The following is a 144179-nucleotide window of genomic DNA, read 5'->3' on the forward strand; positions in this document are numbered from 1 at the left end:
GTTATCGATGTCCTTTAGGTGGCGGCTATTTGCATACCTTGGGTCAGCAAGCAAACAATTTAACTGTGACTTGTAACATGTGACAATAAAGTGCTCATTCATATTGATTCATTCATGTTATTCTCAAATATGTTCTCACCATCTCTTGTAGAGGATACAGATGGGCAAATTCCCTCCACAGATACTGCGTTCCTCCAGCACTTTGTGTTTTGCTCAAATTCCAGCAGCTGCAGTTTATTGTGCCTTGTGGCTCTTCCTCCCTTGCACAGAACCAGTGCATCTTTGAGGATCAGGTGGGTGTCTAGTCTTAGGAATGCAAATAATATGGCCTCCACACAGAGCCGATTGTGTGTAATTTGGGCATTAATGCTGAGGGTGCTGAACGAGGAAAGGAAGCTATTACTTTGGTTTTCCTATCTGGCCAATGGAGTGATACAGTGGAGCCAGCGTTTCTGGTATGTTTAGTTTAGAGATACAGCGTGAAAACAGGCCCTTCGACCCACCAAGTCTGCGCTGACCAGCGATCACCCATACACTGGTCCTATCCTACATACTCGGGACAATGGGCAGAAGCCAGTTAACCTACAAATCACGTCATTGTTGGAGAACCTTGTTTTGCAGATGATTAATGATTCAGCGACCAAGTACACAATGATGGAGCGTAGTCTCAGGAAGATGTATATACAAGTGATATTTGCACACTGCAGCTTATTTAAGATTGGGGGTGTCTGATTGCAGCCATGGATTGCTTGGGTGAGCAAATTTAATATTCTTGAAATCTCTTTTTAATATGCGCCGGCAGAGCCAACACTCAAGCTAACACAACCTTTAAACTGAGTTGTGATTCTGTCTCATATATCCCATCCCTGCAGCTGATCGATAAGATGAAGCTTTCAACACAATGGAGTAGATCTTTGTTAAAGCAGATACAGATTAAGACAGTTCTGAAACCAAATTCCAAATATTCTGTTCCCCGTTTTAACCTGACACAAAGCCAAATCTGCCAGTGAAAATCTCCAACATACAGTTGGATTGTTTATGATAATCCAGCAATTAAAATCCACAGCCAAAACTTTTTAATAAATCAAGTTCAAGCTCAAGTTTGTGTTTATTATCACATGCACCATTTAAGGTCCAGTGATATTTGGGTTACCATACAGCCATACTAAGTGAAAAACAACAATACACACTGCCGCATAAAATGAAATGTAACATAAACATCCTCCACATTGGAATCAACATTCCTCTCTGTGATGGAAGGCAATACATTTCAGTCATCTTCCTCCTTTGTTCACCCGTGGTCGGGGCTGAACCCTCCGCAAATGCTGCTGCCGACAGTCCGAACAGAGTCACTCGTCCCTGTTGTTATTTATGTATAGTGTAACGCTTTGCTGATGTTCACATATATCCATTGTGCTTCATCTCAGATGTAATTGTACATGTAAACTTTACCTGGCTGAAAATCTCTCATACATTTCCCTTGAAAGACAATATACTCCCACGCACCTTTTATTCTTCAAATCAAACTGGCAGCTAAAGTGTGTTTAAAATTAAACCATAAATTTATTCATATCCCTTGATTATAGAAATTTCTTTCTCAATTTGCTTTGCTCAAATATCAAATCAAATAAGTAACAACTTTGTAATGCACTCAGGAGTTTTATTTGCAATCTCTTTTCAATCAGTCTCTTGTAATATATAATATTTCTATTATAAAAGGGGGTTTTGAAAGCTGTGATATAAAACTTCATGTAGATAACGCATAATATATACTATAAACACAGGGAATTTGTCAGCCCAGTAATACAATCTTCCTGTTTAAGAATGAACTGCAGATGCTGGAAAAATCGAAGGTAGACAAATTGCTGGAGGAACTCAGCGGGTGAGACAGCACCTATTGAGAGAACGAATAGGTGACGTTTCGGGTCAAGACCCTTCAAGAAACGTTGGCTATTCCTCTCCATAGATGCTGCCTTCCCCACTGAGTTCCTCCAGCATTTTTGTCTACCGTCTAAATACAATCTTCCTGATATCTTCCCAGCTGGAAATGCTTTGCACAAATTTCAAACAAACTTATCCATAGTTTGAACACATTTGTGTGATGTTATTGCAGTGGGGACAATTAGAGTCATCAATTTTAGCCGCAGTGTCGCTTTTATTGCACAGTGGTTTGTCGAAGCCACAATTTGCACATTCAAAAATGATATATCATGGATAATGTCAGCTCAGTACGCCTTGCTTAAAGTTTGTGGAAAAGAACATCAGGTGCAGCAGGGTGTCGTAGCGGTGGTGATACTGCCTTACAGTGCCTGAGTCCCTAGTTCGATCCCGACTACGGGTGCTGCCTGTACGGGGTTTGTACGTTGTTCCCGTGACCTGCGTGGGTTTTCTCCGAGATCTTCGGTTTCCTCCCGCACTCCAAACGCGTACAGGTTGTAGGATAATTGGCTTGGTCTAAATGTAAATTTTCTCTTGTGTGTGTAGGATAATGTTAGTGTGCAGGGATCGCTGGTCGATGCGGACTCGATGGGCCGAAGGGTCTGTTTCCACGCTGTATCTCTAAACTAAATAAACTAAAAATAAGGGGACATTTTTACAATATTTGAATAATGCTCTTCCTTAAGGTGACCAACAATGTTGTTTTAACATGAATAAAATGCTATAAAACAATTTCTAGACTCCTAACTCAATGTCCTGCCCTTCTTGCCAAAGGCCAACACCCCATTTGTCTTCCCATTTATTTGACGTGACTGTGCATCTATTTTCTATCATGTTTGATCTTTCTGCCACCACATTGCTTCCTTCAAAAATTGTGACTCTCCCCAGTCTCTTCCTATCTCTTTGAATTCCAATTACACAGAACATGAAGGCAGAAAAGTACAGCACAGGAACAGGCCCTATGGTCCATAATGTCTGTGCCAGCCATGATGCCAACACAAACTAATCTCATCTGTCTGCACATGATCCATATCTTTCCATTCCTATATCCATGTGCCTATCTCAAAACTTCTTCAATGCTACTATTATAACTGCGTCTAACACCACCACTGCATCCCCATCCTGGCACATATATGTGTAAAACACATACCCTGCAACATCTCCTTTATAGTTTGATCCTCTCATTTTAAAACAATGCTCTCTCATCTTGTAATCCTTAATGGACAAGCAAGATGTTAACTTGCACTAATAATATAACTGAGATAAAGGCCATACTTCATGTCCTAATACTTTTGGTTTAGTTGCAGGGTGGTATTATAAGTATTGCATGAAGATCAAATTGCCTCAATTAAAAATTATAAATTAAATTCAGAAAATGATATTGGTAAGTTTGTGGATGACACATAATTTGATTGATTATTAGATTTGGGCAGGGACATGGATTGGAAAGGTTTAAAGGGATATAGGCCAAAGGTGGGCAAATTGGATTTGCTTGGATGGGCACCTTGGTCGGCATGGACATGTTGGACTGAAGGGTCTGTTTCCGTGCTGTACGACTTTATGAGTATGTATGATGGGGACATATCCATATCTTGCACAGATGCTGCCTGACCTGTTGGGTTACTCCACCACTTTTTGTTCTATAGTCTATTCCAGCATCTGCAGTGCCTCGTGTTTCTTTACGGAGGGGCGTTAGGCATGTTTCTGTTCTGTTCAACACTGACATTTTGTGACTAAACATTTAAGTTTCTTGGAAACTTATTTTTCCATTTCTGAGACTTATTGGCTCCATTTTGTATGATAGGAAATCAAGAAAGGTGATAGGATTCCGACTGCACACGTTTATTTGAATCATTAGCAATAATGAATTGAATTAGACATTAATGATCTTTCTATACTTTCCATAATATTTTTCATATTCCTCAATAATTGTCATATAGGGCGCACCAATAGACAATAGACAATAGGTGCAGGAGGAGGCCATTCGACCCTTCGAGCCAGCACCACCATTCAATGTGATCATGGCTGATCATCCCCAATCAGTACCCAGTTCCTGCCTTCTCCCCATATCCCCTGACTCCGCTATTTTTAAGAGCCCTATCTAGCTCTCTCTTGCAAGCATCCAGAGAACTTCTCCTAAGGCAGAGAATTCCACAGACGCTGGTTGCTGATTTAGACTTTCGAGATCCAGCGTGGAAATAGGCACATCGACCCACTGAGTTCACGCCGACCAGCCATCACCCCATCACTAACCTATACACATTAGAGACAATTTATAATTTTTTAGCTGTACGTCTTTGGAGTTTGAGAGAAAACAGGAACACCCTGAGGAAAAACCACGCGGTCACAGGGAGAACGTGCAAACTTCGTACAGACAGCAGTTGTAGTCATCATTGACCGTGGGTCTCTGGCATTGTAAGGCAGGAACTCTACAGCTATGCCACTGTGCAACCCTTATTTATGGCAATGTTCTTCAGATTACATTCCTATTCCCTTGTTGTTGACTCAGCGTGAGTTGGTTTATCAGTAGACAGTGGTAGCAACATCTTCAACTTTTGCAGCTACATGCTACCTGATAAACTCCCCCACTGGGTTTAAAACCAGTGGTTACCTGACTTACATCTGAAATTATGGGTTGGCCTGAGTCTGGTCAAACTCCAAGGGAGAGATTCTGCAGATTTAGCCCTAGGGTCAATTTGTGTGTACTCATTCAAAATCCACCCTAAATCTGGCATTGGTTCAAAGTGGTATTGGCTTCACACTAACACCAAACCTCTGGAATGCTAATACACTGACAATTCGGGATGCATTTAGCATTTAGTTCAACCAGCTGCAATCACTGCATTGCCAAGCTGAAACCGAAGGAAATCTTGACTTTTCTACCACATTGAGTCTGTCTAGATGGGAAATCCAAAGTCTTTAATATTAGAAACATAGACATAGAAACATAGAAATTAGGTGCAGGAGTAGGCCATTCGGCCCTTCGAGCCTGCACCGCCATTCAATATGATCATGGCTGATCATCCAACTCAGTATCCCGTACCTGCCTTCTCTCCATACCCTCTGATCCCCTTAGCCACAAGGGCCACATCTAACTCCCTCTTAAATATAGCCAATGAACTGGCCTCAACTACCCTCTGCGGCAGAGAGTTCCAGAGATTCACCACTCTCTGTCTAAAAAAAGTTCTCCTCATCTTGGTTTTAAAGGATTTCCCCCTTATCCTTAAGCTGTGACCCCTTGTCCTGGACTTCCCCAACATCGGGAACAATCTTCCTGCATCTAGCCTGTCCAACCCCTTAAGAATTTTGATATTAAATTCAATTAGCATTGAATTTAATATTGCAAATAAAGGCTGCCCTCTGAAGTCATTTTCTCTCATTTAATTGCCATCTTTGAACAAGAGAGGATAACATAATTGTCAAGAGTTTGTGACATAAGATAATTACATTAAAATGGCACCCATTCAAGATTTATTGGCACTACTGGTTTATTATTGTCATGTGTACGGAGATATGGTGGACAACTTTGTTTTGCCTGCTATCCAGGTAAACCATCACATACATGTGAACATCGGGTAATGCAAATGAGAACATAAACAGAGTGCACAGACAGTTTATATTGCCTTCACTAAATTGCACGGATGTCAGATATTTTAACAATCCACTTCCATATATGGCATCAACATACAAAGCAAGAATCGTTTTGTTGGAGTTATACTTAGCAAAGCAATGTTTACATGATGCAAAATGACTGCTGGAGTTCAACGACCTTAGTTCAGTACAGCTTGGTTGAGTTGAAAGGGGATTGGCAGCATATTAACAAACAAATCAAAAGAATAATCAACCTTTATTCACCTCCAGGGCAAAGGAACTAAAGAATCACATTTTTTGTTCTCCAAATCTTTGTTTTAACTAATATATTTTCTTTCTAGTTAGTCGTTGAAGGAATATCATTGAAAATGCCAGTGTGCATTATCCCTCTGTAATTATCCTGAACTGAGAAAGTAGGTGATAGTCAACCACTGGACTAGACTGAAGGCACATATTGGCCAGGCTGGATAAGGTTGTCCGAATTCATTCCCTGAAGGACGTTTGTGAACTGGAGCACTAGTATTGGTGTTGTGGGCTGAAGGGACTAGTTTCCAGAGGGCTAGTATGGACATTGTGGGCCAAATGGATTCTTGGGGTGGCAGCTCAGTCACTCAAGCCTGATGTGCTGGCAGCTCACTCACGGCTGGTGGGCTGGCAGTTGACTCACGTCTATTCCTTGAAATTCCACTTCAAGCAGGGTGCAAGGCCACCAAATTCAGGCGCAGTTTCCTACCACTTCAAGCAGGGTGCAAGTACACCAAAATCAAGTACAGTTTCCTACCACTTCAAGCAGGTGCAAGGCCACCGAATTCAAGTGCAGTTTCGGACAACTTCAAGCAGGGTGCAACGCCACCACATTCAAATGCAGTTTCATACCATTCAAGCAGGGTAAAACCACACTAAACACCACACTCACAGTTCAGTAGACATTCAATGTGTTCAGTTGATTCACAGCTCAGACAGTCGTGACCTCTCCCTCCTCCATCTTGAAGAGACTGAGCCACACCCACACTTCCGGATTTTATAATCCATTCCCACAGTTTAAGAATCTCCCACCAGAAGGGGCATGGCCTTCATGGCGTGATTAACAGGAGAAATATTCTCAACATTTTTTAAACACTAATAACACTTTTATTTTTCATTGATGGGAAGAATCCACTGCACCTGATGAGTGGAGGTGGACTGAGGAAGATGGCCAAAAATCACAGATGTAAGTGGTAGCTTTTTATCTAAAATCAATATACAGTTCAAACAGGAAGTTGTCAAATTTAGACTTTTAATCATTTGCCATTTCAAACCAACCACCAACAACCATTTGCTGTTCTTTTACTTAAAACCAACCACATTTTCAATTTCAAACCACATTAAGGGCAATCAGGGTCAGTAAAACCACACTCACAGTTTAGTAAAAATGTGTTCAGTGTTATTCACAGCTCAGACTGAGAGACGTGACCTTTTCACTCCCCCATCTTGCAGAGACTGACTGAGGCACTCAACACTTCCGGGTTTTATAGTCCCTCCGAAAGGGGCGTGGCCTTCAGGAGAGAGAATCTCAACATTTTTTAAACGCTAATAACTCTTTTATTTTTCATCGATGTGAAAAATCCTCTTGTCCTGCGCAGCGGAGTAAGATGGCCAAAAATCACAGCTGTAAGTGGCAGCGTTTTTTCTAAAATCAATATACAGAACACCAGGAAGTGGTCAAGATCAAACTTTTAGTAATATAGATAAAATTATTATGGGATTGGACATGCTAGATGCAGGAAACATGTTCCCGATGTTCGGGGAGTCTGGAACCAGGGGCCACAGTTTAAGAATAAGGGGCAGGCCATTTAGAACTGAAATGAGGAAAAACTTTTTCACACAGAGAGTTGTGAATCTGTGGAATTCTCTGCCACAGAAGCCAGTAGAGGCCAATTCACTGGATGCATGCAAGATAAAGTTAGAGGGTACTGATTGTGGATGATCAGCCATGATCACATTAAATGGCGGTGCTGGCTCTAAGGGCCGAATGGCCTACTCCTGCACCTATTGTCCATTGACCTTCTTGAGTACACATTGAAAAACGTTCCTTAAATGGTGTCTTTTATGGCTTTGAGAAACTAACCTGAAACAAGAAATAATTAATCTTGCAGCATAATTATTTTTGGAATAATTATTTCTGAATGAAAAGGAATGAAAATGATTTATAATTAGCCTAGACTTTCACATCTGAACATTGCTGGCAAGCTCATTATTTATCACCCAACTCTAACTATCTTTGAGAAGATGGTGGGAACAACCTTTTTGAACCACTGTGGAGATATTTCCAAAGTGATGTTGAGTAAAATGTTCCAGCATTCACTACAGCGCCAGAGACCCGTGTTCAATCCTGACTATGGGCGCTTGTCTGGACTGTAAGAGATTGTAAGTTCTCCCTGTGACCTGCTGGGTTTTCTCCGAGATGTTTGGTTTCGTCCCACACTCCAAAGACATACAGGTTTGTAATTGGCTTGGGTATGAATGTAAAATTGCCCCTCGTGTGTGTAGGATTGTGTTAATGTGCGGGGACCATCAGTTGGCCGAAGGGCCTGTATCTCTACAATAACCCAGCTAAATTGAGGCCCAGTAAAACAGAGGAAGTCAGATGTTGTGTAACCTGTTACGTAATGGCTTTGCTTCACAAATCAACGCAACTTCAGTAAGCGATGGAGATGTTTTGTGCCTCACTCGATAATTGAAGCTTTCAAATCATCTGAGCATCATTGGCTGTGGAGGTCAAGTCAGTAGATATAGATAGAGATAGATAGATTCTTGATTAGTACAGCTGTCAGAGGTTATGTGGAGAAGGCAGGAGAATGGAGTTAGGAGGGAGAGATAAATCAGCCATGATTGAATGGCGGAGTAGACTTGATGGCCGAATGGCTTAATCTCTAAACTTATGATTGTCCTTAGCTGAATATCTGTGAATCTGAAGATTATGGTTGAAACCCTCCCCTTTGAGTAGAGCATGTTAATCCAGGCAGCCACCAGTCTATTATTGAGCCACTGTATCAAGAAGACACTAAACCAGATGAATATGTTTATTCCTCGAACACTACTGCTAAACCACAGTATCACACTGTGCTTCTTATTGACATTTCGTGGGATCACTGAGCAAATCTGGCTTCATGTTTTGCTAAATGATTACAGTACCTTTGTTTTCAAAAAGTTAATTGAGTGTGATGAGATTTTTGGGTTATTAAAAATGTTTTATAAACACAAAGGATTTTTGGACCATGGTCCCATTTTCATTTTTATTTTTTTATTTTAAAGGCTTATTAAATACAATTTGAATATTGGTACAGTTTTCATTGGAATTACAAAATTACGGCCCCATGGCGCTCCAGTAGAGTCCAGTGGCAGGGACCCGGGTTCGATCCTGACTACGGGTGCTGTCTGTATGGAGTTTGTCCATTCTCCCCGTGACCGCAGGTGTTTTCTCCAGGATCTCCGGATTCCCCCCACATTCTAAAGGTTTGTAGGTTAATTGGCTTCGGTAAAATTGTAGGTTGTCCCTAGTGTGTAGGATGGTGTATTGGCACAACACTCGACGTTTATGTGCTGTATCTGTATTAAGAGGGAGTTAGATGTGGCCCTTGTGGCTAAGGGGATCAGGGGGTATGGAGAGAAGGCCGACGGGATACTGAGTTGGATGATCAGCCATGATCATATTGAATGGCGGTGCAGGCTCGAAGGGCCGAATGGCCTACTCCTGCACCTAATTTATATGTTTATATGTCTATCTCTAAGCTAAAGATCTTTGTTTTCCTAATGTGTGAAATATGTTTTCCGACATCACCTTTGTAAAGATCATTTTTGACCCACCTGTCCTTGTCGCCAACTTAGCAATCAGTGAAAATTACATGACATTAAAACCCAGAGTTCAGTAGATTGTGAGTTCAAGTCCCGCGCACAGAAAACTGATTGGTGCACTGAGGGAATGCTACATGGTCAGAGATGCTGTTGTTTCAATGGGGCTTTAAATCAAGGCCCAATTTGCTTCTGCAGTTAGATGTGAATCGAACCCCACGGCCCTATTTCAAGAAAGAACATTGGATCCCTCTGTGGTATCCTGAACTCAATCAACATTAATGAAACAGATCTGACAGATTGGTGATAGCAGGCACTTTACAGTGCATTGTTGACTTCATTATGACACTTTAAAAGTACTTTATTGGAATGTCATCAAAAATGTTGTATAAATGCAAATGATTCTCTCCATAACAAGGGGACAAATGTTTACAAGACGTAATCATTCAGTTCCATCACCCAGACGCTGCTGCATAATGGTATAAGAACTAAATAAATGTTCTTAATGAGAAATGGCTCCATCATTCAAATACAGTATACTATGGTTAATGTAATCTATCTATAAAGGATCTAGCTATCTAAACGGGCCTGTGCCACTTGGGCATCATCAGGAGAATCCCAAAATCCTGGGGCGCCGTACGCTACCGTGCGTCACTGCCTCCTCCACCATGCGCCATGCACGTGTTACAACGTGCTCGTCGTGACGCGTAAATGGCGCGCAAATTATGCCCAAGAGGGACAGGCCCCTAATAGACAGACACAAAATGGTGGAGTAACTCAGCGGGACAGGCAGCATCTTTGGAGAGAAGGAATGGGTGACCCATTCCTTCTCTACAGAGATGCTGTATGTCCCACTGAGTTACTCCAGCATTTTGTGTCTATCTTCGGTTTAAATCAGCATCTGCAGTTCCTTCCTACACATGGCTAATGTAATCTCAGACGTCACCTTTCTTTTGCCAGATATCCAATCCTCTTGATTCTCCCATCACAACCTTGGAGAGAGTTAATTACTCTATCTCCAAAAGTTTCCTTTGGTTTGAAATTTCAAAGATCTGGCGAATAGTGAGGGCAGGAATTCCTCCTCAAATGGTCAAGTGCTTATCCTGAGAAGTCCCCCCTTCCTTTCTCATACGTACACCATGTCTTGTCACATTCAATTGGTAAATGCATTGATCAGATCAAAGTAAGTAGCAGAGATACCAACAACACAACAGTATGAATATCAGGGATCGGTGTTGGGTCCTTTGTTGTTTGTCATGTACATCAATGATCTGGATGAAGGTGTGGTAAATTGGATTAGTAAGTATGCAGATGATACCAAGATAGGGGGTGTTGTGGATAATGAAGATGATTTCCAAGGTCTACAGAGTGATTTAGGCCATTTGGAAGAATGGGCTGAAAGATGGCAGATGGAGTTTAATGCGGATAAATGTGAGGTGCTACACCTTGGTAGGATAATCAAAATGGGACATACATGGTAAATGGTAGGGAATTGAAGAATACAGTTGAACAGAGGGATCTGGGAATAATCGTGCATAGTTCCTTGAAGGTGGAATCTCATATAGACAGGGTGGTAAAGAAAGCTTATGGTATGCTAGCCTTTATAAATCAGAGCATTGAGTATAGAAGCTGGGATGTAATGTTAAAATTGTACAAGGCATTGGTGAGACCAAATCTGGAGTATGGTGTACAATTTTGGTTGCCCAATTATATGAAGGATGTCAACAAAATAGAGAGAGTACAGAGGAGATTTACTAGAATGTTGCCTGGGTTTCAGCAACTAAGTTACAGAGAAAGGTTGAACAAGTTAGGCCTTTATTCTTTGGAGCGCAGAAGGTTAAGGGGGGACTTGATAGAGGTCTTTAAAATGATGAGAGGGATAGACAGAGTTGACGTGGAAAAGCTTTTCCCACTGAGAGTAGAGAAGATTCAACCAAGGGGACATGACTTGAGAATTAAGGGACAGACGTTTTGGGGTAACATGAGGGGGAACTTCTTTACTCAGAGAGTGGTGGCTGTGTGGAATGAGCTTCCAGTGGAGGTGGTGGAGGCAGGTTCATTTTTATAATTTAAAAATAAATTGGATAGTTATATGGACGGGAAGGGAATGGAGGGTTATGGTCTGAGAGCAGGTATATGGGACTAGGGGAGAATATGTGTTCGGCACGGACTAGAAGGGTCGAGATGGCCTGTTTCCGTGCTGTAATTGTTATATGGTTATATGGTAATCTATTAGCATCCTAGAGGGATTTATCAGAAAGATCATAGGTGACCTTTGTTAGATTATAAGTAATCCTCAGAGAAAGCGAGAGACAAAAGCAAATGTTATTAAAATTTACAAAAATGGTAATTAAATTGTCGTTTTTATTCTTTCAAATGTCAGCAAAATGATCCATTGCTTCCCATATTGCAAAGGATAATGCTGCTGGCCTGGGCTTCAATCTATGTACCTAAGTACTTCTTGCTTGATGTGTGGAGGTTGAAGTCATTTGAAACATCCTGTCCAAAAGAGCCTCTTACTCTGTGAAGATTTAATAAAAACAGCAAATGCTGGCAAATGCTTACCTTGGCAGGCACCATCAATGGAGAGAAAAACAAATCTAGATGTTTCATTCATCTTTCTCCAAATGTATAGCGTTTTTATGTTGATAACTATAATTTCAATCTGCTACACTGCATTGCCAGTTGACACGATCAGAGAAAATATTTTCAGATTCAGAAATTAACCCGCTATGTTTCCCTCTGCCTTGACAATTCCTGGTCTAATGAGTATTTACAGCAGTTTTTGATTTTATTCCAGATCTCCAGCAACTTTGCTTTTGGAAGGAAGTAATGTATCCGCTGTGGTTCAAGGACATGTCCTTGGGAGACACAAAGTGCTGGAATAACACAGCGGGTCAGGCAGCATCTCTGAAGAAAAGGAATAGGTGATGTTCCGGGTCAAGGTGGGTAACTGTACCAGGAATAGATGACATTCAACCTGACAATGTCAGGTCGGTCCTGCCCGTGATGTCAAGGTTCGAAGGTTGGGGTTAAAGGTCACTAGGATTTCCTGCCTCCACTTCCATGAACCATGATGGATGAAAAGGACTTTGTTTCCGAAGGTGGAGGTCAGCTTTATTTGGGGAGAAGGCAAAAACGGGAAGGAATTGGACTTATGACTCCCCCTCTCTCGATTTAAATGAGTAGCTTCTTGAAGGAGATCCCAAGTACACAACTCAAACACGCCTTTCCCTCCCTTTCGTGGTGAGAATGAAAGGAGATTCGCCGGTGCCATAGAGCAGGCAAGTTTCAATTATGCATTTGTAATGGTGCAATGGCATTCAAGCCCCATGAAAAATCCAAGCGTTCTTTCAATAATGCCGAAATTTGTGGTGCTATCAGTGGAGAAGGATATTCAACGTAACTGGGCAAAAAAGTATTCAGTGGGCAGCAGATGGAAAAGGTGATCACCTTTGATCATAAACCAACAGAAGATAGTATCCTGTGGCGGCTCCCAAGGGTCGTGCCATCATAGTGTCGAACCCCTCGGCACAGGAGTGGTTCAGTCCGGAGGCGGCCCTTAGCCGGAGGCTTTAAAGGCAGGGGTTTGGGTGCCATCTTCTTCTCGTTTGGTCTTCCCTACAACAGGGAGGACATAATAAAAGGTGCTTCTCAAAACACTGGACTTCGTGCTTCATTTTGAGACCCACGCACTACATTGGTGACCCCGACGCTCCATTGGCGTCATGATGGAGAGAACAGAAAGCCCTAACTCCTCACTCTTGTAGTTTTTACATATACTGTTGCCCTCCAATGGACAAGTATTTTTGTATTAGATCACCACCTCTTTATAAGACTGGTCATTCACTGTATTACGACATCTGCAATTCCAACATACATTTATATTTACTTACAAGATGCAACCGAATGCTTGACTTTGTCTTTGACAAGGCAGCAGACTTGCTCATTTTCATGAGGACGTGAATGACCATTCATGAGGAATTCTCAGACATTATCTTCCATTTATTCTGAATAAGGCAAAGTGTTTTAATGCCAGTGCTCTATACTTTGTGACCATACTTTATTTTTGTATTTTGGTTATGGACATCCTTCAAACAATGTTTTAGAAATACAGAAAACTTGTTGAAAGTAAGGAATATGCAAGTGAGGTACAGAGTATCTCTGGATTCGGCAACCTGTCAGTATAACAAGTAAATCTGTGCGTTATTATAAGTTACATCAAGTAGCTATTTTATATATAAAGCATGAGATCTCTTTTTCTCACCTTGACAAGACAAAAATATATACAAAACATAAAATGTACTGTTGCACTTTCAACGTGAGAATTTCTTTATCTAGATAAGGCTAAACAGGAAAATTGAGTACGTGACCTTGCTCCCTTTAGCACACTATGGTTCAGAAAGGTTTTTCTTTTCACCCATTCTTTAAAAAAATGTATTTTTTTCCCCTTAATTTCACTTTTGAAGTAGAAAAAATATTTCGAAAGGATTTATTTTTATCACAACATTGGCTCTGAAGCAGCTACGTAAAAAAATAAAAAGCTAGCAGTGCATTTGATCAGTTAGAAAAGAAGGATTAATTGGTTGTTAATTGTGATCAATCGGTACTTGCATGGTGGATGTTTAAGCATATACTGCACTGCAAAGTAACAAAGTCCAATTCAATAAATCCTCTGTTTTTTTTTCCAAGGAGAATAAATAACCACCTCTGAAGTTATCCCACGATGTTCCATACAAATGCTTACTTTTCACAGACAAACTGCTTGGTCACTGTATTTGATTAAATTACTACAAAGGAAAAAAAAACAATATTTGCTTTTGTTAAAAAAAGAAAGCACACTCCTTTCAGTCCTTTCTTTCTAGTGGTACATTAAAGTGGTAGAAAGCAGTTGATAAATCACAAAAGAAGAGTTGTTTAACACTTCTGTAACTATTCATAACAAAATCTCAAAGAATGCATGAACACAAAGGTAACAGTCAACTTTGCCAAAAAATTAAAAGATTCACCCGACATTTATTAAATAATCAACCCATATCTTGTAATGGTGTTGTAAAAGCTTAGTTTGTTTATTTTAGAGCGCTCTTAGCTTTCAATAACTAGGTGGCTCTGGCAAAGCCAGTATTTATTAACAATCCCTAATTGTCCTTGAGAATGTTGTGGCGAGCAAGCTTCGACATGGTACAACTGAGAAACATATTAGCTTGGTCAAGAGGGTGATTTTAAGAGACAACCACATTTCTGCAGGGTCTGGACTAATGGATAGACCATATTTCTTCCCCTAAAGGGCATCGATGAACCAGTTCTGGTAGCTTACGAGCTGATTATTTTACATTCATCATCACCAACACTGGCTGTTTTTTATTTAAAATTAAAATTATTGGCTGAATTCAAATTCCATAGCCATGGTAGGATTTTGGACATGTCTATGAATGACTAATCCGGGCCCCCGGGTTATTAGTCCAGATAACTTAATCACATTATTATCAGTGCACCCAAGTGTTCATACATGCTCTGCAAAAGAAAAAGGGAGTGGCAATGAATAAGTATGAAGGACTTAAATATTTATGATTAAAATTCAAGGCACATACATGATACACCGAGACGGTGCAAGATTATGAACTTTGGTTCCTTGCACAATGGAAAATTTAGGACAAAAATAGAATAAAACCAAACTATTTTGACATTGCCATCTACACAAACATGAACTGACATCTGTATTACAAAAGTTGCAATTTATTTTAATGTAGTTTTTCAGCATTCTTGCTGTAGGCATTTTCTTTAAAAAAAAAAAGAATCTAGAATCTAGAATCATTATTCTCTTCTTAGATTTAGTGCCAGTTTAACCAGTATTGCTTATTCCAAAAACTGGCTCCGAATCAGAGCTGTCAGTTGCCAAGTAGAGGAGAGAAAGAATAAACATCTCAATGGGTTCAACATTTGTGTGCATTAATCGAATTAAATCGATTAAACCTGCAATCATCTGAGATTCAAGTGGAACAGCTAATCCTTCAGTTGTCAGTAACATCAACACACCCAGGTAAAGGTACTATGGGAGTATATATCTATCATTATCATTCATTCATTGTACAGAATACTGCTAACGCAGAACATTTTGCCCTAAAATGGAGTCTCACCCTTCAATTTACAGCAAGTCCCTCATGTAAACTTGAAGTGATAAAATGGTACAATTGAGTGGGGTGAGGATGCTGGAGGAGATGTCATGGAATGGTACACGATTACGAGATTGTGCTTATGCATGGCATGTTCCTGATCTCGGCCATGCCATTGTCCAGTTTACACCCTCCCATTGGGGTCTTCTCTTGGATGTGGTTCCACTCCCACAGCTATCCATGCCAGAAACAAGGGCTTTGAGATGAGATGAGGGTGGATGGGGTGGTGCTGGCAAGTGGCCAAGTAGACTCTCCTTCGTGTGGCATGGAAGGCACAAGGGAACAAATTGTGACAACAGAACAAATGTTCATGCTTAAAAGTCAAATTCTGGTGGGGAAAAAGCAGCCAACATGAAATATTTGGGTATAATGTATGGTCAGCAGCGATGCTTTCCTGCAAAGATATCGATGATGTACCAATGAAGAAATGGTGCCACATTTGTCAAATAAAATGTAATGCAGCTGAATATTCCGTTCATTGTCCCAACAATCTGCTGGATATCTGATTATAATAAAGTAATTGGATGTGATGATCAAGGGTTACTCAGCTGTACAGCAGTCGGGAAATATAATAAACAGCTTCTATTTTAATGGAGGAACTGGTAATGTTCCATATTACTTGCAGATATTATGGAATTCCACTCAATTCATTTTATGACAATTTTGATCTTCCTGCACGATTAATCTCAAAGACACCTATCTGACATCCTTGTTCTTTTGGCATGGAAAGGTAGCTTTGATTAAAATGCTTTTTGTTTTAGTTAAACAAAAGTGTTCCTGAAGACTGTCCAGTCACACAAAAAAAAAGTCAACAACTATGTTTTAACATTGTCATGGAGAACTGTGCACTCAATAAATTAATTACTTTGTTGTTAGTAGAGAATAAACCTTCTTTATTTTGCTAATCAAAGACTGCTCTGGGCTGGTGTGGCAACAAAGACATTCCTGGTGAATTTGATCCTTATTATTATGAGACTACAATGTTCCTGTACTGACAGGAGTAATTAGTGTTGGGAAATCTAATTATGGCAATTTTTTTCCTTGACAGAATGTGGGGATTATTGGCAAGGCAGGCTTTTAATGCCTCACCATAATTGCCCTGAATCATGAAAAGGCCAATAATTAAGAAGAACAGCATCAGCGTATCTGGAACCACATACAGTCCAGAATGTGGAAGGGAATTAATTGAATTAAAAGAATATTTATCAATCGTTTTAAGATCACGATAAGGAGCCAATTCACATTATATTGTACACACGGTGTCTTAAAAGTACTGAACATACAGTTAAAGTATTGGATTAAGCACCAGAACTGGCTTTTAGATACCTGCTTGATTAGGCTTTCGTTCACGGAAGGTATGTTTCGTCCACATTAAACTTTCAGCTTTGGCTGAGTTAACGGGGCCATCGACTGCGCTGGTAAAATGATTCTCTGTCCCTGGACCAAGGGTTCTGGGTTACAATGATATCTGCAAATGCTACTCCAGATTTGTATGCAGTGTCCTCTGCTGGAAGTGTGATGAATGTGGCCTCAGCTCTTCACTCCATGGGTTGATTTGTGTGAACATGACTGGGAGATACAAGAGGAGAAGGGGTTGGGTAGGGTGTGGTGGGGGAAAGGGGGGGGTGCGGTGAGGCAAAGTGATGCCAGAAGTCGAAGATGATGGGGGAAAAAAATGATACCACTGCAAGAGATCAAATACCTTTACGAGAAGCAAATTGAAGGAAAGGGGCATGAAAATCATCAGTCTATGTTGGTTTCCCAGATTATGTGCCAGTGCGATTACACAGATGCTATGAGCCCATTTTGGAAATTATGTTATTAAATGCCGACATATGGTTAACAAAAATGCCATTTATGAACATAGGCCTTGATTGTACAGCAACAACTATACAGCATACTTAATCTCTTTTTTTTCTGTTTTAAATCACTTGACTGCTTTACAAAATTGTTGCTACTTAATTTTTTTTGTAATAGAAAAGATAGCGTTTTTGTTTACACTGTATAAATTACACAGTAGGCAGACACAATCTGTCTGGACAATATTTCACAAATATATTCTAGAAAGTCCTATTGTAAGTGAGGGGGGGGGGGGGGGGGGGAGTGTTCAGACTGCATGGTCATGTATGACACTGTTCCAAATCTGGAGCCCCACCCGTACAGTATCTGCTGTTGCCTCTGGCATGGCTGTCCGTATAACTAATGGCGCCATTCGGAGGGTATATCGACTGGAGCCGGAAGTCCTCCTTCAGCATTTGTTCGTTATTTAGTGAGACTATGTGAAAGCTGGTCTCAGTCATTTCAAGGATGGTGTTGTCCTTTTTCGTGCCGGCTTCGCAGTAGTCGTCTTTCCGGCGCCCGCGGTTGTACTTCCACGTGTGCGAGTCGTACTTGCCCTTTTTGTGCATGTGCCAGCAGAAGACACTGAGCAGGGCCACCAGAACGACGAGCACCGCTCCCCCTATCAGGCCTGCCAGCAAGAGCGGGGAGCTCAGTTCCTGCTGGGTGGCCTGCTCGGGGTTGGCGGCAGTGTTTGTGTTAAAGGACGGACGGCCTGGTGGTGGCCTCCGAGCAAACGGTGTCGTCCTCGGGGTGAAAGTTGTTGGAGGCATCGAGCAACACCATGCAGATCCTGTAGGTGGACCTGGGCTCCAGGTTGGGCAGGCTGAGCCGGTCGGTGTGGCTGCCGACTATCCGCTCGTGCACGATGCCGCCCGCCAAGCTGTGGCCCAGCTTCACCCATGTGATCCTGTACTTGGTCACCGCAAAGACGGCCAGCCAGCTGATCTGGATGCAGGTGTCGTTCACGAACTGGATGGCAAGATGCAGTGCGCCCTCCGGAGGGGGGTCCGTGGATCCGTTGTCGCTGCCGCCACCGCCGGGCACGGGGGCGCTCGAGCCTGGCATGAACGGGAGGGCGGTGGCGTTGGCAGCGGGAGTCGAAACAGTGACAAAGACGGTGGGCAAGGCGGACGGCAAGGGGGCAGGGGCTGCAGGAGGTGTGGTGGCAAAGGGGCAGGACACCAGATTCATATTCAGGTCCCTTATCGCCATTCCCCTGACCTTATCGGGCCCCTGACACATCAAACCTCGCACGTTGATGGAGAATGACAGCGACTGCAGCCACTTGGTCACCCATTTTATGTTGCAGTCGCAATACCACGGATTATTCCGCAATAGAATTTGTTTCAAGCTGGTCATGCCATCAAACGCTCCTTTTGCCAGCATCCGGAGCTGATTGTTGGAAAGATCCAGCTTCTCGAGGCGTTTCAGCTGCCTAAAGGCGGTGACAGGAATCTGGCTGATTTGGTTCTCCTGCAAACTCAGCTTCACCAGGTTGTCGCCCGGGAGGTTGACCGGGGGAAGGGTGAGGGAGTTGCGCACCATGGAGAACTCGGCTAACTGCGGCAGCTGCTCCAGGGCCCCATCTGCGATTCCGCTGTTGGTCAGCAGGTTCCCATCCAGAACCAGGCATTGAAGGAGAGTTAGGTTGCGCAGGGCTTGCTCGGACACGGTGGAGATCCTGTTCTCGTCCACCCTCAGCTCCTTCAACCCCAGCGGCAGGCCGACCGGCACGCTGCTCAAATGGTTCCTGGACAGGAACAGGAGCTTGAGGTTGGCAGCTTCCTTGAAGGCACCATCCTCGATGCCAACGGTGGAGATGGAGTTATCATCCAGGTGCAACTTTTCCAGGTTCTGCAGTTGGCCCAGAGCTTCCCTGGAGACCGTCTGGATGTTGTTTTCCTGCAAGTGGAGCTCCTTCACGTTTTTGGGTAGGTTCACAGGGAACTCGTCCAGCTCGTTGCCGTACAGATACACGGTCTGGACGGAGAGCACGTTTCGTAAGTCCAGTGGAAATCCAGCGTTGTTGATGACGTTGTTTTGGAGGTAGAGAATGCTGGCCCCCTCTGGTATCCCAGAAGGCACTGATGTCAACCCACGGTCATTGCAGTACACGTATTTCTTATCACAGCGGCACTCCGGAGGACAAAAATCTGCCCAAGTTATCTGTGCATACAGTCCCAACAGAAACATGATCCATAAATACAATAAAGTAATCCAGTCCTTGGAACAGAGTCTGGTTTGTGACACTCCCATCACTCTAACCATTAAGGGTTTTCTAATTGCAAAGCAGCAAGCAGGCTGTTAAGAAATCCACACAGGAGCAACTCCAGTTATTGTCGAGCAAGAGCAGAGGTATCTGCTTCATCCACCCACCCGGGAGAAGTGGTGACCTGGACGGACGCCTGGCGATAATAATCCGTGTGTGCAGTTTCTTGACGCTTCAACGGTGGAGGCGGCAGCAGCAGCAGCGACTTGTCAACTGGAGACGGTCTCTGCAAATTCTTTCATCCAAACCAGGACCCTCGGTGATAACCAAAGCACATCACATACTGCTTCCGCTGGTATGATTGGCAACTTGGAATCGCGCATATATATATATACATGCATGCACACAGCCTGGCAAGCGTTCGGTGGGTCTATTAAATCTGAATTCGCTCCATCACGCACTCGTGATCCAAGTGAAGGAGCGGTGTCATTGCGGCTCGCCGTACACATTCACAATCCTATTTAATTAAAAAAAAGAGAGACACACACAGACACAAGAAATAAATGAACGGTTCGTTTGGATTCACACACTATTAGAGAGCTGCATTTTTTTAAATTCAAACCTCGATCTGCCTCTGGTGGTCAGATCTATGGGCTGTCAGTGTAGCATTAACTGCCTTCAGTTTATTCCATGCCAGTTAATAAAACAAGACTATTAAAAATAAAAAAAAACCCGTGCGGGGAAAGGCAGAGCGTGAGAGAGTGCAACGAGAAACAACACTGAGACTGGCTAAGGTAGAAAATGTGGCGAGCGTCACCGGACCGAATTTACTACCGGAAAATCAGCGAGAGATAGAGAATAAAAAAAGTCAAATCAATTTTGCACTAGAGAATCTGATCAGACTAAAAGCAAACAAACAGTGGAACGGTAAAGTGAAGCATAACCACCTTCTCGTTGCTGTTAAGGATCTGTGTGTCCATCCGCTGCTTTTGTTTCTCGGGTTTGACGGCTATCCCCCTTCCTTAAGAGAGCGAGAGTCGCACTGTCCCAGTAGTTGGTGTCGACTGAGTTGTTCTCCCCTCGGCTGCTGTCATCAGTGAACTGGGTCTCTGCTCAGCCCAGCTGGACGCTTCAGTTTTCCCAGTCTGACCATGCTTCGACTCTTTTCCCTCTCTCTCTCCGGAGCCCCCTCAAGTCTCGCTTCTGTTGTGGAGCCGGTTCTAGAGACGAGAGAGGATTTTATACGTTAGGCAACCATTAGCGAGGAGGGTAAAAAAAAAATGTACATATACAAGCCACTGCCACTTATTACCCCCCCCCCCCTCCCCCCCTCTCCCCACCCCAGATCCAATACCTTAGCCTGTAATGCTGGGCTCACACAGCGAAATGCCAGTAATACGTCTGATCAGGCTGTATATTGATAATGTAAGTCTTCCCTTTTTTCCTTTTTAAACCCCCTGGGAGATGTGTATAGTTATGAATTCAGCTGACAGCGATCTCCCTCTCTCTCACACAGACCCTCCCACCTTTCTCTCTCTCTCTCTCTCTCTCTCCTCTCTCCTCCCCTCTCTCCCTCCCTCTTCCTCTCTCTCCCCCCCCCCCCCTCCTCCTCCTCCTCCTCCTTTCAGAAGAGACTCTACCTCGTTGGAGCGAATGCCCGATTCCTCAATCGGCTCGGAGCCCCTTCGACAAATTCTGGATTTGTTCGACAAATAACGCACTTGGTCTTTTTTCTAATCAGTCCCCAACACCCCCTCTTCATGTTTACTGACCTTGAGCCCGTACAATACAACATATGATCCTTCGCGCAGTGAAATAGCTGATGAGACTATTTAAAATCTGCGTTTAGCTGAGCTGCTTCGGGATTTTTGGTTTGTTGTTGAAACAACACTCGCGCACAGATTTCGATCGCCGGTCAGAGATGATCCTACACTCCATGAACTAGTCAAAATCCTGGTGTATTAAACGATAAGATCCAAAGAAAGTTGCAAATGAATTGGACGATTGACCCCCCCCCCCCCCCCCCCCCCCCCTCCCCTGCTATCAATCGCTGATCATTATTGAACAGTGAATAAGCCAAGCTTTCCATAATTCCACTGTAACGGATAAGACGGTTCTTCCCAAAGCTTTGCGCAGCCAATTCATTGCCGACAACCAGGCAGTTCGCCGCGTTTTTGTTGTTGTTGTTGTTGTTGTTAATGTTGTTATTTTCAAGGGGACATCTCCGAGCTACACTTTACTACACGAGCCCGAAAGATGGACGCGTTACTCGGTGAGTTTCTGACACCCAAACCTCTCTTAATGCCCATACTGACGGCACTGGGCGACCTCCAGTCCCCGGCCCCCGTGCATTCCGTTTTAACAGTTCTTCCCACTGGAACAGCCAGCACAGTTAAACCGAGCAAGACTATCTAACCATTCTTTCTAACCTTCTATGCCGGAACGGATTTTTCGCTCCAAAAAAAGATTTTAAAACAAAAATCTCTGCAAAAAAAAAAAAAAAAAAAAACCCCAAACAAAAAAGGCGAAGCGGTGGTCAAAAACTGCGGAGAATGGTACGCATCTCATTACAGGATTTGCGGCGAGTTTTATTTTCCCCAGGAAGATCGCTTGCCGACGTTATTCACAACCTTGCATCGCCCCGAACTTGCTAACTCGCGAGTTGCAATCCTCCGATGGAGATCTTATTTTTTTAAGCAGCTCTTGTGATCCATACCGTGAAACTGCAGGAAATCCTCGCCTCAAGTTAGTGTTGATATTGGGGGAAACAAAATATATATATATATTTTTTTTTTGCAATTTCGTCTGTCTTCCAGTAAAGCGAGCGTGCGTTGTAAAAAAAAAAGGGTTTTGTTGTTGTTGTTGTTGGTTAAACACACAATAAGGGGAGCGGTGGGTCAGCGCTAGGGTTAACGTGTGCGCAGCCCCGTTTGACAAGTGATCGCAGTGTGGAGAGGCGCTGGGGCGATGCTGCGGCTTCTAGCGAGGTGGCGGTGCTGTACAGTCCGTGTGCTCCACGGGCGCCTAACAGGAGGCGTTACAACCCACCGCTTTCGTAACCATTTGAGTCTCGCCGGCAAACTAACCACACACACGACACGACACTCACAGACACTACTGCACAGGGGAGGCAGGGAGGGGGACAAATAAAGTGCTTTAAAAACAGCTCAATAAACAGGCAGTGTTTAAGAAGGAACTGCAGATGCTGGAGAATCGAAGGTACACAAAAAAGCTGGAGAAACTCAGCGGGTGCAGCAGCATCTGATGCTGCTGCACCCGCTGAGTTTCTCCAGCTTTTTTGTGTACCTTCGATAAACAGGCAGAATGTTTTTGAGGGAGGACATTCAAGGGGAAGGCTGGCCAAGGAGTTTTGTCTTGCCCCCCTCCCCTCTCCCCCTCTCATTTTAAGACGTGTGGAAAGCGCTTGGTTTGTGGGGAAATGGCCTCTTACGCTCTCTTTAAATATTTGGTGTGTGTTTTTTTTAATTTACCCCCCAATAAACTCTTTACCGTGTGGGCAGGTCCGTTATTTAGTGGTTAGGGCAGTTGGATGCAAGACGGGAGTAGTGTGTAGTTTACCAGCGGGTTGGATGCGGGAAGGGCTGGATGGAGACTGGGGTCGGGCTGGACAGTGGAGGAGATACTAACTAGGATGCTAAGGCGGCAGGCAGGCTGGTTGACGTTATCTTTCTCCATCTCTCTCTCTCTCTCTCTCCTCTCTCTCCCCCTCTCCCCCTCTCACCCCTTCTTGGAATCTGCGGGGAGCCGAAAGGGTTAATAAGAGAAAGCTAGAACGTCTGCGGTGGCGATTGAATCTCCTTCCACCCACCCCCCTCCCCCCCGACTGCACAAATCCCCAGCATCTCTCCGTAGCCAGGGGAGGGGGGAGCTATAAGGGTTTCTCTGGTTGCTGGGTGGTCCTGCAGGAAGCTACCTGTGACCGGTGCCACTTCCACCATGGTCAGGGTGATCCGTGGCTAGAGTGTAGAGTCTAGGACGCAATCATCTCCCGGCTCCGTGCCCTGCTTGGTAGAAGCCACTCGCTGATTTTTTTTTTTGGTTGATTTGGAGGAGGAAGCGTTTTGATTTTCAAAGAGGGCGAGAAACCCCCCCCCCCCCCCCCCCCCCCCCCCCCCCCCCCCCAACAACCAAGTTTGGGGTTGAAACGGTATGGGTCATTTCTTCGGTCTTCCCCTTTCGGCCCCGGCACCAAGCGAGCTGCGGTTCTCCCCGAAAGTTCAGACCACCGAGTGCCCGGTTTGACCGCTCTTGCTCCAGTCGTGGCCCATGCCCGCTGCGGACAACATGTGGACGAGGCGGAGGAAGGTGGACAAGACACAACTAATGTCCCGGCGGTGATGACACCGGTGCTACTCATCGGGAAGACGCTCGGGAGGAGTGGGCGACAGATAGCAGCAGAAGACAGTGCAAGTGAAAGCTGAAGGCCACCATGGCCACGGTGCCCTGTAACATAACGACCTCACCAGGACAGTCAAGGTAAGCCTTCTCCTGTGCATCTCTGATTGTGGTGAGCTCACTGCTTTTGCACTGCCCACCCCAACACTCTTCATATTGGTGAAATTACTGCATTATTTCTCAGTCGTGGAGTCTTACAGTGGGGAAACAGGCCCTTTGGCCCAACTTGACCACACCGACCAACATGTTCCCATCTATACTAGGCCCACCTTCCTGCATTTATCCTTCTAAACCTGTTCTATCCATGTATCTGTCTCATTGTGATAGTATCTGCCTTAATACCACTTCTAGCAGCTCGTTCCATACACCCTTTTCCCCCTGCGCTCCATGGAATAGCATTCTAGCCTGCTCAACCCCTCCCCATAGCTCGAGCCCTCAGGTCCTGTCAACATCCTTGTAATTATACTCTGTGCCCTTTCCTTACTGTCTACGAATTTCAGCACACCATGCAGCCATCTAAAACAGCCATTCTCCCCGTACCCCCCCCCCCCCCCTCCCTTTCTACATTCACATTAGACTTCATTCACAATTTTCTACCCTGAGAAATAGATGCTCAAAATAATTTGCAAACCACCTTCTCCTTCCACCTTGTAGGGCAAGACTGTTGGTAACATGAAGGGTAAAGCAGCCCGCTTGACTTAAACTCAATGCACCAGCTAATACATGATGTCCTCTCCCACCGCCTCCCTATGGCAGCTGGGAATACCATCTACACAATTCATAAGTTCATAACTCATTGGAGCAGAATTAGGCCACCCAGCCCATTGAGTATACTCCACCATTCAATCTTTGCTGACCTATCTTTCCCTCTCAATCCCATTCTCCTCCTCCTCCTCATAACAATCTGACACCCTTACGCATTAAGAACATGTCAATCTCCGCTTTAACAATACCGAATGACTTGGCCTCTATAGCCGTCTGTGGCAATGAATTCCACAGATTCACCACCCTCTGCCTAAAGAAATTCCTCCTCATCTCCTTTCTAAAGGTACGTCCTTTTATTCTGAGGATTTGCTGCAGTTCAGTGAGCTAGGCTGCTCCGAAAATACCTGCAAACCTGTGGTCTCCATCATGAACAAAGAAAAGGTAGGGTGATATACTGCAACCACACAAGCTGTACGTTCCCCTCTAACTCACCGAGGGGCCAGTTTCTGTGCTGTATGATTTTATCTAACATCTTATTTGTCTTCATTAAATACGATGCACAAATTTACAGCTACTTCCAAAAACCAACCGTCAGTCTTTGCTCATCCCATCGCCAAGAGTTAACACTTGTACCTTTCTGCGTTTACAGTATCTCCTTCTGCTCCAACCCTCCACCATTTCACCTTCAGCAGCTCCAATAAGCTCCTAGAAAGTGGAGGATGATGCTGAACAAGGCAGCATAGAATCATACAGTGCGGAAACAGACCCTTTGGCCCCTCATCCATGCCAACCAAGATGTCCCATCGAAGCTAGTCCATGCCCGTGTTTGGCTCATTTCCCTTTAAACCTTCTCAAACCACGTATCTGTGTAGCATTGCACATCACGCCCCAGAACTTAACTGTGCACACAGACTGTGCATCAGAAACTAGAATACGTTGAACAAGTGAATCCATCAATTTACATTTGCCTTTTAGAACGTCATGAGCTGGAAATGGCTTTCAGATATCCTGGGTTATGTTCACTTCCTTAAGAAGCAGAGCAGTCCATTTGCACACAGCTCAATCCCATGCCCGACAATGTGATAATGTGTTACTTTGTGTTGTTAGTTGGGGGGGGTTCAATATTGGTCAGCACTCCAAAATAACTCCAACCACAATCATGCCTTGGGATCTTTTAGAGTGGAATAATTGGTACAAGGTTGGTTTCCCTTGCTAATCAACTTGCCATATAGTAAAATAGTGCGAAAGATGATGAGATTGGTTAATGGAATAGCATGAACGAGGAGAGACTAAACAAAAAAAAATCAAAAAAAATCAACATTATTTTATGTTGAGAACATGGTGGTGATCTAATGGAAAAATATCAAATTACTGTCCGCCTGTGTACTGTGGTTGATACAGGAGTTTATTTTTCCATGGTTTGTGTGTATAACCAGGACACCACAATCTCAATAAAGTGGTTGGCTTGTTAGGAATGAGGTGAGAAGAAATTTCTGAACCCAGATATGGGTGAATCTTTGGAAATCACTATCCAAAACAACTGTGGAAGCTCGGTCGCGGGGTATATTCAAGACAACGGTCAATAGATTATTAGCTTTTAAGGGAATAAAAGGAAATGGAGTTGGTGCAGGAAAGTGAGGCTGAAATCTGCGTTCATCCATGATGGATGGGCTGCACGGACGTAGAAGACGCCCGGGATGCTTTGCAAAGCCGAGTGACCCGGTGGGCCTAGAGCAACCGGGAGCAGACCTCCGAGACATACCAGCACCTGGACGGGCAGTGAACCAGACGAGAACAGCCTGGTGGGCAGCGCCACCGAAGAACGAGGGACCCAGTGGAGGGCCGCGGGGAACGGAGAGGGATCTGGCCAGGGGCCGCCAAGAATGAAGAGGGACCCAGTGGAGAGGGATCTGGTCAGGGGCCGTCGGGGACAGAGAGGGACCCGGCAGTTTGCCTGCGGCCACATGATAAGACTGTACTAAGAACCTTCGGAACTTAGTCGGCGGCTCTTTGTGTACAGCCCAGGTGAAGTGTGTTGTAATGTTTTACCGGATTACAAGCAAAAACGAAGAATTTCACTGTACCTAGGTACATGCGACAATAAAGCATAATTAAATCATTGAATTGATTGAATCTTTGTAACTGGTGAATCAGGTACAAGGGTCTGAATCATCTTCTTGTTCGCCTAATGGAGCAACATAGTTCAATGTCCCATTCCCATAAAACATTTCTGATATCATAGCTTTTTACTCAGTTGCACACTATGCTTGATATAGACATGTAAGTACACAAGTTTCACACCCTGTCACCATACAGCCAGAGCATGATTCTCGTAAGGTCCATTCTAGTTCCAGAGACACTATTTGATTTATTTTCCTTAGAAAAATGCTGAACTATTTATTTCCTCTTCCGAACCACTGATCCCACCTTTTCCTACCTTTTAGGCTCCACAGGGAATGCAAGAATATAGATCATATGCAGGAAGATGAGATTAATTTATTTTAGCATTATTATTATTATTATTATTATTTGTTTATTTGTTCCGAACAAGTAAAGACATAATAAGAATAAATAACAGCAACAAAATTGAAATAGTCAAACAATTGAAGGCAATATTTGCAAAGCAATGAAAAGCATAAAGCAAAATTCAAATGTCCAACACTTTTTCTTTACAAGCTCGAAAAGGAGTGAGAAGAAGAATAACTTATTTAATCTCACCCCTTCTCCCTAAACCCTTCTTCCATATTTAATAATTAATTAATTAATAATATTAATACCCCAGACCATTTTTTATAGAGATGCATACAGACATATATATACATACAACTGATATTTTAGCATTAAGTTTAGCATGGAGATTGTGGGTCTAAGGGTCCATTGCTGTGTTTTAGTTTAGTGTAGTTTAGAGATAGAGCACGGAAACAGGCCCTTCGCTGACCAACGATCCCCGCACACTTGTACTATCCCACACACCCGGGACAACTTACAATCTTTACCAAAGCCAATTAACCTACAAACTGCATGTCTTTGGAGTGTGGGAGGAATCCAGAGCACCTGGAGAAAACCCACGCTGTCATGGGAGAATGTACAAACTCTGTACACACAGCACCCGTAGTCAGAATCTAACTCGGGTCTCTGGCGCGGTAAGGCAGCAAGTCTACTTCTCTGCCACCGTGCCGTCCTGTGCTGTGTTTTTCTCAATTCTCTTCTCTCCAATACACTGTTCATGTCTTCTGGTTTCTCTCCCGCTTCATCTCGTGCTCTCACTTTCTTTCGTATCAGCCAACAGCTCTCCCCCGATGATTTACGCACAGATTCACCATGACCGAAGTCACCGAGTCCCTCTCTCCCTACAAATACTCTTTCCATTTTCTTCAGACTCCTTCCCCAATTTCTTTTTTAAATTTTTTTTAATTTCTCCTTCTCCGTTCAAGCAGACGACTTCTTGCACAACGTGTTTGATGCTGCCAGAGACTGACTGGAAGCTGGGTGCCTTGGAATTAAAGAATAAACACTAAATATGGTCTGTAATTGGGAATTGTTGATAGCGTGCCTAGAATGTTGCCTGCCAGACATATTATAGTTATGCAGCAGAGAGATTATATGATCGTACTTCAAACATCAGTGTAGTTAGAATACTGCCAATAATATTGGAAGCATCTTTTATCTCAAATTACACCTGATCTCAGCACACAAATAGTATATCCCTCAATTTTTATGTTGCTATTATAGTGTCCTCCCAGGTCATACCATATCCATGGAAGATGGCTGTTGGCAGAATTCCCATCTGCTCCTGAAGAGAACTATCTTGGATCATAATCCTTCAGGAGGTTAGGTAAATGCACTAGAGTCTCCAGTTAAGCAATCTGGGTACATCAATGGAATAGGTTAAATGGCCCAATTGGGCTTCTGTCATTCCATACGTACGCATGTTGGAAATGCTGAAGTAACACCCAGTTGGATTCTTGATTTAGTTGACTACTCATTTTGCAGACTGAATAACCTGTTGTTCAAGTCCTCCAACCACACTGATCATGCTGTCCATTGATGCAATACATTTTTCAACTAAGACAGGTGGCACAGTGGTGCAGCGGTAGAGTTGCTGCCTTACAGCGCCAGAGGCCCTGGTTCGATCTAAACCACGGGTGCTGTCTGTACGGAGTTTGTACGTTCTCCCTGTGACAGCGTGGGTTTTCTCCGGGTGCTCCGGTTTCCTCCCACACTCCAAAGACGTGCAGGTTTGTAGGTTAATTGGCTTTGGTAAAATTTAGTGCAGGATGGTGGTAGTGCATGGGGTGATCGCTGGTCGGTGCGGACTCGATTGGCCAAAGGATCTGTTTTTGTGCTGTATCGCTAAAGTCTAAATGTCTAAAGTAATAATTCCAGGTTGGTCTTGCTAAATCCAATTCAACGAGTCAGCTACAATTTGATCGGTCTCATAAGATTTTAATCAATATTTAAGCAAAAATAATATGAAGATGGAATAACATGGCACTTTAAACATACCAGAACATATCCCACAGTGGTTTATAAATAAGACTATGCAACCGAGCTATTTACAAAGCTACCTAAATGGGCTGGTAAAGAGAATGTTAAAGTGGATAAACAAACTCATAGCTAGAAATTTTCAAGGAAGGGTTGCCATAGCTGGAAGAGTTGGTGGATGGACAAATGTTCACTGCTATTGGCAGAAGAAAGCTAGTGTTGCAATCTAGATATGGGCATGTTAATGACCAGACTTTTAACTTCACTCTTGCCCCAAGCTCAAAAACAGGCTGCAAAATCGCTACCTTAACCTGCACTCCAGATCACACAGAAGCAGAATTTGTGTTGGAAATGTGAAGCTTTACCAGACAAAAAATGTCATAAGTTGAAAGAAATTCTAATGAAAGCAGCCATTAATTAGAGTGTGAAGCACAGCATCGAGAATTTTTTTTTGCATTTCTGTTGCACTCTTCTGATCAAAAGAAAATGCGTTACAGGGCAGGACTGAGGGAGAGATAGCAAGCAGAAACCTGAAGCTGGAGAATGGAGAAGGGGGAGGATGGTGGGAGGGAAATAGATACTGAACCTATCAAGAGCTCAGTTGGAGGAACAATGTTTCGGTAGGAACTGCAGATGCTGGTTTAATCCGAAGATAGACACAAAAAGCTGGAGTAACTCAGTGGGACTGGAAGCATCTCTGGAGAGAAAGGAGGGGCAATGTTGTCAGTTGGATTGTAATGGATTGGAAGGAAGGAGGGGAATATATAATATAATAATAATAATAATAATAATAATAATAATAATAATAATAATAATAATAATAATAATAATAATTCTTAAGGCGTTGATCCCCATTTATTGATTTCTTGGATTCATGTGGTGACATAGTATCATGAAAACTAAAAGTTTCAGGTATGGGTGAAAGATGATTTAGAATATCAAAGAAAATCATCCCATTGTGACGATTGAATAATCTCCCTCCTGCTTTCTCTCTTCACTTATTCCTTCTATTTCACTTTTTCTTTATCTGTTTTTCACCCACACTCACTAGCCTATTCTTCACTTTTCACATCCTCTTTTTCTTCTCTCTTTTCTCACTTCTCTCTTAAAAAGAAGGGAAGTTGTACAGAGAATGTAATATGTTAACATAATTTTTTTGTACCAATGCATTGTACTCACTTCTAATAAAAAATAAAAAAATAATGATAATAATAATCTTTTATTGTCATTGCACATCAGTGCAACGAGATTTGATATGCAGCTTCCAACCGATGTCAAAAAAATAAATACATGCTAAATAAAACCATAAGGGATTGGAGCATAATTAGGCCATTCGATCCATCAAGTCTACTCCGCCATTCAATCATGGCTGATCTATCTCTCCCTCCTAACCCCATTCTCCCGTCTTCTCCCCATAACCTCTGACACCCGTGATACCCAAATTGCTGTTGGTACAGTCATGGTGGGTGGAGCTTTGACAGTGGTTGGAGCAGAACAAGGTGGCAAAATATACTGACATTATAAAAGGTGCAATAGTAATGTTAACTGTGAGTTTTCATTTTAGTGGAAGGAAGTGGCCCAACTAGATTTTGCCCACTGAGTTACTCCAGCATTTTTGTGTCTATCTTTAGCATTAATCTAATTGTTTCATAGATTTGACATAGCATTGGAAAAATGTGGACATTGATTGTTATGTCACGATGGACAATTTTGAAAGATATTTTAGCTTTAGTTTAGAGATACAGCGTGGATACAACAAGTTAGCACCGACCAGCGATCCCTGCACACTAACACTACCCTACAAACGAGGGACAATTTTACAATTTTTACCGAAGCCAATTAACCTACAAACCTATACTTCTCTGTAGTGTGGGAAGAAACCGGGGTGCCCGGAGAAAACCCGCTTGGACACAGGGAGAACTTACAGACTCCGTTCAGACAGCATTGCTGGTCAGGATCAAACCCGGGTCTCTGCGTCTATAAGGCAGCAACTCGACTGCTGCTCCACCATGCCGCCATAATGGATGCAATGATGGCCTTTGATTGAAAGTCATAGAAGCGCAAAGACATACAGCATGGAAACAGGCCCCTTGGCCCCACTTGACCAAGTTGTACCATTTAAACTGGTCCCATTTGCCTGCTTTGGCCCATATTCTCCTCAACCGTTTGTATCCCTGTACCCATCCAAATGTATTTTAAATGCTGTTATTTTACCTGCATCAACTACCTCCTCTGCTAACTCTTTCCATTTACCCACCTCTCTGATCTATCCCCTTTTATTCTTTTTTTTTTTTTTTAATACATTTTTTATTAGAGGCATCTGCATATCATAGTCCAAACCAATACAAACTTTGTTTAATGGTTACATATTTAATATCCAGGATTCCAGGGACCCAGTTACCAAAGTAGCTGGGGCCCTCCGTCATCGGTTATATATTAACATTGCCTCTAATTATTGTTTTACATTGATAGATAGGAAAAAGAAAGAAAGAAATTAGAAAAGTAGGATAAATTTAGGATCAATAATACAACTTAGGAGATAGGTCCGTAGGCCAGAGAACATAACTATCATCTAGTCCTGGGTTCAGGTTTCAGTCAGGCCTCCAATCTACCCCTTCAAATAATCTATAAATGGAGGCCATATTCTAGTAAATAATTCTGGTTTGTCCATTAAGACAAATCTAATTTGTTCCAAATGTAAGGTCTCTGACATCTCCATAACAAAAGATATTTGGGACGAAAGCCTACAACATATACATCAATGTGTGTTAAATGCCAGACATTTGTTAATACAATTTAAAGTACTACATAGATTCCCCTTTTATCTTAAACCCATATTGTTTGCTTCTTGATTCCTCTTCCTTTGGTGAAATACTCGGCACATTCACTCTTATTTATTCCCCTCGTGATTGTATCCACCTCCATCATATCACCCTCAGCCTCCTGCACTCCAAGGAATAATGTCCTATCCTGTTCAACCCTTCCCCAGCTGAGTCCCAGCAACATCCTCATAAATCTTCTCTGCACCCTTTCTACCCTTAATGACATTCTTCCAATTGCATGGTGACCAAAACTGAACACAGTATTTCGAATGTGGCCTCACCAACTGCAACATAATGTCTTAACTAATACACTCAATACCCTGACTGGTGAAGAACTTTTCCAAGATCGAATGTCCGAGCAATTTTGCAACTCAGAATCAATGCTGCCAGTTGCCTTTTTACTTCAGGTCAGCTATTTAACTCTTGAAATAGATTATTTTTTGGAGCGTGGAGCTGAATGAAAAGGATTGCCGTCAAAGGTACATTATGACTGTGCTGTTTATGTTGATCATTCTTTACATATTTTTTGCTCATTTTACACTCAGGTTTCACATTTACGTTTATATTTCCATTCACTGTGTCAGTACCGCTGTTACCTTTCTCCGTGTTTCTGGAGTTGATTGGATTTTAGAAATGGGGTTGGCTCTGCTGCAACCAGTATCCAGTTCAAAATTACAATATCTAGCTGGAATATAGCAAACTCTTCCCCATGTTCCCTTGCAAACAATGTCATAAGGTCATAAGTGATACGAGCAGAATTAGGCCATTTGACCCATCTAGTCTACTCTGTCATTCAATCATGGCTGATACCTCCCCATCTCCTACGTAAAGAAACGTCATTTAATGCTAAGGCTATGACCTCTAGTCCTAGACTCTCCCAATGTCAGCAATTGCATTAAACCTCCAGTTTAAATTCCATTTGGAATATTTTGGAGGACCAAGAAACCAAGAGAGTGGTAAGATTCTGGTTTAGAATGCCTAACCATTTTTTTTGTGCAAATTTCAACATGCAAACATAGCTACTTTTTTTGTTGACTCATGGAGGTACAAGGGTCTGCAGCGCTGGATCTTGCCTGAACACAAAGTGCTTGAGTCACTCAATGGGTGATGCAAGAGTCTGAAGAAAGATCCTGACCTGAAATCTTGCCGATGCATGTCCTCCAGCAGTGTTGCAGAAACAGGCCCACCGAGTTGACAGTGACCAGTGATCCCTGCATCTTAACACTATCCTACACACACACGGGACAATTTTACATTTACATCAAGCCAATTAACCTACAAACCTGTACGTCTTTGGAGTGTGGGAGGAAACTGAAGATCTCAGCGAAAGCTCACGCAGGTCACGAGGAGAACGTACAAACTCCGTACAGGCAGTACCCGTAGTCAGGATCAAAGCCGGCTCTCTGGCGCTATTAGGCAGTAACTCTACTGCTGCGCCACCGTGCCGCCGTGAGTTAAGCGTCAAGTTGGCTAATCCTTTGTTTAAATAACGAGCAAAGCAATTTTTATGAACGTGGTAAATATTTCTAAACTAATGTTCAAGTCACATATTTTCAAATGTTCAGTTATTGTGGAGTTTATTTAATGCTGTGACGTCTGCAGTGGTACATGAATTAGCAATAACCTCCACAGAGGAAAAAAAATGCGACTCTTACTACTTCAATATAATTCTGTTTCTAATATTTAAAGTTTAATTTGTCTTGCAACAGTTGAATGATTCACGGCAGATTAAATCTGTAACATCACATCTCGAATGAGGTATTTTGAACTCTTATTTTGTGGTGTCAGATCTCCCAGTGTATTGATCACAGTAAGTCGAGGGAGTTGCTGTTTTACTTAAGGGCCTGTCCCACTCGGGCGATTATTTAGGTGACCGCAGGCGACTAGGCTGTTGCCACGTGGTCGCCGGGGTGTCGCCTGTACGGTCGTGAGTCGTCTCCTCAGTCACCCAAAGAGTCGTAGCGTCTTTCTGATAGCCACTGGTTTTTCAACATGTTGACATTTTTTCGGCGACAATGGCTACCGTGAGTTTGACGCCAATGAACGTTGCTTCACATAGGTCCCGTCATAGGTTGTTACCAGGTTAACGTAGAAACATAGAAACATAGAAATTAGGTGCAGGAGTAGGCCATTCGGCCCTTTGAGCCTGCACCACCATTCAATATGATCATGGCTGATTATCCAACTCAGTATCCCGTACCTGCCTTCTCTCCATACTCCCTGATCCCCTTAGCCACAAGGGCCACATCTAACTCCCTCTTAAATATAGCCAATGAACTGGCCTCGACTACCCTCTGTGGCAGAGAGTTCCAGAGATTCACCACTCTCTGTGTGAGAAAAGTTCTCCTCATCTCGGTTTTTAAAGGATTTCCCCCCTATCCTTAAGCTGTGACCCCTTGTTCTGGACTTCCCTAACATCGGGAACAATCTTCCTGCATCTAGCCTGTCCAACCCCTTAAGAATTTGTAAGTTTCTATAAGATCCCCTCTCAATCTTCTAAATTCTAGAGAGTATAAACCAAGTCTATCCAGTCTTTCTTCATAAGACAGTCCTGACATCCCAGGAATCAGTCAGGTGAACCTTCTCTGCACTCCCTCTATGGCAATAATGCCCTTCCTCAGATTTGGAGACCAAAACTGTACGCAATACTCCAGTTGTGGTCTCACCAAGACCCTGTACAACTGCAGTAGAACCTCCCTGCTCCTGTACTCAAATCCTTTTGCTATGAAAGCCAACATACCATTCGCTTTCTTCACTGCCTGCTGCACCTGCATGCCTACCTTCAATGACTGGTGTACCATGACACCCAGGTCTCGCTGCATCTCCCCTTTTCCCAATCGGCCACCATTTAGATAATAACCTATGTTAACGTATGTTATCGCCAGGATGTCGCAGATTGTCGCCAGGTGACGTAGCTTGTCGCTGGCGCTGACTTCAGTGAATTCCATTGTCGTATTCGCCGGCAGTCGCCTAAAAAAATCGCCTAAGTGGCACAGGCCCATTAGTCCAGTCGCCGGTTTTTCGGTGACCTACTATGACTATGACCTTCGCTGGCTGTCGCCTATGTGGGACAGACCCTTAACTGACTCACTAAACTTCAAGAAATCTTCAATTCTAAGCCAGAAGTGCTAACAGGATGACTCTGCCTCTGTAGTTCTTTTAAAGCGTTAATCCCGCCTCATTTGTGTTCTCAGCAACCTCCGCCATCAGGATGCTTGTATCCATCATTTTATTGTTCATTAAATATCTTTACTTTCTATGGCTTTCATCTCCCAAACAGCCGAAGTTTCTTTAATTCCAAATGGCCTACTACTGCAACTATTGTCTATTGTCTATTATTTATGCTTGGTGTGGACTTGGTAGGCCGCAGGGCTTGTTTCCATGGTGTATTTCTAAATTAAACTAAACTAAACTAATCTCCATTTCTGTCTCTATGCCCACAAGTTCCCTATTTCTCTTTCATATCTTTAACTGGTTATTTCTTGCCTCAAGTGTCCCCATATATGAATCCAGGCCAACATTATTTCCACACCTACCATCTTCTCATTCCATCTCTGTTGTTTCAATTTGTGTATTTCTATTTCTTCCATTCCCATGGCATTTGCCTGTCTGTCTGAAATATTTTTAACACTTCAGTTTTCTCTTTCCTTTCACGTATACTCTTTCTTTGAATATGATTTTCCATCCATGGTGTTTTTCCTCCTTTCTCCCCCCTTTCAAGTCAAGTCAAGTCAAGTGTATTTGTCACATACACATACGAGATGTGCAGTGAAATGAAAGTGGCAATGCTCGCGGACTTTTGTGCAAAAGACAAACAACAAAACAACCAAACAAATTATAAACACAATCATAACACACATATTCTTTTACATAATAAATAATGGAAGGAAAAACGTTCAGTAGAGTTAGTCCCTGGTGAGGTGGGAGTTTACAGTCCGAATTGCCTCTGGGAAGAAACTCCTTCTCAACCTCTCCGTTCTCACCGCATGGCAACGGAGGCGTTAGCCTGACCGTAGCAGCTGGAACAGTCCATTGCAGGGGTGGAAGGGGTCTCCCATGATTTTATTTGCTCTGGAGTTGCACCTCCTGTTGTATAGTTCCTGCAGGGGGGCGAGTGAAGTTCCCATAGTGCGTTCGGCCGAACGCACTACTCTCTGCAGAGCCTTCTTGTCCTTGGCAGAGCAGGATTCCCAAACCAGATGGTAATGTTCCCGGACAAGATGCTTTCCACCACCGCTGCGTAGCAGCACTGGAGGATCCTCGGAGACACTCTGAATTTCCTCAATTGCCTGAGGTGGTAAAGGCGCTGCCTTGCCTTACTCACCAGCGCTGAGGCGTGTGATGACCATGGCCTATCCTCGGAGATGTGGACTCCCAGATATTTAAAACAGTTCACCCTATCCACAGGATCCCCATTTATCCTCAATGGAGTGTACGTCCTCGGATGATGTGCCTTCCTAAAGTCCATGATCAGCTCCTTCGTTTTTTTGATGTTCAAGAGGATGTTGAGTTGGATACTGCCTTTTTGTTCTCAGTCTAATGTTTTCACAGCTTGCTGCAGACGACCCGGATGCAACCAGCTGCAGCACTGTTCTGGATTTCTTTATGTCTTTAATTTGCTACTGACTGAATTATTTTATTAAGTAAATAACACCAAGCCACTTTGGACAAACTCCATCTATTTGGCAAAAAATAAGATAACGGGATACTGAGTTGGATGATCAGCCATGATCATATTGAATGGCGGTGCAGGCTCGAAGGGCCGAATGGCCTACTCCTGCACCTAATTTCTATGTTTCTATTTCTATGTTTCTATGTTCAAGAGAAGGCTGTTATCCTGGCACCAGTCCCTTTCTACAATCTTTCTGCTGCATTTCACCTCTCCTTTTCCACTTTGTACATGCATGCTGCTTTCTTTTCATCTCTCCCATCAAGCATGTGGCTTAAGTGTAACTAAATTAAAATAAGATAAAAAGGTCTTTGGTGTGTCCTTTCACTTTTTATATCCCATCAAGTGTGGCCTGTTTCAGTCTCCCTGTTCTCAGTCTCAATCTAAAATAAGTCTTTGTTCAGTACGTTCTCCCCATGACCTGCGTGGGTTTCCTCCGAGATCTTCGGTTTCCTCCCACACTCCAAAGTCGTACAGGTATGTAGGTGGATTTACTTATAAATGTAAAAATTATCCCTAGTGTGTGTAGGATAGTGTTAATATGCGGGGATCAAAGTCGGCACGGACTTTGATGGGCCTGTTCTAGAATAGGAGAGTCTAAAACTAGACGGCATGGTAGATATAAGGTGAGAGGGGAAATAATTCTAAGTCCCAGGCTTTGGCAGTAGGAATTGGTGAAGTACAGTTTTACAAAATAGCCACCGTCTGCAATTCACAAAACGGAGGAGGGACTGAACAAAATGTTGAGCCTTCTACATGCATCCAATTTATGAGTACCATCACGGTGGTTCTGGATTGTATATTGTTCCATGAGGAAGCATGAAATCATGCTGCAAAATTTGATTGGAACATTTGAAGTTTGAAAACTATTTTGGATGATATGTTTGTTTCATTCAAAAACAGCAAACTAAGCAATCAGGAAGATGCAGCAAGCAGAAATATAACCAAAGGAGGTGGAAAACAGTCAACAGGCAAGGCCTGGGTGACAAATAAGATCCACTGGAACTGTTAATTACAACAAATATTAACTAGAAACATCAAAAAAAAAAATTAACGTAGAACAACAGGGGCAAAGTACCCAGTACAAAAGCAATATCTTTTTTACACTGCTTCTTTATATTAGTCATTCTAATATAGTTCTACGTATCCAAAAAATGTATCAAAGGCATGCATGACATGCAAAGTGAGAGGTCAAAATAGTAATAGTTCAAACGAAATAAAGGAGTTATGTTTTGCCAAATAGATGGAGTTTGTCCAAAGTGGCTTGGTGTTATTTACTTAATAAAATAATTAAGTCAGTAGCAAATTAAAGAGCATAAAGAAATCCAGAACAGTGCTGCAGCTGGTTGCATCCGGGTCGTCTGCAGCAAGCTGTGAAAACATTAGACTGAGAACAAAAAGGCAGTGTTGGGCAGACAGTGTGGTGAAAATCCAGCAAAAGGTCATTGAGTGTGGGAGATATCTGGAACCGAGAAAGAGTAATGCTCAAGGAAGTGGTCTTTCCAGCATTCCCACCAAGGTCACTAATAAATCTGCATGTGCCGCTGAGTCTTGGTGCATGCGTGGAACCTCAGCGAGATATCGATCTGATTGTTGCTGGTCAATTTGCTGTTATTTCAGAACCACTGGACAATAAAACTGGAATTCCTCAGATAGGTTGTGTCCAGTTTGATCAGGAGATTTTGAGAGGCCTGGATAGAGTGGATGTGGAGAGGATGTTTCCACTAGTGGAAGAGTCTAGGACCAGAGGCCATAGCCTGAGAATAAAAGGGCGCACCTTTAGAAAGTAGATGAGGAGGAATTTCTTTAATCGGTGGTGAATCTGTGGAATTCATCACCACAGACAGCTGTGGAGACCAAGTCAGTGAATATTTTAAAGGCAGAGATTGATATAATCTTGATTTGTAAGGGTGTTGTGGGTTATAGGGAGAAGGGAAGAGAATGGGATTGAGAGGGAAAGTGAGATCAGCCATGATTGAATGACGTAGACTTGATGGGGAAGGTTGGAGTAATTCTGCTCCCAGAGCTGATCAACATTTGAAAATACTGCTGTGCGCTGAGATGGGCAAGTTGACAGGCCAGCCACATCACAGTATTTTATCTTGTATTGTATACATTATTCTAAATAATTGATTACATTTATTTTTGGTAATAAAAAACTCTCCTATACAGACGCATCTCCACTGCACACTTCCCGTTGCAGAGAGAGACACAGAGTGCAGTAGTAACTCAACGGGCCAGGTAGCATCTCTGGATAAAAAGGATGGACCCTTCTTCAGACTGAAAGTGGAGGGTGGAGTGGGAGCGGGGGGGGGGGTGTTGTGAAGTAGTCATTCATTCATCATCGTTGAAAACATTAGCGACGCAGTGGTGCTGGTTTCCGATGGGAACAATGACGGACGCATCACACATCTCTGTCCTCCAGTTCCTGCGGACTTCCGCCGCTGGAAGTATAGGATGTTGGTGTGTGTGTGTTTTTTATCATCATTCCTTACATTTACTGCATTTCGTTGTCCCTGTACTGTAAACTGACAATGCCAATTAAAGTTGAATCTGAATCTGAATCTGAATACATTGCTATGTACGACAGTGATCGCAACATCTACTGAAGTGTGGATGGCCGTTGGCTCGCTAGAAGCTCATCCGCCCTTTTTGACCGGTCTTGTTTTTGGTCCTGCTGGGGGTTCCACAGCTCCCTCCTCACCAGGTGGGGGAGACGGTTTAGTCGCCGACTATCCGGCCATGGAGCAGGAAGCACGGGATTACATGGTACCCATGGCGGGGGGAACTCTCCCCGACCTGACCTGATTGTGAAGCAGTGGAGGCGAGAAAAGACCAGGACCAATCAAGGCTGGTCACAAATGACCTCAGGCAGGACGGTGCGTGGTAAACCTGCTGTTGGCTAGTGAGGTTGGGATCTCAAGAAACATGGTGGAGAACTGCGGAACTGGGAAAATGATTAGGGTGGATAAAGGGGGCGAGAGGAGAAGAGAGGGGAGGGGAGTATAAGTATAAGTTACTTAAAATTAGAGAATTAGAGAACCAGCATCTGCAGTTCCTTGTTTCGACAGAGTTTGCCTTCACCTGGAACCTCCATTGGGGTTTACAGGAGCTGATCAACAGGATCCCCAAAGAAATGGCATAAATACTGTATTATTTGAGCAGATTATCCTCATTTGCATCCGGCATTCTTTTGAAGTTTTTTCCTTTGGGAGTTGAGGAATCTTGACCAATGGGAGGGGGGGGGGGGGGGGACCCAGTAGGGGGCCACAGAGAACTAAGAGGTTCCCGGTGGGAGGGGCCATCGAGAACGAAGGGGGACCAGGCAGTGGGGGGAAGGGGGCATGGAGAAGGGGGGGGGAGATGGGGGGATGGCTGCTGCCATGTGAGACATGTGGCGACACTGGTCCATCGCCTACGTGACGCCTGCTGTATGATTTTACTGGGTTGTACGAAAATCAAAGCATTTCAATGTAGTTGGACACATGTGACAGTAATATATAATTGAATTACTGAATCATTGAATCTTGAGAAAATTCAGAGCCCATGTCCTTCGTGACGTTAGCACGTCCTGCACAGGGCTCTAAACTAGGGGGCAGTGCTTCCTTGTAATCTACAAAGAGGCACGTCAAAGATATACTACTGTGCCACCCTCTATCCAGCTTGTTCTGCCTTTGCCTCTTAACTCCAAAGTGGGTGATCGATGAGTAACTTGGATGTGGTCGGCCAAAGGGCCTGTTTCCAGGCTGTTTTCTCTCTACTAAACTAAACTTTACGCTCTCCAAATACCCAGCATTAACTAAAGTACATTAGTTACATAATGCCCCCTAGTTTTAACTAAAGTACATGTGGCCAAATACATGGATAGGAAAGGATTAAAGGGATATGTGGGCAAAATGAGAGCAAATGGTACTAGCTTAGACAAGTTTATGGAGGATTTGGGCGGAAGAGCCTTTTTCTGTTCTGTACGACTCCGTGACTCTTATTAACAGTCCACATGTCCAGTCCCACCATTTCCTGGAGGTCTGGACTTTTGCCATCAACCAGGGCAGCACAGTGATAGAGCCACTGCCACACAGCACCAGAGACCCAGGTTCGATCCTGACCATGGACGATGTCTGCGTTTGGAATTTGCACGTTCTTCTTCCTGTGACCTCGTGGGTTTCCTCTGAGTGATTCCTTCCACGTGTCAAAATTCCACCCACATCCCAAAGAAGTGTGGGATTGGAGGTTAATTGGCCTCTGTAAATTGCCCCTCGTGTGTAAGGAGTAAATGCAAAAGTGGGTTAACATAGAACAAGTATGAATGGGCGATCGATGGCCAGCATTGACTCGGTGGGCCGAAGAGCCTGTTTCCATGCTGTAAATCTCTAAACTGAACTAAACATGACCATGGACCCTCTTATTGATCCAGAGTTACATCACTCGCACAATGAGACATATGACTTTCTCATGCAACACAACACTAATGGCTGAATTTCTTCATTTTGATGCCTAGTTTTCTCTCTCACACCATCAGCCACCTATTCCAGCACGATATCTGTCAAATGTAGGAGTGTTCACCCTTCGCTACGAATTAAGATTTACAGATCAATCTCCTGTGTCTCACAAGTTGAGTGGTTGATCAGGGTGTGAATTTATATAACAGAGCGATCCTTTAGATAAGACACATCACTCACTTTACGAGGATGTTGCCAGGACACGAGGGCCAGATCTATCGGGAGAGGTTGAGCAGGCTGGGACTCTATTCCTTGGAGCGCAGGAGGATGAGGGGCGATCTTATCGAGGTGTATAAAATCATGAGAGGAATAGATCGGGTGGAGGCACAGAGTCGAGGGAAATCCAGAACCACAGGACATAGGTTTGTAAAGGGGGAAAGATTTAATAGGAATATGAATCTTTTTCACACAAAGGGTGGTGGGTGTATGGAATGAGCTGCCAAAGGAGGTAGTTGAGACAGTTAAGACTATTACAATGCTGAAGAAACATTTAGACAGGTACATGGATGGGATAGGTTTGGGGGGGATATGGGCCAAATGCAGGTAGGTGCTAGGAGTGTAGATGGAGCATGTTGGTCAGAGTGGGCATGTTGGACCAAAGGGCCTGTTTCCACGCTGTGTGATTCTAAGCGGAAAGATGTAAATGGTAAAAAAACACAATCTGAAAGCTTTGCGATAGTTCATGTGTGCTGCATATATATCAGTGTATTCAATGAGGAAGGAAAGGAATATAAATGTAGTTCTGGCACGATCGCCTCTTGAGCGAGCAGCCTGTACCTACAGCCTAATTGAACAGCTAGATTTGTAAAAGTGCTCTAGCTCACATGCAAAGTACAGCCATTTGGTAAGGGTTGAAGGTGGGACAGGAAATCTGTACAAGCTGTTGATTTGTACAGGCTTGTTCAAGGATTTCCCAAGATGTTTGTGGATGCCTGTATTGATTTATGGCCAATTTCTTCGTGCCCTGGGAAATGTGCCCAGGCCGGTGGAAATCACTGCTCGGACAATTTCCCAACGTCACCAACAGCTACTGAACGGTATCCGAACAAAATACGAAACATTGAGGAGAACCGGGATTTTTTTTACAAGCACAAATGCACACCCCAGATTTGTAATCAGACCAAATAATAGTCTTGTTCCTCAAAGTTTTTGCGATTACAAATTTAAAGTTCAAGCATGAAAAACTCACATGGCAAGGCTCCGCACTAAACATTGGCAATAAATAATTGTCAATTTATCATCAAGGACTTTGGCAGTGCGACCATTTTATAGTTTTACTTAAGTATTGGAGCTGGCTCTTTATAGTATTTTCCGGTCATTTGTACACAATATATTATTTTGCTTTCACATAGCCATTGAGCCACCCACGGCCTCCTCGTTTGTTGAGCTCAGTGTTATCAAACCTCCCTGAGGTTTACAGAGAGGACAGTCCTCAACAATATGTGACAATGCTGCTAACTCACTACATATAGATTAAGGCTCATAGAAACATAGAAATTAGGTGCAGGAGTAGGCCATTCGGCCCTTCGAGCCTGCACCGCCATTCAATATGATCATGGCTGATCATCCAACTCAGTATCCCGTACCTGCCTTCTCTCCATATGCACTGATCCCCTTAGACACAAGGGCCACATCTAACTCCCTCTTAAATATAGCCAATGAACTGGCCTCAACTACCCTCTGCGGCAGAGAGTTCCAGAGATTCACCACTCTCTGTGTGAAAAAAGTTCTTCTCATCTCGGTTTAAAGGATTTCCCCCTTATCCTTAAGCTGTGACCCCTTGTCCTGGACTTCCCCAACACGCTCAACACGCATGCTCCGACAATGAAGAATGGCTGCACAGTCTTTGGCCTGCTTTAATGGGTAGAGGGGTAGGGAGGAAGATGGACTAATGCAGTGTTCTTATCACACATGCAACCAGTAACCTTAATGCCCCTGTCCCACTTAGGAAACCTGAACGGAAACCTCTGGAGACTTTGCGCCCCACACAAGGTTTCCGTGCGGTTCCCGGAGGTTTTTGTCAGTCTCCCTACCTGTTTCCACCACCTGCAACCTCCGGGAACCACCTGCAACCTCCGGGAACCGCACGGAAACCTTGGGTGGGGCGCAAAGTCTCCAGAGGTTGCCATTCAGGTTTCCTAAGTGGGACAGGGGCATTAGAAAGCATCAGCAACTGAACCATCTAACTAAAAACTAGAGAGCAGTCCTAAGCTACTATCTACCTTGTTGGGGACCCTTGGACTATCTTTAATTGGACTTTACTGGACTTTATATTGCACAAAACATTATTCCTTTTTATCATGTATCTGTACATTTAGTGTAGAAATAGCAGGGGCTATGGCAGAAATATTTCAAATGTCATTAGAAACGGGAATAGTGCCGGAGGATTGGCGTACTGTGCATGTTGTTCCATTGTTTAAAAAGGGGTCTAAGAGTAAACCTAGCAATTATAGACCTGTTAGTTTGACGTCAGTGGTGGGCAAATTAATGGAAAGAATACTTAGAGATAATATATATAAGCATCTGGATAAACAGGGTCTGATTAGGAACAGTCAACATGGATTTGTGCCTGGAAGGTCATGTTTAACTAATCTTCTTGAATTTTTTGAAGATGTTACTCGGGAAATTGATGAGGGTAAAGCAGTGGATGTGGTGTATATGGACTTCAGTAAGGCCTTTCACAAGGTTCCTCATGGAAGGTTGGTTAAGAAGGTTCAATGGTTGGGTATTAATGGTGGAGTAGCAAGATGGATTCAACAGTGGCTGAATGGGAGATGCCAGAGAGTAATGGTGGATGGTTGTTTGTCAGGTTGGATGCCAGTGACGAGTGGGGTGCCACAGGGATCTGTGTTGGGTCCACTGTTGTTTGTCATGTACATCAATGATCTGGATGATGGTGTGGTAAATTGGATTAGTAAGTATGCAGATGATACTAAGATAGGTGGGGTTGCGGGTAATGAAGTAGAGTTTCAAAGTCTACAGAGAGATTTATGCCAGTTGGAAGAGTGGGCTGAAAGATGGCAGATGGAGTTTAATGCTGATAAGTGTGAGGTGCTACATCTTGGCAGGACAAATCAAAATAGGACGTACATGGTAAATGGTAGGGAATTGAAGAATGTAGGTGAACAGAGGGATCTGGGAATAACTGTGCACAGTTCCCTGAAAGTGGAATCTCATGTAGATAGGGTGGTAAAGAAAGGTTTTGGTGTGTTGGCCTTTATAAATCAGAACATTGAGTATAGAAGTTGGGATGTAATGTTAAAATTGTACAAGGCATTGGTGAGGCCAATTCTGGAGTATGGTGTACAATTTTGGTCGCCTAATTATAGGAAGGATGTCAACGAAATAGAGAGAGTATAGAAGGGATTTACTAGAATGTTGCCTGGGTTTCAGCAACTAAGTTACAGAGATAGGTTGAATAAGTTAGGGCTTTATTCTTTGGAGCGCAGAAGGTTAAGGGGGGACTTGATAGAGGTTTTTAAAATGATGAGAGGGATAGACAGAGTTGACGTGGAAAAGCTTTTCCCACTGAGAGTAGGGAAGATTCAAACAAGGGGACATGACATGAGAATTAAGGGACTGAAGTTTAGGGGTAACATGAGGGGGAACTTCTTTATTCAGAGAGTGGTAGCGATGTGGAATGAGCTTCCAGTGAAGGTGGTGGAGGCAGGTTCGTTTTTATCATTTAAAAATAAATTGGATAGTTATATGGATGGGAAGGGAATGGAGGGTTATGGTCTGAACGCAGGTATATGGGACTAGGGGAGATTATGTGTTCGGCACGGACTAGAAAGGTCGAGATGGCCTGTTTCCATGCTGTAATTGTTATATGGTTATATGGTTACATTGTGGACGGCTCGACAGTAATCATTTAGTCTTTCTGCTGACTGGTTAGCACGCAACAAAAGGTTTACACTGTACTTTAGTACATATAACAATAAACTAAAGATAGACACAAAAAGCTTGAGTAACTCAGCAGGACAGGCAGCATCCCTGGAGAGAAGGAATGGGTGACGTTTCGGGTCGAGATGTAGAGAGATATAGATGATGATATGGAGAGATGTAAAACAATGAATGAAAGATATTCAAAAAAGTAACGATGACAAAGGAAACAGGCCATTGTTAGCTGTTTGTTGGGTGAAAACGAGAAGCTGGTGCGATTTGGGTGGGGGAGGGATGGAGAGAGAGGGAATGCTGGGGTTACTTGAAGTTAGAGAAATCAATATTTGATGACAATAAACTAAAATAAACTAAACTAAGCCAACCAGAGAACCAATAAATCTAACATCTGTCAACCTTGAGCTCTTAGTTCTTTCATTTGTGACCCCACCGCCCAGAGGCAAACTCAAATAAACCTCGTGGGTGAGATGAGAAAAATTTGCCTTTGGAATGGAATGGCAGCTGGGAATGCGGTTAGTATTTCAATTTGCAAACAGAAGTGCATTTTTTCTTCTTGCCCAATGACCCACCAACAGAATCAACAACAAATAGGCAACATATGGCTTTGCAGTGTATAGTTTTAGAGATGTGATTTTATCGGCTGCTCATTATGGAGAATTTCTTGGCAGAGCAGTCACATCCATGCCTCGGAGTCAAAGATTGTGCCTCACACAACACTCCAACACTTGGAGAGTGAATGGAGAGCTGATGCTCCAAGGTAGCATTGAGTGCAAGTGATACTGACACAATGTACTCCTCTTCAAATAGGATATTAATCACCTCAATGATACATCCTCAGATATAAGTTCACTCTCTGGGTTATTACAACATTTACCCCACAACCAAAGACTATACAATCAATTATTCAGTCATTTGTCCTATAACAGATTGTGGGACCTTGTGCACTCAAATTGTTGGCTGTGATTCCTAACTTAGTTTTGGGTTTAAGTGATATGTATGGCACAGTGGCGCAGCAGTAGAGTTGCTGCCTTACAGCAGCAGAGACCCGGGTTCGATCCTGACCACAGTTACTGTCCGCATAGCGTTTGCACGTTTTCCCCAGTGACTGTGTGGGTTTGCTCCATGTGCCCCGGTTCCCACCCACACTCCAAAGGCGTGCAGATTTTAGGTTAATTAGCTTTGGCAAAATTGTAAATTGTCTCTGTTACATGCAGGATAGTGTTAGGGTGTGGGGATCGCTGGTCGGCGTGGACTCACTGGAACGAAGGGCTTGTTTCTGCGCTGTATCTCAAAACTAAACTAAATTAAACTAACTAAACTGACCCAAACCAGACTGTCTCCGAGGATCCTCCAGTGCTTCTACGCAGCGGCGGTGGAAAGCATCTTGTCCGGGAACATTACCATCTGGTTTGGGAATTGCTCTGCCAAGGACAAGAAGGCTCTGCAGAGAGTAGTGCGTTCGGCCGAACGCTCTATGGGAACTTCACTCACCCCCCTGCAGGAACTATACAACAGGAGGTGCAACTCCAGAGCAAATAAAATCATGGGAGACCCCTTCCACCCCTGCAACAGACTGTTCCAGCTGCTACGGTCAGGCAAACGCCTCCGTTGCCATGCGGTGAGAACGGAGAGGTTGAGAAGGAGTTTCTTCCCAGAGGCAATTCGGACTGTAAACGCCTATCTCACCAGGGACTAACTCTACTGAACGTTTTTCCTTCCATTATTTATTATGTAAAAGAATATGTGTGTTATGATTGTGTTTATAATTTGTTTGGTTGTTTTGTTGTTTGTCTTTTGCACAAAAGTCCGCGAGCATTGCCACTTTCATTTCACTGCACATCTCGTATGTGTATGTGACAAATAAACTTGACTTGACTTGACTCATTTTGGTGGGAATCAATACAATTAGAACAGGTAACCAGGCTAAAACCATCACTCCTCCTTCATCATTGCTCGTTCAATATCCTGCTGCTCTTTGTTCCACAGGCAACATTAGCTGGGGCAGGCAACATTAGCTGGCCTTACCAACAATGTCCACATCTGAAAAAAATCACTACAAATTTTACAGTAGTGACTACATTGCAGAAGTACTTGTTTGCTTGCACTTTGGGTAGTGAAAGGCACCATATAAATGTCAGCTCATTCATTCCGCTCGTCTTGGACAGTCTGGTTTCTCAGGTTGAATATTATCAGGACTTGGTGTTAACTGATGGCAAAGTGCCTAAATGTAGCTCGAGACTTGCTGCAAGTGCAATGTTCCAAATGCTGAAAGGACTTGACCGACTACATACAGACAAAACATTTCCTCTGGTCATGTTCGCCCAAAGCATAGTGGAAATCTGGAAGCAGCTCTTCCCAAAAGCCCCAGCTGCTGGTTTTGTTTAAGGCAGAGAACAGTGTGTTTTACTTTGTTGGATTCTTAAAATATATGGAGCAAAGTTGTGCATGGGAGAGGAGGTGCAGGTCAGCTTGAGTTTAAGGGGTTTGAGGGGGGGGGGGGGGTGTGAAGGCACAGCTCCTGACCCTACATCAAACGAATAAGTTAGGTCTTTATTCTCTGGAGCACAGAAGGTTAAGGGGGGACCTGATAGAGGTCTTTAAAATGATGAGAGGGATAGACAGAGTTGATGTGGACACGCTTTTCCCTTTGAGAATAGGGAAGATTCAAACAAGAGGACATGACTTCAGAATTAAGGGACAGAAGTTTAGGGGTAATATGAGGGGGAACCTCTTTACACAGAGAGTGGTAGCAGTGTGGAATGAGCTCCCAGTGGAAGTGGTGGAGGCAGGTTCATTGGTATCATTTAAAAATAAATTGGATAGGCATATGGATGAGAAGGGAATGGAGGGTTATGGTATGAGTGCAGGCAGGTGGGACTAAGGGGAAAAATATTTGTTCGGCACGGACTTGTAGGGCCGAGATGGCCTGTTTCCGTGCTGTAATTGTTATATGGTTATATGGTTAAACACTGTGTTGTGACCACAGTGGAACACACAGGGCTTTGGGTGGGGATTTTGGATTTTAAACCATCTGATCATGGGCTGGCCGCTGCTCCAAGTAAGACTATCCAAATGGTTCTGATTTGCATTCTACAGCCGTTCTCACCGAAGTTTCCATAGAGCTTTGACTCAAATAAAATAAATGCACTTTGCGAGCCAACATTCCATGGAAAATTAGCACAACAACAGAGGAACAAGTCAAGCCAGCTTTTGAAAGCAAAAATCCTCTTGTTTTATTTCATGGTCTCGCCAATTGTATACATTAACAGATGTAACTGGTTATTTCATACATTAAATATTGTGTATTGCACATTTCATCATCAAAACATGAAATCGGATTTGGACTTGTTTTTCCAACTTTCCCAGACAATGCAAAATGTGGGCCCCAGTAACCATTTTATTCCATCAACCTGTTCATGTTCAAAATAAAGAGTTAAGGACCGGTCTATTAATTTAATCCAGTGTTAGATTCTTAGACCTGGTACGAGAATACTAGCCGAGCCTCATAGAATAAAGATATAAGAGGGTGGTGAATCTGTGGAATTCATTGCTACAGAAGGCTGTGGAGGCCAATATCCAATGGATATTTTTAAGGCGGAGATTGATAAGATTCTTGATTAGTAAGGATGTGAGTGGTTATGCGGATAAGACAGAAGAATGGGGTTGAGAGGGAAAGATAGATCAGCTTTGATTGAATGGCAGAGTAGATTCGATGGGTCGAATGGCCTAATTCTGCTCCTGTAACTTATGATCAGTTGGTCAGTCATGCTATTTTATGTGTGCCCTATTCAATTATGATAGGGTAGACAGTCAGAACCTTCTTACCTAACCCCCTTACGTAACCTAACTCCATTGAGATAATAATATGCCCCCTTGTTTTTGCCGCCAAAGTGGATAACCTCACTTTTATCTATATTATACTGCATCTGCCACGCATCTGCCCACTCACTCAACCTGTCCAGGTCACCCTGCAACCTCCTAACATCCTCTTCCCAGTTCACACTGCCCCCCAGCTTTGTATCATCCGCAAACTTGACTGGTGTGGCTCCTAATTCCCTCTTCCAAATCATGAATATATATGGTAAACAGTTGCGGCCACAACACCGAGCATTGCGGCACTCCACTCGCTACTGCCTGCCATTCTGAAAAGGACCCGTTCATTCCTACTCTTTGCTTCCTGTCTGCCAACCAATTTTCTATCCACATCAACACCCCACCCCCAATACCATGTGCTCTAATTTTAGTCACCAGTCTCCCATACGGGACCTTATCAAAGGCTTTCTGAAAGTCTAGATACACTACATCCACTGACACTCCTTCATCCATTTTCCTTGTCACATCTTCAAAAAATTCCAGAAGATTAGTCAAGCATGATTTCCCTTTCATAAATCCATGCTGACTTGGACTAATCCTTTTACAGCTCTCCAAATGCCCCATTATTACCTATTTAATGATGGACTCCAGCATCTTTCCCACCACCGGTCAGGCTAACTGGTCAGTAATTCCCCGTTTTCACTCTCGCTCCTTTCTTGAAAAGTGGGACAACATTAGCTATCCTCCAATCCACAGGAACTGATCCTGAATCCACATGATCATTGGAATGATCACCAATGTGTCCACTATTTCTAGAGCCACCTCCCTGAGGACCCTGGGATGCAGACCATCAGGCCCAGGGAATTTATCATCCTTCAGTCCCATTAGCCTACCCAATACTATTTCTCGCCTAATGAAAATTTATTTCAGTTCCTCTACCCCCTTAGATCCTCTGTCCTCCAGTACATCTGGGAGATTGTTTGTGTCTTCCTTAGTGAAGACAGATCCGAAGTACCTGTTTAACTCTTCTGCCATTTCCTTGTTCCCCATAATAATTTCACCCGTGTCTGCCTTCAAGGGACCCACATTTGACTTTGATATTCCTTTTCCCTTAACATATCTAAAGAAGCTTTTACTGTCCTTCTTTATATTCCTGGCCAGCTTCCCCTCGTACTTCATCTTTTCAGCCCGTATTGCCCGTTTTGTTTCCTTCTGTTGTCTTATGACATTTTCTCAATCCTCTGGCTTCCGGCTACTCTTTTCTTTTAGTTTTATTCTATCCCTAACTTCTCTTGTTAGCCACGGTTGCCTCCTACTCCCCTTAGAATCTTTCTTCCTTTTTGGAATGAAATGATCCTGCGTCTTCCGGATTATGCCCAGAAATTCCTGCCACTGCTGTTCCACCGTCATTCCTGCCAGTATCCCTTTCCAGTCTACCTTGGGCAGCTTCTCTCTCATGCCTTCATAGTCAGCACCCGCTGTTCAACTGCATCACTGACACTTCCGATTTAACCTTCTCTTTCTCAAATTGCAGATTAAAACTAATCATTTTATGATTACTACCTCCAAGGGGTTCCTTTACCTCTAGTTCTCTTATCAAATCTGGTTCATTGGAACAACACTAAATCTAGAATTGCCTTTTCTCTGGTAGGCTCCATTACAAGCTGCTCTAAGAATCCATCTCGGAGGCACTCGACAAACTCTTTTTCTTAGGGTCCTGAACCAACCTGATCTTCCCAGTCTACCTGCATATTGAAATCCCCCATCAAGGAGATGTTTCTTTTGCACAGTGGGTGATGGAAACCTGGAACGTACTGCCAGAGGTGGTGGTGGAGGCAACTGAGATAATGGTGTTTAAGATGTTTTAAGTCAAACCAGGAAGGTCCTTTATTATTCAGGCCAATGTTTACCACCTTACTAATATAAGAATTACCAATTTTCTGGGTTGTTTATTTTAATTAAATTTTAATTTTATGTGTGGACTGTTGCTGTACATAAATTGGTCACCACGTGACTAGTAGCAATCACATTCCAGAATGAATTATGTGGCAGTGAAACCTTCTTGAAAACATTTGGAAACTGTGCACACACAGCAAAACAAAATGAATGCATATCGGAGCACCTATCAAGGCAGCCTAAGCATTTAAAAGCCGATGAATTGCTTTCCAAATGGAGCAATTCATGATATGTTGGAAACTCAGCAACTAATTTGCCTTGGAGCAAGCACCCAAACAGATCAAAGTGCAAGTGACCAGATCATCAAAACCAAGATAAGAAGATAAATTCTGGCCAGTATACCTGGGATCACATCTCTCTCTTCAAAATAGTTCATTGGAATCATGTGTATGGGCGGCAATGGTGGCGCGGTGGTAGAGTTGCTGCCTTATAAAATCAGTGACCCGGGTTCGATCCGGACTACGGGTGCTGTCTGTACGGAGTTTGCACGTTCTCCCCATGACCGTGTGGGTTTTCTCCAAGATCTTCGGTTTCCTCCCACACTCCAAAGACATATAGATGTGTAGGTTATGTGTTTGTAGCTTGGTGTATGTGTAAATTGTCCCAAGTGTGTGTAGGATTGTGTTAAAGTGCAGGGATCGCTTATCGGTGTGGACTCGGTGGGCCGAAGGGCTTTTGTTTCACGCTGTATCTCTAAACCAAACTAAACTGATTGGGGAGAATAATAGCTCCTCTAAATGACTCGCTAAATGGAAGTTACCACTCTGTTTTATTAGGCTTTTTATGTACTCGTGCAGTAAATACCATCATCACGCATAATCAATGCCACACACTGACATCCTTGGCCATTCTCCCTCCAACCAGTGACCATTACCCCAAAACTTAACGCAAAATCAGTTTAGGGAGATTAAATAAGTGTACGTATAGGTTTAAATATGTAAAATTAAATATAATATTATATAATTATGTATATATATGGAAACATATTTAATATTAAATATATAAAATTATGAGAGGTATGAAAATTATACAGTAGACCGGCAGAACCATTTTCTACGGGTTGAAATTTTCAACATTAGAGGGCACAGCTGTACGGTGAGAAGGGGAAAGTTTAATGGAGATGTGCGGGGCTAGTTGTTATTGCACAGAGAGTAGTTGGGGCCTGGAACACATTTGCCAGGGATGGTGATGGAGGCAGATATGATAGTGGTATTTAAGTGCCTTTTAGATAGGCACATAGATATGAAGGGAATGAAGGGATGATGATTATGTATAGGTAGAGGAGATTTGTTTAATTTGGACATCATTTCTCGCACTTGCATCATGGGCGGAAGGGTTTGCTCATGTGTTGTGCTGTTCTATGTCAAAACAAGGAACCACAGATGCTGGTTTACCAAGGAAAAACACAAAATGCTGGAATAACTCAGCGGATCAGGCAGCAACCCTGGAGAATATGGATAGGTGAAGTATCAGGGTCGGGACTCTTCCTCAGACAGATGAAGAAGTGTCCCGACCCACGAAACATCACCCATCAATGTTCTCCAAGGATGCTGCCTGGCAGATTGAGTTACTCCAGCACTTTGTTATTTGTTTTTAAATCTCTGAATGGGCTCGCCCCGCCTTACCTCTCTGAGCTGCTCCACCCATACACTCCTGCCCGGTCCCTCAGGTCAGCTGGTCAGCTGCTCCTGGAGGTGCCGAGGTCTAATCGGAGGCTCAGAGGGGATAGAGCCTTCTCTGTTGCTGCTCCGGCACTCTGGAACACCCTGCCGTTGCACATCAGACAGGTCCCCTCACTGTCCATCTTCAAATCCAGTGTTAAAACACATTTGTACTCCCTGGCTTTTGACCATGACTGAGGCTTTGCTTCTGTTTTTATTGTTTTTGATGTTTCTTTATTTTACCAGTCTTTTCCTACTATTTATTTTGATTGTTATTATTGGTGTGTATTAACTTTTTTGTCAATGATTAGTGATGTACAGCACTTTGTTGCAGCTATGTTTGTTTTTAAAGTGCTCTATAAATAAAATTATTATTATTATTATTATTATTATTCCCTTATGCTGTTCTAGGTTCTTTAATTTACTTGAATCAACAAATAGATACATTTACGTAAGCTATAAAGGGGAGGAGAAATTCATCTTTGCGAAATCCATCCTGGCTGACTGGTTAGTGTGCAACAAAGGCTTTTCACGGTACGTCTGTACACGTGACAATAAACGACGCAAACTCTTTGATTGGTCGCAACTTTTGTGAGTTCGCCATTTCGGCCTTTAGTTGAGGAAACTCCTGCAAATTCAATGCCATTGTCGACATTTGAGCCAAATGCATGAAAATTAACCAGTGCTCTCCAATCGAGGACCTTTTAAGCATCAATAGGTGAACTCCACCCGCCAATCTCTCAGAACTCATATCTAATCCAGTTATGTTCTCTAGTTCAAGAGACAGGACACAGATGGTGTGGTACATTGTATTTAGCTTTTGTAATCAGTCATTTTCTGTTTGTTGTACAATTTGGCCTGTTATTTTTCCTTGACCCTGAGAAGCAATCCCTTGTCTGAACATGGAGACTCATTATTACTACTTGATGGGCCTGGCTTTGAACTTCAAAAGGTGCAAAACTCAAAGCAGAACCCACCATTTAGAAAATCAACGGGTTGGGCCAGAGTATGATGTCCTTCTCTCCCAAAAAGCCTCGCTCCTATAGTTGTCCCACAGAGCATAATGGGCCACAAGCAACGACCAGACCTGGGCAGCCCGGTGGAGCAGCGGTAGAGTTGCTGCCTTATAGCGCCAGAGACAAGGGTTCAATCCTGACTACGGGAGCTTGTAGTAAGCGTGCAGGTACAGCAGGCAGTGAAGAAAACTAATGGCATGTTGGCCTTCATTGCAAAAGGATTTTAGTTTAGGAGCAAGGAGGTGCTACTGCAGTTGCACTCCTGGTGAGACTGCACCTGGAGTATTGTGTGCAGTTTTGGTCTAATTTGAGGAAGGATATTCTTGCTATTGAGGGAGTTATGCGTAGGTTGACCAGGTTAATTTCCGGGATGGCGGGACTGACATATGATGAAAGAATAGGTTGACTGGGCTTGTATTCACTGTAATTCAACAGGATGAGAGGGAATCTTATAGAAACATATACAATTCTTAAGGGATTGGACAGGCTAGATGCAGGAAAAATGTTCGTAATTTTGGGGGAGTCCAGAACCAGGGGTCACAGTTTAAGAATAAGAGGTGGGCCATTTAGGACTGAAATGAGGAAAAACTTTTTCACCCAGAGAGTTGTGAATCTGTGGAATTCTCTGCCACAGAAGGCAGTGGAGGCCAATTCATTGGATGTTTTCAAGAGAGAGTTAGATTTACCTCTTAGGGCTAAAGGAATCAAGGGATATGGGGAAAAAGCAGGAACAGGGTACCAGTTCTGAATGATCAGCATTGATCATATTGAATGGCGCTGTTGGCTCGAAGGACCGAATGGCCTACTCCTACACCTATTTTCTATGTTTCTATGCATGGAGTTTGTTCATTCTCCATGTGACCTGCATTGGTTTTCTCCGGGATCTCCTGTTTCCTCCCACACTCCAAAGCCGTACAGGTTTGTAGGTTAATTGGCTTGGTATCATTGTAAATGATCCCTCGTGTGTGTCGGATAGTGTAAGTGCGCGGGGAACGCTGGTCGGCGCGGACTCGGTGGGCCAAAGGGCCCGTTTCCGCGCTGTATCTTACACTAAACTAAACCTCACAATGTGGCCTCATCTACTCTTGTGAAACAAAATGCAGAATGGATGATCAATAATAGACACAAAGTGCTGGAGTAATTAAGCGGGTCAGGCAGCATTTAATTCAATGTTGAATTCGCTAATTTTAAGTAACTACTACTAACACTTCCCACCCCTTACCTCCTTCCTCCACTCTAGCCATTTAACCAGTTCCACAGTCTACCACATTATATCCCTCTTGAGATCACACCGCACCGTCCCTGCTGTCAACCTTGATTGGTCCTAGTCTTGTCTCACTTCCAGTTCTCCCCCACCCCCCTACTTTCAGTCTGAAGAAGGGTCCCGACCCAAAATAACACTTGTCCTTTTTCTCCAGAGATGCTGCCTGACCTGCTGAGTTGCTCTAGCACTTTGTGTCTATCTTTGGTATATAGAAACATAGAAACATAGAAATTAGGTGCAGGAGTAGGCCATTCGGCCCTTCGAGCCTGCACCGCCATTCAATATGATCATGGCTGATCATCCAACTCAGTATCCCGTACCTGCCTTCTCTCCATACCTTCTGATCCCCTTGGCCACAAGGGCCACATCTAACTCCCTCTTAAATATAGCCAATGAACTGGCCTCAACCGCCCTCTGTGGCAGAGAATTCCAGAGATTCACCACTCTCTGTGTGAAAAAAGTTTTCCTCATCTCGGTTTTAAAGGATTTCCCCCTTATCCTTAAGCTGTGACCCCTTGTCCTGGACTTCCCCAACATCGGGAACAATCTTCCTGCATCTAGCCTGTCCAACCCCTTAAGAATTTTGTAAGTTTCTATAAGATCCCCTCTCAATCTCCTAAATTCTAGAGAGTATAAACCAAGTCTATTCAGTCTTTCTTCATAAGACAGTCCTGACATCCCAGGAATCAGTCTGGTGAACCGTCTCTGCACTCCCTCTATAGCATCTGCAGTTCTATAGAGTAGGTGGCCGCTTTCCAGAGTATCTGTAGTCTCAGTCTGCAGGAGTGACCCTGAATTTACATTTATCCGCCACATTAATTTGCCATCCTAGTCCCACTCAGACTGTCCTGCACTGTTCCATCAAGGCCAGGTGCAAGCTAGAGCAACAACTCTTCTTCATCTTCTGACTGGGCACATTGCAGGTTGCAGAACTCTATAGCGAATTCATCAAATTTCGATAACTAACTGGCCATTTTTTGTGTCATTATTTAGTCATAAAGTCATACAGTGTGGGAAAAAGCCCCTTCGGCCCAACTTGTCCACACCGAACAACATGTCCCATCTACACTAGTCCCACCTGCCAATGTTTGGCCCATATCCCTCTAAACCTGTCCTACCCATGTGCCTGTCAAAAGTTTCTAAACATTGCGATAGTACCTGCCTCAACTACCTCCCTTGGCAGCTCGATCCATACACCCACCACCCTGTGTATAAAAATGTTACCCCTCAGATTCCTGTTCAATCTTTCCCCCTTCATCTTAAACCTATGCCCTCAGGTTCACGATTCCCCTAGGCCGTGGCTGGGTGAATGATGGATTGGCCCAGGTGCTGGACAAAGCCCACACAAAGCCCAGCCAGCGGGCCAGCTAAGGAGTTCTGGCCTGCGCTATGTCACTGATGATCAGCCATGAGAAAGAGGGGTGGTGGTGTTGGTGGTAGGCGAAAGTCGGACAACTGACCGTGCTGCCGACCAACGGGACCACGGAAGAGGCGCTGCTGCTGCACTCCGTGGGCTGGATAATGTCGGGACGGGTGAGGCGGGGCGGAACGCGGCGCTCTGACCCGACAGTCCCCTCGACCCGAGTAATAGCAGCCAAATACCGGACAAGGATTCAGATTCAGATTCAATTTTAATTGTCATTGTCAGTGTACAGTACAGAGACAACGAAAGGGCGGTCCCGTATGGGACAGACCAATTTAGTTTAGTTTAGAGATACAGTGCGGAAACAGACCCTTCGGCCCAGCCGACCAGCGATCCCCGCACATTAACACCATCCTACACCCACTAGGGACATTTTTTGCATTTACCGAGCCAATTAACCTACAATCTGTACGTCTTTGGCATGTGGGAGGAATCCGAAGGTCCGGAGAAAACACACGCAGATCACGGGGAGAACGTAAAACTCCGTACAGACAGCACCCGTAGTCAGGATCGAACCCGGGTCTCCAGCACTACATTCGCTGTAAGGCAGAAACTCTACCACTGCCCCACCGTGACCTACACCGTGATTTAGCCCCAAAAAACGTGATGTCCCGGCTAATATGGGACAGTTGACTTCAGAACAATGACTGCCCTTTGACCATTCACTGCAGTCAAAGAGTTTCATGTACATCTATGATAACCAATGTTTAAAAGCAACTCAAAAGGATTCAGGCGATTAATGGCTCTGTCTCACGGTGCGAGTCCACCCACGAGTGATCCCAAGTTTAAAACAAATCAATCAATCACGTAGAATTAACGTAGCGGGAACGTCGGAACTTGTAACGTTAACGGCAGGTACTCGGGAAACTTGTTAACTTGTGGAAATCTTTCAACGTGATGAAAGATTTCCATGAGTCAAATTTAATCTTGAAGTAAAAATGGTAAACTTTTAAACACGTTGTAAGAACGTAGTCGCCCGTGAGTTTACCGTAGTGACTCGTGAGTCTACCGTGGGCACATCGACAAAAAGTGAACACACAGTGCTGGAGTAACACAAAGACGCAGCAGAATTTTGGAAACGTCACCCCGTCACCCATTCTATCTCTCCAGAGATGTTGCCTGTCCCGCTGAGTTAAAGAGTGCCCACGATAGACTCACGAGTCACTACGGTAAACTCACGGGCTATTTACATTCTTACAACAAGTTTAAAAGTTAAACATTTTTACTTCAAGAGTAAATTTGACTCGTGAAAATCTTTCAACATGATGAAAGATTTCCATGAGTTAACAAGTTTCCCGAGTACCTGCCGTTAGCGTTACGTGTTCCCACGTTCCCGCTACGTTAATTCTACGTGATTACCACGAGTTTGATTTGTTTTAAACTCGGGATCACCCGTGGGTGGACTCGCACCGTGAGATGGGTTTAAGGAGAATTTTAAAAAGTGAGAAAAGGCAAAATGTTCAAGTGAAATTAAGGGAATTCTTTCAAATATATTGACATGTTCTTACATTCGCTGTGACTGGTGGAAAACCAAGAGACTGAGGACACAGTGCTCAGTCCAGCAGCAGCACAGATAAGCAGAGACACCATCTTAATAGAACACCAGCTTCTGAATATGCCCAGGTCTATTGGGCTGAATGGCCTAATTCTGCGTCTATGTTTCATGGTTTTACGGTTTAGATTTGACTAGGTCTGAAGAGGGCTCCCTGTTCTGAAGAATGGTCCCGACCTGAAATGTCACCTAGCCCAGATAGGCACAAAAAGCTGGACAGGCAGCATCTCTGGGGGAAAGGAATAGGTGACGTTTTGGGCCCAGGCCCTTCTTCAGACTGAGAGTCAGGGGGAAAGGAAACAAGAGATTTAGACAGTACAAAGAATTGATGAATGAAAGATATGCAAAAAGCAAAGATGATCAAGGAGTGGAGCCCACAATAGTCCATTGTTAGCTGCGGGGTGAGACAGACAGTGAAACTCAACAGGACAACAGTGAAACTAGTACAACGACTAGGGTGTGGGAGGGACGGAGAAAGAGGAGATGCAAGATTTAGAGAAATCAATATTCATACCGCTGGGGGCCTCCACAGAAACTGCCTGACCCACTGACCAAAGCACTGCATCTAGCCTACAGTCCCTGTGGACCACATGAGTCACCTCAACATTACAACTACATCATTCATCTCTATAATGCCTTGTTGTATGTCTAGCATCTAGATTGCCACACTTGTCTGGATAGTGTTGGGTCTCAGAAGCAGAAGGTTTTTTTTTTAATTTCCAAAAATATAGTTTATTCATAAATATAGACAAAGGGATTCCAATCAGTACATGTCTCTCTCTTTATTAATTGTGCCATCTAATCAATACCATCTATTTACTCGTGTTCCATCTTTGAATAATACATGCATGAAGTTTTTGGTCACATACAACACACAGACAGGTTCCAACACCAGAGTAAAACCAGTTTAACCTCTCAGAGCATATCATTTCTGTTTCTTCAAACATAAAGACTTTATCCCCCCACATCACAGTGCTTTACTATGTAAAGAATGCTGATAAGCAGCCCTGTCCTGTCACTGCTACTTATCAAAGACATAGTAGTCTCAGTATTGGTCTAGCCACAGGTCCCACTCCACATTTGTGCTGACATTTACAAATCAGCATCAGAACTAGGCCCATCTCTTTATGTATTTAAATGTCTAAAAGCAATTCTGGCCCAATTTTTGACATAATGATAATATTGAAACTATCAGCACCTGAGATCAGTCAAATAATTTGTAGTTGCACGAGAAAATAACGCTAGATTATACACACTTTTTTAAATGAATCCCAAAAGACCTAGGCAAACAGCAAATTGCTGTAGGGTCTTGCGTAGCATATGTGGTAGGAAATACGCAGAAGGTATTTCGGTTTGGAACCTTTCTTCACGGCACGGTGGCGCAGAGGTAGAACAACTGCCTTACGGCGCTCGCCAGTGACCCGTGTTCGATCCTGACTAAGGGTGCTTGTCTGTACGGAGTTTGTACTTTCCCCCCGTGAGCGGCGTGGGTTTTCTCTGAGATCTTCGGTTTCCTCCTACACTCCAAAGAGCTACAGGTTTGTAGGTTAATTGGCTTGGTGTGAATGTAAAATTGTCCCTAGTGTGTGTGTTGGATAGCGTTAATGTGTGGGAATCGCTGGTTAGTACGGACCCGGAGGGCTGAAGGGCCTGTTTCCGCGCTGTATCTCTAAACTAAACTAAACTGAAATACATGGTAGAAAAGAGTGAGGAGAAAGGGCGGGGCAAGGGCTACAGAGTGTTGGATGGATATAGGTTAAGGAAGGTGAGGGGAGGCATTGATGGGCAGTTGAGTTAGGTAGGAGGGAGAAGGGTGGATATAATCACAAAGGCTGGAGGCGATAAGTGGAGAAGCTGGAGGGCTGCAGATGGTGGAATTTGATTAAGAAAGGAAGGTGGGAGTGAAATGTGGAGCCAGAGTTAGGGATGGAACATTGATGGGAACAGGAGGTGAGTGGGAGAATCGGGGACCCAGAGAGGGTAGTGGTGGCCGGTGAGCAGAAGGAGGAAGTGGAGCAGGGGGAAGTGCCTGGATGACTGGAAGGAAGGGACTAGTGTGGGAAAGAGGATCTGGAGACATCAGAAGGATGGAGAAGGGGGGAGAGGTGGTTTACTGGAAAAGGGAGAATTCAATGTCTTAAGGTCATAAGGAATAGGAGTAGAATTAGGCCATTCGGCCCATCAAGTCTACTCTGCCATTCAATCATGGCTGATCTATCTCTCCCTCTTAACTACATTCTCCTGCCTTCTCCCCATAACCTCTGATGCCCGCACTAATCAAGAAACTATCTATTTCTGCCTTAAAAATATCCACTGACTTGGCCTCCACAGCCATCTGTGGCATACTTTTGGGTTGCAGATTACTCCATTGACAGAGTGATCCACATGCAAAATGCTGTTCTTCCATTTTGCATGTGGATCACTCTGTCAATGGAGGAAGACAAGACAGACAGGTCGGCATGGGAACGGCAAGGGGAATTGAAGTGGCTCACAAGTGGGAGCTCCAGCTGAACATGGGAGTCTGACTCCAAGAGCAAAGTGGTCACCTAGTCTACACTTGTTCTCACTGATGTTAAGATTTAGGGCTCGCTCAATCAGGATTAACTGGCTTTTTAAAGCAGTATAATAATCATCACTCAACAACTTCACTAGTCCTGAAAATAATCATTTACAAGTGTATTTATTCAACGTGCTGGAGTAAGTCAACGTGTCAGGCAGCATCTCTGGAGAACATGGATAGGTGGCATTTTCAGTCGAGAACTTCCTTCAGACATCTCAATCTGCAATGTCACCGATCCATATTCTCCAGAGATGAGTTATTCCAGCACTCGGTCCTTTTGTGTATTAACCAGCACCCATACTTCCTTGCTTCTACAATCTTACAGGTTTGTTGTTTTATTCTGGTAAAGGAAAATTAATACTGCAGACTTCAAAATAAATTCTAGTTTTAACTTTTCATTTAGAATTTTGACTTTAGGGGTACTGTGCCAAAACGGGTCCTACAGCCCACTGAGTCCGCGCCGACCAGCAATATCCCATACACTAGCACTATCCTATACACTAGGGACAATTTTCAATTACAGAAGCCAATTAACCTACATGCCTGTACGTCTTTGGATTGTGGGAGAAAACTGGAGCACCCGTAGAAAACCCATGTGGTCACAGGGAGAACGTGCAAACTCCATATAGCCAGCACCTGAGGACAGAATCGAGCCCGGGTCTCTGACTCTGAAACACAGCGATGCTACTGTTGTGCCACTGTGCTGCCCCCTTCATTTCTCCCCCTTCATCTTGCATGTCTGTTTCATTTCCTGTATTCAAAATACAATTAACATATCCTGAGACGACTCAAGTTCAAGTTCAAGTGAGTTTATTGTCATGTGTCCATGTATAGGACAATGACATTCTTGCTTTGCTTAAGCACACAGAAAATAGTAGGCATTTACTACAAAACAGATAAATGTGTCCATATGCCATGATATAAATATATACACACATGAATAAATAAACTGGTAAAGTGCAAATAACAGAAAGTGGTTATTAATAATCAGAGTTTTGTCCGAGCCAGATTTAATAGCCTGATGGCTGTGGCGAAGTAACTATTCCTGAACCTGGTTGTTGCAGTCTTCAGGCTCTTGTACCTTCTACCTGAAGGTAGCAGGGAGATGAGGGTGTGGCCAGGATGGTGTGGGTCTTTGATGATACTGCCAGCCTTTTTGAGGCAGCGTGTTGAAACAGGTCTTAGAGAAGATTCTCCAAACTAACTGTTTGGAGAGCTTCCCGGCCACTTGTTTTGCTTGCTCTACTGTCACTAGTGCTGCATTGATCCAAATGCCTGAGCCCCGAAATCTCCACTGACAAACCTGCAAAAGGTCTCTGAACAGAAATAAAGCAGCAAATGGCCTTGCATCTACTCTCCAGGCAAAATCTGTGCACCTGTAATTATCCAATCCTCCCAGTAAACTCTCCACAATTAAAATGTGAATGTTCATATAGATGGCCTGCACCGCCATTCAATATGATCATGGCTGATCATCCAACTCAGTATCCCGTACCTGCCTTCTCTCCATACCCTCTGATCCCCTTAGCCACAAGGGCCACATCTAACTCCCTCTTAAATATAGCCAATGAACTGGCCTCAACTACCCTCTGTGGCAGAGAGTTCCAGAGATTCACCACTCTCTGTGTAAAAAAAGTTCTTCTCATCTCGGTTTCAAAGGATTTGCCCTTTATCCTTAAGCTGTGGCCCCTTGTCCTGGACTTCCCTAACATCGGGAACAATCTTCCTGCATCTAGCCTGTCCAACCCCTTAAGAATTTTGTACGTTTCTATAAGATCCCCTCTCAATCTCCTAAATTCTAGAGAGTATAAACCAAGTCTATCCAGTCTTTCTTCATAAGACAGACCTGACATCCCAGGAATCAGTCTGGTGAACCATCTCTGCACTCCCTCTATGGCAATAATGTTCTTCCTCAGATTTGGAGACCAATACTGTACGCAATACTCCAGGTGTGGTCTCACCAAGACCCTGTACAACTGCAGTAGAACCTCTCTGCTCCTATACTCAAATCCTTTTGCAATGAAAGCTAACATACCATTCGCTTTCTTTACTGCCTGCTGCACCTGCATGCCTACCTTCAATGACTGGTGTACCATGACACCCAGGTCTCGCTGCATCTCCCCCTTTCCCAATCGGCCCCCATTTAGATAATAGTCTGCTTTCCTGTTTTTGCCACCAAAATGGATAACCTCACATTTATCCACATTATACTGCATCTGCCAAACATTTGCCCACTCACCCAGCCTATCCAAGTCACCCTGCAGTCTCCTAGCATCCTCCTCACAGCTAACACTGCCCCCCAGCTTAGTGTCATCCGCAAACTTGGAGATATTGCCTTCAATTCCCTCATCCAGATCATTAATATATATTGTAAATAGCTGGGGTCCCAGTACTGAGCCTTGGGGTACCCCACTAGTCACTGCCTGCCATTGTGAAAAGGACCCGTTTACTCCTACGCTTTGCTTCCTGTTTGCCAGCCAGTTCTCTATCCACATTCAATCTTTCAAAAAAGTGATTTTAATCCTCTGATCTGAATTCAAGGCACTGTTAGTAAGTCAGTCTGACTCATCATGAACCTCCCTCATTCCTTGTGAACTGATTCTGCAATAGGTAGCCTGATTGGAATATGCACTGAATCACAAACCTTGTTTTTGTTTTAGGATTCTTTCACAGGATATAAGAAATGCTGATCCTCAAGTAATCATTCATGAAAAGGTGGGACAGGCCACTCCTCAAACTGTGTGCTGAAGGTACGCTGCTAGAAATACCTTTAAAAGTACAGTCAGAAGACACTGTGTTCCTTCAGCAGTTTGACTTTTGCTCAAGATTCCAGCATCTGCAGTCTCTTGCCATAAGTTCATAATGAATAGGAGTAGAATTAGGTCATTCAGCCCATCAAGTCTACTCCGTCAATCAATCATGGTTGATCTATCTCTCCCCCCAAGCCCCATTCTCATGCCTTCTCCCCATATCATCTAACACCTATCTATCTATCAAGAATCTATCTATCTTGCTCTGCCTTAAAAATATCCACTGATTTGGTCTCCACAGCCATCTGTAACAAAGAATTCCACAGATTCACCGCCCTCTGGCTAAAGAAATTTCTCCTCATCTCCTTCCTAAAAGAACGTCCTCTTGTGTATCCATTTTATTATTCCAGCCGGACTGCTGGATTTAAGACGTAGAACCAACGGCAATTATAAAACAGCAACACATACACACAAGAGACTGAAGATGCTGTAATTCAGATCAAAAAACAAAGTGCTGGAGGAACTCAGGGGGTCAAGCAGAAACTGTGATGGCAGAGGTATGGTCGATATTTTGGGTTGACATCCTGCATAAGGATCTCAAACTGAAGTATCAAAGCTGTAGCTTTTATGATGGAGCTGTAGCCAAGCAGGTAAGTGATGTTTAAGTCAGGATAAGCTTGGAGGAAATATAGAGTTGGTTGTTGTTATCAATGTCCTATTGACAATGCCCATTTAGGTGGTAGAGGTTACAGATTTGGAAAGTATTGGTGCAGAAGCCTTGACAGTTTGTTGACGGTTCACATTGTAGCCACTTTACACCAATAAAGAAGTGAAGGGAATGGTGCAAGAGAGAAAGTTTACTTTGGAAGATCAGACCAAAGTAAACTTCTTTATGTTCTTGCATGCGGGCAGTTCCTTGAGCCAGGTTCAGTTCCTGAGGACTGTTCTTAAGACCATTTCTTCATAAGTCATAAACATATGTTTGTTTACAGCTACCCATATTGCATTACCCCACATACACCTACTATAATTATTTTACTTCATTGAATAATCACCCTATCACTACCTATGATTAAAGTAATGGAATATATTCGGTATTAAGTCATTAATGAATTACCATGAAACATTATTATTATTACTATTATTATTACTATTAGCTTAAAGTATTTCAAAAAATACTTTAATACAATTAGAGCTGCTGCCTCATAGCTCCAAAGAGGGTTCGACCTTGACCTTTTGTGCTGGCTGTGTGGAGTTTGCATGCTCTCCCTGGTTCAGCATGAATTCTCTCCAGGTGCTCCAATTTTCTGCTTCATCCCAAAGATGTGTGTGTTTCTGGGAGAATTGGAAGTGGGATAACATAGTATGGACAGGTGATCGATGGCTGGCATGGTCTCAGTGGGCCAAAGGGCCTGTTTCCATACCCGGTCTTTCAAAATAATCAATCAATCAAAACTAGGGAAGTACTTGCGTGGTTGGATTTCCGTGAATCGGGTCATTCATTAACCGGGGAGCCATTCTATAGATGGAGCTGTGGCAAAGCAGGTAAGTGAAGAAATCCTATCACATCTGTCACTCATGCAGTTGATAGAAAGGCTTCGAGGAGAGGCATTCATTGCTGAATTCAGGGTTTCAGCTTTGCTCTTGTAGCCAGAGTATTTATATGGTTTAAATAAAGGCTCATTAGGTCCATACAGTAAACACACCAAGTAGCCATGGAGATCAGAGCCAAGCTAACGTCTTTATTTCCATAACAGTCATTCTCAGCTATAAAAGACAATATTTAATGAGGTGGACACCAAGCATTTTTCCTACAAAAACGATGATGGGAAAACTTATAAACAGCCTGAAGCTAACTTGCAACAAATGTCCGCATTTTGCTGCTGGCCCTGAGCTAAATCAACAGCTTTTAAGGATTTCAATAGAGGCCAGTCATCTGATGTTGTTTGTGTCCTTGGCCTCCTGTACAGTATCACTGTAAATAATATCTCTCATTGTGTTGGCATACAAGACACTAATGCTGAAGTGTTGAGAAACTGCATTGCCCAGGCAACATCCTCTTTTAAAAAAATTATCAAATCCAGTTTTGCATTTTAGAAATAGACGGAATACCTTTCCCACGATTCACTACGATTTTTATACAAGTATTTGTGCACATTATGATTCTGCTTTATTTTTTTTCATTTAGTTTAGTTTTGAGATGCAACGTGGAAACCGGCCCTTCAGCCCATTGAGTCTGCACCGGCCAGTGATCCACACACGTTTACACTCGGGACAACTTGACAATTTACACTTATACCAAGCCAATTGGCCTATAATCCTGTATGTGCTTGGAGTGTGTGAGGAAACTGAAGATCTTGGAGAAAACCGCACGCGGTCACGGGGAGAACGTGCAAACTCTGTACAGACAGCACCTGTAGTCGGGATCGATCCTGGATCTCTGGTGCTGCAAGTGCTGTAAGGCAGCGACTCTACCGCTGCCTAACCATGCTATCTTTCTTGCATCTTTTTCCTCATTTGTGGCATGCAAGAATAGAAACATAGAAACATAGAAATTAGGTGCAGGAGTAGGCCATTCGGCCCTTCGAGCCTGCACCGCCATTCAATTTGATCATGGCTGATCATCCATCTCAGTATCCCGTACCTGCCTTCTCTCCATACCCTCTGATCCCCTTAGCCACATGGGCCACATCTAACTCCCTCTTAAATATAGCCAATGAACTGGCCTCGACTACCCTCTGTGGCAGAGAGTTCCAGAGATTCACCACTCTCTGTGTGAAAAAAGTTCTTCTCATCTCGGTTTTAAAGGATTTCCCCCTTATCCTTAAACTGTGACCCCTTGTCCTGGACTTCCCCAACATCGGGAACAATCATCCTGCATCTAGCCTGTCCAACCCCTTAATAATTTTGTAAGTTTCTATAAGATCCCCTCTCAATCTCCTAAATTCTAGAGAGTATAAACCAAGTCTATCCAGTCTTTCTTCATAAGACAGTCCTGACATCCCAGGAATCAGTCTGGTGAACCTTCTCTGCACTCCCTCTATGGCAATAATGTCCTTCCTCAGATTTGGAGACCAAAACTGTATGCAATACTCCAGGTGTGGTCTCACCAAGACCCTGTACAACTGCAGTAGAACCTCCCTGCTCCTATACTCAAATCCTTTTGCTATGAATCTAAGATTCTATTCCTCCCTATTTTATTTATTTACAGTGGAATGGTGATTCTGTGGTAAAGATGCACAGTACACAAGGAAAGAGGAGAAGGAGTAGACATGAGTCCACAAGGCAAGGAAGCAGGTCCTTCTGCCCCACTATCAGACCACTCAACCCTGCCCTGCCATTCAATATCATCATGGCCTCAACTCCTGTGCCAGTACCGCATAAATCTCAATCTTTCAAATATTTATCTTTCCATCTTAAATGTTTTGAATGATCCTGCCTGCACCACCCTCTGTGGCAGAAACATCAGAAGATCCAAGGAAAGTAATGTTTCTGCAGTGGCTTCTCACCAGCAAAAACAATCTCCAAATTAATCTTTGTTGTGCTCCCTCGGCTCCGAGATTCATGAAGAGTTGGCCCTGAGGGAATGCGATTAGTTCCAATGCAAATAAGGCATCGCCGTTTCTCCCTCTGCCTCCCAAATGCTTGAAACCCTAATTTAAAGGGACCCACCACTTTGTCTGAAGAAGGGTCTCAACCTGAAACGTCACCTACTCCTTTTCTCCAGAGATGCTGCCCGACCAGCTGAGTTATTCCAGCTTTTTGTATCCAGCTTGGATAAGTGGGTACTTTAGATGAGTCCCAATGGCCTTCTCATTGCAATAACAATGGGTTCGGCAGCCTGGCCAATGTTGAAGTCATCACGACTTCTTCAGTTTAGTTTAGTTTAGTTTTGAGATACAGCGTGGAAACAGGCCCTTCGTAGCAAAAGGATTTTGAGTATAGGAGCAGGGAGGTTCTACTGCAGTTGTACAGGGTCTTGGTGAGACCACACCTGGAGTATTGCGTACAGTTTTGGTCACCAAATCTGAGGAAGGACATTATTGCCACAGAGGGAGTGCAGAGAAGGTTCACCAGATTGATTCCTGGGATGTCAGGACTGTCTTATGAAGAAAGACTGGATAGACTTGGTTTATACTCTCTAGAGTTTAGGAGATTGAGAGGGGGTCTTATAGAAACTTACAAAATTCTTAAGGGGTTGGACACGCTAGATGCAGGAAGATTGCTCCCGATGTTGGGGAAGTCCAGGACAAAGGGTCACAGCTTAAGGATAAGGGGGAAATCCTTTAAAACCGAGATAAGAAGAACTTTTTTCACACAGAGAGTGGTGAATCTCTGGAACTCTCTGCCACAGAGGGTAGTCGAGGCCAGTTCATTGGCTATATTTAAGAGGGAGTTAGATGTGGCCCTTGTGGCTAAGGGGATCAGGGGGTATGGAGAGAAGGCAGGTACGGGATACTGAGTTGGATGATCAGCCATGATCATATTGAATGGCGGTGCAGGCTCGAAGAGCCAAATGGCCTACTCCTGCACCTAATTTCTATGTTTCTATGTCCCACTGAGTTCCCACCTGACCAGCAATTTCCGCACACTAACACTATCCTACACACACTCAGGACAATTTATAATTTTACCACACCGATTAGCAAACGTGTATGCCTTTGGAGTGTGGGGGGGAAGCAAATCTCATGGTCTCTGGCACTGTAAGGCAGCAACTATACTGCTGCACCACCATGCCATCCATATTAGAGGCAACCAAAATTAGAATTGATTCTGAGGCAAGTAATGTTTCAGAGTTCAATATTAAAGTGCCAGACTCATGAATCAACAAACCACGTTAATTTGCATCAAATCGTGACGTCTGATTCAATTTTATTCATTGGATTTTTTTGTGGAGGTGAGGAGATGGAGGTGCACAATGGCAATGTGAAAGCTCCGTGCTACTGCCTTTGGCTGCAACCGTGAATCAGAAAAGAAGGAGGCCATTTATCCCGTTGTGTCTCTACCAGCTCTTAGCAAACATTATCCAATTAGTTCCATTCCCCACACTCCTTCCTGACAATAGACAATAGGTGCAGGAGTAGGCCATTCAGCCCTTCAAGCCAGCACCGCCATTCACTGTGATCATAGATAATCATCTACAATCAGTACCCCATTCCTGCCTTATCCCCATATGCCTTGACTCCGCTACCCCTGAGACATCAATCTAGCTCGCTCTTGAAAGCATTCAGAGAATCGGTCTCCACTGCCTTCTGAGGCAGAGAATTCCACAGATTCACAACTCTCTGGGTGAAAAACGTATCCTCATCTCCATTCTAAATGGTCTACCCCTTATTCTTAAACTGTGGCCCCTGGTTCTGGACTCTCCCAACATTGGGAACATGTTTCCTGCCTCTAGCATGTCCAATCTTTTAATAATTTTATATGTTTCAATAAGATCCCCTCTCATGCTTCTAAATTCCAGTGAATACAAGCCCTGTCGCTCCATTCTTTCAACATATGACAGTCCCGTCATAACCATATAACCATATAACAATTACAGCACGGAAACAGGCCATCTCGACCCTTCTAGTCCGTGCCGAACACATAATCTCCCCTAGTCCCATATACCTGCGCTCAGATCATAACCCTCCATTCCCTTCCCATCCATATAACTATCCAATTTATTTTTAAATTATAAAAACGAACCTGCCTCCACCACCTTCACTGGAAGCTCATTCCACACCGCTACCACTCTCTGAGTAAAGAAGTTCCCCCTCATGTTACCCCTAAACTTCAGTCCCTTAATTCTCAAATTATCCTGGGAATTAACCTCATGAACCTACGCTGCACTCCCTCAATAGCAAGAATGTCCTTCCTCAAATTTGGAGACCAAAACTGCACACAATACTACAGGTGTGGTCTCATCGGGGCCCTGTACAACGGCAAATGGACCTCTTTGCTCCCAACTCTTCTTGTTATGAAGGCCAACATGCCATTAGCTTTCTTCACTGCCTGCTGTCCCTGCATGCTTACTTTCAGTGACAGATATACACTCCTAACCTGACACAATTCAGATAATAATCTGCTTTCCTGTTCTTGCCACCCAAGTGGATAACCTCACATTTATCCACATTAAACTGCATCTGCCATGCATCTGCCCACTCACCCAACCTGTCCATGTCACCCTGCTTGCTAACCTTTCACGCTGCCACCCAGCTTTATGTCATCTGCATGTGTTACTTTTAATCCCTTCATCTAAATCATTAACCTATATTGTTAATAGCTGTGGCCCCAGCACCGAGCCTTGTGGTACCCCACTAATCACCTGTTTAATCCCTGCTCTTTGCTTCCTGTCGGCCAACCAATTTTCTATCCATGACAGCACCCTACCCCCAATACCATGTGATCTAATTTTGCCAATTAATCACCTATGTGGGGCCTTATCAAAGACTTTCTGAAAGTCCAGGTACATTACATCCACTGGCTCTCCCTTGTCCATTTTCCTAGTTACATCCTCAAAAAATTCCAGAAAGTTAGATTTCCCCTTCGTAAATCCATGCTGACTCGGACTGATACTGTTACTTCTATCCAAATGTGCGGCTGTCTCATATTTTATAATCGACTCCAGTTGCACAAATTTCTTCCACTGTAATTAAGATTTCCAATTAACATCTTGAGCAGCTCCATCCACTTTATTGGCATTATTGTTCAATCTCTTCTATCTGATTTAATTCACAGTCCCCGACTGTGTCGTTTCAGTTGTTTCGCAGAAGGGACCCACAGATAAATGTCGAATTGATTTAAAGCTTTTACAGGGCAACAAAATATTATTAATGGCACATGAAGCCATTGGTAATGAAAAGAAACCAATAAAAAGGTATGCCTCTAAATCAGCCACTTCTTAAGACTGTGAAGCATGAGGTGAATGTAGGATTAATATCATTAGGATATAAATAATAATTACAGTCACCATGGGCACTGATTATTTACAGCATGTGGCTACCTAAGCACTGCAGAAAACTTCCCAACATTTTTTTCTCACAGAGTTAGGTATTAAGGGCAGTCACGGTGGCGCAGAGGTAATGTGCAGGGATCGCTAGTCGGTGTGGACTCGATGGGCCACTTTAGATTAGTTCATCTCTAAACTGATCTCAGGCTTTGGTTGTTCTGCAGCCAAGATTGGGCATAACTGCATCTGACTGTTAGTTAGTGTGGATCCAGTTCATAAACAGGAGCCGGGCAAAGATAATGTCTGAAGGACATGGATGGAAAATATCTCCCACCCCAGACCAGCATTTTCAGATCAGATAAAACATAATGCAGACACAAGACTGCCATTGATTCTTGCGAGCCCCTTTCTAATGGGCATTCAATAAGTATTGCCGCAGGGCAGATGCAGCCAGCTAGCTGAAAATGTGCACTTTATTTTATCTTTTGCAAAGAAAGAAAAAAAAATCAGATGTTCTCTGGTGATTTCTTTCCGGCTCAAAGGAATTAATGATTTTGTTAGCTCTTTACAGTTGGTGGAATGTATAACGCCAAAGGAGATATAGTCAATAATCATGGTTTATGTAATCATATTTGAGGCTCTGTCATTTTACTCAAAGTGTAGCATGTTTGTCCTGCATCACATATGAAGCAGAGAAACCAATACAGGCCATTTAGGGAAAATTGTCTGGTAATTTGCTTTATATTCTACAATATTGTATATGGTCACCAGCCATTTGCAATAAATGCTCCAATCTTTGGTAACCAACCCACAACAACCATTTTTTCCCCATTCCCTTCCATCTATATCCCTTCCTCTGACTTCATATTTTGCATCCCCTCTCTCCTTATCTCCGACCCTTTTGTTTTCTTCACTTCTCTGCTTCTTGGCCACCGATCTTCAAATCACCCCACCCCCCCCCAGCCTACATCCTTTCCAGCTCTTCCCCCAACTACAACCAACTTGAAGTTGGGTCCCGACCCAAAACATTGCTTATACAGAGAATCTGCTGGGTTACTCCAGCACTTTGTGTCTTTTTTTTTTAAACCAGCATCTGCAGTTCCTTGTGTCTCCATTTGCTGACACCAATGCTGTGCAGTTACAGCACCAGCATCTTCCATATAATAAAAGCATCATGCTGATGTCATTAAACCGAGTACTCAGTGGACAATGCAGATAATCCTCTAGAAAATTGCATGTGTCTTACTGTCTGGAGTGGCAGCATGATTTGACCAATATTCGGTCAATTATCTGTTTTGTAAATCACGCTGCCTTCACTTAAAAAGGATCAGTGCAAACATATTGTTCGAGTAATAATGTTATTGATTTGGTGGTAGCATGCCAACCTGACATTCCAACACAATGCTGCCACATCCAAAATTGGCTTTTTAGTTTAGTTTAGATTAGAGATACAGTGTGGAAACAGGCCCCTTCTGCCCACTGAGTCCAAGGTGCCCAACAAAAGCCAGCACACTAACACTATCCTACGCACTAGGAACAATTTTTACAATTTTATCAAGCCAATGAACCTACAAACCTGTACGTCTTTGGAGTGTGGGAGGAAGCCAGAGTGCCTGGAGAAAGCCCACATAGGTTACACGGAGAACGTACAAACTCCGTACAGATTGCTCCCGTAGTCAGGATCGAACCTGGGTCCCTGGCGCTGTAAGGCAGCAACTCTACTGCTGCGCCACCGTGCTACCAAACCCAATTTTGATTATGTGTTTTAAATAATTTCCCAATTAATTTGCTCATTCTAATAATATTTGTGTTTAGAATTGTCCCGAGGGAAGAAAAAAAAGACAAGCTCGGTTCAGTCCCAATCAGTGTGGGAAAAAAAAACCCTCTTGTCTATTCCTCATTGATACTAACTGGATGTGATGATTCATTAGGATGAGTCGGACTCTTGTCTGTAAATGTGTGCATAATTGTGTTGCCTGGCACTCTCTGGCATAATGTACAATCACAGCTTCCTGTACCAAAACTCAAGTTTGCACTATTTGATGCTAACAGTGCTAGATTATCTTGGCTTGTTAATTCATGAGTCAGCTATTGCTTGCATAGGATTCTTTGTTTGGATGTATGTAAAGGCTGAAGGAACGAGACAGCAGTTTAACTCATTAACGCCGCTTACATAAAAGAGTCCAGAGTTACTGTCAACATCATTCAGGTGTCTCTTGGTTACATGAAGGGTTCCTTGCATTACTTGCAAGGACCTGTTGACCTGATCTGACATGATCTGGTGACCAGGCCTTTACTTTTCATCACCACATTAATTGTGTACAATTCCTCTTTTCATCTTTCACCTTTTGACAAGTGTCAGAGTGATAACGTCCAAAACGAAAACATTCTGCACAAACTAATGACTAGATTTCACCAGGAGGAAGGTCTCAAACAACTGCAAGAAAAGGCAATGGCTAGTTAAAACTGAAGTACGCAGAAACGTGTCTTTGCAGAGTGTTGTGAACTCTGGAATTCTCTGCCCAGGTGGGTGGCTGGATCACTGGGTGTGTTTGAAGCAAATGTAGACAAATGTTGGCTAGATTGAGGAATGGAAGGGCAGAGAAGAAGAGTCGAGGCCATCATAAATGGGTGGAACAGTGGCGCACCTGGTAAGAGCTGCTGTCTCACAGCACCAGCAACCTGGGTTTAATCATGATCTCCAGTACTGAGTATGTGGAGTTTGCATGTTCTCCACATTACCTCTGGGTGCTCTGATTTCCTCCCAAAACCCAAAGATGTACAGGTTATTACATTTCCCCTAGTGTGTAGGGAGTAGATGTAAAAATGGGGTAACATTGAACACAGGGTTAACATAGAAAATGGGTAACATAGTTTGGGCGGCATGGTAGTGCAGCGGTAGAGTTGCTGCCTTACAACGAATGCAGCGCCGGAGACATGGGGTTCGATCCCGACTACGGCCGCTGTCTGTACGGAATTTGTACGTTCTCCCCGTGACCTATGTGAGTTTTCTCCGAGATCTTCGGTTTCCTCCCACCCTCCAAAGACGTACAGGTATGTAGGTTAATTGGTAAATGTAAAAATCATCTCTAATGGGTATAGGACAGTGTTAATGTGCGTGGATCATTGGTGGGCACGGACGCGGTGGGCACGGATGCGGTGGGCACGGACGCGGTGGGCACGGATGCGGTGGGCTGGAAGGGCCTTTTCCACGCTGTATTTCTAAACTAAACCAGTGCGAATGGGTGATTGGTGGTCAGCATGGAATCGATGGGCCAAATGGCCTCTTTTTTTTACTATAGAGCATAGAATAGCACAGCACAAGAACAGGCCCTTCAGCCCACAATGCATGTGCCGAACGTGAAGCCAAGGCCATCTCTTATCTACCTGCACACAATCCATATCCCTCCCTTCTCTATATATCCATATGCCTATCTAAAGGTGCCTTAAACGGCACTGTTGTATGTGGCTCAACAACCAACCCCAGCAGTGCATTCCAGGCCCACACCACCCTCTGTGTATAAAATGTTGTCTTGCATATCTCCTTCAAACGTTTCCCCCTTTACCTTAAAGCTATACCTTCTAGCATTTGACGTTGGCATCCTGGGGGGAAAGGTTCTGACTGTCTTCCCTCCTTTTCTTTACTGTATTTTCAGTCAATCTAATGTTGGGGACAGATTTGATGGCCAGATAACCTGCTCTTTGTCTTATTTTCTTATGCACTTGTCTAGGTTAACAGCACTGAATAAGTGATGTACATTACAAGGATGATGCGAGTTGCATGCAAAAGGCAAATCTGCCCCGAGTGACAATGGGCAGTGTGCCACAGCCAACATTGCGTGTAGAAAGGAACTGCAGATGCTGGTTTGCACTGAAGACAGACACATAATGCTGGAGTAACTCAGTGGGACGGGCAGCGTCTCTCTCTGGAGAGAAGGAACGGATGACATTTCTGGTCGAGACCCTTCTTCAGACTGAACAACATCACCTTTTGAGTACATATATTTTGCTGATATCTCTGGTTTTCAACTTTTTCTTGGTCTTTATTTTCAATCAAATATCAAAGGCGTGTATTTTACACATGGAGCTAATAATGTAATACAGTGTAAGTTTTATCTGCCGTGTGATCAACTGAAGAGAAATGTTGCCTTGTCACAGAATAAAAGTGATTCAAGTGGCCAACTCCTTCTGCGCAAAAGTCACCTTGTTCTTTACAACATTTTAATAACGTCTTACTTTTAATTTATTTTGTAAAATACCATTTGCAGTCCAAAAGTATAAAATATTTTAAGGTTACAAAAAGGTCTGATATGGTAGTGAGATGAACTAAGGTCTAGAAATCTTCGATAGCACCAAATATGGATTTTGAAAATTATTATTTATTACTCCTGTCTGTGATTATAATGCACAATTTGCTGCCAGATAGAGAAGTGGAAAGCATAAATAAGCTTAAGGGAAGGGCAGGGAGGGAGACACTGATAGACAAGATGAAGAGGGGAAGAAAGCATGTACTTATAGGACATAAAGGCTGACACAGACCCGTCGTGCTAAACGGGCTGTTGTCCATGCTTTGGATACCATGCAAGTCATTGAATGTTTGGAGGCTGTTTTGGTGCCTCTTCTCCTATTCCCACTGATAATTATTAAGTCATGACTCAGTGATGGCACAGTGGCAGAACTACTGCCTTATAGCCAGTGGCGTAGCGTGGGGGGGGGGGGGGGGGGGGGGGGGGGGGGGGGGGGGGGGGGAGGGGCGGTTGCCCCGGGCGCTAAATTTTTAGGGGCGCAAAAAAATTGTTGGATAAAATTTTTTAATAAAATTAAGAGGCCCGGGGAGCCATTGGAGCGAGGAGGAGTTACCTGGAGCTGTGAGTGTAAAAACAGCGCGGGCCAGGCCGCCGCTGCCGCTGTCCCCGCTCTGAGGCCAGGCCGCCGCTGTCGCTGTCCCAGCTCCGAGGCCGTCAGCGCCGTCATTAGGCCTCGGCGGAGACGGGGGATACGACAAAAGAAGTCGCATCCCCGTGAAGGAAGAGACCAAAAACATGTTCCTTCCCTTTCCCCCTTCCCCCTTCCCCCTCCCCTCCCGCTAATGAGGAGGTGCAAAACTTTAAACTGCCCCGGGCGCTCAAAACCCACCCTACGCCACTGCTTATAGCACCAGAGACCCAGGTTTGATCCTGACCTTGTGTGCTGTCTGTATGAAGTTTGTACATTCTCCCTGCTTACCCCAGATGCCCTGGTTTCTCCCACATCTCAAAGACAAGTGTGGTTGTAGGTTAATTTCCCCTCTGTAAATTGCCCCTAGTGTGTAAGGCATGGATGCAAAAGTGTGATAACATAGAACAAGTGTAAGCAGGTGATCGATGGCTTATTTTCATTATAACAGGGACCAAGTCGAGTCAAGTTTATTTGTCACATACACATACGAGATGTGCAGTGAAATGAAAGTGGCAATGCTCGCGGACTTTTGTGCAAAAGACAAACAACCAAACAAACTATAAACACAATCATAGGTACAGAGAAGAGCTGTTTGTAGAGTGCTATCCAGTCAGTGGATAGGCTATACATGATTACAATCACTCACAGTGTACAGATACAAGATAAAGGGAACAATGTGCAAGACAACGTCCAGTAAAGTAGTCAGTGTGGACTCGGTGGGCCGAAGGGCCTTGTTTTCATGCTGTATCTGTAAACCTGCTATTTAGACCTAACCCTACAGAAAGAGTGGTGGAGCAGCTGATTATAGATCGATATCAGCAAGCTGAAAGGGAATGGTTATCACTGTGCAATATGTTAAGGAGAATACTTTGAGATTGAAGGTTTAAAATAAGAGCACCAATCAACAACTATGGAAATCGGGAATTGGCATTATACAAGTCTGTCATCAAAACTCCATTCAAAAACACTTTCCCCATTCGAAGTAGCATTGAATAAACATTACACTATAATCCATTGCCACAATGATTTTGATTACAGAAGTAGAACTTTGAGAACTTCCCTCTTTGGGCCTAATTGGAAACAGTAGGGATGAACTCCAAACTAATGATCGCATCTAAGAATTCCAAGCCAAGACAGAATGACGTTTTATAGGTCTTTGGATAGGCTACAGGTAAAGCATTTCACGCAGTTCTGGATGCCATATTACAGAAGGATGTGAAGGATTTGAAGAGGGTTGAGAAGAGGGTTTATCAGGGAGGTGCCCAGATTAGTAGTTATTAGCTATAAGGAGTGATTGTTTAATCTGGAGCATCGGAGGTTGAGTATATAAATTTATGAGAGCTATAAATAGGCTAGGCAGTCAGAATTTTTTTTTCCCAGGGTGGAAAAGTCAAAGACCAGAGGTCATAGCTGTAAGGTGAAACGGGCAAAGTTTAAAAGGGATGAAAGTTGGAGATGGGTGCCTCGAACACTCTGACAGTGGTGGTGGTGGTGGAGATAGGCATGATAGTGGCATTAACTTTACACATGTATAAGCAGAGAATGGAATATAGTCTGAAAAGGGTCTTGGCCTGAAACGTCACCTATTCCTTCTCTCCAGAGATGCTGCATATCCTGCTGAGTTACTCCAGCGTTTTGTGGCTATCTTCAGTGCAAACCAGCAGTTCCTTCCGACACATATCAATCACATGCAGCCCGAAGAAATTAACTTATCTTGGCACAATCATTGAGGTCTAAATGACATGTTTTTGTGCTGTACTTTTCCAAGTTCTATGTAATAATAATAATAATAATAATAAATTTTATTTATGGGCGCCTTTCAAGAGTCTCAAGGACACCTTACAAAAATTTAGCAGGTAGAGGAAAAACATGTAAGGGGAATGAAATAAATAGTAGAGACATGACTAGTACACAAAGTAAAGACACAGTTCAATACAAAACACAATAATAAGGCAATTAATGCACAGATAAAAAGGGAGGGGGACGTGGGGCTAAGGATAGGCAGAGGTGAAGAGATGGGTCTTAAGGCGGGACTGGAAGATGGTGAGGTACACGGAATTGCGGATCAGTTGGGGGAGGGAGTTCCAGAGCCTGGGAGCTGCCCTGGAGAAGGCTCTGTCCCCAAAACTGCGGAGGTTGGACTTGTGGATGGAGAGGAGACCGGCTGATGTGTATCTGAGGGACCGTGAGGGTTGGTAGGGGGAGGAGGTCAGTGAGATATGGGAGGCCAGATGGTGGAGGGCTTTGTAGGTGAGGATCAGGATTTTGTAGGTGATCCGGTGGGAGATGGGAAGCCAGTGAAGTTGTTTGAGGACTGGAGTGATGTGATGCCAGGATTTGGTGTGGGTGATGAGTCGGGCGGCTGTGTTCTGGACCAGTTGGTCGGTTGATGTAGGTGGAGCTGATGCCAAGGTGAAGTGAGTTGCAGTAGTCCAGTCGGGAGGAGATGAAGGCATGGATGTAATCTTCATCTAAGGAATCACCGTGATCTCGTTAACAATGGTTTAACTTAAGCAATGAGGTTGGATGTAAACAGAGGTATCGACTGGCAAATAATTCTGTAGTTTAGTTTAGTTTATAGCTACAACACGGAAAGAGGCCATTCGGTCCATCAAGTCAACGTCGACCAGCAATCTCCTCACATTATCAGAGTATAACACTGTCACACCAACTCTAAAGCCCCTGCCCCAGTTACGTGTCCTTGGCACGCTAATTACATGACCTCGTGGGCACGTTGAGGCGCGACGGTCCCACGAAGGTCGCGCGCGACTTCATGCGTCCGCACAGCCATCTGGAGCGCACAACACAATATGCAGGAGTAACTCAGCGGGACCGGCAGCATCTCTGGAGAGAAGCAATGGGTGATGTTGTGGGTCGAGATTCTTCTTCAGTCTGAAAGAAGGTTCTTGACCCGAAACATCATCCATTCCTTCTCTCCAGAGATGCTGCCGGTCCCGCTGATTTACTCCTGCATTTTGTGTCTATCTTCAATTTTCATGGCCCCGCTCTGGGGGTAGAAGTGGGGGCGGATCCGGACCGCAACGGCCGTGAGCCCCAGGCCGAGCTCGGCGATTGTTAGCCTGCTTCTGCTGCTGTTGGAGGTGAGACGTGGCACCACGCCAGGGTGTTGGGCCCGTCCCACTTTGGCCGTCAGTTCCGCGACAGGCCGTTGACGCGCGAAGATTTTGTTCGCTACAAAATCCCGGACGGCGCGCAATATCGCGCACAACTACATACCCCTCCGCGCTTCTCCGTGGGACTGACCCCGATGACGAGGTCGCGTAATTTGCGTGCCAAGGACACGCAAGTGGGACAGGGTCTTAACACTATGGATAGGACAGGTTTGCAGGGATATGGACCAAGTGCAGGCAGGTGGACCTAGTGTGGCTGGGACATGTTGGCCTGTGTGGGCAAGTTTGGTCGAAGGGCCTGTTTCCACACTGTATCATTCTATGACTCTGACTATCTGACACACACTAGGAACAATTTACAATTTTATCAAAGCCAATTAACCCATAAACCTGTACATCTTTGGAGTGTGGGAGGAAACCGGAGATCCCGGAGAAAACCCACGCAGGTCATGGGGAGAACGTACAAACTCCGTACAGACAGCACCCAGTAGACATCTCTGGCTCTGTAAGACAGCAACTCTACCGCTGCGCCACCGTGCCGCCCCATTCAGGCAAACGACCAATCCAAAAGTTTATATATTGCATGATCCAGAACCAGGGGCCACAGTTTAAGAATAAGGAGTGAGCCATTTAGAACGGAGACGAGGAAACACTTTCTCACAGAGAGTGCGGAATCTGTGGAATTCTCTGCCTCAGAGGGCGGTGGAGGCGGGTTCTCTGGATGCTTTCAAGAGAGAGCTGGATAGGGCTCTTAAAAATAGTGGAGTCAGGGGATATGGGGAGAAGGCAGGAACGGGGTACTGATTGTGGATGATCAGCCATGATCACATTGAATGGCGGTGCTGGAAAGCTCGAAGGGCTGAATGGCCTACTCCTGCACCTATTGTCTATTGTCTCCCAAAGATCAAATCAATGTTGCAACATTTCGCCAGGACTTTTTGTCGATAAAAGTCAGGTGTGGAGTTAGGGAGAGTCAGTTTGAGGAGGGGAAGAGGGGTCTTTGTAGACGTCAGCTAAATGTTGAATTCTCAAGGAAACGGCAACATTCTTTGTTCAGAGTGGATGTTTTTGTGGCAGAACATGAAAGAGTCTGAGGCCTTACACCCACCTGACTCTCAAAAATCCCCAATATATCCCCAGTGACCACAATTGGCCTTGATTTCAGGATTGTGGAAAGCAATAAAGTGGTATTAAGCTTAACATTTTCAACTTTGACTTACTTTTCAGGATGTGGAATTTCTTTGATCTCAAAGTAATACCATTTCTACCCTGAGGTTGATAATATTATTAATATTACTTGCAGCCAAGTATTTATCTAGCTCTCTCGCTTGCAACTGCAGAACTAACAAACTCCACTACTATTCTTGGAGGATGGGGGGGGGGGGGGGGGGGGGGTGCGATGAGGTCGGTGGAATGTTAATACTAATTATTAGAGGGATTTGAGGTAAACTGGGATCCCCTTCATAGTTTTAGTTTCAAGGGCTGCATTCCAAGTTAAATAAATGTGCATTTTATTAATGCCTGTTGGTGTTTAGCAACCAGTGAACTATTTCCCTCTATTGGAGGGCTAAAGCAGATCTCGCATCCAGAGCTACAAGAGCAACTGTGATTGTGTGACACCTTTCAGCGGATCCACATCAATGCCCTTTTATAGAGTTGAGTGCCTCAAGTATTCCAATTACAGCCTGGGCAATGACCAGTGGACCATGAAAATAAAGGAAACACACAATGCCTGTGTGGAGTTTGCATGCTCTCCCCGTGAGCTTCCCATATACCTAAGATGTGCGTGCTACATTTCAGGCTAATTGGCTTCTGTCGATTCGCTCTAGTGGGTAGAGAGTGGATGAGAAAGCAGGAGATCATAGAACTGGTGTGAAGAGGTGACCAATGGTCGGGGTAGTCTTGGTAGGCCGAAGGGTCTGTTTCCACGTTGTGCTTTCTATCAATGCATCTCTCATGCCTTCCACCCTATCTCCGGCCTTCCCTTTATACAGAGCCTACTATCCTAGTTTGAACTAAACTAAACAGATGCTGGAATCTTGAGCTAACAATAACAAATAGTCTGAGGAACTCACCGGGCCAGGCAGCATCAGTGGAAGGGGAATTGGCAGGTGACGTTTTCATAAGTTCATAAGTCATAGGAACAGAATTAGGCCATTCGGCTCATTGAGTCTACTCCGACATTCAATCATGGCCGATCTATTTTCCCAATGAATCCCATTCTTCTGCCTTCTCCCCATAATCTTCTTACTTCTTCTGACATTCTTACTAATCAATAACCTGTCTATCTCTGCTTAATAAATACATAATATACTTGCCTGCCCGGCTGTCCGAGGCAATGAATTCTACAGGTTTACCATCCTCTGCCAAATGAAATTCCTCCTCACGTCCTATCAATAGGTATGTCCATTTATTCTGAGGCTGTGCCCTTTGGTCCTAGACTCTCCCACCAGTGGAGCTTTGAGATGGGACCAAAATAATGGTTGCTTCATCTTACATGATCTCAGATCCATCCCAATATTTGATAAATCACACCTTTCATATTAACAAGTTCTATTCAATAGACAGTGAGAGTTCTTCCTAACTTTTGACATTTTCGCCTAGCTGGCCTGGGACACCTGGCTGATCTAACCCACTACCTGAGCACTGTATCTGCAAGCTTATTTTGTCCAGATGTGGACAATGGCTCAACACGTCCACATTTCCTGAAGACCCGTGAACGAGGCTTGGGGCTTGTAACCCGAGGTCCCAACCTGGAACATGGCTTTTAAACATGGCTTCAGATCTGACAACCTGCTCTACAACCAAACAAAGACCCCATTCATATTTTCATGGTATAGGAGCAGGATTAGGCCTTATTAAATGTTTCTTGTAATCAGCAAAAAACATGTAAAGCTACCCAGATAGATATTCAAAGAATATTCAAGTTAAAAGGCTAACAAATAACTTAACATAACATAATTTATTAATTGATTAGTATGGGTGTCAGGGGTTATGGGGAGAAGACAGGAGAATGGGGTTAGGAGGAAGAGATAGATCAGCATTCATTGAATGGCATAGACTTGATGGGTCGAATGGCCTCATTCTACTCCCATCACATGATCATTTATGATAAAATAGGTTGAGAGGGAAAGATAGATCAGCCATGATTGAACGGCAGTCGACTCGATGGGCTGAAGGGCCTAATCCTGCTCCTATACCATAAGAACATATGAATGGGCTCTTTGTATTTGGTTGCAGAGCAGGTTGTCAGATCTGCATGTATTGGGTCACAGATTCACCTTGTACTTCCAGATTTGGCCACTCGTATTATTTTCTATCTCCAGTTCAGTGGGTTTTTGTTGTGGTCAATCCAGATGCCTTTGGCAAGAAACACCCTCAAGGTTTCACCCTGCTGTTGTTGACAACATTGTTGCTTCTGCATTCAAAAGATGCAGTGTAATACCAAAGATGTACTTTGCCAGCAAGAATTCAGTTTAGTTTTAGTTTAGTTTAGTTCAGAGATACAGCACAGGAAAAAAGTTCTTTGGCCCACCGATTCTCTGCTGATCAGTGAGTCCCACACACTAACACCATCTTCCCCAGGCTAGGGACAATTTACAATTATACCAAGCCAATTAGCATATAAACCTGTATGTCTTTGGAGTGTGGGAGATCCCGGAGAAAACAGGTCAAGGTGAGAACGTACAATCTCTGTACAGACAAGCACCCATGGTCAGGATCGAACCTGGGTCTCTGGCGCTACAAGGCCACAACTCTACCTGGAACAGGTGGAGTTACTGCCACCCAATCCAAGCCTTAACCAATATGATCAGGTAGCATTCAATGACTCAAGAAACTGCAGATACTGGAATCTTGAGCGAAGCACAGAGTGCTGGAGGAACTCAGTGGATCTGATAGACTGGGAAGGGAAGGGAATGGGAAGGTGACGTTTTGGGCTGGGATCCTTCTTTGGAAGAATTTGATGTCCAAGACCACCATCAAATAAAATAAAGAACTCTTATTAAGCTATTCCACCTGTGGTTCCACAGCCTATTCACCTAATACTTCATGCTACCAATTATATGTTATGACTGTTTCCTGATGTCTAAAACAGGGATCGGCAACCTACGGCCCCAGGGCTGAATGCGGCCCATAGCCCAAAATCATCCGGCCCGCAGGCGGATTTTTTTCCCCCGTAATCATCCAGCCCGCCGAGCGCCGAGCACTGTCTGGACTGCGTCCTGCGCAAAGCCGCCGGCATGACCATGCACCTTCTGTGAACACGTTTAAGAAAGAACTGCAGATGCAGAGAAAAATCGAAGGCAGACAAAAACGCTGGAGAAACTCAGCGGGTGAGACATGCAAGTATTGCATGAGGCTGCCTCACCCGCTGAGTTTCTCCAGCATTTTTGTCTACCTTCTGTGAACACGTGATTTGTTGCCTGCCACCCGGGGCGGGATTCATGTGTACACGTGATAGATGTGGCCCGCCTTCCGCTCACAGACATGCGTCCTGGCCCCTATGCAGAACAAGGTTGCCCACCCCTGGTCTAAAATATGGCCCTTGCTTAAAAATGTAACTTCCAATACCTCTAACAGGCTGCAATGATAGTATTAGGCCAATATGCTCCAAGAATCTAAATGAAGGGATCAAAACCAAAGACCATCATTCATAGCAGCAGAATTAGGCCATTCGGCCCATCGAGTCTACTCTGGCACTCAATAATGGTGATCTAATTTTCCCTCTCAACCCCATTCTCCTGCCTTCTCCCCATAATCTTGGATGCCCTTCCTAATCAACTATCTATCAATTTCCGGCTTTAAAAATACCCATTGTCTTTGCAGTGAATTCCACAGTTTCACAGCCGAAGCCTAGATGTGCTTACGCTCTGGATTTTCCATTGATAGGTTGTGAACATTTATGTCTTGCAGATGGCTCCATAACCCAAATCATGTCTTAATGTAATCTGCCGATCAAGAATGATTCAGTTTGTTCATATCTAGAGGATTAGCACCTTGCTGTACTTTGGTGCCATGTGTGGTTTAGCACGGAAGACAAAATATGTTTTCATTGCCCTCAGACAGAGCAGAAAAGAAGATTAAGCAGTTCAGACCCGGTTTTGCAGATGTAGAAATAAGATTTGCCAAGTATTTGGAATGAGGTCTTGAGACCTTTTAAAAAATACTGGAATGCAGCAAGCTTAGTAAAACAGAGCAGGATTAAAATTTGCCAACCAAATGTCCTCTTGATTAAAATAGTTGACATGTACGCTAAAGAAAAAAGATCATTGCTGACTGCTCTACAAATTAGGCTTTACACACATGATCTTCCATTTAAATAACAACTTTGCTGTATCAAAATGGCACAATTATCAGAAATATTACCACCAAAATATAATCCCCAATACTTGAGATATCAACTGAGAAACTAAAATTTAAGATAGTTCTTAAAACTTGGTCATGTAGTTAAAAGGAAAGTGGGGCGAATTCACAGAATGTGTGTCCGATTCCTAATATGCAACACCTCCAGGTTAGATATCAACTATAATCTACACATCTGCCTTTTTAAATAAATGGTTAGTTTTAACCAGGATATATAATGCAAATTAGATGGATTAGGCTGCAAAATATTCAAATGGGAATTACAAAAGTTACATGTTGGAAAAGGGTAATCTGATCTTTAACTGTGCTGACTCTACAGATCCCACTCACTCACTCTCTCGCCTTAGGCCTGTAAATGTTTTACAGTTTTAGTTTGTCATGTCACATATTCCTTTTCTCCAGAGATGCTGTCTGACCCGCTGAGTTACTCCAGCTTTTTGAGTCTACCTTTGATTTGAACCAGCATCTACAGTTCCTTCCTACACATTTTGTCTGCTCCACTGCAAAAATCTCCTCAAGGTATGTTGACTTTGAAGTTAGAAACATAGAAACATAGAAATTAGGTGCAGGAGTAGGCCATTCGGCCCTTCGAGCCTGCACCGCCATTCAATATGATCATGGCTGATCATCCAACTCAGTATCCCGTACCCGCCTTCTCTCCATACCCTCTGATCCCCTTAGCCACAAGAGCCACATCTAACTCCCTCTTAAATATAGCCAATGAACTGGCCTCGACTACCCTCTGTGGCAGAGAGTTCCAGAGATTCACCACTCTCTGTGTGAAAAAAGTTATTCTCATCTCGGTTTTAAAGGATTTCCGCCTTATCCTTAAGCTGTGACCCCTTGTCCTGGACTTCCCCAACATCGGGAACAATCTTCCTGCATCTAGCCTGTCCAACCCCTTAAGAATGTTGTAAGTTTCTATAAGATCCCCTCTCAATCTCCTAAATTCTAGAGAGTATAAACCAAGTCTATCCAGTCTTTCTTCTTCATAAGACAGTCCTGACATCCCAGGAATCAGTCTGGTGAACCTTCTCTCTCCGATGAGAGTTCTCTAACACCCTCCCTCACTGCTTCCACATTACTCCTAGATCCCTCTGCTAGCGTATCTTACCCATTTAAGTCCCCTCCTTTATACTACCTTTCCTTATTATTTTTTTTAACCATGGTAACACTTCATGTTTCTCAGTGCCAAAATTTAATCTGCCAGCTATCCACCAATTTCATCAACCTGGCTACATCTACCACTGTTCTCACAGTTGACTACATGCCTACATTTTGTGAACCTGCAGATTTGAAAATTGTGCCCTATGCACTCGTACAAGCCACTTACCTATATTTATTTGTATCTATATTAAGAAAAGCAGGGACTGGCTTGTGAGGAATTCCACTGTTAAAGTTTACATTGCAACTCTGTTTTCTCTTAGGAATTGCATTCATCCATGTGGATATAGACCCATAGACTTAATTCTTAATGACTTGTGAAGAAGTACCATATGAAATAGCTACTGTGAACATTAGCAAAGGGACAGTGAGCTTTGATTTCTGGATCCTTGACAATTTGAGAGAACCCTAGTTTGATATTTATGCTGATTCTTACTGCAGATAACTTTCTCGGCATGCCTATTTTAAGATCTTATTGTTAAGCACGGGTCAATGAACACCTTTCCTTTAGGCCATGGGTAACATTACACAGCAAAATCTCAAATCTAAACAATTCATCATTAGGAACTGAACAGCATGGCACCGGGACATACGTACGATACAGCAAAGCAGGCATTTCAGACCATCTGTACACCAGCTCTTTAGTTTTAATTTAGTTTAGAAATACAATGTGGAAACAAGCCCTTCGGCTTCCGGGTCTGTGCCGACCAGCGATCCCCGTACACTAGCAATAACCTACACACGCTGGGGACAATTTACAATTTTACAGAAGCCAATTAACCTACAAACCTGTACGTCTTTGGAGTGTGGGAAGAAACCAGAGCACCCGGAGAAAACCCACGCAGATCACGGGGAAAACGTACAAAATCCTTACAGTCTGCACCCGTGGTCAGGATCGAACCCGGGTCTCTAGCGCTGAAAGTCAGCAACACTACAGCTGTGCTACTGTGCTGCCCATAACTTTTCAATGCATTTTTTTTTTAAATTGCCATGTGCAAAACATTTTCTGATTATTGGTGGTCAGGAAAAATATTTTCGTTGCTGAGATCATTCAGTCTAGGAGTTTAGGTATTCAACCTTCAAAGTAGAATGAACAATGGAGTTTGTTGGTGTTCTGCGTGGTGGCCAAATAAAAAGCCCAGTTGGCATTTTCTCCTCGTGGCCTGAAGGAAACCTTCTGCGAATGGCTCCTGTATACGCAGCTGTATACAGGAGCCAATAGTTCTGGCATTCGTTTAATGGAATGGAGTGCCAGTGTCTAGTCCCTGCCTGCAGGAACTGCATGCTTCAAACCCCATGCCAATGGACCTCTCAAATTACTTGGCAGTCAGTGCAATGAGAATCCTTCTCATTTCTTGGCCGTGGCAGAGGTCACTACATTCAGGCCATAAACAGATTTGCAGATAACATCTGTACAGTTAGCATGATGTACTGAAGTGATTTTGTTTCAAAGAAGCACGATAGCCTGTGATCCCACGCACATAAGTGAGTGTGACGAGTTAATTCATTTTTAATAACGTTGATCGAGGAATGGATATTGGTCTGCTCACATAGAAACATAGAAATTAGGGGCAGGAGTAGGCCATTCGGCCCTTTGAGCCTGCACCGCCATTCAATATGATCATGGCTGATCATCCAACTCAGTATCCCGTACCTGCCTTCTCTCCATACCCTCTGATCCCCTTAGCCACAAGGGCCACATCTAACTCCCTCTTAAATATAGCCAATGAACTGGCCTCAACTACCCTCTGTGGCAGAGAGTTCCAGAGATTCGCCACTCTCCGTGTGAAAAAAGTTCTTCTCATCTCGATTTTAAAGGATTTCCCCCTTATCCTCAAGCTGTGACCCCTTGTCCTGGACTTCCCCAACATCGGGAACAATCTTCCTGCATCTAGCCTGTCCAACCCCTTAAGAATTTTGTAAGTTTCTATAAGATCCCCTCTGAATCTCCTAAATTCTAGAGCGTATAAACCAAGTCTATCTAGTCTTTCTTCATAAGACAGTCCTGACATCCCAGGAATCAGTCTGGTGAACCTTCTCTGCACTCCCTCTATGGCAATAATGTCCTTCCTCAGATTTGGAGACCAAAACTGTACGCAATACTCCAGGTGTGGTCTCACCAAGACCCTGTACAACTGCAGTAGAACCTCCCTGCTCCTATACTCAAATCCTCACTGAAGAGCAGATGACGGCCTAGTTGAAATTCATCATCCAAATGATCAATTCCCCAACATGACTGCTCTCCCTTGGAATACACTCAAGTGTCAAGTCTAGATTTTCGTGTTTTATTCTTGAGTGGGATTCAAACCTAGAATCTTCCAACTCACGGCAAGTACAGAGCAACTGACAATGCACAAACAGGTCAAATAAGATAGTAAATGATACAACAAGACATCAAATACTACTGGGCCACATTCTCCTCTGCCAAAACCTCCAAGACCACCCTGGCTTGGATAGAGTGGACGCAGAGAGGATGTTTCCACTAGTGGGAGAGTCTAGGACTAGAGGTCACAGCCCCAGAATTAAAGGATGTTCTTTTAGGAAGGAGATGAGGAGGGATTTCTTCAGTCAGAAGGTGGTGAATCTGTAGAATTATTTGCCACAGAAGGCTGTGGAGGCCAAGTCAGTGGATATATTTAAAGCAGATAGATAGATTCTTGACTAGTACGGGTGACAGGGGTTATGAGGAGAAGGCAGGAGAAAGGGGTTAGGAGGGAGAGATAGATCAGCCACGATTGAATGGTGGAGTAGACTTCATGGGCCAAATGGCCTATTTCTGCTCCTAGCACATGATCTTATTAACCAAAGAGATCCACTGTCTTTGGCCCAATATCTGCTCCATCTTTCAAGTCACAGTTTTTTTTATCTTACTCCTGAATCAGTGCTGCAGGCTGAATCAGTCGCTGAAGTTTCATCGGCAAGTTGAGCTACCATTGGGACATGCAATTTGTCTGAAAAACCCAGACCAAAACCAGCTCCTAATTTACACACAAGTTTAAACTGGAATGGATGAGAAAGTGATCAATTCTTCTTCTTTTACTTTGTGACATTAATGGAATGGCAAATATTTTCCAGGACTAGAGATAAGTCATCTGCTCCATATCAGTGTCAAGAAATGTCTTCGTTTGCACCTTCATCATTCCCTGATCATCGACTATTTAGTCGCACAGCAACTCACTAGTTTATAGCTCTCAATAGCTCATATATTAAATTCCCAGCCTAATAACCTCAATTTAAACTTCATTTCATCTTCATCCATCTCCTCAGCAGTTACCCCATGATAAGGTCACAAACACCACAACTCTGCAAATGCATAACTCCCATTCCTCTGCTTTTCCTCTCTTCATCCAACTATGTCCGGGAACATTACCATCTGGTTTGGGAATTGCTCTGCCAAGGACAAGAAGGCTCTGCAGAGAGTAGTGCGTTCGGCCGAACGCACTATGGGAACTTCACTCACCCCCCTGCAGGAACTATACAACAGGAGGTGCAACTCCAGAGCAAACAAAATCATGGGAGACCCCTTCCACCCCTGCAACGGACTGTTCCAGCTGCTACGGTCAGGCAAACGCCTCCGTTGCCATGCGGTGAGAACGGAGAGGTTGAGAAGGAGTTTCTTCCCAGAGGCAATTCGGACTGTAAACGCCTATCTCACCAGGGACTAACTCTACTGAACGTTTTTCCTTCCATTATTTATTATGTAAAAGAATATGTGTGTTATGATTGTGTTTATAGTTTGTTTGGTTGTTTTGTTGTTTGTCTTTTGCACAAAAGTCCGCGAGCATTGCCACTTTCATTTCACTGCACATCTCGTATGTGTATGTGACAAATAAACTTGACTTGACTTGACTATAACCTCCAGTTGTAACCTCCTTGAATCACATCAAACACACACAATGTGGCTCCACAAAACTAAGTGTGCCATACTATTTCTTTGTTCTTTTGCAATCTTCTGCAACAGCTTGCAGCTAAACCAAGTCGTAGGCACAATATCAGAAGAATGCTAATGCAACCATTCAGGTCATCAATATTAACCACATTAACCATTTTCCCCATTGCATCTTGTTGCAGACTCCCCATATACACACACAAAATAAATCAGTCCTTTTGATGGAAGGTAGACACAAAAAGCTGGAGTAACTCAGTGGGGCAGGCAGCATCTCTGGAGAGAAGGAATGGGTGATGTTTCGGGTCGAGACCCTTCTTCAGTGGTTAGGAATAAGGGAAACGAGAGATATAGACAATGATGTGGAGAGATAAAGAACAATGAATGAAAGATATGCAAAAATGTAACAATGATTAAGGAAACAGGCCATTGTTAGCTGTTTGTTCAAGAAGGAACTGCAGATGCTGGAGGATCGAAGGTACACAAAAATGCTGGAGAAACTCAGCGGGTGCAGCAGCATCTATGGAGCGAAGGAAATGGGTGACGTTTCGGGCCAAAACCCTTCTTCAGACTGTTAGCTGTTTGTTGGGTGAAAACAAGAAGCTGGTGCGACTTGGGTGGAGGAAGTATTGTAAATAGTGAAAAATAGAAACATAGAAATTAGGTGCAGGAGTAGGCCATTCGGCCCTTCGAGCCTGCACCGCCATTCAATATGATCATGGCTGATCATCCAACTCAGTATCCCGTACCTGCCTTCTCCCCATACCCCCTGATCCCCTTAGCCACAAGGGCCACATCTAACTCCCTCTTAAATATAGCCAATGAACTGGCCTCGACTACCCTCTGTGGCAGAGAGTTCCAGAGATTCACCACTCCCTGTGTGAAAAAAGTTCTTCTCATCTCGGTTTTAAAGGATTTCCCCCTTATCCTTAAGCTGTGACCCCTTGTCCTGGACTTCCCTAACATCGGGAACAATCTTCCTGCATCTAGCCTGTCCAACCCCTTAAGAATTTTGTAAGTTTCTATAAGATCCCCTCTCAATCTCCTAAATTCTAGAGAGTATAAACCAAGTCTATCCAGTCTTTCTTCATAAGACAGTCCTGACATCCCAGGAATCAGTCTGGTGAACCTTCTCTGCACTCCCTCTATGGCAATAATGTCCTTCCTCAGATTTGGAGACCAAAACTGTACGCAATACTCCAGGTGTGGTCTCACCAAGACCCTGTACAACTGCAGTAGAACCTCCCTGCTCCTATACTCAAATCCTTTTGCTATGAAAGCTAACATACCATTCGCTTTCTTCACTGCCTGCTGCACCTGCATGCCTACTTTCAATGATTGGTGTACCATGACACCCAGGTCTTGCTGCATCTCCCCCTTTCCCAATCGGCCACCATTTAGATAATAATGAAGATGATTGTCAAAAATTGCGGCAGGATCTTGATCAGTTGGGCAGGTGCGCTGATGAATATTTGATGGAATTCAATATAGAGAAGTGTAAGGTGTTGTATTTTGGGAAGTCTAACAAGGGCAGGACTTATCCAGTGAAAGATCGTGCTCTGGGGAGTGTTGCAGATCAAAGGAATCCAGAAGGGCAGCAACATAGTTCCTTGAGAGTGGCCTCACAGGTAGATAAGGTGGTCAAAAATGCTTTTGGCACTTTGACCTTCATCAGTCAGAGTATTAAGTGTAGAAGTTGGGAGGTCATGTTGAGGGGCTGTCCCACTACGGCGACCTAATCTGCGAGTTTAGACCAGTTTGCCCTTGATTCAAAGTCGCAGCATGGCCGACACGTGGTCCTAGGAGGTCACTGGAACTCTCCTTCATGCTCGAGGGAAGTTCTCGAATACTCGTGGCCTCAGCTAAGTCGCGGAAAATTTTCAGCATGTTGAAACATTTTCCGTGAGTAAATTTGGTCGGCATGGTTCTTTAGACTCGTAGTGCAGTGGAGTGTGGTCGCTATGTAGTTACAGGCAGTCGAGAGCAGCCGTAGGCAATCTCCTTGATTGACCTTCGGTCGATCCAGCTCGCGGTTTCAACGCAGACGGTCGATCCAGCTCGAGTTTTTCCAGGCGAGTGCCCTCGAGCTTAAAGTTCGAAGACACTCTTCTTAACTCACGGATTAGGTCGCTGCAGTGGGTCAGCCCCTTTACAGTTGTATAAGACCACATTCAGAGTATCGTGTTCAATTTTGGTCACCACATCATCGGAAAGATCTTCTCAAGCTGGAAAGGGTGCGGAGAAGCTTCACAAGGATGTTCCCTGGTCCCGAGGGACTGAGCTATAGGGAGAGGTTGAGCTGGCAAGGACTTTATTCCTTGGAGTGCAGAAGGATGAGGAGTGATCTTATAGAGGTGTATCAGATCACGAGAGGAATAAATAGGGTAAATGCACTGTGTCTTTTGCCCAGAATAGAAGAATTGAGAACCAGTGGACATTGGTTTACGGTGAAGTGAGGAAAGATTTAATAGGTACCTGCGGGGTAACTGTTTTACCACAGGCTTAACGTTGCACTAAACTTCTCTCCCATATCATGTATTTATACACTGGAAACCGCTCGATTGTAATCGAGTATTGTCTTTCTTCTGACTGGATAGCACGCAACAAAAACCTTTTCACTGTACCTCAGTACATGTGACAATAAGCTAATCTGAACTGGATGTAGCCCACTGCCCAAACTCGCCGGTGACATGGCCGCTCCTAAACTCGGCAATAACATGCCCGTTGTTCAGCTTCACTATCGCCAGATATAACAGGCCCCACGAGCATGCAACTGTATGCGGCAAGCACGACCAAACCGGAAGCGGGGGTCGCGTGGAGGTCACATGATCCCCATACAGGGCCTGTCCCACCAGCATGCGACGAGCGCGACCAAACTGGAAACGGGGACCGCGCGGAGGTCGAGTGATCCCGTACGAGTTGACTTGAAGTTCGAGCGAAGTCCACGGAAAATTCGGGCGTGATGTACGGCGTCAAGACGCTGCGTACGACGTCAAGACGCTACGCACGCCCGTCTAGGCGGTGCGTAAGGCCTCAATGTGGCTCCGGGCCGGCGGGCCGTTGCCGCGCGGAATTTTTGGACAGTGGCAGTTTATCGGAGCCCCGTGCGTTGTCGGGACCAGCTCCGCTTAACTCCATACGGCTCCGGCGATCGAAGTGGGACCGGCCCCGCGAGGCCGTACGGTTCAAGCGACCACGTTAGGTCGCGCTTGCCGCATGGAGTCGCATGCTCGTGGGACAGGCCCTTAACCTTCCATACCAGGAGGCATCCCCAAAGGCAAATCTGCTCCAGTTATCTAGCCTGACGCCCTGCACCTGGAGTAACCTGGCAAATGCTGACAGCTTGATAAAAATGTTTCAGAACTGTTATTCAAATGTCTGACATGCAGAGGCATTCAAAAGCATCAAACAATGTAGAAAGTTTGCTTTGAAAATTATAATCAAAAACTGAAAATATGAACAATAAAATGTACGACTTTGAATGAAAATAATTCCGACACCTACCATTTTAATGGATGGGGCCAATATTTATAAACCCAACTTGCCCTGGCATAAAAGGCAAACAACGCTCACTGCAAAATGTGTTTAGATTCATTACTCAGGGATCCAGTGCTCCACTTCTATTTAGGTCTAGATTTTGTTTTATGATGGTCACATGAGCCAAGGTACAGTGGGAAGCTTTGTTTTGTGTGCTGCCCAATCAAATCAGATAATGCATACCCAAACGGTCAAGCCAAACTCAAGTCCAATAGATCGAGGAAAGAAAGAAAGAAACAGGATGCAAAATATAGTTCTCAAGAGTCAAGAGTGTTTTATTGTCATTAAAAGATTTATTAAAAGATTTGTTTATTAAAAGATTTTTGTTGCATGTCGCCAGTCAGCAGAAAGACAACACATGATTACAGTCAATCAAATTACAGTATATAGAAACATGATAGGGGACTAACATTTAGTGCAAGGTAAAGCCAGCAAAGTCCAGTCAAGAGGTAGATAGTCACTGCTCTCGGGTTGTGGTAGGTGATGATTCAGTTGCCTGATAACAGGTGGGTGGAAACTGTCCCTGAATCTGGTGGTGGGCGTTTTCACACTTCTGTACCTTTTGATCATAGTTAAAGCAAAATCAGAGCATTGAGTATAGAAGCTGGGATGTAATGTTAAAATTGTACAAGGCATTGGTGAAGCCAATTCTGGAGTATAGTGTACAATTTTGGTCGCCTAAATATAGGAAGGATGTCAACAAAATAGAGAGAGTACAGAGGAGATTTACTAGAATGTTGCCTGGGTTTCAGCAACTAAGTTACAGAGAAAGGTTGAACAATTTAGGGCTTTATTCTTTGGAGCGCAGAAGGTTAAGTGGGGACTTGATAGAGGTCTTTAAAATGATGAGAGGGATAGACAGAGTTGACGTGGATAAGCTTTTCCCAATGAGAGTAGGGAAGATTTCAAACAAGGGGACATGACTTGAGAATTAAGGGACAGAAGTTTAGGGGTAACATGAGGGGGAACTTTTTTACTCAGAGAGTGGTGGCTGTGTAGAATGAGCTTCCAGTGAAGGTGGTGGAGGCAGGTTCGTTTTTATCATTTAAAAATAAATTGGATAGTTATATGGACGGGAAAGGTACTAGGGGAGAATACGTGTTCGGCACGGACTAGAAGGGTCGAGATGGCCTGTTTCCGTGCTGTAATTGTTATATGGTTATATGGTTATAAAATATGTTTCTGTAGGTATACAGACGGAGAAGCGATTGTAATATGAGTTTGCTATTCTGCTTCTGTAACTAGCATGCAAATAGTCACATGTGTTGGGGGCCATCTTCTAGAAGGACCACTCAGAAGCCTGATATCATTTGGGGAAAAGCAGATGCTGAAACTGGTGGAGTGTGCTTTCAAGCTTCTGCCTGATGGGAGCAATGAGAAAGTGGAATGATTGAGTTGGGAAAGGTTATTGATTATGTTGGTTTGATTGTATTTATGTATAGTTATCCGATCTGAGTAGATAGCATGCAAAGCAAAGTTTTCCACTGTACCTATCACAATAATAAATCCAAACTTAAAACTATTCTTTAAAAAAAAAACTTGGGTAAAGCTAAAATCATCATTCTAATTAACCAGATGGGTATTTTTCACAAGTAGTTTTGCTTTGCATTGCAGGCATCTGTCTCCACTCTTCCAGAATAGCAGCATCTACCCTCCAATTGTGCCCCAACTTCACACCAACTTTTCACATTGAAATGTTGTGAACTATATATTCCATTGATGTTTTAGATATTAATGTGCGCCATTTTCTCGATTACGCAATTGGCCACAGCCTCAAAGTCCATAGGTCGGTTGGTAAAACTTAAACATGACAAATCATGTCTATTGTCCGGGAATGAAATCCTCTCAGGCTAAAATCGAACGTACTTTTACGTATTGTCACAAAGATAAAAATCAGGGGACACATCCTTTGTTCACCATTTAACACAGGAAACAATAGGCTTGGAGAAATAGTTTACAGAGGAATAAAATAAAATAAGTACTTTGGCAAGAAAACATAGAAACATAGAAAATAGGTGCAAGAGTAGGCCATTCGGCCCTTCGAGCCTGCACCGCCATTCAATATGCTCATGGCTGATCATCCAACTCAGTATCCTGTACCTGCCCTCTCTGATCCCTTTAGCCACAAGGGCCACATGCCACATCTAACTCCCTCTTAAATATAGCCAATGAACTGGCCTCAACTACCTTCTGTGGCAGAGAATTCCAGAGATTCACTACAAAAATGTTTTTCTCATCTCGGTCCTAGACGATTTCCCCCTTTATCCTTAAACTGTGACCCCTTGTTCTGGACTTCCCCAACATCGGGAACAATTGTCCTGCATCCAGCCTGTCCAACCCCTTATGAATTTTGTAATTCATGGAAAGGCTAATGGAATAAACCTTTACTGCAAACAATATGGAGTATAAGTGCAGGAAAGTTTAATATATCTCTGCAGGCCACAGGTGAGACCACTGTTGGAGCACTTCTGCTTTCTATATTTGGGGAAGAATGTGTTTGCAATGGAAACAATCGGGGAAGGGTCATTAAGTTGATTTATGGGATAAAGGAATGTTAAACAGGCTGGACCTATTCTCATTGGGATGTAGAAGAATGAGAAGTAGTCTTATTGAAATACATAAGCTTCCTGGCTAGGAAATCTGGTGGTGGATACATGGAATGAGCTGCTAGAGGACATAGTTGAGGAATGAAATATTAACAATGTTCAAAAGGCACATGGATAGGAAATGTTTAGAGGGATATGGGGTAAACGTGGGCAGGTGGGACCAGTGTAGATGGGGCATCTTGGACGGTGTGGACAAGTTGGGTCGAAGGACATGTTTCCCTGCTGTATGACTCTATCTAGACTATCTAGAACAATGGGGCTTGCGTTCAGATTAAGGGGTTGTCCATTTCAGCTGGATATGAGGAGGATTTTTTTCTCTCAAACTGTCATTAATCTTTGGGATTCTCTACCGAAAGGGTTGTGGAGGAGGAGTTACATTCCAGGTGGAAATTGACTGGCTCCCTTGAAATTTAAATATAGAAACATAGAAACATAGAAATTAGGTGCAGGAGTAGGCCATTCAGCTCTTCGAGCCTGCACCGCCGTTCAATATGATCATGGCTGATCATCCAAGTCAGTATCCCATACCTGCCTTCTCTCCAGACCCTCTGATCCCCTTAGCCACAAGGGCCACATCTATACTCCCTCTTAAATATAGCCAATGAACTGGCCTCGACTACCCTCTGCGGCAGAGAGTTCCAGAGATTCACCACTCTCTGCGTGAAAAAAGTTCTTCTCATCTCGGTTTTAAAGGATTTCCCCCTTATCCTTAAGCTGTGACCCCTTGTCCTGGAAATATGTAACGGTATGTGGAGAACATGGAAAGGTGGAGTCGAAGCCATGATCGGATCAGGCAAGATCTTGTTGAATGGAAGAGCAGGCATGAGGGATCAACTGACCCAAGTTGTGTCTATGCTCCCATGTTAACCATATAACCATATAACAATTACAGCACGGAAACAGGCCATCTCGGCCCTACAAGTCCATGCCGAACAAATTTTTTTCCCCTTAGTCCCACCTGCCTGCACTCGTACCATAACCCTCCATTCCCTTCTCATCCATATGCCTATCCAATTTATTTTTAAATGATACCAATGAACCTGCCTCCACCACTTCCATTGGAAGCTCATTCCACACCGCTACCACTCTCTGAGTAAAGAAGTTCCCCCTCATATTACCCCTAAACTTCTGTCCCCTTAATTCTGAAGTCATGTCCTCTTGTTTGAATCTTCCCTATTCTCAAAGGGAAAAGCTTGTCCACGTCAACTCTGTCTATCCCTCTCATCATTTTAAAGACCTCTATCAGGTCCCCCCTTAACCTTCTGCGCTCCAAAGAATAAAGACCTAACTTATTCAACCTATCTCTGTAACTTAGTTGTTGAAACCCAGGCAACATTCTAGTAAATCTCCTCTGTACTCTCTATATTTTGTTGTTGTCTTAATTAAAAAAATTCTTCCACTCCTTTGCTTCCATTGATTGCCATCCATATCCTCACTCATCTAACTTGCCTCCTTTGCTTCTTTTCGTCCTGCCTTTCCACCTTTCCACAGTTGACTCGTATGTTTCATGCCCATCCCTCAGATTCCTTCATCTTTCTATCCCCTTTCCCCATGTTCAGACATGTTCTCAGAGCCGCCTTCTCTGATCGCATTTCAGTAACGTACCTCGAGTCCAATACCGGTCAATATCGACTCACTCCACGAACCAGGGAGATTCTTATGGTGACCAAACTCCTTCGCAAATACAACTTCTTCAGCTGATCTCCTCACAGTATTTTCAAAGCCTGCAAAAGAACACAATACTGACATCACTAACTGAAAGAAACAATCACTTTAATAACAGTGTATGTAGGGCCTTGTAATGTAGGAATCCATCCTAAAGGCATTTTACATAAACCCCATTAAACACAAATGGATGTCGATTTTCTGAAAAGGATCCTTGGAGGCAAGGTCTGAAACTGTAGTCAAATGGGTAGGTTTCAACCAGATTCTCGAATGAGGAAAGAAAGATTTAGAATCAAAAGAAGTGTGTTAGCCTGAATTCAGTGGGTACAGTCCCCAGATGGATGAAACATAGAAACATAGAAAATAGGTGCAGGAGTAGAGGCCATTTGGCCCTTCGAGCCTGCACCACCATTCAATATGATCAGGACTGATCATCCAACTCAGTATCCCGTACCTGCCTTCTCTCCATACCCCCCGATCTCTTTAGCCACAAGGGCCACATCTAACTCCCTCTTAAATGTAGCCAATGAACTGGCCTCAACTACCTTTTGTGGCAGAGAATTCCAGAGATTCACCACTCTCTTTGTGAAAGTGTACAATTAATTACATACCAAAACGGAAAGGTGTGGACACAAGGACAAGCATGCAGGAACAAAAAGATCTTGGTGCAAGGTAGGCTAGACAAAACCACAGAGATAAGAAAACGGTGAGTCTGTGAAAAAAATTGAACCACGGGGATTCCAGGTGATACGAGTCATCAATAAACTCACATCGATGCATGTTTTCATGGGGTTGAATTATAGTCAGAAACAGGTTGTGGTCAACTTTGTTTGAGAAAAGCTGTGAGTAAAAAAATCAGATGATGAATGTATTTGGCTTTATCTTCCTGTATTGAGCTGATGGATGAAAACAAATGTGCAATCATTATTTACCCATGGTTGCCTCAGGAGCATTCATCTATCTCAGACAACGTTTCCACAGGCTTAATTTAGTGTAGAATCTTTGCCTGTATGGTGCATCTCATGTGGTGAGCCTTAGACAACCTGGATTCCTTTTTTACGAAAGGCAAGGTTTGCACTGCCACCAACATTGATAGTGCCTTGAACACAACTGCGCAATACTCAAAAGGTGCCTGAAACAGGGCATCAGTAAGCTACCTGTCGCCCATCTACCTAGGATTGAGAGGGTATTATGGCCTACAACTTTGTCTGGTTTGTAGCTGGAAGAATCCCATCTAGGGACGTACATCCGTACAGTCATAACTCACTGGTGAATCGGTTCAGCTTGTCCGCAACCTTTTAGACATACACGTCATAGACAGCAGACAGATTACAAAGGCATCTACAGCTAGGCATGTTATTCTTTAGCCATCTTGCGTTCAAGGACGCTCTACTGATCTTCTCTGCCCTTGGCTCCCATGGAATGAAGAGTGAACCAAATTTAATACTAGCCAGAACCCTGAATGTTTCTCTTGAACAACTGGGTCTGTTATAGAATTTAGTTTTAGAGATTCAGCACGGAAACGGGCCCCTCAGCCCACGCCAACCAGCGATACCCCTTACACTAGCACACACTAGGGACAACTTATACCAAAGTCAATTAACCTACAAACTATCTGTACGTCTTTGGAGTGCAGGAGGAAACCGGAATACCCAGGGAAAATCCACGCAGTCAGTGGGAGAACGTGCAAACTCCATACAGACAGCGCCTGTAGTTGGGATCGAACCGGGGTCTCTGGCGCTGTAAGGTAGCAACTCTACCACTGCGCCACCGTCCCACCCTCGTATAAACTGATCAAGTAATGAGGTGAAGCAAACAAAACCCCTGGAATTGAACATTGGCAGGTTGTACACGAACAAGAGGAAGTTAGTTTGACTGATAAAATAAACTATCAACATTCACACTAAACGTTAAAGATGCTCCCTGTCCCACTGAGTTACTCTGGCATTTTGTGTTTATCTTCAGCGTAAACCAGCATTACAGTTTAGTTTATTGTCACGTGTGCCGAGTTACAGGGAAAAGCTTTTGTTGCATGCTATCCAGTCAGCGGAAAGACAATACATGATTACAACTGAACCATTTACAGCAAACAGATACATAAGGGACTAACGTTTATTGCAAGGTAGAGCCATCAGCATCTATAATTCCTTACTAAATACACAACGTTATGTTGGCGAGGTGTTTGAAGGCAAGAACGTTGGATGGGATTATGGATGTGATATAAAGTGACATAAAACCATTATTATGATTATGTGGAGGGCAAATGCCAGTGCGAGTTGGTTGGACAACGGGTGGCAGGGTGGCACAGCGGTAGTGTTGCTGTCTTACAGCGCTTGCAGTGCCAGAGATCCAAGTTCGATCCCGACTGTCTGTACGGAGTTTGTGCGTTCTCCCCGTGACCGCGTGGGTTTTGTCCGAGATCTTTGGTTTCCTCCCACACTCCAAAGACGTACAGGTTTGTAGGTTAATTGGCTTGGTATAAAGGGGCTGTTCCACTTGGCCATCATTTACACGACAGGCCGTTAGTGACCGACGAGGGACAGTCGCGCACATCATCATGCGCCTTCAAATATTTCATCTGCTTTGCAAGTAGAATTAGTCAGCGTATTGACATCATTTGTTAAGTGAAACATTGATAACATTATTGTTTGCTGGAAAAATGTATTTACTTTTAAACTTTCTGAAATGCTCCCAACAAACACAACATTGTATTCCATTATAGCAGTTTGAGGGTTCGAACCCAGCTTAAGAATCAGTTTGCAAATTAAATTTTTTTTTTTTTTTTTAATTTTTTATAAATGGTGTTCGTAAAATTGTTGTTACTAGTGTTCTTTTAGGATATAAAATCTGCAATCTTTACCTGGATGTTAACTTTTGAAATATCCTTAACTAATTAAGGCATTACTCTGAAAGCACTGATGCTTACCGCGTAACTATTTTCTCATTGTGGCCGACTGCGTATGGGTGGCGCATGGCTACGCACGGTGACGTAATCATGCGTCACCGCGCACTACACGTACAAGGTCAGGACGTCAGCGTGCGACCGCAGTATGTCCACGTGCGTAAGCGATATGCCACGCCAGAGGCGCGCAAAGATTTAGTGCAGCACAAAATCCTGGAGCGCCCCGCAATACCGTGCGCAACTCCATACTCCTCCACGCCTCTCCATGCGCCAGTCCCGCGCTACCCACACGCTACCCGTGCGTGCAACCAAATTTTTGGAGGTCGCGTAAATGGCGCACAAATGACGGCCAAGTGGGACAGGCCCTTAAGTGTAAATTGTCCCTGGCGTGTATAGGATGGTATTAATATGAAGAGATCACTGGTCGGCATGGACTCGGTGATCCGAAACAAAACCTAAACTAAACCAGATTGATTCTGCATTGTATTGATTTTTCTATGCATGTGCAACATAATTAGAATTAGCATTTCACATGTTGAAGGGCATATGGTCAAAGTGTAATTATAACACAATCCGAGCTCAGCATGAAAGGATAGTTGAGTCTAATCAATCCTGTATATCTGCCTGGTAAGATTGCATAAAAGAACAAAGATAGATCAGGGTGCAGAAGCTCGTTTACATAATCCCAAATTGTAAACAATTTTCAGGTCGTTTTAATGCTGCTAATTCTTTAGGCCTTCTTTTGTCTGAATTTCTCTCATAGTTAAGAGATCATAGCTAATACAGAGGTTAAACCAGCCTGATTGTAAATTAATATTTTTATTAAATACTTAACAGGCTCAGATGTCAAGCTCTTTGCAGAAAATGAAGCACTTCTGAAGTAAATAAACGGTGGCAACCTATGACAAAGTACTTCTAATTTGCACACAAAGGCTCGCAAACAGGACTAGGGCAATAACTGCATAATGAGCTAAGATGTTCCAGACTCTATTCCTTCACTGGATGGAGTCCAAATGGAGAAGTCTGAATGAACCACTTCACCAGCATTAGCCCTGTGGAAACTGCATCCCCACAGCTTCTACAGTTAATCTTTCACACTAGGTATAATAAAGCCAATTTATTCCTGTTAGATTTCTACAGCTGGAGTTAACTGTGGAAACATTAACAGGAAATTTTATTATTGTCAGTGGGACTTGCTGAGATTCATTTGATCAATATTTGGAGTTATCTTGTGAAATATTCAGAGAGATATTCACGTTTAATTTTCTTGTTTAATGACATTGAGCACTTATAATGTATAATGCCGACATGTATATTTATTAAATATTGCATACATCGTAGTTATAACGTTGCTTCAAGAACACCAACAAACTCTAATGCAGATTGCTAGCTATTTTATGACTGAATAAACATGAAAATTATTGGAATATTAAATATTAAATTGCATTTGTAACACAGAACAAGATTATGTGATGATGTCTACTTCAGATGTAATGCAATTTTAAAATTGGATGATGTAGTAATAACATACTAACTTAAAGCCCTTTCATCTCGAGACTTGGATTGAATCCAACTTGGTTTCATGAGATGAAAGCCTCCTCTCTCTGCTGCTAATAATAAATTGGCACTATTTTCCAGAGGCCACAGGGTGGATGGTGTGCAGGCTTGAAAAAGTCACACTGATTGAATAACGGAGCATTTTCTGAGGTTAAGGCTAATGCACAATATAGAGGAAGTCTTACTTTACATGTGATCCGTCCCACTGCAGATTGTAGATTGCTTAATGTTGAAACTGGGCTGAGAAGCCAGGAAAATAATCAAGTTCCTGAAATTAGCATAGTAAAGAAAAAATGCAGGGGCACGGCAGTACCTAAAAGTGGACACTGGTCTTTCATTCGCACTTGCAGTGAAAAACCTTGTCTGTAAACAACTTAATACACACCTTCACTTCCTGAGAAGATTGAGGAGATTCGGTATGTCAACGGATATTTTCTTGAGCTTCTACACGTGTACAGATGAGAGCATATTGACTGGCTGCATCACGGCTTGGTTCAGCAACTTGAATACCCAGGTACAAAGAGGATTGCAAAAAGTGGTGACCACTGCCCAGTCCATCACGGGGACTGACCTCCCCGCCATCAAAGGGATCTACAAGTTGCTAACGCAATACAGCATCATCAGAAACTTACACCACCCTGGCCACAGACTCATTTCACTCCTGCCATCGGGAAGAAGGCATCAAAGTTCCTTCCCGACAACCACCAGGCTATTAAAGATTACAAGCTCCAAATAGGCTCTGAATTATATAGACTCGAGGGCATTATTTTTGACTTTGCAGAATTATTGTTTATCTACCTGTCTCTTTTTTTAATATATACTAAAGTTTTTTTGGTGTTTATTATGGGTTATACAGAGTATGACATGCTGCTGAAAGTAGACAATAGACAATAGGTGCAGGAGTAGGCCATTTGGCCCTTTGATACAGCACCGCCATTCAATGTGATCATGGCTGATCATCCCCAATCAGTACCCTGTTCCTGCCTTCTCCCCATATCCCCCAAGTAAAAATGCCATTGTTCAGTTTCGGAACATATAACAATAAAACATTCTTGACTATCCCATCGTTTAAGAAACAGTTAGACATGTACATGGATAGGACAGGTTTGGAGGAATATGTACCAAGCGCAGGCAGGTGGAACTAGTGTAGCTGGGACATTGTTGGCCGGTGTGGGCAAGTTACATAGAAACATAGAAATTAGGTGCAGGAGTAGGCCATTCGGCCCTTCGAGCCTGCACCGCCATTCAATATGATCATGGCTGGTCATCCAACTCAGTATCCCGTACCTGCCTTCTCTCCATACCCTCTGATCCCCTTAGCCACAAGGGCCATATCTAACCCTCTTAAATATAGCCAATGAACTGGCCTCGACTACCCTCTGTGGCAGAGAGTTCCAGAGATTCACCACTCTCTGTGTGAAAAAAGTTCTTCTCATCTCAGTTTTAAAGGATTTCCCCCTTATCCTTAAGCTGTGACCCCTTGTCCTGGACTTCCCCAACATCGGGAGCAATCTTCCTGCATCTAGCCTGTCCAACCCCTTAAGAATTTTGTAAGTTTCTATAAGATCCCCCTCTCAATCTCCTAAATTCTAGAGAGTATAAACCAAGTCTATCCAGTCTTTCTTCATAAGACAGTCCTGACATCCCAGGAATCAGTCTGGTGAACCTTCTCTGCACTCCCTCTATGGCAATAATGTCCTTCCTCAGATTTGGAGACCAACACTGTACGCAATACTCCAGGTGTGGTCTCACCAAGACCCTGTACAACTGCAGTAGAACCTCCCTGCTCCTATACTCAAATCCTTTCGCTATGAAAGCTAACATACCATTCGCTTTCTTCACTGCCTGCTGCACCTGCATGCCTACTTTCAATGACTGGTGTACCATGACACCCAGGTCTCACTGCATCTCCCCTTTTCCTAGTCGGCCACCAGTTGGACTGAAGGGCCTGTTTCCACACTGTATCACTCTATGACTTGAAAATGAGATTAGTCAGTCTCAGTCTGCTAGGGGCTATTAGATATCAATTGACACTATGTCAGCACTTTCACAAGGATAATTGATAGGGATCAAGAAGGGGGGGTGGGGGGGGGAGGGGGAGAAAGGTGGAACAGTCATCTCGATAATGTAAAAGCACTTGATCAAGAATGGTATTAAGGAATGTGTTGGTCTCTGCCAGACACAGTAACCACAAAACTCAATTATCCGTGACCATTAACAGTCTCAGTCTGAAGAAGGGTCTCGACCTGAAATGTCACATATTCCTTTTCTCCAGAAATGCTGCCTGACCCGCTGTGTTATCCAGCATTTTTTGTCTATTTTTGCCATTAATACTGAGTTGAGTCCAATATTTTGACAAAAAAAAAAAGTGGTAGAGAGAAAATAACGAGTCAGGAATGAAAGATGAATGCACCACATTTAAACACATATTGTATCAACGGAAACCTTAGTGATTGAGGTATACAAATTTATCAGGGGCACAGACAGGGTAGATGCAAGGAAACCTTTCTCCATAACATATAAAATTGTAAAAAACTGGGAGGATATACATTTAGCGGAGGACTAAGGATGGTTTAAACAGGATCTATGGAAGATTTTCTTCTGGATGATGGTTGGAATCTGAAATACAATGAGGGGCTATGGAGGGAGAGACCCCCACAATAGATGAATACTCGAATTGCCATGGCATGGAGGGCTCCAGAGCAAGTGCTAGTAAATACGATGAGTATAGATGAATACTAGATGGCGGATATAGATATGATGGGCTGAAGGGCCTATTTCTATACTGCATACGACTCAATGACTCCATAGTGCACTTAGGGTGGCACAGTGGGGCAGCGGTAGAGTTGGTGCCTTACAATACCAGGTTCGATCCTGACTACGGGTGCTGTCTGTATGGAGTTTGTACATTCTCCTTGCAACCATGTGGGTTTTCTCTGGGTGCTCCGGTTTTCTCCCACAACCCAAAGACGTGCAGGTTTGTTGGCTAATTGGCTTCGGTAAAATAGTAAATTGTCCCTAGTGTGTAGGATAGTCTTGGTGTAATGGGATCAGCGGTCGGTGCTGGCTCGTTGAACCGAAGGGCCTGTTTCCACGCAGTATCTCGAAAGTCTAATGTTGGTGATTCATAGGTTGGAAGCCAGCTGATGGAAATTGAATTTGAACAGAGACACACACAATGATTGGCTTGTATTGCCTTTTTTATGTTTAGTTTAGAGACACAGTGCGGAAACAGGTCGTTCGGGGCCCAGTGAGTGCTCGCATAGGCCGCCAATCACCCGCACACTAGTTCTATGTCCTGCACACTAGAGGCAATTTACAGAAGCCAATTAACCTGCAACCCTGCATGTCTTTGGGATGTGTGAGGTAGCCGAAGCACCCAGAGAAAACCCACATGCAAACGGAAAAGGTGCAAACTCCACACAAACTCCGCCCATAGTCAGGATTCAACCTCGGTCTCTGGCATTGTGAGGCAACAGCTCTTCTGCTGCACCACTGTGTCTTATGATGTAGAATAATGCCATTGAGCCAATCTAGTCTGTGCTGGCACAAGGAGGATTGATCTCATTCACCTCCTGTGGCAATAATAACCATTTTGCAACAAGTGCTGATAAATCTCATTTCCCAGCAGTACTGTATGTCAGAAAACAAACAAAACCTTGTTAAATAATACTTATCCTTTTCAGGACATTAATGAGGTCACAGTCATAATCATACTTTATTAGCCAAGTATGTTTTGCAACATACGAGGAAATTGATTTACTATATAGTCATACATCATACCAATAAAAAGCAACAAGTCACACTTAATATATTTTACCATAAACATAATAAGCTGAGGCAAATTTTCTGAGTAGAAATCTGATCCATGATTCACAATGTATTTAGTATCGTTGGTGTCATATATGAGCCGTTTCAAGATAGGGTAGACAATCAGAACCTTCCCCCCCCCCCCCCCCCCCCCCCCCCCCCGGTAGAAATGTCAAGGACTAGAGGGCGTAGCTTTAAGTAAAGAGGAGCAAAGTGTAAAGGAGATGTACAGGGGTACGGTTTTTTTCACACTGAGGGGTGGTGCATGCCTGAAGTACACTGCCAGTGGTAGTGATGATAGAGGCAGATATGATAGTGGTGTTTATGAGAGTTTTCGATAGGCACACTGGATCTGCAGGGAATTGTGAGATAGGGAACATGTGCAGGAAGATGGGATTAGTTTACCTTGGGATCGGATATATTGGAGGTGGAGAGGACATTTCGACTAGTGGCAGAGTCTAGAACCATCAGAATAAAAGGACGTTACTTTAGAAGGCAGATGAGGAAGAAGTTATTTGGTCAAAGGCTGTGGATTTATTGCTACAGAAAGCTGTGGAGGACAAGTCAATGGATATTTTTAAGGTGAAGATTGACAGATTCTTGATTAGTACGGGTGTCAAGGGTTCTGGGGAGAAGGCAGGGAAATGGGGATGAGAGGGAAAGAAAGATTAGTCAGGATTGAATTCAAGTCAAGTCACATTTATTTATATAGCACATATAAAAAACAACTCTTGTTGGCCAAAGTACTTTACATTTGTTATAAGAATAGTATAAACAAACAAACTACATACATATAACCCTCGCTCAGTGGACGTCAGGAAAGGCTTGGGAGTATAGATAAGTTTTTAGTCGTGACTTAAAGGAGTCGATGGAAGGGGCAGTTCTGATGGGAAGGGGGATGTTGTTCCACAGTCTAGGAGCTGCAACCGCAAAGGCGTGGTCGCCCCTAAGCTTATGCCTAGACCGCGGGATATTCAGCAGCCCCAAGTCAACCGATCTGAGGGACCTGATGATGGGCCAAATGGGTCTAATTCTACTCCTATAACTTGTGAACTAATGAACATATTATGTCTAGCACACAGATGTATTCAAGAGAGAGACACATATAGCTTTTGGGGTTAACAGAATCAGGGAATAACGGAGAAAGCAGGAATGGGGTACTGATTTTGGATGATCAGCCATGACCACATTGAATGGTGGTGCTGGCTCGAAAGGCCAAATGGCCTACTCCTGCACTTATTTGCTATGTTTCTAAGCACACATTGTAGACCAAAGTGCCTGTTCCTGAGCTGTGCATTTTTGATACTCTATGCAACTCCTACATACATATTGCTCTAAACTGTGTTATCTCCACCCAAAACAGCCTGTGTGGACACCCCAGAGGGTGGGAAGGCTACGCTGGCTGTGGAAGAATGTCTAACATCTCAGATGTCAACTAAGGAATGAAGCGTGCTTGCATCTGGCATTAAACAGACTACCAAGCCAGCAAAGTTCCTAATCTTTTATCACAAGTAGCTTCCCGAATAGCAACAGTGTATTTTTTCATGACTATTAAACATTAATTTTCTTAAAGTTTAGCATGTACAGTATCAGATATCTACTAGTCCAATTAGTGGAAAAATAGGAAACGCGTGTACATTGTATTAACATTTGAGGTGAACAATCTTGGTCTGAACGGACATCTAAACTTGTCATCTCATGTTACAGATTGATGCAGTTCAAAAGTAATTTCTGAAGGCAACAGCCTTTGTACAGAGACACGGGGAACTTCAGGTGCTGGAATCTTGAGTTAAACTCAACGCGCTGGAGCAACTCAGCGGACCAAGCAACATCTGCGGAGAGAATGGGTGGGTTTTACAGGCTGTAATGCCAGTTTCTCGGTGAAATCGTTGCCGCCAACCAAGTAACTCGCGGAAAACTCGCGGGAAACCACCAGAAGTCACCCGGAAAGCACTCGAGCTTCTTCGGCGTTTGGTCTGGGAAGGGCAATAATTGCGGCTCTGTGCAATGCGCCGCCAGCCAGTCTTGCCAGTTCAATTGGAGACCGTAGGGATTGAGTGTGAACAAGTGTCTGCAAGCCATCGAGATAAGGGCGTTGACAGGGAAGAAACAAGATTGATAGGAAGAGAAAGCGTTGCTCGAGGTTGAACGTGCCAACGTTACAAGCTCTCTCGAAACCCACACACACTTAAGGACGACATGAGTACAAACCTCTGATGAGATTCTGGTTTCAAGAGAGCAGCGCGCCGCGTAGCTGTTAGTGCGTGTCGGGTTCGTGAATAAACAAGTCAGCGGTGTACGGAAAGGGGGGAGGGGGGGAGAGAAGCATTTCTGTCCAGTGCTCACACAACAATCAACGAGTTCTACACACTGACGGGCTTGTTGTCTTTGGAAATGTCTCTACGTGTTGCGGGACCCCACACATAAACCAGCCCAAGCGCCCCGACTGAGGATGATGTCTCTCTCGCCCGGCGCCTTCCCTTCAGATCTTGGCGTCACCCAAACCCGTCTCTGAAGTTGGGGTCACCCCCACACATTGTCCCGTGTACAGATTGCAACAACCCCATCTGCTACATGACCACAGAGAGAGTGTGAAGTGTTTGTTTGACTCACTTCTGTTAAAAAAGGAAGATTGTTCCCGATGTTGGGGAAGTCCAGGACAAGGGGTCACAGCTTAAGGATAAGGGGGAAATCCTTTAAAAACCGAGATGAGAAGAACTTTTTTCACACAGAGAGTGGTGAATCTCTGGAACTCTCTGCCACAGAGGGTAGTTGAGGCCAGTTCATTGGCTATATTTAAGAGGGAGTTAGATGTGGCCCTTGTGGCCAAGGGGATCAGGGGGTATGGAGAGAAGGCAGGTACGGGATACTGAGTTGGATGATCAGCCATGATCATATTGAATGGCGGTGCAGGCTCGAAGGGCCGAATGGCCTACTCCTGCACCTAATTTCTATGTCTCTAAAAAAAACCCACAACTAATGACAAATTAAATGCCTGTCCCCAATTATGGGCGAACCTAAATAAGGCACTAATGTTGAATAGGTGGGGACAATAGGAGCATTTCACCAACACAGCACTTCATAGTCGTTAACAGACCTTTGTACACGGGGCGGGGGAGATTGCCATTAAACTGTTTTGAAGAACGCAAGGGTTGCAAAGCCGGGCAAGTCATCGACGTTCTCGAAATTACACCTTTTCGTTCAATGCTTGAGTGTTTTTACAACTCAAAATCCATAATTAAGTGTAAGAACAGGAATTAAGATTTTTTTTTTTTGCTGATTCCATGATTGCAAAGTGCCAATTGATCCCGTCCCAGGTCTTAAAACTAACAACACCAGCACGGAAACTATTGGTCTTAGCGTCGAATTACGGTACGAAAGTTTCTGGGTATGAACCCGACTATCTTTTGTTTGCGTCTTTAATCAAACTCCCCCGTACAATGAATGATGGCCGGGGAGATTTACTTCCTCCCCGTTGTGTCTGTTTATTAGTCTGCATTTCTTTCTTAAACATGGTTTTTTTTAAGCCAGGGCAGTGAAAGACAGTCGGTTTATTGCTTTTCGCCACCAGGGAGTTTGTGTCCTTATTTTACCGTCCCTCTCAAAGCGCGCGTCTTCTTTTCTGTCTAAAATAGTTCCCCGCATGTCCCGGTACCAAGTCTGACCAAGTTAGTTGCATGGGAACCGCTGCCTCTCATTGAAAGAGCCTATTCGGTCTAGCGAGTATGTGCCGCTGAACCCAACAGACTCTCAGTCCGAAGAAGGATCTCGCGTCACCCATTCATTATATCCCGAGGACTCAACCTGTCCCGCTGAGTTACTCCAGCGTTTTGTGTCTATCTTCGGTGTAAACCAGCATCTGCAGTTCATTCCTCCACCAACAACACATCCTTCTCTGTCTCCCACCGCCAGTCTTTCTCTCTCTCTCACACACACAGTCTCCTTAAATGCATTTGTCATTCGCGGTAGCAAGTGCCAGATTCTCACCACTTTTCAGCTCAAAGCTTCGTTTGAATCTATTGCATTTTTAGAGTTGGCCTCTGGCTCTTTGAACTTTGGACTCCGCCAAGTGGAGAGACCCTCTCCTCGCTCACCTGATGCGAAGACCTGCCTGCTCGCATAACCCCGTCTCGGGAGAAGAAACTCCCGACTATTAGCCTCTCAGTCACAGTCCTACAGCTAAAACCCCAGCAGCGCCGCGTCTGCTTCTGAACAAGCCGTGACTGCAAGATCAGCTCATTTGCTTTGCCAAGCAATCATTCTCACCAGCAATTAAGAAACATGCTCGCTGTATAAAGACTCGTATTAGCCAGGGATTTGGGGAGTGAAAAAAAAACCTGGGCCAGATTACAAACCCATCGCTTATTTGTATTCCCCTCCTATTTAAAGCTGTCGTGTTGCAATGATCTCCAGGGAGCGGTAATAAAGGCATTTATTTCAGTGTTTACTCTCCCTCGATCTGAAAAGCTTAACTATTGATCAAGAAAAATAATGTGCTAGTGAAAGAACCAACACAAAAATATTGAATGTTTTTGGTCTTAATTAAATCCTTCGTTTATTTATGCCGGGACTTTGGGTGAATAGGAGGGCACTTTCACACCGTATGCTTCAGAGAATAATGCACAGCGTAGCAGTTTAAAGCTTCCTCTATTCTGAAGATCCGATTCTAATTTTAAAAAATCCTTGTAGAGTAAAAGTCGGAAGAAAAGTCATCTGACCAGTTTTCTTTTATGTGGAAGGTGGAACTGCAGATGCTGGTTTACTTTCAACCGAAGACAGACAGAAAAGGCTGGAGTAACTCAGCGGGTCAGGCAGCATCTCAGGAGACCCTTCTTCAGACCCATTTTTTAAACATTTGCCAAAGCCCACGAAACAAAGTCCTTGGTCTACATAGTATGATTTGAATGAAAATGTTGTCCCGGGTCTTAGCAACTGAACAATATTCCCCTTGCTTTATGTTAACGGTGTGTCAGGGTCGAAGCTTTGAAACTTGAAAATAAAAAATGCAAATTATGTTTTCCAGCGAAAGTCGGAGGTTTCGGGAGGAGCTCACGGATAAAACTATCCGTGAAAACTCGCCAACATTTCACCAATGGCCCATCATCTAAACGCCAGTGGCGATTTTGCAAAGGTCCACACAACTCGTAGAATCGACACCGGAGAATTGAAATTCACGATCAATGTGGCTATTAATCGAACCCGGAATCGAACCCGGGACTTTAAGCGGCACTGAGAACATAAACCATGGGCGAGAAAGATAGGTCGCATGCGGGAAGGGGGAAAAGCCTATCGAAGGAGTTAATTAAACCAACATTATTTAGTCAAAACTCATGTAACATTGAAGGTTCTTTATAAAACGTGGTTAGAACACAGAGCGAGCAGTACAGCACAAGAACAGGACCTTCGGCCCAAAACGTCTCTGCCGAACACGTTTGCCAAGTTAAACTAACTCTCCTCTGCCTGCTAGCGACCCCAATGCCTCCACTTCCATTCTGGACATCAGCGAAAATCATGTGCTGATCTTATGATCAGCCAGATGCAAACGAACCCAAAGTTGAATTAGGAAGCGCGCAAAGTGTATATCGCCTTTCCCTGCGTTTAATACGGAAAGGGGAGAAAGCTGTTTAACGAACAATCGCAGAAATTTCAAACATCTCGTATGAATGAAAACATTGGGACGCTCTTGCTCCAGTCGATGAGTTTGCAATTCAGCAGATTCTACAATTCACTCGTCAAACGAATTTACAACTCGCTGCAATTCACAAGCCTTTTCCACCTACCTCGATTCTGATTTGGGACTGCCAGCGGGTTGTGCACAAGCCGGTCACACACAGATCCATTTTACTCTTCCGAAGAGTGTGAGTAACCTGTTGAATTCTTGGGAAGCGAAGTTTAAGCAGCGCTGTCCTCATGAGCCTGCAATGTGAAAACGCCCACTTGCTGATCTCACCGGCTTCCAGAGTGCAATTTAACTCTTCCCAGCCATTCGTCCAGCCCCGAGTGGAGGGTGTTTCTCTGGCGAATCCGCAGGTGGAATCGCGTTACCCGGCGCTCAGGCTGGGCTGGAGAAAGACACGGCTCCGCAGAAGGGCCGAGCTCTTGAAGCATTTACGAGTCTGTCCGTGTTAGTAGAAGTCATCAAACACCCACCTCCCCGTTTCTCCTTTCGGCGAAGGAGGTCCCGCGCCAAGAATTCACAACACAACACACTCTGTTGCCAGTTTACGAACAAACCGGTCAAAGTTGCTTTAAACGCTATGTATTCACAGAGCGCCTCCGCTTCGAGAGAGTGCGCGTTCGCTGTGTGTGTGTGTGTGTGGCTATGGGTGATAATAGTTCTTCACTCTAGTTAAATGGGGCTATTTGTGGGAGAGTTTTTTTGTAACAAGCGTGAGGCAGCAGTAACTGAGTGAGAGGAATTTTCACCTGACGTGAATGAAAGATGACACGCTCGCCGAATTGGCCGGGCGCCAGATACGAAGTCTAGCATGTGTGTGTGGCACTTTAGGTGCCTCACTGTTTCTTACAAATACTTCAGCGGCTGTTAACTACTTTGGGACGCTCTGAAAGGCGCTACATGCATGCATCACTCTCTTTCGCCTGTAAATCTCTACTCGCTCCTGTCTGTCTAACAAGGTTGTCGGAGTAGAGGGATTTAAACTTTTCCAATATTGACTGGGAATGTCATTGTCAGTGCCAAAGGTTTAGACGGGGTGGAACTTGTCAAATGCGTTCAGGAGAGTTTCCTCTGGCAGTGTGCATGGGGCCCCACGTGGGCCAGGACAAGGCTTGATATAATAATAATGATATATCTTTATTGTCATTGCACAGAGGTACAACGAGATTTGGAATGCAACTTTCATCCGATGTAATAACTTAATTAGCTAAATATGGAAACACCCAGAGAAACAAGATTTAAAAAACAGTTAAAGCAGTATAACGTGCAAATACAGTAGGTCTGTGTCAGGTCGATGTGCAACGTGACCATCTGAGGGAGACAGTTCATGGAGGTGGGGGGCGCTCAGCAGGGCTGGTTCAGAGTCGCTATAGCTCTGGGGATGTAGCTGTTCCGAAGTCTGGAGGTGTGGGCGTAGAAGGCCTTGTAACGTCTGCCGGATGGTACAAGTTCGAACAGACTATTACAAGGGTGTGAGGAGTCTTTATGAATGCTGACGGCCTTCCTGACGCACCGTGTATTGTAGATGCCCTCCAAGGCTGGTAGCTCTGTGGACGACGCGCTGAAGAGCTCTCCTCTCCGCCTCCGTGCAGCTGAGATACCGCACAGAGATGCCACACGTTAGGATGCTCTCTGTGGTGCAGCGGTAGAAAATAAAGAAAATAAAAAGCTGTACAAAATCATGAGAATAGTTCTGGTAAACCCACAGAGTCATTTGCCCAGAGTAGGGGACTCGAGAACCAGAGGACATAGGTTTAAGGTGAGCAGAATTGTAAAATTGGAGGATTCAATGTTCATACATTTGGGTTGTAAAGCCATCCAGGTGGGATGCGGCACTAGCTGCTTTTGAAGTGGCTCAAAGATCTTGATGCCAATTTCAGTAGGAAGTGCTGATATGTTTAGGAAGGCACTGCAGATGCTGGTTTAAACCGAAGATAGACATGAAAAGCTGGAGTAACTCAGCAGGACAGGCAGCATCTCTGGAGTGAAGGAATGGGTGACGTTTTGGGCCGAGACTGAAAAGGGTCTGAAGAAGGGTCTCGACCCGAAACATCACCCATTCCTTCTCTCCAGAGATGCTGCCTGTCCCGCTGAGTTACTCCAGCTTTCTGTGTCTATATAGTACAGATATGTAGCTGATTTTTGTGTCTGGTTTTGGCAGAAGTCAAGAACTATGATTCCTTTCTCTGCAGTCTAATCATTCATTGCAATCATGCCTGTTTCTTGTTTCTAATTATCTGTTCTGCATCAATGGACAATTTACCATCTGAACACATTATTGACCACGCATCCTCTCTTATTGGATAGCTAACTTTGGTTGTACATTCTATTCTGTTCTGTAGTTTTCACATACTATGCTTGACTTGATATGATCTGAAGATACCAAAACAAAAAAAGAGGAATAAACCAATGAGAATGAAACAGATATTCTGGAGTTTCTGAGTGAAAATAGATTAATATTTTGGCGAGCGGTGGTTAAAGTGAGATTTTATGGCGAGGCAGATCCTATGGTGAAGGGGAATGGCGTTAAATGCTATTTTCTCTCAATCATTTTTGTTCGTTTTTTAGTTTACTTCAGAGGTACAACATAGAAACAGGCCCTTCGGCCCACCGAGTACATGCTGACCAGCGATCACCCGAACACTAGCGCTCTCCTATACACCAAGGACAATTTATTATTTTCACTATTTACTATTTTTATCTATGCCAAATTAACCTACAAACTTGTATGTCTTTGAAGTGTAGGAGGTGAAACCGGAGCACCCAGAGAAAACTCATGCATTCACGTGAAGAATGTACAAACTCTGTACAGACAAGCACCCTTGGTCAGGATCGAAACCAGGTCTCTGGCATTGTAAGTCAGCAACTCTACTGCTGCGCCACCGTGCTGCCCTCTGTTCTATTGTTTTGGAAAATATATCTTAATTACATATTTCATTGAGAAATATTTTCCATGATTCTGTGGTACCAATGATGCAACTATTATCATTCACTGTCACGACTCTATGAAATTGAGAACAGCTTGGAAATTAAACCGGAAAGTGCTGGAAACACTGAACTATTCAGTCGACACCTGTGAAAATAGATCAGCTCAGATCACACTACACTTCCCCTATGCCCATCGCTCCTGTTTGTGGCCAACCTCAACACAACCACTTGCATTGGCATGCAATTAAACCATTTATTTTTTCTGTCCAATTTTGCAAAGTGCTAGAGGAACTCAGCAGGTCATAGAAACATAGAAACATAGAAAATAGGTGCAGGAGTAGGCCATTCAGCCCTTCGAGCCTGCACCGCCATTCAATATGATCATGGCTGATCATCCAACTCGGTATCCTGTACCTGCCTTCTCTCCATACCCCCTGATCCCTTTAGCCACAAGGTATATAGCGTATATAGTGCCGCAGAATTGTGCACCTATCCCCCCCCCTTCTCCCTTCTGTTTTTGTTTTCTGTTTCTTGTTTTTTGTACTATATTATATGTATGCACGGAGTACGAGCAGCTTTTAATTTCATTGTACATGTATAGTGACAATAAATGGCATATCATATGTCATATCACATCTAACTTCCTCTTAAATATAGCCAATGAACTGGCCTCAACTACATTCTGTGGCAGAGAATTCCACAGATTTACCACTCTCTGTGTGAAAAATGTTTTTCTCATCTCGGTCCTATAAGATTTCCCCTTTATCCTTAAGGTAGCATCTGTGGCAAGATTTGTCAGGCAACCTTTAGGGTCAGGGTCATGGCAGGCATGGTGGCGCAGGGGTAGAGTTGCTGCCTTACAGTGCTTGCAGCCCTGGAGACCCGGAATCGATCCTGACTGCAGGTGCTGTCGTGCCGGAGTTTGTACGTTCTCCCCCGTGACCTGTGTGGGTTTTCTACAAAATCTTCGGTTTCCTCCCACTCTCCAAAGACATACAGCTTTGTAGGTTAATTGGCTTACTATGAGTGTAAATTGTCCCTAGTATGTGTAGGATAATGGCAATGTGTGGGGAGTCACTGGTCGATGGGCCGAAGGGCATGTTTCAGTGCTGTATCTCTAAATTAAACTAAGCTATTTCAGACTTCTTCAGCCTGAAGTCCCCATCCAAAATGTTACCTGTCCTTTACTTCCCCAAATGCTGCCTGACCCGTTGAGTTCCTCCAGCACTTTGTGCTTTGCTCAAGATTCCAGCATCTGGGGTTTTGATAGATATTGTCTACTTTGTTGCCTGTAGTCAAAGTACTTTTTAAGCTATCATTTACTTAGAAAATGAAGTAACCCCCCCAAAAATAAATGAAATTTAAAAACACCATTACATAAGTTTAATTATATTTTAGTATCCAGTTCTAACATATTCAGGGTGGCATGGTGGCGCAGTGGTAGAGTTGCTGCCTTACAGCGCTAGAGACTCAGGTTCAAGCCTGACTGTATGTGCTGTCTGGTTGGAGTTCATACGTTCTCCCTGTGACTGTGTGGGTTTTCTCTGGGTGCACTGGCTTCCTCCCACACTCCAAAGGTTAATTAGCTTTGGTAGAAATTGTCCCTTGTGTGTAGGATAGTGTTAGTGTACGAGATGATTGCTCGTCATGGACTCGGTGGGCCAATGGGACTGTTTCCATGCTCTAACCTTAACGTCTAAAGAATGGCAAGGAAGTGAACTATTCTAATCACTTTAATTTTAATCTTTTAAAATTAATTCCTTGAAGTTGCTCATTCTCCTCCCTGCTTGTTCAATGCCTTTGTACCTCCAATTTCCACTACCACCATTGCTTCCCTGTTGAGTCACCCATTCCTTCTCTCCAGAGATGCTACCTGGCCCGCTGAGTTACTCCAGTTTTTTGTGTCTATCATTGTGTACAGAAGTGTACAGCAATTAATTCTTCCCACACACAATTAAAGCATGGAATAATCTCCACCCAACTATAGTTACCCAACCAGATGCGACTAAATTTAAAGTAGCTCTTTCTTCCCAATAATCCTTTCTGGCTTAAACCCTCCCTTCACCACCTCCAGTTTAAATTCCATTTGCAATATTTTGGAGGACCAAGAAACCAAGAAGAACAAGAACAAGATTGCTTCTCTGTTGATGATCTATCATTCTTTTAAATACCTTCACAGACTTGGCAACCACAACTTCTGGTGCCACCACAATTCAACACAATATTTAATGGAGACATATTCGCTGTGTTAGTTTTTAATTAGTTTAAACAACATCATCGTGTTCTGGTTTCACTATAAAGTAAAAAAAGGTTCAATACACCTTTACTGTAACATTCTCTTTGTTTCAATTCAGTCCCACAACCATGGCCCTCACCTCAACATCAGGGGAAAACACAAAGATCTGGATTAACTCAATGAGCCAGGCACCATCTGTGGAGAAAATGGGTCAGGTAAACGTTGCCTGTCTATTCCCTCCTCAGCTCCTGCCTGATCCATCCAGTCCCTCCTGCACTTTTTGTTTTGCGAAATATTCCTGCATCAGCAGTTCCTTATTCAAAAGTTCTATGATCAGAACAAGGCAATTTGGCCCATCAAGTCTACTCCGCCAACCAATCATGGCAGATCTATTTATCCCTCTCAACCTCATTCCCCTGCCTTCACCCCATACCCACAGAGATCCTTACTAATCAACTTACTTGTACCTCAATATTAGGGAATAAAACTCTCAGGTAGACAAAACTGCTGGAGAAACTCAGCGGGTGAGGCAACATCTATGGAGCGAAAGAATAGGTGACTTTTCGGGACGAGACCCTTCTTCAGACACTCAGTTCAGTTCTAAATCCCTGGTGAATTTTCCGTAGACTTTCTGAATTTCCCAAAACCGTATCCAGCTTTTTATGTGATGTTGCGAGGATTCTTGAATGTTTATCATAATGATTATTTTCTTTTACAATTAATTTCTCTAGATACAGGAATCCAGAACAAGGGACCAGAATCTGAGATACATATTTCTTCACTCAAAACTCCATTCTGCAAATCGAGAGACTGTTGGCAGATGCAGAGGATGGAAACAGCCCTTTTGGCAACCAATGATCACACTATTCCATTGATCACCTGTTCACACTAGTTTTATGTTATTCCCACTTTCACATCCACTCTGTACACATTTGAGGCGATTTACAGAGGCCAATTAACCTACAAACCTGCACAACTTTGGAATGTGGGAGGAAACTGGGGTGAATCCGTGAGGTTACAGGAACTTGCAAACTCCACACAGACAGCACGAGGTCAGGTTGAAACCAGGGGTTTTCTGGTGCCGTGAGGCAGCAAATGAAATTAGGGAGCCAAGTAAAAGAGGGTGGTGAAGAGTGGATGAATAACAAGAAGGTCTAGAGGAGATGTACATCAAAGTGGTGGAGTAACTCAGCGGGTCAGGCAGCATTTCTGGAGATAAAGGATGGGTGACATTTTGGGTCAGAGCCCTTCTTCAGATTGTAAGTAGGGAGCGGGGGGGGGGGGGGGGGGTGGAGGGGGGGAGGGGGGGGGGTGGGGGGGGGGGGGGGGGGTGGGGAACTAGAGGTAGGAAAAGGCCAGAACAAATCAGGGCTGGCAACAGATGACCAATTAAGCGGGGGCCCATCTTGCCCCTTTGTTGGCTGGGGAAGAGGGTATAATGAAGCATTTGGATGAGGGGATTGAAGGCTTTGTGGCCAAGTTTGCGGATGATACGAAAATAGGTGGAAGGGCAGGTAGTGTAGAGAAAGCAGGGACATTGCATCAGGACTCGGACAGGTTTGGAGAGTGGGCAGAGAAGTGGCAGATGGAATACCGTGTAGCAAAGTGCTGAGTCACACATTTTGGTAGTAGGAATAAAGGCGTAGACTACTTTCTAAATGGGGAGAGAATCCAGAAACCAGAGATGCAAATCTGCAGATGCTGAAAATCTGAACGAAAACTAGCAAATCTTGGAAGCACTCAGGTGGTTAGGCAGCTTGTGTGAAAACAAGAGCAGAGTTAATGTTTCATATTGAAGACTTCATCCAGACAAGATGTAAATCCGAGAGAATGAATAAATATGTTCCAGTGTCTTTTGTGTTTCATCTCTGATAACCTGTGAGTTCAGTGAGTGAGTCACTCCCAGATTTGGCATTATTAGCCTCAGGTCTTAACATATCACTTTTAGTCAATGCTCCAACATTTTACTCAGAGTGAATTTCCTGCTGTAATTTAATGACAAGTCGCTCTGTAGGGTGCTGTGTCTGTTCCAACTAACACAACGTGAAAGGCAGGTTTAGGCTCAGATTGAGGATGTGGCTGGGAACTGCCGTGGCGAGATATTATTTTGAAGTTGTTTATCCAACTAAAATAACACTGAATGTACACAAATAATGCAATAAAATGTTGGAGTGAAAACACTCTGCAGAAAATAAATCAGTGTTTACAGCCTAAGGGCAATGATGATATTTTCCTAAGTCTTGTTCAAACATCACAATACCCGACCCAGTCAGAGGATAGAAGGATAGATGGGGGTCAGATTTTCGCTTTGCACAATAAAATGGGCAATATCAATTCAGTATTACTTTACATCTCTTCCATTGAAGTTAACGGACTGTCAATTAGCTGATCAAAGGCAAAAATTGTCTCCCAACACTGAAGACGTTATCTGATTGAGATAAAGGTGCAGGGAGTAAGTGTCTTGGTTTAGGTTACTATTTCTTGAGTTTGGCAATGGAGGGGTGACAATGTAGGGTGGAAAAGGTGCAACTGAAAGAAAAGGAATTTAAACAGCAGAGAAAAGATGCAATACCCTGGTAAATGTTCCAGCCACACCCCTGGACATGGAATAGCTGCAGAAATGGTTGTACATTCCATAGCAGACAGACTGGGAGAGGACAGCAATATCAGGTCCATCTGCTCAAGAAACTAGCAAAGTGTTTTCTTGTGAGTTCAGCTCAATTTGTTCATAATGTTTATATAGGGCTTTATTCTTTGGAGCGCAGAAGGTTAAGGGGGGACTTGATAGAGGTATTTAAAATGATGAGAAGGATAGACAGAGTTGACGTGGATAAGCTTTTCCCACTGAGAGTAGGGAAGATTCAAACAAGGGGACATGACTTGAGAATTAAGGGACAGAAGTTTAGGGGTAACATGAGGGGGAACTTCTTTACTCAGAGAGTGGTGGCTGTGTGGAATGAGCTTCCAGTGAAGGTGGTGGAGGCAGGTTCGTTTTTATAATTTAAAAATAAATTGGATAGTTATATGGATGGAAAGGGAATGGAGGGTTATGGTCTGAATGCAGGTGTATGGGACTAGGGGAGAATATGTGTTCGGCACGGACTAGAAGGGTCGAGATGGCCTGTTTCCGTGCTGTAATTGTTATATGGTTATATGGTTATATGTTGTTGCGCAGTGCAAATGTCTGCTGGATACAAAAGGAGTACACCCTGCATGCTGCAGGAACTATTGAACTGAGCACCAAATTATTGGAGAAGTTATATTTTGGGATGAAACGAGAAAACAAAATGATTTACAAGAAAATGTGATCACTGAGGAAAAATGTTCCTGCCCACTAAAATATAGAGGAGTTTTTATAGAGTGTTAGAGATACAGTGTGAACAGGCCCCTCAACCCACTGTATATTTTTAAGGCAGAGATTGATAGATTCTTGATTAGTACGAGTGTCAGGGGTTATGGAGAGAATGGGGTTGAGAAGGAAAGATAGATCAGTCATGAGTGAATGACAGGGTAGACTTGATGGGCCGAATGGCATAATTCTGCTCCTATCACATGAATTTAGGAATCCGCGCCGACTAGCGATCACCCCGTATAATATCGCTATCCTACACTCTAGGGATAGTTTACAATTTACAGAAGCCAATTAACCCACAAACCTGCGCTTCTTTGGAGTGTGGGAGAAAACCTGAGCATCCGGACAAAACCCACACGGTCAAAGGGAGAACGTGCACACTCCATGCAGCCAACACCTGTGGTCAGGTTAGAAATTGAGTCCTTGGCACTGTAAAGGGCCTGTCCCACCAGCATGCGACTCCATGCGGCAAGGGCGACCTAACGTGGTCGCTGGGCCGGTCCCACTTCGATCGCCGGAGCCGTATGGAGTTGCAAACATCGCGCGGGGCTCCGAAAAACTGGCCGTGTTCAAAAGTTCCGCGCGGCAACGGCCTGCCGGCCCGCAGCCGCCTTGATGTCGTACGCACGGCTCGACGCCGTACGTCACGCGCGAACTTTACGCGGACTTCGCTCGAACTTCATGTCACTCACTCGACCTCCGCGCGGCCCCCGCTTCTGGTTTGGTCGCGCTTGCCGCATGTAGTCGAATGCTCGTGGGACAGGCTCTTGTGTCATCAACTCAACCACTGCGCCACTGTGCCGCACAGACTTAAGCAGACCTCTGTATAAGATCCCATTTGATTATTTAGGGAAGAACAAGGGGAATTTCCTCAGTTTCCCAGTCAAGATTCACTAATGAATTTTGTATTTATTTTTCACAGATAGAGACATTGATCACTAAGTTGGGTTTTTGTTGCCATCCAGCTATGTTGTCACATCTGCATTGTTCAAAGTTTCAGAGGCAACTACTTTACTTAGTCTGGAATCACATGTAAGCAAAATTGAGCAAGAATTGCAGACTTTTTTTTTCTTTGCTTTACGTTAGAGATTCAGCGTGAAAACACCTTTCCTTCGGCCCACCGAGTCCATACCAACCAGTGATCACCTATACACTAGCACTATCTTATGTATTAGCTACAAATATTACTACTTTTAGCAATTTCACGTACGTCTTTGGAGTGTAGGGGAAACCTGAGCACCCGGAGAAAACCCACGCAGAGAACATACAAACTCCATACAGACAGCACCCACAATGAGGATCGAACCCGGCTCTTTAGCGTTGTAAGGCAGCAACTCTACCGCAGTGCCACGTTTGTTTTAATATGTATTTAATTGCATAGGCCACCAGACTAGCAACCCAGAAAATTGTCTAACTAGAAACCCTGGAGTCTGAAGAAGTATTCCAACCCGAAATGTCGCCTGTCTGTGTCCTCCAGATGTTGCCTGACCCGCTAAGTTGCTCCAGCATTTTGTGTCCTCATTAGCAACCCAGAAACCTGGACTAACAATCCAAAGTCATGAGTTCAAATCCCACCGCAGCGGTCAACAGCAACAAATTTAATAAACTGCTGGAGGAACTCACCAGAACTTTGGAGGGAAATGATGATTTGGGTCAGGGCGCTTCATGAGTCTAAAAGAGGTCCAGACACAAAATGTCATCTGTCCATCTTCTTTCACAGGAACTGCCTGACGCACTGAGTTCCTCCAGCAGTTTAATTTTTGCTCAAGAATCCATGCAGTCTCTTGTGTCTCCACAGCAGTTAATAGTTTCTTAATAATTCAGTCAATAGCCTGGAATTTATTCAATAACTAGTCTTTGCCATGAATAACGCAAAAAATGTATGGATTGGTATAAAAACACGTCTGGTTCACAGGGAGGACCTCTGCCATTTCTACTCAGTCTGAACCAAGTACAAGTCCAGGATCACTAATGCAGTTGGCTTTTAAAATGCCTAGGAGCCACACAGTTGTACTATGACTGGTTCATTCAAACAGGGTTGAAAAATTCAATAGCATAGCTCATCACCACTTTCTCAAAAGGGTTATTAATGACTGACAATAAATGTTGTAATTGCCAGATCCTGAAATATAAATAATTTAAAATGAATTTCAAGTTGAATTCCTCAGCTGCAAAAATGGGATTCAAACTCACGTCTCCTGATCTGCTTTCAGGAATCTCCACATTGTGACTTTCACAATAGTGACCATTTCACACCCAACATCACAATTGTCATCTTTGCATTTTGCATGCCTTCCATTCATTTCCAGAGACTGGGCTTAAATTCACTGGAATTTAGAAGGATGAGAGGGAATTTATAGAAATATTAAATTCTTAAGGTACACAAAAAAGCTGGAGAAACTCAGCGGGTGCAGGGAAATAGGCAATGTTTCGGGCCAAAACCCTTCTTCAGACTATTCAATGATATTAAATTAAATTATTAAGGGTTTGGACAGGCTAGATACAGGAATATTTAATGTACAACGTTTCGGGCCGAAACCCTTCTTCAGACTATTCAATGATATTCAATTAAATTATTAAGGGTTTGGACAGGCTAGATGCAGGGAAAATGTTCACGATGTTGGGGGAGTCCAGAACCAGGGGTCACAGTTTAAGAATGCGCAGAAGGCCATTTACGACTGAGATGGGGAAAAACGTTTTCACCCAGAGAGGTGTGAATCTGTGGAATTCTATGCCATAGAAGGCAGCGGAGGCCAATTCACTGGATATATTCAAGAGAGAGTTAGATATAGCCCTTAGGGCTAATGTAATCAAGGGATATTGGGAGAGAGCAAGAACGGGGTACTGATTTTGGATGATCTGCCAAGATCATATTGAATATCTGTGCTGGCTCGAAGGGCCGAATGGCCTACTACTGTGCCTATTTTCTATATTTCTATGTTTCTATTTCTCTTAAGTGCCATCTAGATCAAGCGTTCCCCTTTCCCCTGACTCTCAGTCTGAAGAAGAATCTCGACCAGAAACCTCACCTATTCCTTTCTTCCAGAGATGCTGCCTGCCCCGCTGAGTTACTCCAGCTTTTTGTGTCTATCACCATGAAATAATGTGAACATTATCGGGTCCCTTGGCACACACCTCCAGATTCAGGGGCAGTTTCTTCCCAGCTGTTATCAGGCAACTGAAACCATCCTACCAACAACTAGAGAGCGGTCCAAAGCTACTATCTACCTCATTGCAGACCCTTGGACTATTTTGATTGGACTTTACTGGAATTGATCTTGCACTTAATGTTATTCACGTTATAATGTTCTTCATCATGTATCTGTACACTGTGGATGGCTTGATTTTAATCATGTATGATCTTTCCGCTGACTGGGTAGTACGCAACAAAAGATTTTCACTGAACCTTGGTACACGTGGCAATAAACTAAACTTAACTAACATGGACACTTATTGTGTATTAAATGGCCTCTTGTTTGCAGATATGGTTGTATATTTAGGGTGAGGTGGGAGAAGAGTGGAAGGAGGAGGGGAAAGGAACTGGATGAGGGGGGTAGTGGGAGAAAGATGTGTGCAAGAGTGTGAAGTAACAGGGTAGATGAGAAGTGTGGATGTTGACCTGAATTTAGACATCACAGCTGATCTGATCTTGAATTGAATTGAATTTCCTTTATTGTCATTCAGACCTTACGGTCTGAATGAAATTTTGTGCCTGCAGTCATACATACAATGATATAATAATAATCAACAATAAACACAAATTAACTTCCACCACAGTGAGTCCTCCAAACACCTCCTCACTGTGGTGGAGGCAAAAAATCTTAGGGCTGCAGTCTCTTCCCTCTTCTCCCTCTGCGCTGAGGCGATTCCCCACCGGGCGATGGTATAAACAGTCCCGCAGCTCACCGAACCCCGCGAACGGGCCGTTTCAAACACTGCGGCCGGGGTGGTCGAAGCCGCCGCACCTCCAGTCCAGCACACGCAGCCGCCGGCCCGCGGCTGAACCCAGGACTCTGGACACCGCCGCCAGAACGTCGTCCCAGCCACCGGACCGGATCGCCCTCACGTGAGTACCGTTCCACCCTCGGGCTGGGCCACTCCAGCGGGACTCCAGCGGGAATGCCGTTCCTCCCTCGGGCTGGGCCACTCCAGCGGGAGTGCCGTTCCTCCCTCGGGCTGGGCCACTCCAGCGGGAGTGCCGTTCCTCCCTCGGGCTGGGCCACTCCAGCGGGAGTGCCGTTCCTCCCTCGGGCTGGGCCACTCCAGCGGGAGTGCCGTTCCTCCCTCGGGCTGGGCCACTCCGGAAGTAGCCTCAGCTCCGCTGCCCAGTGAATATATTCAATGATTTGGCCTCCACAACTCCCTGGGGGAACAAAGTTCCAAAGACGCAACTATCAGAGAATACAAATTATATTTTAATGGATGACTCCTGATTATCAAGCTATGTACCCTATCTCCATGCTGCGTCCCCATGGAAAACATTTTCTCAGCATCAGCAAAGTCATGTCATAAGTTATTGCAGCAGAATTAGGCCATTTGGCCCATGGAGTCTTCTCCGCCATTCAATCAAGGCTGATCTATCTTTCCCTCTCAACCCCATCTCCTGCCTTCTCCCCATGACCCATGACCCCTGACACCCTGACCAATCAAGAATCTGCCAACCTCCACCTTAAAAATATCCATTAGACAATAAACAATAGACAATAGGTGCAGGAGTAGCCCTTCGAGCCAGCACCGCCATTCAATGTGATCATGGCTGATCATCCACAATCAGTACCCTGTTCCTGCCTTCTCCCCATATCCCCTGACTCCCCTATCTTAAAGAGCCCTATCCAGCTCTCTCTTGAAAGTTTCCAGAGAACCGGCCTCCACCGCCTGCTGAGGCAGAGAATTCCACAGACTCACAACTCTCTCCGTTCTAAATGGCTTACCCCTTATTCTTAAAATGTGGCCCCTAGTTCTGGACTCCCCCAACATCGGGAACATGTTTCCTGCCTCTAGCGTGTCCAAACCCTTAATAATCTTATATGTTTCAATAAATCTCATCCTTCTAAATCTCTCATCCTTCTAAATTCCAGAGTATACAAGCCCAGCCGCTCCATTCTCTCAGCATATGGCAGTCCCGCCATCCCTTGTGAATTAACCTTGTGAACCCAGACTGTACTGTCTCAATAGCAAGAATGTCCTTCTTCAAATTTCCTTCCTCAAATTTGGAGACCAAAACTACACAATACTCCAGGTGTGGTCTCACTAGGGCCCTGTACAACTGCAGAAGGGTCTCTTTGCTCCTATACTCAACTCCTCTTGTTATGAAGGCCAACATGCCATTCGCATTCTTCACTGCCTGCTGTACCTGCATGCTTACTTTCATTGACTGATGAACAAGGACCTGGCCTGCACAGCCATCTGTGGCAATTAATTCCATACTCAGAATTGCCTCAGGCTGTATTGTTTCTTAAAGGGCCTGTCCCACTTGGGTGTCATTTGAGTCGTGCCGCGTAAATGATGTCGCATATATGACGCGCAAATAATGCCCAAGTGGAACATGCCCTTAAGAATTAGGAGCGCGTGTAAAACGATCTGGCAATTGAGGCCGTTCCAACAACCATTACGATCGTGGCTGTTTCCTAACTTAGTTCAATTTTCCTGCATTATTCTCATATTTCTTGATAACCTTAATATTCAAAAATCTTTCCATCTCTGCTTAGAATCGGCTCAATGAGTTAACAGCCAAAACCTTCCAGGAAAGAGAATTCCCAAGAATCACAAAAAACGGAATGGACATTTCTCTTCAACTCTACCATAAATGGGATGCCCCTTCTTGATAGAACATAGAAAAGTACAGCACAGGAACAGGCCGTATTATGACCCATTGAGCCTGTGCCAAACATGATGCTGAGTTAAAATAGACTCCTCTGCCTGCACATAATCCATATCCCTCCTTGCCCTGCATATCCATGCACCGATCTAAAAGCATATTAAACACCACTATCATATCTGCCTTTACCACCACCACTGGCAGTCAGTGCATTCCAGGCACCCACCACCTTCTGTGTGAAAAAATAACTTGCCTCACACATCTCCTTTAATCTTTGCCCCATTCACATTAAAGCTATGCCCTCTAGCCCTTGACATTTCTTCCGTGGGAAAAAACTTCAGACTACCCACCCTATCTATTCTCATAATTTTATATAATGAGACCTCTAGTTCTTTGAAACCAAGTAAACAAAATATCATCTTAGCGTCCACCTTTAAGTTTCAATGAGATCACCTCTCATTCCTTAAACTCTAGAGAATGCAAAGCCTGTACAACCTTGCCTCGAATGGCAAATTTGTAAAATGGCAAAAAATAACCAATCTTTGTTGCACATTCTCAAAGGCAAGTATTAGAAAGGCCTTCCTGACACCATGTAGGCAGTTAAAGTGGTATTAGATTTTCAAGAAAGATCACTGAAATGGCTACAATGAACTGTATTTTGAGATAATTCGTAAAGTTGCCTGAGCGATGTCTGGCATATGAACCTCCAGTTTTCCGACATAATTTGTTACTAGTTGTTAGTTCAAAGGGAGCCGACTGCAATTCAGCAACAATACCAACAGAGAAGGAATTTATTTAGTCAGAGGGTGGTGAATCTGTGGAATTCATTGCCACAAATGGCTGCGGAGGCCAAGTCAATGGATAGTTTTAAGGCAGAGATAGATAGATTCTTGATTAGTACTGTTGTCAGGGGTTACGTGGAGAAGACAGGAGAATGGGGTTAGGAGGGAGAAATAGATCAGCCATGATTGAATGGCAAAGTAGACTGGATGGGCCGAATGGCCTAATTCTACTCCAATCACTTATGAACTTATGCAAGTGCTATCATTAAGCTGCAAGGGCAATTGCATGTACGAATTCTCACCCACAGTAACTAGAACAGCTTATCCTCTACTGTTATCAGATGCTTGAGTGATCTGACTCTTAAAGGCTCCTAATTCACCTCATTGTTGCCCTTGCACTTTTTTTTTCTAATCTGCACTTACTCAGAGACAGTAACAACATTAAATTGTCCTGAAGAAGTCTGAAGAAGGATCTCATCCCGAAACGTCACCCATTCCTTCTCCCCAGAGGTGCTGCCTGTCCAACTGAGTTTCCCCAGCATTTTGTGTCTATCTACGATTTAAACCAGCCTCTGCAGTTCGTTCCTACACATTATCCCTGAAAGTGGAATCTCATGTAGATAGGGTGATAAAGAAAGCTTTTGGTGTGCTGGCCTTTATAAATCAGTGCATTGAGTATAGAAGTTGGGATGTAATGTTAAAATTGTACAAGGCATTGGTGAGGCCAATTCTGGAGTATGGTGTACAATTTTGGTCGCCTAATTATAGGAAGGATGTCAACAAAATAGTGAGAGTACAGAGGAGATTTACTAGAATGTTGCCTTGGTTTCAGCAACTAAGTTACAGAGATAGGTTGAATAAGTTAGGGCTTTATTCTTTGGAGCGCAGAAGGTTAAGGGGGGACTTGATAGAGGTCTTTAAAATGACGAGAGGGATAGACAGAGTTGACGTGGAAAAGCTTTTCCCACTGAGAGTAGGGAAGATTCAAACAAGGGGACATGACATGAGAATTAAGGGACTGAAGTTTAGGGGTAACATGAGGGGGAACTTCTTTACTCAGAGAGTGGTGGCTGTGTGGAATGAGCTTCCAGTGAAGGTGGTGGAGGCAGGTTAGTTTTTATCATTTAAAAATAAATTGGATAGTTATATGGATGGGAAGGGAATGGAGGGTTATGGTCTGAGCGCAGGTATATGGGACTAGGGGAGATTATGTGTTCGGCACGGACTAGAAGGGTCGAGATGGCCTGTTTCCGTGCTGTAATTGTTATATGTTCTTCATTCTGTTTCCTTTCCCTTTTTGCATTCGCTGCTGTTCTCAGGTCTAGTATGATTTGCCTGGATAGCACACAGAACAAAGCGTTGAGCTTCATCTCAGTACACGCAACAACAAATACCAAAAGCACGAAAAAGCACTTTTTTAACAAATGTTTTACAGATTGCAGACTAAAGGCAGGAATAAGGAAATGGCCCAAAATTTAATTGAACAGCTTTCATTTCAACTATAGGGTGATTTCACGAAAGGTCACTGGAGCGTAGATCCGCACCCACGTGACCGAAAATCTCAAGTGGAGGACATGCTAGACATCCGGTACATGTTAGTGGATGGGAAAACACGCACTTTCCCACCCATTAAAAACATAGAAAACGGCCAGTTTTTGAGCTTAATGACCTTTTGTGCATTATTGACTTACTTTTGATGAAATTCAGCGAGCAAACGCGATAATTCCAGATATTTTGGACCTTTAAATCTCCACGGCAAATGTCCGCTGTTCACTTCCGCTGGATTGGCACCTTCAGCTCCCTCTTTAATTTACCTTAGTTTCTATCTTTTCTTTTGACTGTAAATCTAGGTAGCTGTGCCTCACGGTCACCCCGACTGGCACAGTAAATTGCAGATCAAAACCTGGCCGTTTTCTATGTTTTTAACGGGTGGGAAAGTGCATGTTTTCCCATCCACTAACATGTACCTGATGTCTAGCATGTCCTCCACTTGAGATTTTCGGTCACATGGGTGCGGATCTACGCTCCAGTGACCTTTCGTGAAATCACCCTATAGCAATATTAACAGGGTAGACAGATAAATAGGGTAGGCAGTCAGAAACGTTCTCTCAGGGTGGAAATGTCCAATGTCAGAGTGCACAGCTTCAGTATAAGGTGAGAGGGGGAAGTTTAATGGAGATGTGTCGGGCAGTTATTTCACACAGAGAGTGGCAGGGGACCAGGAAGGCATTGCCAGCAACTGTGAAGGAGGCAGATACGATAGTGGTGTTTAAGAGGCTTTTTCATATGCACATGGAAGTGTAAGGAAAAGAGGGATAAGGATCATGTACAAGCAAATAAGATCAGTTTAACTAGGCTGCAAGTTAACTCAGTTCAGTTTCAGTTTAGTTTATTGTCACGTGTACCGAGGTACAGTGAAAAGCTTTTGTCGTCTGCTAACCAGTCAGCGGAAAGACAATACATGATTACAATCGTGTAATTTACAGTGCATGGATACACGATAAGGGAAGTAATGAACCTGCACATACCTGGATAATGTAAGGCATTGACATTGTGATCCCATAGTGTCCATTCCTATGCTGTACCGTTCTACCTGCTATGTTCCCATACATTAAAACTCAAAGCTAACATACTTTACTTTGGGTCTGATTGTTTCTTCAGCAATGCACAGCATTTTTCATCACCCCATGTATACAACAGAGTGTAATAGTTGTTGGGCATTTTGCAGCGAGTTCAGTTCATACATTCCTGAGGTTTTTATCCATTCCCTGGTTTCAGGAGATTACGCTTGAGAAGGCTGGAGAACAGCACACCCTGTGGACCAGCTGGGAATCTCTTAGAGCAGAGTCTGGATTTTCATGTTTGACCACATGCACATATCCCCCAAGGTTGCTATCAGTTTCAGGGTGTAATAGCTGCAAACAGTTTCATCGGCAAAGCCCAGACTGATTAATGCTTGGTGTCATTTGGGGAGAGGAGAGTGTGTGCAGCAATGGTGTAAATTAATTTGTTCAGGTTGCCGCTCTTGCTTTTCTGATGCCGACATCAATTAGAAACTTGCTACATGTCGAAGAACCTTTACCCTTTGGTAAAAACGTGGATGGATTGACCAAGATCAACTAAGAGTGTTGTTTTATTTAGACTTTCTCGAATACCAATAATGGTCAAAGCTTCACAAAAAAAGCTGGAGAAACTCAGCGGGTGCAGCAGCATCTATGGAGCGAAGGAAATTGGCAACGTTTCGGGCCGAAACCCGAAGGGTTTTGGCCCGAAACGTTGCCTATTTCCTTCGCTCCATAGATTTCCTATTTCCTATTTCCTTCGCTCCATAGATGCTGCTGCACCCGCTGAGTTTCTCCAGCTTTTTTGCGTACCTTCGATTCTCCAGCATCTGCAGTTCCTTCTTAAACAATGGTCAAAGCTTTATGTTTATTCTACGATATATCGGCAGTTATTTAATTTGTTTAAATACAAGCATTCTATTCATACACAAATGTCCATCTCCATCATTTGCCAAAAAAAGTTAATACACTACATCTGTTCAAAGTTAAGCAATGACACCATTGGTAGAGGCAGTTCTTGAAGGGAAACATTAGCCAGTTCGACACAACGTCTGTACGGAGTTTGTACCTTCTCCCCATGGCCTGTGTGGGTTTTCTCCGAGTGCCCAGGTTTCCTCCCACATGCCAAAAGACATACAAGTTTGTAGGTTAATTGGCTTGGTAAAATTGTAAATTGTTCTTAGTGTGCATAGGATAGTGTTAATGTGCGAGGGTTGATGGTCGGCGTGGATACGGTGGGGCCGAAGGGCCTGTTTCCCTGCTGAATCTCTAAACTAAACTAAACTAAACTAAACTAAACTAAACTAAACTAAACTAAACTAAACTAAACTAAACTAAACTAAACTCATTTAAACTAAACTAAGCCTCAGCTTTCCATTATCCAGGTTTGTGCTGAATTAACTAATGTCACTTGGGATAGGAGCAGACGGGCTAAAACTGATCTTCTTGTCCCTGTGATATGGAGGTAAATTTTAGGCGGATTTTGTATGATGAGAGAAATCATTGACCGACAAATCTATTGTTATTCCTGTTGTAAATGGGACTGAGGTGCATTTAGTTTGTGAAGGGGATTCAACCCGGCTTCATGGTCAAATAGCCAGCAAATATTACAGTCTTTGAAGTATGATCTCAGAGCAATGAATGGTTGTTTCAACAATCTTATACCTCATCAAGGATTCACACCTTTGGGGGGAAAAAAAACAAAATCAGCAATGATTCCGTTCACAAAACACTTCATTACAAATATTTCATACAATACCTGTGTTAATCAGTTTATGTATTTTGCAAATTAATGCTCAATCGGGTCAGTGAGTTAGGAAGATCAGTTTTATTATATGGTGCTTCTTTAGAGCTTGAGGACTCTTGCATGAAGATTATCTTGTCAGCTACACTACTTCATACTAGTTCATGTCATGGCTTCTTAATTGATCATGAACTTCAGTCTCCTAGACAGCTTAAACCAGTGGTTCCCAACGTGGGGCGTACGCCCCACAGGGGGGCAATTTGATTTTTAAGGGGGGCAATTGAGCGTGACTGAGGGGGTCTGGGTCCAAATTTTCGTTCTTTATTTTTTCGGATTTTCCATCAGGTAAACATATGTAGTTTATGTTTCAGATGTTATTTTGAGTAAATAATTTTTTTTGGGTAAAAAAGGTCTTTATTGTGTAGTTATTACATAATCACCGCGCCATCGTTCTTCATGCACGTCGCACGAAGCGCGCAAGGTCATTTTTTTAAACAATTTTTTAGTAATTTCTTGCTCAGAACTTTAACTCTCTTTTGTTTATTTCATTTTTCTTTTTCATGGATGCCTTGTTCTTTTGAAGCGTGTTTAAACCAAGGTATTGGCGTTTTAAGCTTCTTCAGCTGAAACGGAGTTCACTTTTTAAATGATAAAAATTATATATCACCACATGGGGGTGATGGGGGGGGGCATCAGGATTTTAGAGGTGATTAGGTGGGGAATGGCCAAAAAAAAGGTTGGGAACCACTGGCTTAAACAAATTTAAAACTCAAGAGCTCCACCACCCCCCCCCCCCCCCCCCCCCCCCCCCCCCCCCCCCCCCCCCCCCCCCCCCCCCCCCCCCCCCCCCCCCCCCCCCCGTGCAAGATTCCAGCAGTTAATATTGGGGCACCAGTCTAAACCTGATCTTAAAATGGAGTGATGAAGAGCAATTGGTTATTGGACAGGTCCCCTGATGATGCGCTGCATTGAACAATTGTGGAGTAAATAGTGCGTATGAGATTCCCTGCAGCCAAATGCAATAGCATTTGATTTGCCTACTGTGTTGACTGCCAGCCAGTGCTGTATGTTTCAAAGGAACACTTGGCTCTACGATCAGCTTCCCCTTTGGTCTGACCGCATTCCTGTGGGAAGTAAATGTGTGGATGCACTGCTACTCCGCTGACTTGAAACACAGATGGATGTGAAGCCAGCCCTGTTTAAACCTGCAGATGGTGGGTGGTGTCTTCCAGTTCCGAGCACTCATGCTGGAATTCTGCTCTTTGTGCGACTTTGCTTATATCCTGCTATAACTCTTCGGCAAAAAAACATCGCTGTAAAAAATGCTGAAAAATAATTGATATTTAATATTGTTGTGGCTGCAAATGTCTTGATTTAAATTTGCATTTCCTTGATTTCCTGGTATTCCTGTGTGTTTTTGAATCACAAACATTTTATACAAAATATACTGTTTTTGCATTTTTCTCCTTACATTTTTCTTTATTTTCCAAAATGGTTTAATTACATTTTCAACCACTACATCCAATTTTAATTTTTTTTTCATAAACCTCTCTTTGACTCAGCGTTCTCCTCTGTTTTTTTTTCTCAGTGTCGCTATCTCCCTACATTGTTCATTTTTTGTTTATTCTTTCAGAAGGATGGGCCTTGCTCACTTGACTGCCGTCTATTTTCTATCCATAATTAGCTGCTGAACGGAATGGTTCACTTGATCCTTTCAGTAAACATAGAAACATAGACGATAGGTGCAGGAGTAGGCCATTCGGCCCTTCAAGCCTGCACTGCCATTCAATATGATCATGGCTGATCATCCAACTCAATATCCTGTACCTGCCGTCTCTCTATACGCCCTGATCCCTTTAGCCACAAGGACCACATCTAACTCCCTCTTAAATATAGCCAATGAACTGGCCTCAATTACCTTCTGTGGCAGAGAATTCCACAGATTCACCACTCTCTATGTGAAAAATGTTTTTCTCATCTCGGTCCCAAAGGATTTCCCCTCTATCCTTAAACTGTGACCCCTTGTTCTGGATTTCCCCAACATCGGGAATAATCATCCTGCATCTAGCCTGTCCAACCCCTTAAGAATTTTGTAAGTTTCTATAACATCCCCCCTCAATCTTCTAAATTCTAGTGTGTTTAAACCGAGTCTATCCAGTCTTTCTTCATATGAAAGTCCTGCCACCTCAGGAATCAGTCTGTTTAACCTTCTCTGTACTCCCTCTATGGCAAGAATGTCTTTCTTCAGATCTGGAGACCAAAACTGTACGCAATACTCCAGGTGTGGTCTCACCAAGACCCTGTACAACTGCAGTAGAACCTCCCTGCTCCTATACTCAAATCAGTAGGCATCTCAGAGTCAACAACACTGATATTTCTCGAGTCTTTCTCAGGCCAGACAGGGTAAAAATCATAGACTTTCTTTGCAGCTGATTCGACAAATCCTCTGGCATTCTTTCTGATCCCCTTATCTATTTTCTACATGGATCTCTTACTTTCTATCCAACTTTTTTTTGTCCACTTCCCAATTTTTGGAACTCGTCTTTTCATTAAATTGAAACTTCAGTCATCACAAAAGCATTAACATTAATGCTTCATCAGAGATAAACATTAATTTTGCCATTGTAATTAACATTCAGCAATGGTATACTCGTGTTAAAAAGCAACATGTAAATCTGGCACGTAAATATATGTATTTGGCACATTATAAGTTCGAAACAAATGTTGCAGTTCATCCAATTTGACGCTTCTAATTGCAACTTGTAAGTGTTTGTGACCCTGTAATATGCGCATCTGTGCTATCTTGTTAAATCAAAAATACAATTACGAGAAAATGGCTTTTGGTTTCACCAGAGAGAAATCAGTGAGCTAATCTTCCAACATTTAGTTTAGTTTAGTTTAGAGATACAGAGCGGAAACAGGTCCTTCGTCCCACCGAGTCCAAGATGACCAGCGATTCACGTTCACTAACGCTATCCTGCACACACTGGGGACAATTTACACATTTTCCAGTGTGGGAGGAAACCGGAGCTCCCCGAGAAATCCCACGCAGGTCAAAGGGAGAACGTTTAAACTCCGTACAGACAGTACCCGTAGTAAGGATCGAACCCGGGTCTCTGGCGCTGTAAGGCAGCAACTCTACAGCTGCGCCATTCTCTGCGATATATATAATATCAGTACATGGTGCTCTTGCCTCTGAATACAACAGTTTTGTGTTTGACTCCCACTCCATAGATTAGAGCCTTCAAAATCTTGGCTAATACGTCAGTGCAGAAGTGAGAGGGTGCCGCACTGTTGGAGATTCCATCCTTTCAAACAAAAATGGAACCAATGAATTGTTTGTTAATTCAGGAGAATGTGAATGATCCCACAGTATTTTCATAGCCAATATGGCCATTTATCTTTGAAATAATATCACCGAAAGCAGATTATCAGTCCATTACCACTGGTATTATCAGATCCCCCACATTGGATCCCTATCAGTTTGCCTACCGCAAGAACAGGAGTACGGAGGATGCCATCTCAACGGCACTTCACTCTGCCCTCTCCCACCTTGACAACAGAGACACTTATGTAAGAATGCTGTTCATCGATTACAGCTCAGCATTCAACACCATTATTCCATCAAAACTGATCACCAAACTCGGTAACCTGGGCATCGACCCCTCCCTCTGCAACTGGATACTGGACTTTCTAACCAACAGACCCCAGTCTGTGAGGTTAGACAAGCACACCTCTTCAACCCTCACCCTGAACACCGGCGTTCCTCAGGGCTGTGTGCTGAGCCCCCTCCTCTACTCCCTCTTCACCTATGACTGCACACCTGGGGCATCAGGAAGACCAAGCACTGCCATAAGCTCAGGATCGAGGAGCACTTCAACAACAACTCCGACCCCCGAAGCATGTGGCAAGGCATCCAGGCCATCACGGACTACAGACCCTCCAACATCACCCCCACATCCAGCCCTTCATCAAGTATGCAGATGATACAACGGTGATTGGTCTCATCAGCAACAATGATGAGTTGGCCTACAGGGAGGAGGTCCAGCACTTAGCAGCATGGTGCGCTGACAACAACCTGGCCCTTAACTCCAAGAAGACCAAGGAGATCATTGTAGACTTCAGGAAGTCCAGAGGCGGCACGCACACCCCCATCCACATTAACGGGACGGAGGTGGAACGTGTTTCTAGCTTCAGGTTCCTGGGAGTCAACATCTCCGATGACCTCTCTTGGACCCACAATACCTCTACTCTGATCAAGAAGGCTCATCAGCGTCTCTTCTTCCTGAGGAGACTGAAGAAGGTCCATCTGTCTCCTCAGATCCTGGTGAACTTCTACCGCTGCACCATCGAGAGCATCCTTACCAACTGCATCACAGTATGGTATGGCAACTGCTCTGTCTCCGACCGGAAGGCATTGCAGAGGGTGGTGAAAATTGCCCAACGCATCACCGGTTCCTCGCTCCCCTCCATTGAGTCTGTCCAAAGCAAGCGTTGCCTGCGGAGGGCGCTCAGCATCGCTAAGGACTGCTCTCACCCCAACCATGGACTGTTTACCCTCCTACTATCCGGGAGGTGCTACAGGTCTCTCCGTTGCCGAACCAGCAGGTCGAGGAGCAGCTTCTTCCCGGCGGCTGTCACTCTACTCAACAACGTACCTCGGTGACTGCCAATCACCACCCCCCCCCCAGACACTTATTATTATTTATTCAAATCATGTGCTATGTCGCTCTTCCAGGGAGATGCTAAATGCATTTCGTTGTCTCTGTACTGTACACTGACAATGCCAATTAAAATTGAATCTGAATCTGAATCTGAATTAATTCATAACCATAAAATGATATTGCAGTGAAGATGAAGGATTTTCACACCATTCTGTAAGTGTTAGACAAGCAAGAAAGGACAAGCCTAAACCTATGTTTAGAACAACAGCCAAGGGTCTGAAGAAGGGTGCCGACACGAAACGTCACCCATCCTTTTTCTCCAGAGATGGTTTTGACCCACTGAGTTATACTGGCATACTGTGTCTATTTTTGAGATATATATACAGGTACTGTTTAAATATAACGCGGGCTTCTGACAACACCAAACTTTTTTGATGAAGATTTGTAAATCCCTGCCACACTCACAGTGAAGCTTTGCTCCCTTATATCCACTCTATATCTAACTTTACTATAAATCCATGCCTCTTCGGTTTTCTCCCCTCTGCTGAAGAAAATTGGGTTTTCCCTGTTGACGTTTTGCAGACTCTTCATGATTTTATACAAGTCTTCATCTGAACCTAATCTGAGGAAAGACATTGTTGCCATAGAGGGAGTACAGAGAAGGTTCACCAGACTGATTCCTGGGATGTCAAGGCTTTCATATGAGGAAAGACTGGATAGACTCGGTTTGTACTCGCTAGAATTTAGAAGATTGAGGGGGGATCTTATAGAAACTTACAAAATTCTTAAGGGGTTACATAGAAACATAGAAACATAGAAATTAGGTGCAGGAGTTGGCCATTCGGCCCTTCGAGCCTGCACCGCCATTCAATATGATCATGGCTGATCATCCAACTCAGTATCCCGTACCTGCCTTCTCTCCATACCCCCTGATCCCCTTAGCCACAAGGGCCACATCTAACTCCCTCTTAAATATAGCCAATGAACTGGCCTCGACTACCCTCTGTGGCAGAGAGGTCCAGAGATTCACCACTCTCTGTGTGAAAAAAGTTCTTCTCATCTCGGTTTTAAAGGATTTCCCCCTTATCCTTAAGCTGTGACCCCTTGTCCTGGACTTCCCTAACATCGGGAACAATCTTCCTGCATCTAGCCTGTCTAACCCCTTAAGAATTTTGTAAGTTTCTATAAGATCCCCTCTCAATCTCCTAAATTCTAGAGAGTATAAACCAAGTCTATCCAGTCTTTCTTCATAAGGCAGTCCTGACACCCCAGGAATCAGTCTGGTGAACCGTCTCTGCACTCCCTCTATGGCAATAATGTCCTTCCTCAGATTTGGAGACCAAAACTGTACGCAATACTCCAGGTGTGGTCTCACCAAGACCCTGTACAACTGCAGTAGAACCTCCCTGCTCCTATACTCAAATCCTTTTGCAATGAAAGCTAACATACCATTCGCTTTCTTTACTGCCTGCTGCACCTGCATGCCTACCTTCAATGACTGGTGTACCATGACACCCAGGTCTCGCTGCATCTCCCCCCCTTTCCCAATCGGCCACCATTTAGATAATAGTCTGCTTTCCTGTTTTTGCCACCAAATTGGATAACCTCACATTTATTGTTGGGTTGGACAGACTAGATGCGGAAAGATTTTTCCCGATGTTGGGGAAGTCCAGAACAAGAGATCACAGTTTAAGGGTAAGGGGGAAATCTTTTAGGACCGAGATGAGGAAAACTTTTTTCACACAGAGAGTGGTGAATCTCTGGAATTTTCTGCCACAGAGGGTAGTTGAGGCCAGTTCATTGGCTATATATAAGAGGGAGTTAGATGTGGCCCTTGTTGCTAAAGGGATCAGGGGGTATGGAGAGAAGGCAGGAACAGGATACTGAGTTGGATGATCAGCCATGATCATATTGAATGGCGGTGCAGGCTCGAAGGGCCGAATGGCCTACTCCTGCACCTAATTTCTATGTTTCTATGTTTCACGCTGCCTACTTTGATCCAAAGTGGGAATAATGCAAGACTAACCAGTCTTTCCTCAGAGCTACGGTTTTCCACTCCCAGAAAGACCTTCATAAATATTCACTGCACCTTCTAGCAATTTTCCCAGTAATGTGCTAACGTAACTTGTACGCACTTCTCAAACTGTGGTCAGTGCAGTCTTATATTACTTCCTACTTTCATATTCTCTGCTTGACTAATAAAAAAAGCATTCCATGTGCCCTTTTAACTGTCCTATTGATCCGTCCTGATTTTAACGGTCTGTGGATATACATACTGTTCCTCAGTTTTCAATACATATTGTACACCACTTGACTTGTTGCACCTCTCTAAATGAATGCATATGTGGATGAAGTTCATCTTACTGCATTAATCCTTGTGGGAGCATCAAGAGTTAGCTGCTGCAATGTCCTCTTTACCACAGCGGCAAACAGCGCTTTGTTGGTATGAAATGTTTACCAGTCTGAAGAAGGGTCTCAACCCGAAACGTCGCCTATTCCTTCACTCCATTGGTGCTGCCTCACCCGCTGTGTTTCTCCAGCATTTTTGTCTACCTTTGTTGGGATGAAAGTGCTTTGTGAGAACCTGGGGGTCTGTAGGAAATATAGGTTCATTTAATTCAGAGATACAGCATGGAAAAATGCCTTTCAGCCCACCGAATCTGTGCTGAACCAGTGATCGCCGTACACTAATGCCCCTGTCCCACTTAGGAAACCTGAACTGAAACCTCTGGAGACTTTGCGCCCCACCCAAGGTTTCCGTGCGGTTCCCGGAGGTTGCAGGTGGTTGCCGGAGGTTGCAGGTAGTGGAAGCAGGTAGGGAGACGGACAGAAACCTCCGGGAATCTCCGGGAATCCTTGGGTGAGGCGCAAAGTCTCCAGAGGTTTCCGTTCAGGTTTCCGTTCAGGTTTCCTAAGTGGGACAGGGGTTTAACACTATCCTACATACAATTTACAATTAACCTACAAAACCTGTACGTCTTTGGAGTGTGGGAGGAACCCGGAGCATCCAGAGAAAACCCACGCGGTCACGGGGAGAACGTACAAACTCCGTACAGACAGCACCCATCGCCAGGTCTCTGGCACTGTAAAACAGCAACTTTACCCCCTGCACCACTGTGCCAGCATGGGAAACACAATTTTATTGTCATTGTCTACTGACTCATGTTTTTTTTATTGTGAGTGTGTGCGTGTTTTAGTCAAGGTGAAGGACATTATTTTGAAGGAATGAAACACTTTTATTTTTTGGAAATGAGCTGGCCTTGAGTATTGTAAGGTCAGATGAATACCAAGAGTACTGAGTCAAGAATGTTGAATTGTCTCCTGCATCGGGATCAGAACAATGCAATTCTTTCTTGCCGATGCTTCACGAGCACACTAAATGTCCTCTGCAGCAAATAAATATACAATAACTAAATGATCAGTTATTCTAGGTAAACTAGGCAATGATAATGCAAGTCAAAGTATGTAATACAACGTTTGGGGCGTACACAACGGCGCAGCGGTAGTTGCTGTCTTACAGCGCCAGAGACCTGGGTTCGATCCTGACTTCCCCATGACCACATAGGGTTTCTCCCACACTCCAAAGACTTACAAGTTTGTAGATTAATTTGCTTTGGGTAAAATAATAAATCATCCCTAGTGTGTAGGGATGGTGTTAGTGTACAGGGTGACTCAGCCACAAGCGACGCTGCTCTAGCTGAGGTTTGGAGCGAGCAGCCAACAACTAGGATGCATCACCCTTGGTCAGTCATGATCGAGGGGGGCCTACAGGGTGATTGCTTGTCAGGGTGGACGGTGAGCCAAAGGGCATGTTTCTGTGCTATATCTCTAAAGTCTCAAGTCTTAATGTAAATTCCTAAGTAGTATGGTACTGAATAAGTTAGGTCTTTATTCTCTGGAGCGCAGAAGGTTAAGGGGGGACTTGATAGAGGTCTTTAAAATGATGAGAGGGATAGACAGAGTTGATGTGGACAAGCTTTTCCCTTTGAGAATAGGGAAGATTCAAACAAGAGGACATGACTTCAGAATTAAGGGACAGAAGTTTAGGGGTAACATGAGGGGGAACTTCTTTACTCAGAGAGTGGTGGCGGTGTGGAATGAGCTTCCAGTGGAAGTGGTGTCGGCAGGTTCATTGGTATCATTTAAAAATAAATTGGATAGGCATATGGATGAGAAGGGAATGGAGGGTTATGGTATGAGTGCAGGCAGGTGGGACTAAGGGAAAAAAGTTGTTCGGCACGGACTTGTAGGGCCGAGATGGCCTGTTTCCGTGCTGTAATTGTTATATGGTTATATGGTAGGATAGTGCAGTGTGGAACTGAAGTTAACAGTTCTTATGTTCAAAAGATCTGCTGTAGCCCCAACTTCAAACTGGCTTTACTTATGCACCATTAGCTTGTTGCCTTTTCTCAAGATATTTTGATAATTTTGGCAAAACAAAATTGCTGCATGTTGACTCTTACCTAACTATTAATTCTCTAAATCATACTTCTTCTTTCTCCTTTCATTTTATGTACACTGCATTATGTCCGTCAGCTTCAACGGTGTTAAAAGCCTGCTGCTTCTTCGAATTTCCTCTTCATCTGTTTTTACAAAGCTAGACTTGTATAGTCTCTGTGTTCTCCCTGTGCTGAAAGTCACAGCATGCTCCCTTGTATCCTGTTCTCTTGCATTCCTTCCAAGGACCTTAACATTGTGCATTCAGAACCTCCCTTTATCTTTGCTTCTTCTTGTAATGTTCCGCCTTTCATCTCCACATCATTTCAAGGCCATCACTTTCATTCTTATCAATGGTATGGCACAGTATCGCAGCTTTAGAGTTGTAGCCTCAAAGCTCCAGAGACACCGGTTCGATCCTGACTACGGGTGCTGTCTGTACGGAGTCTGTATTTTCACCCCATGACCACGTGGGTTTTCTCCGGGTGCTCTGGTTTCCTCCCACCCTCCAAAGACGTGCAGGTTTGTGGGCTAATTGGCTTGGTAAAATTGCAAAATTGCCCCTCGTGTGTGTAGGATATTGTAAGTGTGTGGGGATCGCTGGTCGGCGTTGACTCGGTGGGCTGGAGGGCCTGTTCCCACACTGTACCTCTAAACCAAACTGGAAAAACCCTAAACTTTATTGGTTCCTGTCACTGTAATGAGCCTGTCCCACTTAGGCGATTTTTCAGGCGACTGCCGGAGACTGTCAAGTTGCCAGCTGTTGCCTGGAAAACCGGCAACTGGAACAGCGACTGTCAGAGTGGAACACACACACACACACACGCACATTGCTTCCTTCACCAGCCCATTATGCAGGCGGGGGGCAGGGGAAGCGGGGGGGAAGGAGCGCTGTCTGAGTGAAATTCACACGGTGCAAAGCCAATGTGATACAGCCACACAACGTGATGAACAGGAAGGTTGGCGCTGTATTTAAGATGGCTAGCACAGTGTATGGTATGGTAAGTCCTTTAAAAGGTGAGGAGGGGGGGGGGAAGAAGGGGGGAGAAGGGGGGAAACGGAGGAGAAGAAGGGGGGAGAGGGGGGAAAGGGGGGGGGAAAGGGGGAAAGGGGGGGAAAGGGGGGGGAAGGGGGAAAAGGGGGGAAAGGGGGGGGAAAGGGGGGCAAGGGGGAGAAGAAGGGGGGAAGAAAGGGGGGGAGAAAGGGGGGAGAAGGGGGGGAGAAGGAGGGGAGAAGGAGTGGAGACAACCTTTAAGAAGCCAGAGATACACGGCTGTGAATCTCGGCGGACATTTAACATTACCGGTCGGTTATCCTTGGTTATCCTTGGTTCCCAAAACTCCCAATGAGCCAATGAAATTCACCGGTCAGCACCGGCTACAACCTACGAGAACATACTAAAACCTTTGACCTCCTGGTAACCCGCTAGGAACTCCTGGCGACCCACCTACGACACGAGAATTCTCGCTGTTCTCCATAGAACATAGAAAACATAGAAATTAGGTGCAGGAGTAGGCCATTCGGCCCTTCAAGCCTGCACCGCCATTCAATATGATCATAGCTGATCATCCAACTCAGTATCCCGTACCTGCCTTCTCTCCATACCCTCTGATCCCCTTTGCCACAAGGGCCACATCTAACTCCCTCTTAAATATAGCCAATGAACTGGCCTCAACTACCCTCTGTGGCAGAGAGTTCCAGAGATTCACCACTCTCTGTGTGAAAAAAGTTCTCCTCATCTCGGTTTTAAAGGATTTCCCCCTTATCCTTAAGCTGTGACCCCTTGTCCTGGACTTCCCCAACATCAGGAACAATCTTCCTGCATCTAGCCTGTCCAACCCCTTAAGAATTTTGTAAGTTTCTATAAGATCCCCTCTCAATCTCCTAAATTCTAGAGAGTATAAACCAAGTCTATCCAGTCTTTCTTCATAAGACAGTCCTAACATCCCAGGAATCAGTCTGGTGAACCTTCTCTGCACTCCCTCTATGGCAATAATGTCCTTCCTCAGATTTGGAGACCAAAACTGTACGCAATACTCCAGGTGTGGTCTCACCAAGACCCTGTACAATTGCAGTAGAACCTCCCTGCTCATATACTCAAATCCTTTTGCAATGAAAGCTAACATACCATTCGCTTTCTTTACTGCCTGCTGCACCTGCATGCCTACCTTCAATGACTGGTGTACCATGACACCCAGGTCTCGCTGTATCTCCCCTTTCCCAATCGGCCACCATTTAGATAATAGTCTGAATTCCTGTTTTTGCCACCAAAATGGATAATGGATAACCTCACATTTATCCATGGCGGTTTCATTGTGGTCACCGCTAATTTTGCAACATGTTAACAGTTCCCAGAATGCGGGAACGCCTGACGACCATGAAGGCAACTCCCAGGCAACCACCCGCGATCATGTGGTGACCGCAGTCTCCTGCAGTCGCCTAAAAAGCCGCCTAAGTAGAACAGGCCCATAAGTCTCGAATAGTCCCGAAATAGCAACATGAATAAACTTGCAATGACATATATTTTTTACCACATCCTCAAAACATTCTACATTATTTCACAACCAGTATTTTTTATTTTACACGCAGCCACTGGGATATGTAAAGGATGGTAAAGTGAACTTTAAACAGCAATCGGGCATGATCATTCTGAATGACGGGGCATGCCCGACAGGCCAAATGAATCCCAACAATTTTTAGTTCTTCTGCACCTGTGGAGCTGCGTCTTTGAAAGCACCGTGGTCCTGAAACGATGAATGAGACAGAGATCATCTTTAACATTGATGGTGTGGGGACGAATGTTGTTGGGGTCACAACCAAAACTTCTCCAAATGTTTTCCGACAGTATCAGTTAAAATAACATGCACCCATCTGAATTAGTGGAAGAGCCAATAATCTTATTTGAAAAGCAACTATTCTGACGATGCAGTCCCCCTCTCAGCACTGTAAAGAAGGAACAGTTTCAATAATGTAATAATAATAATAATAATCATAATATATTTTATTGTCATTGCACAGAGGTACAACGAGATTTGGTACGCAGCTTCCATCGATGTAATAACTTAATCAACTAAAAATTTAGACACCCAGATAAACAAGATTTAAAGAAAACGGTAAAACAGAATAAAGTGCAAATAGGTCTGTGCCGGGTCGATGTGCGACGTGACCATCCAAGGGAGACAGTTCATGGGGGGCACTCAGCAGGGCCGGTTCAGAGCAGCGATAGCTCTGGTGATGACGCTGTTCCTAAGTCTGGAGGTGCGGGCATAGAAGGCCTTGTAACGTCTGCAAGGTTGTGTAACGATCCACTCTCGATCAAGAACGGTCTCGACCCAAAGTCAAGTCAAGTCAAGTCAAGTTTATTTGTCACATACACATACGAGATGTGCAGTGAAATGAAAGTGGCAATGCTCGTGGACTTTTGTGCAAAAGACAAACAACAAAACAACCAAACAAATTATAAACACAATCATAACACACATATTCTTTTACATAATAAATAATGGAAGGAAAAACATTGGTCAGTGTGGGGAAGTGTGAAAAATAATGGATGGAAGTGACAAAACGCCACCTATTCCTTTACGCCAGCGATGCTGCCAGACCCGCTGAGTTACTCCAACATTTTGTGTGTGTTTTCGGATTAAACCAGCATCTGCAGTTCCTCCTTGCACTCAACAACGCTCATTGCTGCCGGAGTGAGGTGTGAACTTTAACCTTCTGACTCGGGCAAGCACAGCTACCGGCTGAGCAGAGCCGGCATTGGAAAGGATAACATTCCGAAGCGCTACTTTGTTCATTTCCCAAGGGAAGTTAAAATGGATGACATTTCAAGTTACATTTTGCAGATGGTTTTAGATACTGAAAGCGATAAAGGTTTCACATTTAAAGAGGGACACTGGGAACCAGAACAGAATATGTGATTCCCCCTAATTCAAGCAGCAACAATATTATTTTCTCCAGATCGTCTAAAAACTGGGACTCCTGACTTCTGGCCAATAAATTCCGTGTCACAGGCTAACTCATTCAGATTTACATGCACTGCAGGACCACACACAGGACAGTATGGATATGATACATTACAGGCTGTTTCAAAGAGGCAAGTGAAAGCAAAGCAATTTTTCTTTTTAACATTACCGATTACAACTAGAGGAGTGATTATTTCATGCAGTGACAAAGAACTGATACACCATGTGAGAATGCCATGAATAAAATGATTTTCAGTTTTAAGCGTAATTACTTTGCTTAGTATCTCTAAACTAAGCTACTGTATATTTGCAAGCTCCCCCAATTGAAAAAAATATTCTGTTTCAAAAAAAAATAAATTATGTTTGAGCATTCTTGTCAAATGCTTGCTTACACAGGGGGCCCTTTGGTTCAGGCCCCTTCCTGTCTGCTGAGCTGAGTTGAATGACATTGGAATACTGAAGTCAATGATGGAAACTGGAAGTCTCCACTTCAAGTGGGGCTTGTCTGAGCTCAGCAAGTGAGTTGGTTTTGAAATGAAATCATCTACATCTTCCCAGACCGAAAATGTGGATTGTGAATTGTGCCTATGACAGCGAATGTTTTATAGAATCATCGAGTCATACAGAGTGGAAACAGGCCCTTCGACCTAACTTCCCCACACTGACCAATATGCCCAATCTACACTTGTCCCACTTGCCTGCACGATATCCATCACCCTCTGAACCTGTCCTATCCATGTACCTGTCAAATTACCTCAGAAATGTTATGATCATACCTGCCTCAACTATCTCCCCTGGCAGGTACACAAAATTGCTGGAGAAACTCAGCGGGTGCAGCAGCATCTATGGAGCGAAGGAAATAGGCGACGTTTCGGGCCGAAACCCTTCTTCAGACATATCTCCCCTGGCAGCTTGTCTCATACACCTACCACCCTTTGTGTAAACATTTTACCCCTCAGGTTCTTATTAAATCTTTACCACCTCACCTTAAACCTATGTCCTCTGATTCTCGATTCCCCTACGCTGGGCAAAAGACTGCAATTACCCGATCTATTCCTCTCATAATTTTGTACACCTTTATAAGATCACCCCTTGTAAACCTGCACTCCACGGAATAAAGTCCTTGCCTGCTCAAACTCTCCCTGTAGCTCAGGCCCTCAAGTCTTGGCAACATCCTAATAATTTACTTATTTTTTTAAGATGTTACTGTTGCAGGAGAGATCTGCATTTAGTGACTATCCCCGATTGTTCTTCACGAAATGTCTTCCTTTTGTGATATATTAACAAGTTGGATGTAAATATAGCAGTTACAATTAGTATGTTTAGAAGGATTGATCAAGTTGAAAGTGGGGCAGAGTATTGGCAGACTCAACCACTGTGGTCTAGGGGGAGTCTTGACTCTTGACTGGGGTGTAAGCTGCCCAAGTGAAATATGAGGTGCTGTTCCTC

General features: G+C 43.9%; 1 protein-coding gene and 1 long non-coding RNA gene across 2 annotated transcripts; one reads left to right on the plus strand and one right to left on the minus strand.

Moving 5' to 3' along the window:
- Positions 1-13406: 13406 nt before the first annotated feature.
- On the minus strand, positions 13407-111341 carry si:dkey-87k14.1 (leucine-rich repeat transmembrane protein FLRT2). Its single transcript, XM_055640092.1, is given in 5 exon segments — positions 13407-18074; positions 18076-20101; positions 20532-20804; positions 96238-96356; positions 110347-111341. Coding segments are annotated over 2 exon segments (1989 nt in total). The 5' UTR covers positions 19644-20101; positions 20532-20804; positions 96238-96356; positions 110347-111341; the 3' UTR covers positions 13407-17653.
- On the plus strand, positions 23706-74328 carry LOC129699977 (uncharacterized). Its single transcript, XR_008723971.1, has 3 exons — positions 23706-24081; positions 25049-25146; positions 73738-74328. It is a non-coding gene; the product is annotated as an uncharacterized LOC129699977 (long non-coding RNA).
- Positions 111342-144179: the final 32838 nt, after the last annotated feature.

Source organism: Leucoraja erinacea, chromosome 9 (genome assembly GCF_028641065.1).
Source record: "Leucoraja erinacea ecotype New England chromosome 9, Leri_hhj_1, whole genome shotgun sequence".
NCBI lineage: Eukaryota > Metazoa > Chordata > Chondrichthyes > Rajiformes > Rajidae > Leucoraja > Leucoraja erinaceus.